This window comes from Oncorhynchus tshawytscha, linkage group LG05 (genome assembly GCF_018296145.1).
Source record: "Oncorhynchus tshawytscha isolate Ot180627B linkage group LG05, Otsh_v2.0, whole genome shotgun sequence".
Classification (NCBI taxonomy): domain Eukaryota; kingdom Metazoa; phylum Chordata; class Actinopteri; order Salmoniformes; family Salmonidae; genus Oncorhynchus; species Oncorhynchus tshawytscha.
The window spans coordinates 787,790-920,289 of NC_056433.1; the positions used below are offsets into that span (position 1 = coordinate 787,790).

The 132,500-nt window shown below is 44.5% G+C and overlaps 3 protein-coding genes across 6 annotated transcripts in view; all 3 read left to right on the forward strand.

Annotated features, from left to right (window-relative positions):
* The window catches only part of LOC112235697 (DNA (cytosine-5)-methyltransferase 3A-like), a 43,419-nt gene extending 10,315 nt beyond the window's left edge, over positions 1–33,104 (forward strand). The window contains exons 2-8 of the mRNA XM_042321297.1: positions 7–152; positions 1,381–1,471; positions 1,547–1,695; positions 4,069–4,154; positions 4,229–4,298; positions 14,210–14,328; positions 32,138–33,104. Coding sequence (XP_042177231.1) covers positions 7–152; positions 1,381–1,471; positions 1,547–1,695; positions 4,069–4,154; positions 4,229–4,298; positions 14,210–14,328; positions 32,138–32,279 — 803 coding nt within the window. The 3' untranslated portion in view covers positions 32,280–33,104. The remainder of the gene's footprint in view (positions 1–6; positions 153–1,380; positions 1,472–1,546; positions 1,696–4,068; positions 4,155–4,228; positions 4,299–14,209; positions 14,329–32,137) is intronic.
* An 11,306-nt stretch (positions 33,105–44,410) lies between these two features.
* On the forward strand, positions 44,411–98,408 carry LOC112235691 (microtubule-associated protein RP/EB family member 3). 3 transcript variants are annotated; one of them, XM_042321307.1, is made up of 8 exons: positions 44,413–44,600; positions 61,273–61,397; positions 61,476–61,621; positions 73,521–73,677; positions 88,433–88,566; positions 91,226–91,378; positions 96,096–96,148; positions 96,260–98,408. In XM_042321307.1, exons 2-7 carry the CDS (start codon positions 61,277–61,279, stop codon positions 96,144–96,146), a joined length of 762 nt encoding a protein of 253 aa, XP_042177241.1. In that variant the 5' UTR covers positions 44,413–44,600; positions 61,273–61,276; the 3' UTR covers positions 96,147–96,148; positions 96,260–98,408. The 3 variants fall into 3 exon arrangements, with proteins under 3 accessions (XP_024259939.2, XP_042177241.1, XP_042177239.1); XM_042321305.1 differs by lacking the exons at positions 44,413–44,600; positions 96,096–96,148 and adding exons at positions 58,303–58,906; positions 59,055–59,361; XM_024404171.2 differs by lacking the exon at positions 96,096–96,148 and having other exon boundaries at positions 44,411–44,600.
* A 25,023-nt stretch (positions 98,409–123,431) lies between these two features.
* selenoi (selenoprotein I) overlaps positions 123,432–132,500 on the forward strand; it is a 45,632-nt gene continuing 36,563 nt past the window's right edge. Inside the window, exons 1-2 of one of the 2 annotated variants that reach the window (XM_042321309.1) lie at positions 123,432–123,673; positions 130,781–130,849. In XM_042321309.1, coding sequence (XP_042177243.1) covers positions 123,617–123,673; positions 130,781–130,849 — 126 coding nt within the window. In that variant the 5' untranslated portion in view covers positions 123,432–123,616. The remainder of the gene's footprint in view (positions 123,674–130,780; positions 130,850–132,500) is intronic. The other variant, XM_042321308.1, reaches the window with a different exon arrangement.

Consider the following 132,500-nt stretch of genomic DNA (forward strand, 5'->3'; position numbering starts at 1 on the left):
GTGTAGGTCTGTTGGTGCTCAGGGACCTAGGTATTCAGGTGGACAGGTACGTGGCTTCAGAGGTGTGTGAGGATTCTATCACCGTGGGGATTGTACGTCACCATGGTTCCATCATGTATGTTGGAGACGTACGCAATGTCACGCGCAAACACGTGAGTCTTCTCTCTTCTCTCCTCTTCTGCTCTCCTCCTTTCCTTCCCTCCTCCTCTTCTCCTCTCCTCCGCCACTTCTCTCCTCTTCTTCCAACCTCCTCTTTCCTCCTCTTTTCCTCTCCTCCCCTCCTCCTCCTCTTCCCTCCTCTTTCCTCCTCTGCTTCATCTGACCACTTTTTTATTGACAGAGTAACTGGTGCTTCCTGCTTTAATTTTTGCTTGTAAGCAGGAATCAGGAGGATATAATTATGGACAGATTTTCCAAATGGAGGGTGAGAGAGCTTTGTATGCGTCTCTGTGTGTGGAGTAAAGGTTGTCTAGAGTTTTTTTCCCCCTCTGGTTGCACATTTAACATGCTGGTAGAAATCAGGTAAAACGGATTTAATATTCCCTGTATTAAAGACCCCGGCCACTAGGAGTGCCGCCTCTGGATGAGCGTTTTCCTCTTTGCTTATGGCAGAATACAGCTAATTTGGTGCGGTTTTAGTGCCAGCCTTTGACTGAGGTGGTATGTGAACAGCTGCGAAAAATACAGATGAAAACTCTCTAGGTAAATAGTGTGGTCTACAGCTTATCATGAGATACTCTACCTCAGGTGAGCAAAACCTTGAGACGTCCTTAGATATCGTGCACCAGCTGTTGTTTACAAATATACATAGACCGTCACCCCTTGTCTTACCAGAGGCTGCTGTTCTATCCTGCCGATACAGTGTAAAACCCGCCAGCTGTATGTTATTCTTGTCCTCTCATTAAAGAGAAATTCTTCTTTTAGTCCAAGGTGAGTAATCGCTGTTCTGATTTCCAGAAACTCTTTTTGGTCATAAGAGATGGTAGCAGCAACATTATGTACAAAATAAATTACAAATAATGCGAAAAAACAAACAAAAGAGCACGGTTGGTTAAGAGTCAATAAAATGGCAGCCATCCCCTCTGGCGCCATCTTTACATTCTCACTATGGAAACAGGAGGTAGACTAGTGTCCTGTCCAGGGGGTGTCCTGTACATCAAGCTGTCTCACTATGGAAACAGGAGGTAGACTAGTGTCCTGTCCAGGGGGTGTCCTGTACATCAAGCTGTCTCACTATGGAAACAGGAGGTAGACTAGTGTCCTGTCCAGGGGGTGTCCTGTACATCAAGCTGTCTCACTACAGAAACAGGACACAGACTAGTGTCCTGTGGTCTGGTTCAGACTAAGCTACTGACTTAACACCATACTTTCTGTCTGTAGATCCAGGACTGGGGTCCGTTTGACCTGGTGATTGGAGGAAGTCCCTGTAATGATCTGTCCATCGTCAACCCCGCCAGGAAGGGACTCTTTGGTGGGTGTGTCTCACATTTCATCAGTATCTTCCTGTGAAATGTTCCTCATAATAAAGTCTGTGTCCACCCCACAGAGGGTACTGGGCGGCTGTTCTTTGAGTTTTACCGGCTGCTCCACGAGGCCCGTCCCAAACCAGACGACCACCGACCATTCTTCTGGCTCTTTGAGAATGTCGTTGCCATGGGGATCAGCGACAAGAGAGACATCTCACGATTCCTCGAGGTACACACACATGCACGCACACACATTAATGTTGATTGGGCATTTGATCTAGAGCAGGGATGGGCAACTGGTGATATGGTGATATACGGCCTTCAGATCAATCCCCCCTCCCACCAAAAAATAACTCAGTCGGGGTCTGAACTTACTGTTGCATCAATCAATAGAATAAATGTGGTTGTGCATTAGCAGTTTTTCTCTTTTTATGTCAGTCACTGATAGTCACTCAATTAGCAAATCAATTAACAGAAGATGAATGCGCAAGTAGAGATACCTGGGTGCAAAGGAGCAAAATAAATAAATAAATAAATACAGTATGGGAAGAGGTAGTTGGATGGGTTATTTACAGATGGGCTATGCACAGGTGCAAAGATCTGTGAGCTGCTCGGACAGCTGGTGCTTGAAGCTAGTGAGGGAAATATGAGTCTCCAGCTTCAGTGATTTTTGCAGTTCGTTCCAGTCATTGGCAGCAGAGAACTGGAAGAAAAGGAGGAATTGGCTTTGGGGGTGACCAGAGAGATATACCTGCTGGAGCGCGCGGGTGCTGCTATGGTGACCAGTGAACTGATATAAGGCGGGGCTTTACCTAGCAAAGACTTGTAGATGACCTGGAGCCAGTGGGTTTGGCGACGAGTATGAAGTAAGGGCCAGCCAACGAGAGTGTACAGGTCGCAGTGGTGGGTAGTATATGGGGCTTTGGTGACAAAACGGATGGCACTGTGATAGACTTTCATCCAATTTGTTGAGTAGAGTGTTGGAGGCTATTTTGTAAATGACATCGCCGAAGTCAAGGATCGGTAGGATGGTCAGTTTTACGAGGGTATGTTTGGCAGTATGAGTGAAGGATTCTTTGTTGCAAAATAGGAAGCGGATTCTAGATTTAATTTTGGATTGGAGATGTAGTAGTGACTCTAGTGACTCCCCATCCCGCATGCAGGAGCGTAATCATCGCCTGGCACTAATTTAGTATAACGCAACGGACATAAATATCCCTAGAAAATATTCCTATTCATGAAAATCACAAATGAAATATATTGAGACACAGCTTAGCCTTTTGTTAATCACCCTGTCATCTCAGATTTTCAAAATATGCTTTACAGCCAAGCTAGACAAGCATTTGTGTAAGTTTATCGATAGCCTAGCATAGCATTTTGTCCAGCTAGCAGCAGGTAACTTGGTCACAGAAATCAGAAAAGCAATCAAATTAAATAGTTTACCTTTGATGAGCTTTGGATGTTTTCACTCACGAGACTCCCAGTTAGATAGCAAATGTTCCTTTTTTCCAGGCGAATTAGCTCCGTTTGTTCTTCATGTTTGGATGAGAAATCGCCCGGAAATTGCAGTCACGAAAACGGCGAAAAATATTCCAAATTATCTACATAATATCGACAGAAACATGGCAAACATTGTTTATAATCAATCCTCAAGGTGTTTTTCAAATATCTATTCGATAATATATCCATCGGGACAATTAGTTTTTCAATAGGACCGATTGGAGTAATGGCTACCTCTGTATTTTACGCGAGAATCTCTCTGGCAGCATCAGGTGACCACTTGCGCAATGTAGCCGCTTAAGGGTATTCTTCAACATAAATGCGTAAAACTACATCACAATGCTGTAGACACCTTTGGAAATACAGAGAAAGAGTAATCTGGTTGATAGCCCATTCACTGCTCAATAGGGACGCATTGGAATGCAGCGCTTTCAAAACATGGGGCACTTCCGGATTGGATTTTTCTCAAGCATTCGCCTGCAACATCAGTTCTGTTATACTCACAGACAATATTTGTACAGTTTTGGAAACGTTAGAGTGTTTTCTATCCTAAGCTGTCAATTGTATGCATATTCTAGCATTTTGTCCTGACAAAATATCCCGTTTACTACGGGAACGTTTTTTTTCCCAAAAATGAAAATACTGCCCCCTAGTCACAACAGGTTTTAATGTGAGTCTGGAAGGAGAGTTTACAGTCTAACCAGACACCTAGGTATTTGTAGTTGTCCACATGTTCTAAGTCAGAACCGTCCAGAGTAGTGATGCTGGACGGGCGGGCAGGTGCAGGCAGCCATCGGTTGAAGAGCATGCATTTAGTTTTACTTGCATTTAAGAGCAGTTGGAGGCCACGGGAGTAGAGTTGTTTGGCATTGAAGCACATCTGGAGGTTAGTTAACAAGGTGTCCAAAGAAGGGCCAGAAGTATACAGAATGGTGTCGTCTACGTAGAGGTGGATCTGAGAATCACCAGCAACAAGAGCGACATCATTGACGTCTGTGGGGCGTTGCTGCCCCCATTTGGCCATGAGAGGTACATAATATATTCATTGTTGTCTGTGGAGTGTTCCTGAGGACATTACTGTCTAACTGTGTGTGTTTTCCAGTGTAACCCAGTGATGATCGATGCCAAAGAAGTGTCTGCTGCTCACCGCGCCAGATACTTTTGGGGAAACCTGCCGGGCATGGGGCGGTAAGACACACTGAATCAGAATAACCAGAATAATGATGAAACAGCAGTGTAACAGTAATCATGTCTATGTCCAGTCCTCTCACAGCCATGGTGAATGATAGATTGGAACTACAAGACTGTCTGGAGCACGGACGCACAGCCAAGGTAACACGTCTGTGTGTATGAACAGAAATAGGACTCCAGTAAATAATCTTGTATTGCTGCACAAACTTTTCCGGTATGAGCCCTTCTTTAGCATGCAAGGCAATTGCAATCAACGTCACAACAACTATACTACACAGGTGGCATGATTCTAAATTCCCTGTAAGTATTGGCCCATCAAGAGATCCCAACAGAGAGAGCTGTGGAGGTGACAGTCTAATACAGACACACAATTGCATTACATTATGATGTAATTACCTAAATGTTTGGCCTATTTAGAACCTACTACAAAAAACCTATGGTCCTATTTCAAGGTCGATCATACACTACATGACCAAAAGTATGTGTTCACTTGCTCGTCGAACATCTCATTCTCAAAACAAAGTCATTAATATGGAGTTAATATGGAGTTGGTCCCCCCTTTGCCTCTATAACAGCATCCACTCTTCTGGGAAGGCTTTCCACTAGATGTTGGGACATTGCTGCGGGGACTTGCTTCCATTCAGCCACAAGGCCTGGCTCACAGTCGGCGTTCCAATTCATCCCAAAGGTGTTCAATAGGGTTGAGGTCAGGTCAGGTCTCTGTTCAGGCCAGTCAAGTTCTTCCACACCAATCACACCAATCTCAACAAATAGTTTCTGTATGGACCTCGCTTTGTGCACGGGGGCATTATCATGCTGAAACAGGATAGGATGTTCCCCAAACTGTTGCCACAAAGTTGGAAGCACAGAAATGTCTAGAATGCCGTAGTTAGCATTAAGATTTCCCCTCACTGGAACTAAGGGGCCAAGCCCAAACCATGAAAAACAGCCCCAGACCATTATTACTCCACCACCAAACCTTACAGTTGGCACTCTGCAGGTAGCATTATACTGGCATCCGGCAAACCCAGATTTGTCTGTTGGACTGCCAGATGGTATATCACAATGTCTATCATTCCTGATGGTATTCCCTTGTCACAACTGTGTCCACTGTTGCACCATGATCAGAGGGAATTGTTATCCATCCTCATTACGGTGAGAGGATAGAGGTTAGAATAACATGTAACATGTTGTATATCTCCTGTAGTGTTCCTGTCACGAGATTCTTCTGTTGAAGGAGAGGCGGACCAAAACGCAGCGTGGTTATTGTGATACATCTTTAATGAAGATGATAAATGAACAATATACAAAACAAGAAATGTGAAAAACCGAAAACAGCCCTATCTGGTGTAACAAACACAAAGACAGGAACAATCACCCACAAAACCCAACACCAAACAGGCTACCTAAATATAGCTCCCAATCAGAGACAATGACTAACACCTGCCTCTGATTGAGAACCATATCAGGCCAAACATAGAAATAGACAAACTATTGTCCCCCCAAGGTGCGGACTCCGGCCGCAAAACCTGAACCTATTGGGGAGGGTCTGAGTGGGCATCTGTCCCCGGTGGCGGCTCTGGTGCTGGACGTGGTCCCCACTTCACCATAGTCTTAGTCCGCCACATTGTCCGCTTCCTTGGCCTCCTAACCACGGCGACCCTTCTAAATGACCCCACTGGACTGAGCGGCAGCTCGGGACAGAGGGGCAGCTCGGGACAGAAGGGCAGCTCGGGACAGAGGGGCAGCTCGGGACAGAGGGGCAGCTCCGTACTGGCTGACGACTCTGGCAGATCCTGGCAGACTGGCAGCTCTGGCAGAACCTGGCTGACTGGCTGCTCTGGCAGATCCTGGCTGAATGGCGGCTCTGGCTGCTCCATGCTGACTGGCAGCTCTGGCTGCTCCATGCTGACTGGCAGCTCTGGCTGCTCCATGCAGACTGGCGGCTCTGGCTGCTCCATGCTGACTGTCGGCTCTGGCTGCTCCATGCAGACTGGTGGCTCTGGCTGCTCCATACAGACTGGCGGCTCTGGCTGCTCCATGCAGACTGGCAGCTCTGGCTGCTCCATGCAGACTGGCAGCTCTGGCTGCTCCATGCAGACTGGCATTTCTGGCTGCTCCATGCAGACTGGCAGCTCTGGCTGCTCCATGCAGACTGGCTTCTCTGGCAGCTCCTTTTAGACTGGCAGCTCTGGCAGCTCCTTGCAGACTGGCAGCTCCTTGCAGGCTGGCAGCTCCTTGCAGACTGGCAGCTCCTTGCAGACTGGCAGCGCTTGACAGGCGGGAGACTCCGGCAGCGTTGAACAGGCGGGAGACTCCGGCAGCGCTGAACACGCTGAATACGCCCCCGCCCGTCTTCTTACCAGAAAGATGTTTGTTTCTGTCGGCGCGATGCGTGGAGAAACCCGCTGGCTGCACCGCTTCGGATTGCGTCTCTCCAGTTAGCCATGTTTCCGTGAAGCAGAGAACGTTACAGTCTCTGATGTCCCTCTGGAATGCTACCCTTGCTCGGATTTCATCAACCTTGTTGTCAAGAGACTGGACATTGGCAAGAAGAATGCTAGGGAGTGGTGCACGATGTGCCCGTCTCCGGAGTCTGACCAGAAGACCGCTTCGTTTCCCTCTTTTTCTGAGTCGTTTTTTTTTTTTTGGTCGCTGCATGTGATCCACTCGGTTACACTGGTTGTAAGGCAGAACACAGGATCCGCATCGCGAAAAACATATTCTTGGTCGTACTGATGGTGAGTTGACGCTGATCTTATATTCAGTAGTTCTTCTCGGCTGTATGTAATGAAACCTAAGATGACCTGGGGTACTAGTGTAAGAAATAACACGTAAAAAAACAAAAAACTGCATAGTTTCCTAGGAACGCGAAGCGAGGCGTATGCCTTATGGCCAACGTGACATGGTGTGATGAAAGAAACATACAGGAACTCAAATCCTTCTGTTCACCTGATTTAGAATTCCTCACAATCAAATGTAGACCGCATTATCTACCAAGAGAATTCTCTTCGATTATAATCACAGCCGTATATATCCCCCCCCAAGCAGACACATCGATGGCTCTGAACGAACTTTATTTAACTCTCTGCAAACTGGAAACGATTTATCCGGAGGCTGCATTCATTGTAGCTGGGGATTTTAACAAGGCTAATCTGAAAACAAGACTCCCTAAATTTTATCAGCATATCGATTGCGCAACCAGGGGTGGAAAGACCCTGGATCATTGTTACTCTAACTTCCGCGACGCATATAAGGCCCTGCCCCGCCCCCTTTCGGAAAAGCTGACCACGACTCCATTTTGTTGATCCCTGCCTACAGACAGAAACTAAAACAAGAAGCTCCCACGCTGAGGTCTGTCCAACGCTGGTCCGACCAAGCTGACTCCACACTCCAAGACTGCTTCCATCACGTGGACTGGGAGATGTTTCGTATTGCGTCAGACAACAACATTGACGAATACGCTGATACAGTGTGCGAGTTCATTAGAACGTGCGTTGAAGATGTCGTTCCCATAGCAACGATTAAAACATTCCCTAACCAGAAACCGTGGATTGATGGCAGAATTCGTGTGAAACTGAAGGCACGAACCACTGCTTTTAATCAGGGCAAGGTGTCTGGTAACATGACTGAATACAAACAGTGCAGCTATTCCCTCCGCAAGGCTATCAAACAAGCTAAGCGCCAGTACAGAGACAAAGTAGAATCTCAATTCAACGGCTCAGACACAAGAGGCATGTGGCAGGGTCTACAGTCAATCACGGACTACAGGAAGAAACCCAGCCCAGTCACGGACCAGGATGTCTTGCTCCCAGGCAGACTAAATAACTTTTTGCCCGCTTTGAGGACAATACAGTGCCACTGACACGGCCTGCAACGGAAACATGCGGTCTCTCCTTCACTGCAGCCGAAGTGAGTAAGACATTTAAACGTGTTAACCCTCGCAAGGCTGCAGGCCCAGACGGCATCCCCAGCCGCGCCCTCAGAGCATGCGCAGACCAGCTGGCCGGTGTGTTTACGGACATATTCAATCAATCCCTATACCAGTCTGCTGTTCCCACAGGCTTCAAGAGGGCCACCATTGTTCCTGTTCCCAAGAAAGCTAAGGTAACTGAGCTAAACGACTACCGCCCCGTAGCACTTACATCCGTCATCATGAAGTGCTTTGAGAGACTAGTCAAGGACCATATCACCTCCACCCTACCTGACACCCTTGACCCACTCCAATTTGCTTACCGCCCAAATAGGTCCACAGACGATGCAATCTCAACCACACTGCACACTGCCCTAACCCATCTGGACAAGAGGAATACCTATGTGAGAATGCTGTTCATCGACTACAGCTCGGCATTCAACACCATAGTACCCTCCAAGCTCGTCATCAAGCTCGAGGGGTCCCAACCCTGGGTCTCGACCCCGCCCTGTGCAACTGGGTACTGGACTTCCTGACGGGCCGCCCCCAGATGGTGAGGGTAGGCAACAACATCTCCTCCCCGCTGATCCTCAACACTGGGGCCCCCACAAGGGTGCGTTCTGAGCCCTCTCCTGTACTCCCTGTTCACCCACGACTGCGTGGCCATGCACGCCTCCAACTCAATCATCAAGTTTGCGGACGACACAACAGTGGTAGGCTTGATTACCAACAACGACGAGACGGCCTACAGGGAGGAGGTGAGGGCCCTCGGAGTGTGGTGTCAGGAAAATAACCTCACACTCAACGTCAACAAAACTAAGGAGATGATTGTGGACTTCAGGAAACAGCAGAGGGAACACCCCCATCCACATCGATGGAACAGTAGTGGAGAGGGTAGCAAGTTTTAAGTTCCTCGGCATACACATCACAGACAAACTGAATTGGTCCACTCACACAGACAGCATCGTGAGGAAGGCGCAGCAGCGCCTCTTCAACCTCAGGAGGCTGAAGAAATTCGGCTTGTCACCAAAAGCACTCACAAACTTCTACAGATGCACAATCGAGAGCATCCTGGCGGGCTGTATCACCGCCTGGTATGGCAACTGCACCGCCCTCAACCGTAAGGCTCTCCAGAGGGTAGTGAGGTCTGCACAACGCATCACCGGGGGCAAACTACCTGCCCTCCAGGACACCTACACCACCCGATGCTACAGGAAGGCCATAAAGATCATCAAGGACATCAACCACCCGAGCCACTGCCTGTTCACCCCGCTGTCATCCAGAAGGCGAGGTCAGTACAGGTGCATCAAAGCTGGGACCGAGAGACTGAAAAACAGCTTCTATCTCAAGGCCATCAGACTGTTAAACAGCCACCACTAACATTGAGTGGCTACTGCCAACACACTGTCAATGACACTGACTACTCCAGCCACTTTAATCATGGGAATTGATGGGAAATGATGTAAATATATCACTAGCCACTTTAAACAATGCTACCTTATATAATGTTACTTACCCTACATTGTTCATCTCATATGCATACGTTGATACTGTACTCTATATCATCGACTGCATCCTTATGTAATACATGTATCACTAGCCACTTTAACTATGCCACTTGGTTTACATACTTATCTCATATGTATATACTGTACTCGATATCATCTACTGTATCTTGCCTATGCTGCTCTGTACCATCACTCATTCATATATCCTTATGTACATATTCTTTATCCCCTTACACTGTGTATAAGACAGTAGTTTTTTTGGAATTGTTAGTTAGATTACTTGCTCGTTATTACTGCATTGTCGGAACTAGAAGCACAAGCATTTCGCTACACTCGCATTAACATCTGCTAACCATGTATATGTGACAAATAACATTTGATTTGATTTGATTTGATTTGATTTGATTTAGACTCCGGCAGCGCTGTAGAGGAGGAAGGCTCCGGCAGCGCTGGAGAGGAGGAAGGCCCTGGCCGCGCTGGAGAGGCGAAGCGCACTGTAGGCCTGGTGCGTGGTGCTGGCACTGGTGGCACTGGGCCGAGGACACGCACAGGAAGCCTGGTGCGGGGAGCTGCCACCGGAGGGCTGGTGCGTGGAGGTGGTACTGGATAGACCGGACCGTGCAGGCGCACTGGAGCTCTTGAGCACCGAGCCTGCCCAACCTTACCTGGTTGAATGCTCCCGGTTGCCCTGCCAGTGCGGCGAGGTGGAATAGCCCGCACTGGGCTATGCAGGCGAACCGGGGACACCGTGCGCAAGGCTGGTGCCATGTAAGCCGGCCCAAGGAGTCGCACTGGAGACCAGATGCGTAGAGCCGGCTTCATGACACTTGGCTCGATGCCCACTCTAGGCCGGCCGATACGCGGAGCTGGTATGTACCGCACCGGGCTATGCACCCGCAAAGGGGACACCGTGCGCTCCACAGAATAACACGGTGCCTGCCCGGTCTCTCTCCCCCTCCAGTAAGCACAGGAAGTTGGCGCAGTTCTCCTACCTGGCTTCGCCATACTTCCTGTGTGCCCCCCCCAATACATTTTTGGGGCTGCCTCTCGGCTTCCTTGCCAGCCGTGTTCCCTTATATCGCCGGCTCCTCTCTCCGGCTGCCTCTCCTAGCAGCCTCCACCTGTTCCCATGGAAGGCGATCCTTTCCCGCCAGGATCTCCTCCCATGTGTAGCAACCCTTGCCGTCCAATACATCATCCCATGTCATTCCCCCTGTATATAGCCTCCACATTGACTCTGTACTGGTACCCCCTGTATATAGCCTCCACATTGACTCTGTATCGTAACACCCTGTATATAGGCTCCACATTGACTCTGTACCGGTACCCCCTGATTATAACCTCCACATTGACTCTGTACCGGTACCCCCTGTATATAGCCTCCACATTGACTCTGTACCGGTACCTCCTGTATATAGCCTCCACATTGACTCTGTACTGGTACCCCCTGTATATGGCCTCCACATCGACTCTGTACCGTAACACCCTGTATATAGCCTCCACATTGACTCTGTCCCAGTACCCCCTGATTATATCCTCCACATTGACTCTGTACCGGTACCCCCTGAATATAGCCTCCACATTGACTCTGTACCGGTACCCCCTGTATATAGCCTCCACATTGACTCTGTACCAGTACCCCCTGTATATAACCTCCACATTGACTCTGTACCGTAACACCCTGTATATAGTCTCCACATTGACTCTGTACCGGTACCCCCTGTATATAGCCTACACATTGACTCTGTACGGGTACCCCCTGTATATATCCTCCACATTGACTCTGTACTGGGACCCCTGTATATAGCCTCCACATTGACTCTGTACCGGTACCCCCTGTATATAGCCTCCACATTGACTCTGTACCGGTACCCCTGTATATAGCCTCCACATTGACTCTGTACTGTAATTCCCTGTATATAGCCTCCACATTGACTCTGTACCGTAACACCCTGTATATATCCTCCACATTGACTCTGTACCGGTACCCCCTGTATATAGCCTCCACATTGACTCTGTACCAGTACCCTCTGTATATAGTCTCCACATTGACTCTGTACCCTGTATATTGACTCTGTACCAGTACCCCCTGTATATAGCCTCCACATTGACTCTGTACCGTAACACCCTGTATATAGTCTCCACATTGACTATGTACAGTTACCCCCTGTATATATATCCTCCACATTGACTCTGTACCGGTACCCCCTTTATATAGTCTCCACATTGACTATATACAGGTACCCCCTGTATATAGTCTCCACATTGACTCTGTACCGGTACCCCCTGTATATAGCCTCCACATTGACTCTGTACCAGCACCCCCTGTATATAGCCTCCACATTGACTCTGTACCGGTACCCCCTGTATATAGCCTCCACATTGACTCTGTACCAGTACCCTCTGTATATAGTCTCCACATTGACTCTGTACCCTGTATATTGACTATGTATCGGTACCCCCTGTATATAGCCTCCACATTGACTCTGTACCAGTACCCTCTGTATATAGTCTCCACATTGACTCTGTACCCTGTATATTGACTCTGTACCAGTACCCCCTGTATATAGCCTCCACATCGACTCTGTACTGGTACCCCCTGTATATGGCCTCCACATCGACTCTGTACCGGTACCCCCTGTATATAGCCTCCACATGGACTCTGTACCGTAACACCCTGTATATAGCCTCCACATTGACTCTGTACCAGTACCCCCTGTATATAGCCTCCACATTGACTCTTTACCGTAATACCCTGTATATAGTCCCCACATCGACTCTGTACCGTAATACCCTGTATATAGCCTCCACATTGACTCTGTACCGTAATACCCTGTGTGTAGCCTCCACATTGACTCTGTACCAGTACCCCCTGTATATAGCCTCCACATTGACTCTTTACCGTAATACCCTGTATATAGTCCCCACATTGACTCTGTACCGTAATACCCTGTATATAGTCCCCACATTGACTCTGTACCGTAATACCCTGTATATAGCCTCCACATTGACTCTGTACCGTAATACCCTGTGTGTAGCCTCCACATTGACTCTGTACCAGTACCCCCTGTATTTTGCCCCATTATTGTTATTTACTACTGGTCTTTAATTATTTGTTATTCTTATCTCTTACTTTTTTTTGGTTGTATTTTCAACCAACCTCACATAGCGGAGGAGACAGGGATAAATGACTTCACATATGGGAGGAGACAGGGATAAATGACCTCACATAGGGGAGGATACAGGGATAAATGACCTCACATTGGGGAGGATACAGGGATAAATGAGCTCACATAGGGGAGGGGACAGGGATAAATGACCTCACATAGGGGAGTAGACAGGGATAAATGACCTCACATATGGGGAGGAGACAGGGATAAATGACCTCACATAGGGGAGGAGACAGGGATAAATGACCTCACACAGGGGAGGAGACAGGGATAAATTACCTCACATAGCGGAGGAGACAGGGATAAATGACCTCACATAGGGGAGGAGACAGGGATAAATGACCTCACATAGGGGAGGAGACAGGGATGAATGACCTTACATAGGGGAGGAGACAGGGATAAATGAGAGACAGAGTGAATAGCTTGGTCTCCTTTGCCCCAGCAGGCCTTAATAAGGAATGGTATTTTTCTAGTTTTTGTTCTGTTTACATCCCTGTTAGTGAGCATTTCTCCTTTACCAAAATAATCCATCCACTTGACAGGTGTGGCATATTCAGAAGCTGATTGAACAGCATGATCATTACACAGGTGCACCTTGTGCTGGGGACAATAAAAGGCCACTCTAAAATGTATAGTTTTGTCACACAACACAATGCCACAGATGTCTCAAGTTTTGAGGGAAGGTGCAACTGGCATGCTGACTGCAGGAATGTCCACCGCAGCGGTTGCCAGATAATTTAATGTTCATTTCTCTACCATAAGCCGCCTCCAACATCGTTTGAGAGAATTTGGTAGTACGTCCAACCAGCCTCACAACCGCAGAACATGTGTTTTGCGTTGTGTGGGCGAGCGGTTTGCTGATTGATGTCAACGTTGTGAACAGGGTGCCCTATGGTGGCGGTGGTGTTATGGCATGAACAGTCATGGACGGACAACGAACACAATTGCATTTTATCGATGGCAATTGAATGCACAGAAATACAGTGACGAGATCCTGAGACCCATTATGAGGCCCATTTAGTTTTTAAATGTATGTGACCAACAGATGCATATCTGTATTCCCAGGCATGTGAAATCCATAGATTAGGGCCTAATGATTTTATTTCAATTGACTGATTTCCTCATATCAACTGTAATTCAGAAAAATCATTGACATGTTGTGTTAATATTTTTGTTCAGTAGATCTTTATTTGATTGCCATGTTTCCCCCACAGCTCTCTCTGCTGGGATCCCATGATTGGGCCAGTACTGACTGGGAATGTTTCATGATGCCCACCTGTGAGGTCTGGTGGTTGTGACAATGATAGCCATTGAAGAAGGGCTCATACCCCAAACGTTCATGAGGCAATACATTTATTCACTGTAGTGCTGTCCTATTTCTGTTCTTTGGGTTATATTTGGGACAGGTAAAATTGAGTCTGGGTCCCCTCCTGAACAGAACCCTATATTTATCTGTTGTAGTTTGGGAAGGTGCGTACAATAACAACGCGTTCGAACTCAGTGAAGCAGGGGAAGGATCAACACTTCCCTGTTTACATGGACAACAAGGAGGACATACTCTGGTGTACTGAGATGGAGAGGTAACCCCTGACCCCTGACCTAACTATATTGAGATGGAAAGGTAACCCCTGACCCCTAACCAAACTATACTGAGATAGAGAGGTAACCCCTGACCCTTGACCTAACTATGTTGAGATGGAAAGGTAACCCCGGACCCCTAACCAAACTCTACTGAGATGGAGAGGTAACCCTTGACCCCTAATCTAACAAAATACTGAGATGGAGAGGTAACCCCTGACCCCTGACCTAACTATATTGAGATGGAGAGGTAACCCCTGACCCCTGACCTAACTATATTGAGATGGAAAGGTAACCCCTGACCCCTAACCAAACTATACTGAGATAGAGAGGTAACCCCTGACCCTTGACCTAACTATGTTGAGATGGAAAGGTAACCCCGGACCCCTAACCAAACTCTACTGAGATGGAGAGGTAACCCTTGACCCCTAATCTAACAAAATACTGAGATGGAAAAGTAACCCCTGACCAAACTATACTGAGATGGAGAGGTAACTCCTGACCTAACTATACTGAGATGGAGAGGTAACCTCTGACCCCTGACCTAACTATACTGAGAAGGAAAGGTAACCCCTGACCAAACTATACTGAGAGGGAGAGGAAACTCCTGACCTAACTATACTGAGATAGAAAGGTAACCCTTGACCCCTGATCTAACTATACTGAGATGAAGAGCTAACCCCTGACCCCTAACCTAACTTAACCTAACTATACTGAGATGAAGAGGTAACCCTTGACCCCTAATCTAACAAAATACTGAGATGGGGAGGTAACCCCTGACCCCTAACCTAGCTCTACTGCGATGGAAAGGTAACCCTTGATCCCTAATCTAACAAAATACTGAGATGGAGAGGTAACCCCTGACCTAATTATACTGAGATTGAAAGGTAACCCCTGACCCCTAACCAAACTATCCTGAGATGGAAAGGTATATCCTCACCCCTGACCTAACTATACTGAGATTGAAAGGTAACCCCTGTACCCTAACCAAACTATCCTGAGATGGAAAGGTAACTCCTGACCCCTAACCTAACTATACTGAGATGGAGAGGTAACCCCTGACCCCTGACCTAACTATACTGAGATGGAGAGGTAACCCCTGACCTAACTATACCTAGATGGAGAGGTAACCTCTGACCCCTGACCTAACTATACTGAGAAGGAAAGGTAACCCCTGACCAAACTAAACTGAGATGGAGAGGTAACTCCTGACCTAACTATACTGAGATGGAGAGGTAACCCCTGACCCCTGACCTAACTATACTGAGATTGAAAGGTAACCCCTGACCCCTAACCTAACTATCCTGAGATGGAAAGGTAACCCTTGACCCCTGATCTAACTAAACTGAGATGGAGAGGTAACTCCTGACCTAACTATACTGAGATGGAGAGGTAACCCCTGACCCCGAACCAAACTATACTGAGATGGAAAGGTAACCCTTGACCCCTGATCTAACTAAACTGAGATGAAAAGCTAACCCCTGACCCCTAACCTAACTTAACCTAACTATACTGAGATGGAGAGGTAACCCTTGACCCTAATCTAACAAAATACTGAGATGGAGAGGTAACCCCTGACCTAATTATATTGAGATTGAAAGGTAACTGCTGACCCCAAACCAAACTATCCTGAGATGGAAAGGTATCTCCTGACCCCTGACCTAACTATACTGAAATTGAAAGGTAACCCCTGACCCCTGACCTAACTATACTGAGATGGAGAGGTAACCCCTGACCTAACTATACTGAGATGGAGAGGTAACTCCTGACCCCTAACCTAACTATCCTGAGATGGAAAGGTATCTCCTGACCCCTGACCTAACTATACTGAGCTGAGATGGAGAGGTATCTCCTGACCCCTGACCTAACTATACTGAGATGGAGAGGTAACTCCTGACCCCTAACCTAACTATACTGAGATGGAGAGGTAACCCCTGACCTACCTATACTGAGATGGAGAGGTAACCCTTGACCCCTAATCTTCCTATGCTGAGATGGAGAGGCAACCCTTGACCCCTAATCTAACTATACTGAGATGGAGAGGTAACCTCTGACCCCGAACCTAACGATACTGAGATGGAGAGGTAACCCCTGACCTAACTATACTGAGATTGGGAGGTAACCCCTGACCTAACTATACTCAGATGGAGATGTAACCCCTGACCCCTAACCTAACTATGCTGAGATGGAGAGGTAACTCCTGACCTAACTATACTGAGATGGAGAGGTAACCCCTGAACCCGAACCAAACTAGACTGAGATGGAAAGGTAACCCTTGACCCCTGATCTAACTAAACTGAGATGAAAAGCTAACCCCTGACCCCTAACCTAACTTAACCTAACTATACTAACCCTTGACCCTAATCTAACAAAATACTGAGTTGGAGAGGTAACCCCTGACCCCTAACCTAGCTCTACTGAAATGGAAAGGTAACCCTTGACCCCTAATCTAACTATACTGAGATGGAGAGGTAACCCCTGACCCCTAACCTAACTATACGGAGATGGAGAGGTAACCCCTGACCTAACGATACTGAGATGGAGAGGTAACCCCTGACCCCTGACCTAAGTATACTGAGATGGAGTGGTAACTCCTGAACCCTGACCTAACTATACTGAGATGGTGAGGTAACCTGTGACCCCTAACCTAACTATACTGAGATGGAAAGGTAACCCTTGACCTCTAATCTAACAAAATACTGAGATGGAGAGGTAACCCTTGACCCCTAACCTAACTATACTGAGATGGAGAGGTAACCCCTGACCTAACTATACTGAGATGGAGAGGTAACCCCTGACCTAACCTTACTGAGATGGAGTTGTATCTCCTGACCCCTGACCTATCTATACTGAGATGGAGCGGTAACCCCTGACCTCTGACCTAACTATACTGAGATGGAGAGGAAACTCTTGAACCCTAATCTAACTATACTGAGATGGAAAGGTAACCCCTGACCCCTAACCTAACTATACTGAGATGGAGAGGTAACCCCTGATGTAACTATACCGAGATGGAGAGGTAACCCTTGAACCCTAACCTAACTGTACTGAGATGGAAAGGTAACCCTTGACCCTAATCTAACAAAATACTGAGATGGAGAGGTAACCCTGACCTAATTATCCTGAGATTGATAGGTAACCCCTGACCCCTAACCAAACTATCCTGAGATGGAAAGGTATCTCCTGAACCCTGACCTAACTATACTGAGATTGAAAGGTAACCCCTGACCCCTAACCAAACTATCCTGAGATGGAAAGGTATCTCCTGACCCCTGACCTAACTTTACTGAGATGGAGAGGTAACCCCTGACCCCTGACCTAACTATACTGAGATGGAGAGGTAACCCCTGACCCCTGACCTAACTATACTGAGATGGAGAGGTAACCCCTGACCTAACTATACTGAGATGGAGAGGTAACCCCTGACCTAACTTTACCTAGATGGAGAGGTAACCTCTGACCCCTGACCTAACTATACTGAGAAGGAAAGGTAACCCCTGACCAAACTATACTGAGATGGAGAGGTAACCCCTGACCCCTGACCTAACTATACTGAGATGGAGAGGTAACCCCTGACCCCTAACCTAACTATACTGAGATGGAGAGGTAACCACTGACCCCTGACCTAACTATACTGAGATGGAGAGGTAACCCCTGACCTAACTATACCTAGATGGAGAGGTAACCCATGACCCCTGACCAAACTATACTGAGATGGAAAGGTAACCCTTGACCCCTGATCTAACTATACTGAGATGGAGAGGTAACCCCTGACCTAACTATACCTAGATGGAGAGGTAACCCCTGCCCCCTAACCTAACTATACTGAGATGGAGAGGTAACCCCTGACCCCTGACCTAACTATACTGAGATGGAGAGGTAACCCCTGACCCCTAACCAAACTATACTGAGATGGAGAGGTAACCCCTGACCCCTGACCTAACTATACTTAGATGGAGAGGTAACCCCTGACCTAACTATACTGAGATGGAGAGGTTAACCTCTGACCCCTTACCTAACTATACTGAGATGGAGAGGTAACCCCTGACCTAACTATACTGAGATGGAGAGGTAACCCCTGACCTAACAATACTGAGATGGAGAGGTATCTCCTGACCCCTGACCTAACTATACTGAGATGGAGCGGTAACCCCTGACCTCTGACCTAACTATACTGAGATGGAGAGGTAACTCCTGACCCCTAACCTAACTATACTGAGATGGAGAGGTAACCCCTGACCCCTGACCTAACTAAACTGAGATGTAGAGATATCCCTTGACTCCTGGCCTAACTACACTGAGATGGAGAGGTAACCCCTAAATAACACCTGACCTACCTATACTGAGATGGAGAGGTAACCCCTGACCTACCTATACTGAGATGGAGAGGTAACCCTTGACCCCTAATCTTCCTATGCTGAGATGGAGAGGCAACCCTTGACCCTAATCTAAATATACTGAGATGGAGAGGTAACCCCTGACCCCTAACCTAACGATACTGAGATGGAGAGGTAACCCCTGACCTAACTATACTGAGATTGGGAGGTAACCCCTGACCTAACTATACTCAGATGGAGATGTAACCCCTGACCCCTGACCTAACTATACTGAGATGGAGAGTTAACCCCTGACCTAACTATACTGAGTTTGGGAGGTAACCCCTGACCTAACTATACTGAGATTGAGAGGTAACCCTTGACCCCTAATCTAACTATACTGAGATGGAGAGGTAACCCCTGACCCCTAACCTAACGATACTGAGATGGAGAGGTAACCCCTGACCTAACTATACTGAGATTGGGAGGTAACCCCTGACCTAACTATAATGAGATGGAGAGGTAACCCCTGACCTAACTATACTGAGTTTGGGAGGTAACCCCTGACCTAACTATACTGAGATTGAGAGGTAACCCTTGACCCCTAATCTACCTATACTGTGATGGAGAGGTAACCCTTGACCCCTAATCTAACTATACTGAGATGGAGAGGTAACCCCTGACCCCTAACCTAAGTATACTGAGATGGAGAGGTAACCCCTGACCTAACTATACTGAGATTGGAGGTAACCCTGACCCCTGACCTAACTATAATGAGATGGAGCGGTAACCCCTGACCTCTAACCTAACTATACTGAGATGGAGAGGTAACCCCTGACCTAACGATACTGAGATGGAGAGGTAACCCCTGACCTAACTATACTGAGAAGGAAAGGTAACCCCTGACCAAACTATACTGAGATGGAGAGGTAACCCCTGACCCCTGACCTAACTATACTGAGATGGAGAGGTAACCCCTGACCCCTAACCTAACTATACTGAGATGGAGAGGTAACCACTGACCCCTGACCTAACTATACTGAGATGGAGAGGTAACCCCTGACCTAACTATACCTAGATGGAGAGGTAACCCCTGCCCCTAACCTAACTATACTGAGATGGAGAGGTAACCCCTGACCCCTGACCTAACTATACTGAGATGGAGAGGTAACCCCTGACCCCTAACCAAACTATACTGAGATGGAGAGGTAACCCCTGACCCCTGACCAAACTATACTGAGATGGAGAGGTAACCTCTGACCCCTGACCTAACTATACTGAGATGGAGAGGTAACCCTGACCCCTGACCTAACTATACTTAGATGGAGAGGTAACCCTGACCTAACTATACTGAGATGGAGAGGTTAACCTCTGACCCCTTACCTAACTATACTGAGATGGAGAGGTAACCCCTGACCTAACTATACTGAGATGGAGAGGTAACCCTGACCTAACAATACTGAGATGGAGAGGTATCTCCTGACCCCTGACCTAACTATACTGAGATGGAGCGGTAACCCCTGACCTCTGACCTAACTATACTGAGATGGAGAGGTAACTCCTGACCCCTAACCTAACTATACTGAGATGGAGAGGTAACCCCTGACCCCTGACCTAACTAAACTGAGATGTAGAGATATCCCTTGACTCCTGGCCTAACTACACTGAGATGGAGAGGTAACCCCTAACACCTGACCTACCTATACTGAGATGGAGAGGTAACCCTGACCTACCTATACTGAGATGGAGAGGTAACCCTTGACCCCTAATCTTCCTATGCTGAGATGGAGAGGCAACCCTTGACCCCTAATCTAAATATACTGAGATGGAGAGGTAACCCTGACCCCTAACCTAACGATACTGAGATGGAGAGGTAACCCCTGACCTAACTATACTGAGATTGGGAGGTAACCCCTGACCTAACTATACTCAGATGGAGATGTAACCCCTGACCCCTAACCTAAGTATACTGAGATGGAGAGGTAACCCCTGACCTAACTATACTGAGATTGGAGGTAACCCTGACCCCTGACCTAACTATAATGAGATGGAGCGGTAACCCCTGACCTCTAACCTAACTATACTGAGATGGAGAGGTAACCCCTGACCTAACGATACTGAGATGGAGAGGTAACCCCTGCCCCTAACCTAACTATACTGAGATGGAGAGGTAACCCCTGACCTAACTATACCTAGATGGAGAGGTAACCTCTGACCCCTGACCTAACTATACTGAGAAGGAAAGGTAACCCCTGACCAAACTATACCTAGATGGAGAGGTAACCCTGACCCCTGACCTAACTATACTGAGATGGAGAGGTAACCCCTGACCCCTGAACTACCTATACTGAGATGGAGAGGTAACCCCTGACCCCTAACCTAACTATACTGAGATGGAGAGGTAACCCTGACCCCTGACCTAACTATACTGAGATGGAGAGGTAACCCCTGACCTAACTATACCTAGATGGAGAGGTAACCCCTGACCCCTGACCTAACTATACTGAGATGGCGAGGTAACGCCTGACCCCTGACCTACCTATACTGAGATGGAGAGGTAACCCCTGACCCCTAACCTAACTATACTGAGATGGAGAGGTAACCCCTGACCCCTAACCTAACTATACTGAGATGGAGAGGTAACCCTGACCCCTGACCAAACTATACTGAGATGGAAAGGTAACCCTTGACCCCTGATCTAACTATACTGAGATGAAGAGCTAACCCCTGACCCCTAACCTAACTTAACCTAACTATACTGAGATGAAGAGGTAAACCTTGACCCCTAATCTAACAAAATACTGAGATGGAGAGGTAACCCTGACCTAATTATACTGAGATTGAAAGGTAACCCCTGACCCCTAACCAAACTATCCTGAGATGGAAAGTTATATCCTGACCCCTGACCTAACTATACTGAGATTGAAAGGTAACCCCTGACCCCTAACCAAACTATCCTGAGATTGAAAGCTAACTCCTGACCCCCTAACCTAACTATACTGAGATGGAGAGGTAACCCCTGACCCCTGACCTAACTATACTGAGATGGAAAGGTAACCCCTGACCCCTGACCTACCTATACTGAGATGGAGAGGTAACCCTTGACCCCTAATCTAACTATACTGAGATGGAGAGGTAACCCTGACCCCTAACCAAACTATACTGAGATGGAGAGGTAACCACTGACCTAACTATACTGAGATGGAGAGGTAACCCCTGACCTACCTATACTGAGATGGAGACGTAACCCTTGACCCCTAATCTTCCTATGCTTAGATGGAGAGGCAACCCTTGACCCCTAATCTAACTATACTGAGATGGAGAGGTAAACCCTGACCTAACTATACTGAGATTGGGAGGTAACCCCTAACCTAACTATACTGAGATGGAGAGGTAACCCCTGACCCCTAACCTAACTACACTGAGATGGAGAGTTAACCCCTGACCTAACTATACTGAGATGGAGAGGTAACCCCTGACCCCTGACCTAAGTATATTGAGATGGAGTGGTAACTCCTGATCTACCTATACTGAGATGGAGAGGTGACCTCTGACCCCTGACCTACCTATACTGAGATGGAGAGGTAACCCCTGACCTACCTATACTGAGATGGAGAGGTAACCCTTGACCCCTAATCTTCCTATGCTGAGATGGAGAGGCAACCCCTGACCCCTAACCTAACGATACTGAGATGGAGAGGTAACCCCTGACCTAACTATACTGAGATTGGGAGGTAACCCTGACCTAACTATACTCAGATGGAGATGTAACCCCTGACCCCTGACCTAACTATACTGAGATGGAGAGTTAACCCTGACCTAACTATACTGAGATGGAGAGGTAACCCCTGACCTAACTATACTGAGTTTGGGAGGTAACCCTGACCTAACTATACTGAGATTGAGAGGTAACCCTTGACCCCTAATCTAACTATACTGAGATGGAGAGGTAACCCCTGACCCCTAACCTAACGATACTGAGATGGAGAGGTAACCCCTGACCTAACTATACTGAGATTGGGAGGTAACCCCTGACCTAACTATAATGAGATGGAGAGGTAACCCCTGACCTAACTATACTGAGTTTGGGAGGTAACCCCTGACCTAACTATACTGAGTTTGGGAGGTAACCCCTGACCTAACTATACTGAGATTGAGAGGTAACCCTTGACCCCTAATCTACCTATACTGTGATGGAGAGGTAACCCTTGACCCCTAATCTAACTATACTGAGATGGAGAGGTAACCCCTGACCCCTAACCTAAGTATACTGAGATGGAGAGGTAACCCCTGACCTAACTATACTGAGATTGGGAGGTAACCCCTGACCTAACTATAATGAGATGGAGCGGTAACCCCTGACCTCTAACCTAACTATACTGAGATGGAGAGGTAACCCCTGACCTAACGATACTGAGATGGAGACGTAACCCCTGCCCCCTAACCTAACTATACTGAGATGGAGAGGTAACCCTTGACCTAACTATACCTAGATGGAGAGGTAACCTCTGACCCCTGACCTAACTATACTGAGAAGGAAAAGTAACCCCTGACCAAACTATACCTAGATGGAGAGGTAACCCCTGACCCCTGACCTAACTATACTGAGATGGAGAGGTAACCCCTGACCCCTGAACTACCTATACTGAGATGGAGAGGTAACCCCTGACCCCTAACCGAACTATACTGAGATGGAGAGGTAACCCCTGACCCCTGACCTAACTATACTGAGATGGAGAGGTAACCCCTGACCTAACTATACCTAGATGGAGAGGTAACCCTGACCCCTGACCTAACTATACTGAGATGGCGAGGTAACCCCTGACCCCTGACCTACCTATACTGAGATGGAGAGGTAACCCCTGACCCCTAACCTAACTATACTGAGATGGAGAGGTAACCCCTGACCCCTAACCTAACTATACTGAGATGGAGAGGTAACCCCTGACCCCTGACCAAACTATACTGAGATGGAAAGGTAACCCTTGACCCCTGATCTAACTATACTGAGATGAAGAGCTAACCCCTGACCCCTAACCTAACTTAACCTAACTATACTGAGATGAAGAGGTAAACCTTGACCCCTAATCTAACAAAATACTGAGATGGAGAGGTAACCCCTGACCTAATTATACTGAGATTGAAAGGTAACCCCTGACCCCTAACCAAACTATCCTGAGATGGAAAGTTATATCCTGACCCCTGACCTAACTATACTGAGATTGAAAGGTAACCCCTGACCCCTAACCAAACTATCCTGAGATTGAAAGCTAACTCCTGACCCCCTAACCTAACTATACTGAGATGGAGAGGTAACCCCTGACCCCTGACCTAACTATACTGAGATGGAAAGGTAACCCCTGACCCCTGACCTACCTATACTGAGATGGAGAGGTAACCCTTGACCCCTAATCTAACTATACTGAGATGGAGAGGTAACCCCTGACCCCTAACCAAACTATACTGAGATGGAGAGGTAACCACTGACCTAACTATACTGAGATGGAGAGGTAACCCCTGACCTACCTATACTGAGATGGAGACGTAACCCTTGACCCCTAGTCTTCCTATACTTAGATGGAGAGGCAACCCTTGACCCCTAATCTAACTATACTGAGATGGAGAGGTAAACCCTGACCTAACTATACTGAGATTGGGAGGTAACCCCTGACCTACCTATACTGAGATGGAGAGGTAACCCTTGACCCCTAATCTAACTATACTGAGATGGAGAGGTAACCCCTGACCCCTAACCTAACTATACTGAGATGGAGAGGTAACCCCTGACCTAACTATACTGAGATTGGGAGGTAACCCTGACCTAACTATACTCAGATGGAGACGTAACCCCTGACCCCTAACCTAACTATACTGAGATGGAGAGGTAACCCCTGACCCCTAACCTAACTATACTGAGATGGAGAGTTAACCCCTGACCTAACTATACTGAGATGGAGAAGTAACCCCTGACCTAAGTATACTGAGATGGAGTGGTAACTCCTGATCTAACTATACTGAGATGGAGAGGTAACCCCTGACCCCTAACCTAACTATACTGAGATGGAGAGTTAACCTCTGACCTAACTATACTGAGATGGAGAGGTGACCTCTGACCCCTGACCTAACTATACTGAGATGGAGAAGTAACCACTGTCCCCGAACCAAACTATACTGAGATGGAGAGGTAACTTCTGACCCCTGACCTAACTATACTGAGATGGAGAGGTAACCCCTGACCTAACTATACTGAGATGGAGAGGTAACCCCTGACCCCTAACCTAACTATACTGAGATGGAGAGGTAACCCCTGACTTAACTATACTGAGATGGAGAGATAACCCCTGACCTAACTATACTGAGATGGAGAGGTAACCCTTGACCCCTAATCTAACTATACTGAGATGGAGAGGTAACCCCTGACCCCTAACCAAACTATACTGAGATGGAGAGGTAACCCCTGACCCCTGACCTAACTATACTGAGATGGAGAGGTAACCCCTGACCTACCTATACTGAGATGGAGAGGTAACCCTTGACCCCTAATCTAACTATACTGAGATGGAGAGGTAACCCCTGACCTAACTATACTGAGATTGGGAGGTAACCCCTGACCTACCTATACTGAGATGGAGAGGTAACCCTTGACCCCTAATCTAACTATACTGAGATGGAGAGGTAACCCCTGACCCCTAACCTAACTATACTGAGATGGAGAGGTAACCCTGACCTAACTATACTGAGATTGGGAGGTAACCCCTGACCTAACTATACTGAGATGGAGAGGTAACCCTGACCCCTGACCTAAGTATACTGAGATGGAGTGGTAACTCCTGATCTAACTATACTGAGATGGTGAGTTAACCCCTGACCCCTGACCTAACTATACTGAGATGGAGAGGTGACCTCTGACCCCTGACCTAACTATACTGAAATGGAGAAGTAACCACTGTCCCCGAACCAAACTATACTGAGATGGAGAGGTAACTTCTGACCCCTGACCTAACTATACTGAGATGGAGAGGTAACTCCTGACCTAACTATACTGAGATGGAGAGGTAACCCCTGACCCCTAACCTAACTATACTGAGATGGAGAGGTAACCCCTGACCTAACTATACTGAGTTGGAGAGATAACTCCTGACCTAACTATACTGAGATCTAGAGGTAACTTCTGACCCCTGACCTAACTATACTGAGATGGAGAGGTAACCCCTGACCTAACTATACTGAGATGGAGAGGTAACCCCTGACCCCTAACCTAATTATACTGAGATGGTGAGGTAACCCCTGACCCCTAACCTAACTAAACTGAGATTGTGAGGTAACCCCTGATGCCTGACCTAACTAAACTGCGATGGTGAGGTAACCCCTGACCCCTATCCTACATTTTGTTACATTACAGCCTTATTCTAAAATGTATTAAATTGTTTTTTCCCCTCATCAATCTACAAACAATACCCTATATCACATTTACATAAGTATTCAGACCCTTTACTCAGTACTTTGTTGAAACACCTTTTGCAGCGTTTACAGCCTCCAGTCTTCTTGGGTATGATGCTACAAGCTTGGAGTCTTCTTGGGTATGACGCTACAAGCTTGGCACACATGTATTTGGGGAGTTTCTCCCATTCTTCTCTGCAGATCCTCTCAAGATCTGTCAGGTTGGATGGGAAGAATCGCTGCACAGTCTCGCTGGTTTTCATCAAGGATATCTCTGTACTTTGCTCTGTTCATCTTTCCCTCAATCTTGACTAGTCTCCCAGTTGCTGATGCTGAAAAACATCCCCACCACCATGCTTCACCGTAGGAATTTTGCCAGGTTTCCTCCAGGCGTGACGCTTGTCATTCAGGCCAAAGAGTTCACTCTTGGTTTCATCAGACCAGAGAATCTTGTTTCTCATGGTCTGAGAATCCTTTAGGTTCGTTTTGGCAAATTCCAAGCTGGCTGTCATGTGCCTTTTACTGAGGAGTGGCTTCCGTCTGGTCACTCTAAAATAAAGAAGAAGTTACAGGTCTGTGAGAACCGGAAATCTTGCTTGTTTGTAGGTGACCAAATACTTATTTTCCACCATAATTTGCAAATAAATTCATTAAAAATCCTACAATGTGATTTTCTGGAAAAAAAATAATCATTTTGTCTGTCATAGTTGAAGTGTACCTATGATGAAAATTACAGGCCTCTCTCATCTTTTTAAGTGGGAGAACTTGCACAATTGGTGGCTGACTAAATACTTTTTTGCCCCACTGTAGATATTCCATAAAAATCTGCCGTTTCCAGCTACAATAGTCATTTACAACATTAACAATGTCGTATTTCTGATCAATTTTATGTTATTTTAATGGACAATAAATGTGGAGATTTCTAAGTGACCCCAAACCTTTGAACGGTAGTATATAAACTCAGCAAAAAAAGAAACGTCCCTTTTTCAGGACCCTGTCTTTCAAAGATAATTAGTTAAAATCCAAATAACTTCAAAGATCTTCATTGTAAAGGGTTTAAACACTGTTTCCCATGCTTGTTCAATGAACCATAAACAATTAATGAACATGCACCTGTGGAACGGTCATTAAGACACCAACAGCCTACAGACGGAAGGCAATTAAGGTCACAATTATGAAAACTTAGCACACTAAAGAGGCCTTTCTACTGACTCTGAAAAACACCAAAAGAATGATGCCCAGGGTTACACCGAGGCCTGTATTCTGGAGCGGGATCGATTTGGAGATGGAGGGTCCGTCATGGTCTGGGGCGGTGTGTCACAGCATAATCGGACTGTGCTTGTTGTCATTGCAGGCAATCTCAATGCTGTGCGTTACAGGGAAGACATCCTCCTCCTTCATGTGGTACCCTTCTTGCAGGCTCATCCTGACATGACCCTCCAGCATGACATTGCCACTAGCCATACTGCTCGTTCTGTGCGTGATGTTCTGCAAGACAGGAATGTCAGTGTTCTGCCATGGCCAGTGAAGAGCCCGGATCTCAATCCCATTGAGCACATCTGGGACCTGTTGGATTGGAGGGTGAGGGCTAGGGCCAGTCAATAATCCACCCAGTTTCCCTCCATCAAAATGCATAGAAAATGAATCCCAAACGTTACTAATAACTTTTCCAAACAAGTCAAACAACATTTATAATCAAAACTTAGGTACCCTAATACATTATAAACAATCAAATTTAAGACGGAGAATCATTATTGTCTTTACCGGAGAAAAATTCAAAAGGAAGGCGCTCTTCCACGCGCTTGGAAACACTACAGCCAAAATGGGAGCCACCTAGAAAAACTACAATTTCTAGCCCATTTTTCCAAAAACCATTGACTGTTTACATCTAGTGGAAGCCCTAGGAACTACAATCTGGGAGGATTTCACCTTATAATAAAAGTGACAGCCATTGAAAACAGTGGTAGGCTGAATTCTTTTGGGGGGGATGGTTTGTCCTCTGGGTTTTTCCTGCCATATCAGTTATGTTATACTCAGAGACATAATTTTAACAGAAACTAGAGTGTTTTCTATCCAAATCTACCAATTATATGCATATCCTAGCTTCTGGGCCTGAGTAGCAGGCAGTTTACTTTGGGCACACTTTTCATCCGGATGTGAAAAAATACTGCTCCCTACCCAAGAGAGGTTAAATACTTGCTTTGTATACCCATTCTTGCCTAAATTAGCATTTTAACGTCTTTCCTACCCTACCGGCTACCGATGTTATTCTTCTGTGAGCTGCTCCATGCCAAAAATGCACACTGACGCCTGCTAAAACAAGGCTATGTGTGCGGTGCGCATGTGAATATAAACTCAGCAAAAAAAAAGAAACATTTTCAGGACCCTGTTTCTCAAAGATAATTAGTAAAGATCCAAATAACTTCACAGATCTTCATTGTGAAGGGTTTAAACACTGTTTCCCATGCTTGTTCTATTAACCATAAACAATCATTAAACAGTTAATGAACATGCACCTGTGGAACGGTCGTTAAGACACTAACAGCTTACAGACGTTAGGCAATTAAGGTAACAGTTATGAAAGACAATAAAGAGGTCTTTCTACTGACTCTGAAAACACCAAAAGAATGATGCCCAGGGTCCCTGCTCATCTGCGTGAACGTGCCTTAGGCATACTGCAAGGAGGCATGAGGACTGCAGATGTGGCCAGAGCAATAAATTGCAATGTCCGTACTGTGAGACGCCTAAGGCAGCGCTACAGGGAAACAGGATGGACAACTGATTGTTCTCGTAGTGGCAGACCACGTGTAACAACACCTGCACAGGATTGATACATCTGAACATGAGACCTGCGGGACAGGTACAAAATGGCAACAACCACTGCCCGAGTTACACCAGGAACGCACAATCCCTCCATCAGTGCTCAGACTGTCCGCAATAGGCTGAGAGAGGCTGGACTGAGGACTTGTGGGCCTGTTGTATGGCAGGTCCTCACCAGACATCACCGGCAACAATGTTGCCTATGGGCACAAACCCACCGTCGCTGGACCAGACAGGACTTGCAAAAAGTTTGCAGGTGCCTTGGTGGAAGAGTGGGGTAACATCTCACAGCAAGAACTGGCCAATCTGGTGCAGTCCATGAGGAGGAGATGCACTGCAGTGCTTAATGCAGCTGGTGGCCACACCAGATACTGACTGTTACTTTTGATTTTGACCCCCCCCCTTTGTTCAGGGACACATGATTCAATTTCTGTTAGTCACATGTCTGTGGAACTTGTTCAGTTTATGTCTCAGTTGTTGAATCTTGTTATGTTTACACAAATATTTACACATGGTAAGTTTGCTGAAAATAAAAGCAGTTGACAGTGAGAGGACGTTTCTTTTTTGGCTGAGTTTATATATATATATACACTCAAGTTTGTGAACTGTTACAAATGAGCGGATTCAGCTTTTTTTATATAGACTCGTTGCACACGTATATAGAATTGAGCACACAGCCTTGCAATCTCCATAGACAAGCATTGTCAGTAGAATGGCCTTACTAAAGAGCTCAGTGACTTTCAACATGGTCCCAACATGGGATGCCATCTTTCCAACAAGCCAGTTCATCACATTTCTGCCCTGCTAGAGCTGTCCTGGTCAACTGTTAGTGCTGTTATTTTTTATGTGGAAATGTGTAAGAGCAACAACAGCTCAGCCGCAAAGTGGTAGGCCACACAAGCTCACAGAACGAGACCTTCGAGTGCTGAAATGCACAGCGCGTAAAAATTGTCTGTCCTTGGTTGCAACAATCACTTTCTAGTTCCAAACTGTCTCTGGAAGCAATGCCAACACAAGAACTGTTCGTTGGGAGCTTCATGAAATGGGTTTCCATGGCCGAGCAGCCCCACACAAGCCTAAGATCACCATGCGCATAGCTAAGGTCTACTGTCTCTACTCTAGTTATATTATCTCTACTCTAGTTATAATGTCTCTACTCTAGTTCTACTTCTCTACTCTAGTTCTATTATCTGTACTCTACTTCTGCTGACTCTTCTGTAGACCTACTGTTTCTACTCTAGTTTTTCTGTCTCTAATCTAGTTCTATTATCGTTACTCGAGTTCTATTCTCTCTTTAGTTCTACTGTCTCTACTCTACTTATACTATCTCTTCTCGTTCTTTTATCTCTACTCTAGCTCTACTGTATCTACTTTAGTTCAACTGCCTCTACTCTAGGTCTACTGTCTCTACTTTAGTTCTACTGTCTCTACTTTAGTTCAACTGTCTCTACTTTAGTTCTACTGTCTCTACTCTAGGTCTACTATATCTACTGTAGTTCTGTTGTCTAGTTCTGCTGTCTACTCTAGATCTAATATCTCTAGTTGTCTCTACTCTAGTTCTACTGTCTCTGTTCTAGTTCTACTGTATCTATTCTAGATCTCCTGTCTCTACTCTAGTTATACCGTCTCTACTCTAGTCATCCTATCTTTATTTCTACTGTCTTTTGTTTTTCTACTTTAGTTATATTATATCTAGCTCTACTATCTCTACGGTAGCTCTACTATGGTTCTACTGTCTCTATTATACTAGCTGTTTTTCAGTTCTACTATCTCTAATACAGTTATACTGTCTCTACTGTAGTTCTACTATCTCTACTTTAGTTCTACTATCTCTACTGTAGTTCTACTATCTCTACTTTAGTTCTACTGTCTCTACTGTAGTTCTACTATCTCTACTTTAGTTCTACTATCTCTACTGTAGTTATACTGTCTCTACTGTAGTTCTACTATCTCTACTTTAGTTCTACTATCTCTACTGTAGTTATACTGTCTCTACTGTAGTTCTACTATAGTTCTACTATCTCTACTTTAGTTATACTGTCTCTACTGTAGTTCTACTATCTCTACTTTAGTTCTACTATCTCTACTGTAGTTATACTGTCTCTACTGTAGTTCTACTATCTCTACTTTAGTTCTACTATCTCTACTGTAGTTATACTGTCTCTACTGTAGTTCCACTATCTCTACTTTAGTTCTACTATCTCTAATACAGTTATACTGTCTCTACTGTAGTTCCACTATCTCTACTGTAGTTCTACTATCTCTAATACAGTTATACTGTCTCTATTGTAGTTCTATAATCTCTACTGTAGTTCTACTATCTCTACTTTAGTTCTACTATCTCTAATACAGTTATACTGTAGTTCTACTATCTCTACTTTAGTTCTACGATCTCTACTTTAGTTATACTATCTCTAATACAGTTATACTGTCTCTACTGTAGTTCTACTATCTCTAATACAGTTATACTGTCTCTATTGTAGTTATACTATGTCTACTTTAGTTATACTATCTCTAATACAGTTATACTGTCTCTACTGTAGTTCCACTATCTCTACTTTAGTTCTACTATCTCTAATACAGTTATACTGTAGTTCTACTATCTCTACTTTAGTTCTACGATCTCTACTTTAGTTATACTATCTCTAATACAGTTATACTGTCTCTACTGTAGTTCTACTATCTCTAATACAGTTATACTGTCTCTATTGTAGTTATACTATGTCTACTTTAGTTATACTATCTCTAATACAGTTATACTGTCTCTACTGTAGTTCCACTATCTCTACTGTAGTTCTACTATCTCTAATACAGTTATACTGTCTCTATTGTAGTTATACTATGTCTACTTTAGTTCTACTATCACTACTGTAGTTCTACTATCTCTACTTTAGTTCTACTATCTCTAATACAGTTATACTGTCTCTACTGTAGTTCTACTATCTCTATTGTAGTTATACTATCTCTACTGTAGTTTTACTATCTCTACTTTAGTTCTACTATCTCTAATACAGTTATACTGTCTCTACTGTAGTTCTACTATCTCTACTTTAGTTATACTATCTCTAATACAGTTATACTGTCTACTGTAGTTCTACTATCTCTATTGTAGTTATACTATCTCTACTGTAGTTTTACTATCTCTACTTTAGTTCTACTATCTCCAATACAGTTATACTATTTCAATTAATTTTATATTTTGTCTTTTGTAACCTCTGACCTCTTACCTCTGCAGGGTTTTTGGGTTCCCGGTCCACTACACAGATGTGTCCAACATGAGTCGTCTCTCCAGACAGCGTCTGTTGGGGCGGTCCTGGAGCGTTCCAGTCATACGACACCTCTTCGCCCCACTCAAAGAGTACTTCGCCTGCAACTAATACACACACACACACACACACACACACACACACACACACACACACACACACACACACACACACACACACACACACACACACACACACACACACACACACACACACACATACACAAACACACACATACACACACACACCTTAACTGAAAGAGTTCTCAGCCTGGAGCCCCGCCCATGACCCACAGGCCAATGCCCAACCAGAAAGGTTCCAGCCCCGCCCGGTGTTAACCAATCACAAGCCAGGATATGCCCCAACCCTGGTGCTAACCAATCACAAACTATACCTGTTATCCAGCCACAAAACAATACTCCGATAACATGGACTGTCTATCTTCCAGTCTCTCTGTCACTCACACCTCAGATTCCATGGTGCTAGTTGACAAAGGTGCTTCAACACTCAGTGGTGCTTAATCTCCTCTACATCTCCCTCCTGTTAATCAAATCTATGGTGCTACACACACACACACACACACACACACACACACACACACACATGTCACTACCAGGTCTTTGTTCAGTAGTTTCATTAGTTTGCAGTGTTTCTTTCTCTTCAGGTAGCAGCTTGTTTTCTACTGTCTCTAAGTGCAGCGTAGAAGAGGGGTTAGAGGTCAGGGGTTAGAGGTCAGTGTTCTACAGTTAAGCGTTGTGGAGGTAGTTCAGCATGACGAGTAACTTGCCTGAGACCTGAGGACTCAGGTTAGCGCCCAGAGAGAGCCTAGTCTTTATTTCAGTGGGCTAACATGGTCTCGTGGCGCACAGACAATCCAGGTTTACACAGCAGTCAGTCACACTAGTGGGTTACACAGTTTGCTGCACACACATACACACACACAGTTGTGATGAGCTGTTTCCAACCCTGTGCTCCGTCATGCGCAAACACAGCTGTCTCCCATGGTGCAGTGGGGCGTTATGTCATAAGGTGCTCGCTTACGGTAACATGGTTACTATGGGTTACCATCAATTACTATCTGTCAGTATAGTGAGTGGTCTGTTGTACTGTAGGGGGAGGGGCTTGGGGGCAGGGGTGGGATGTTTATTTGTTGTTTGATGTGATTTACTGGTGGTCATTTGATTGACAGGTGATAAGTCAACGAGGGTATCACCCATTGAGAGTTTTAACAGGGTGGAGTCCGAGCAGGCTGTCACATACAGACATGCACGCTCCTCTCACGGGTGTAATGAAATGTGTTTTGAAGAGGAAGGACCGGTGATGTTTCAAAAGGTGCTAAAATTTAAAAAAATAGAATATATGAGATCTATAGTTAGAATAAGGTTGTCTTTCCAATGGCTGTATTTAGTTGTGGTAGAGAGTCAAAGGCAATATTATGTACTCTTGTATCTTGTATGCAGAATAACTAAAGCAGAATAACTAAAGGCATTTTAACTTTGTACTTGAACCTGTAATGAATAAAGGATTCATGTTTTAGCCTAGAGATAATGTCTGGCACACTGATCGTGTATTATGGTACATATACCTTCCTCCTCCCCAGCAAACCGGGAACATTCCCAGAACGTTAGCTCAGATTCCCATTAAGTTCTAGTTAGGATTTTATGTAACATTAGGATGATATCATATATGTATTTATCAAATGTGTTTTAAGAAAACATTCCAAGGATATTTCATGTAACATTTAACAACCACAATAGAACATTCCCCAAAAGTTTGTATGTTTGTATAAAACATTTGCATGATGTTGCTAGAACGTTCCTATAAACATATGTAATGTGTTCTTTAAAAGGTTCCCAGAATGTTTCATTAGGTTGTGGGAACAGTCTGGTGGGAACATCACAATATATATGTTCCAAAACTGTCCCGTTGTGTTGCTGATTCTACAACTTTTCTTTTACAGTGCCAAAAACATTCACCTGGTGTTACAAGAACGTTCCCAGAACACATTTAGTCTGTTCTTTAATGGTTCCCAGAATGTTTCATTGGGTTGTGGGAACAGTCTGGTGGGAACATTGTAATAATCAGCTTGGATTGTAAACTATGCTACCATATAAAATAAATACTGTTTTCCTATGAGAATCACTGAAGCAATACAGACAAAATTAATAAAGTGAGAAAAATAATCATATATTATATTAAAAGTGTATAAATTCACAAAACCAATTAAATATGCCCCAAATAAATGTCAGAATGTCCTAGTCCCAAAACCAACAGAAATGGTCCCAAAGCAGCCTAGTGGTTAGAGCGTTGGACTAGTAACTGAAAGTCTGCAAGATCGAGTCCCTGAGCTGACAAGATAAACATCTGTCGTTCTGCCGCTGAACACGGCAGTTAACCCACTGTTCCAAGGCCGTCATTGAAAATAATCATTTGTTCTTAACTGACTTGTCGAGTTAAATGAAGGTAAAGTAATAATTACTTCTTAACTGACTTGTCTAGTTAAATTAAGGTATAAAAATGCTAAAATATGCGACCCACCACCTGGATGAAGTATGAAGCAAAATAAAATATATATTTTTTTTACATTGAATAAAAGTAGAGACTCAGAGCTACAAAATTGTATATCATACTATATAGTTGAGGAACAATTGAAATGTAATTCTGCTTTGAAAGTTGTTCCTTAAATAAGAATTTGTTCTTAACTGAATTGCCTAGTTAATTAAAGGTCAAATTAAAATAAATATTCCCCTGCAAAAATGTCACTCGAACAGAAGGGGGAACTAACAACCAAAACAAAACAGGCAATGTTTTAGGAGGGATTCTGAAAGATGCTCAGACGCTCCACTGAAAGTTGACTAGCAACAACAACTGGAACCTAAAAGACTCCCGCCATTTCCTCCCGAGAAGAGATGTACGCTATCCTGCTTCTCATCAACCTGTGAAAGGTTAAACCAATTGTGTGAGCGGTAGGCATGGTCAGATTTCTCCATTCACTTCTCCGGGCGTTGTATTGGGCAGTTCAACAGTGAGAAATGTCTCAGTCCCTCGAGCACAAACATTGTGCCATCCAGGAGCACAAGTACAAGACATCAATAAGCTGTTCCCAGACATTTTAAACCTGCATCAGGAAATTGAGTCTATCATAGTTAATGTGGGGTTCAATGACATGAAGGGCAGCTCAGAACAGCTGAAGATGGATTTTAAAGAACTGATTGGGTCTCTGCTTTACACCAACAAACGCCCCATAATATCTGTCCCTCTGCCCTCTCTAAATCGTGGCATTGAACAGTTCAACAGACTTTTATCCCTCCATAACTGGCTACCAGACTATTACAGCTCTGTGGGTGAAACATTAACTGACAATGTTGATACCTTCTGGAAACAAAGCTTGTTTTATAAGGAGTAAGTGATCAACTCAAATGATTTGGGTTCCTGGATCCTTTCACAGCATTAAAATGCTACGTTGAGACAGTGATTTATCAATGACCTAAGCCCAGCTCAGTTAATCCCTACCATTGTGTTGCTGAGTTGTCATAATGCTTCCTTCAGTAAATGTACATTATACCAGGGGTGTTGGAAGACACAATGTAAGTAACCTAATTGATGTCCCTCTAACTACCCTGAATGACTCAGCTGATCCTACAGCTATTGAATGCAGTAATCATGTGTCTATGAACCAGAGTTATACTGTTAGAACTGAGCCGGTGTGCCCTAAATCAAATGTATTGGTCACATACACATGGTTAGCAGGTGCCCTATCCCATCTGGACAAGAGGCATACCTATGTAAGAATGCTGTTCATTGACTACAGCTCAGCATTCAACACCATAGTACCCTCCAAACTCATCATCAAGCTCGAGGCCCTGGGTCTGAACCCCGCCCTGTACAACTGGGTCCTGGACTTCCTGGCGGACCGCCCCCAGGTGGTGAAGGTAGAAAACAACACCTCTTCGCTGATCCTCAACACAGCACCCCACAAGAGTGTGTTCCCTGCCCTCTCCTGTACTCCCTGTTCACCCACGACTGCGTGGCCATGCACGCCTCCAACTCAATCATCAAGTCTGCAGACAACACAACCATAGTAGGCCTGATTACCAACAACGATGAGACATCCTACAGGGAGGAGGTGAGGGACCTGGGAGAGTGGTGCCACGAAAATAACCTCAGGAAACAGCAGAGGGAGCACCCTCCCTATCCACATCGATGGGACCGAAGTGGAGAAGGTGGAAAGCTTCCTCGGCGTGCACATCACTGACAAACTGAATTTTAATTTTCATCATAAGTACACTTCAACTATGACAGACAAAATAAGAGAAAAAAATCCAGAAAATCACATTGTAGGATTTTTTATGAATTTATTTGCAAATTATGGTGGAAAATAAGTATTTGGTCACCTACAAACAAGCAAGATTTCTGGCTCTCACAGACCTGTAACTTCTTATTTAAGCGGCTCCTCTGTCCTCCACTCGTTACCTGTATTAATGTCTGAACTTGTTATCAGTATAAAAGACACCTTTCCACAACCTCAAACAGTCACACTCCAAACTCCACTATGGCCAAGACCAAAGAGCTGACCAAAGAGGACACCAGAAACAGGTAAGCAGCTTGGTTTGAAGAAATCAAGCATTTCGCTACACCCGCAATAACATCTGCTAAACAAGTGTATGTGACCAATACATTAGATTTGATTTATTGTGAGTGTAGCGAAAGGCTTATGCTTCTAGTTCTGACAGTGCAGTAACAAGTAGGAAGTCCACTGTGTGCTGCTCACCCTGCACGAACATAATTCAAAACAAATTTTTATATAGCCCTTCTTACATCAGCTGATATATCAAAGTGCTGTACAGAAACTTGGCCTAAAACCCCAAACAGCAAGCAATGCAGGTGTAGACGCACTGTGGCTAGGAAAAACTCCTTAGAAAGGCCAAAACCTAGGAAGTAACCTAGAGAGGAACCAGGCTATGATGGGTGGCCAGTCCTCTTCTGGCTGTGCCGGGTGGAGATTATAACGGAACATGGCCAAGATGTTCAAATGTTCATCAATGACCAGCATGGTCAAATAATAATAATCACAGTAGTTGTCGAGGGTGCAGCAAGTCAGCACCTTGGGAGTAAATGTCAGTTGGCTTTTCATAGCCGATCATTAAGAGTATCTCTACCACTCCTGCTGTCTCTAGAGAGTTGAAAACAGCAGGTCTGGGACAGGTAGCATGTCCGGTGAACAGGTCAGGGTCGAGAGAGAGAAATAGGTCGAGAGAAAGAAAGAGAGAGAGAATTAGAGAGAGCATACTTAAATTCACACAGGATAAATACCATGAGCATGTCTTCTTCTGCTAAGCTTCCCAGTAAAGCAATGAAAACCATCAAGCATCCCAGAAAAGTCCTAAAAAAATCAAAAATAGCCCACGTTAACATATGTAACATAAAAAACAAGGTTCAGGAAGTCAATAATTTGCTAGTAACAGATGACATTCCTATTCTGACTATCTCTGAAACTCACTTAGATAAAACATTTGATGATACAATGGTAGCAATACAAGGTTATAACATTTACAGAAAAGATAGAAATGCCAATGTTGGAGGTCTTGCTGTTTATATTCAGAACCACATTCCTGTAGAGCTTAGAGAGGATCTCATGTTAAATAGTGTTGAAGTAATATGGCTACAGGTTCACCTGCCTCACCTAAAGCCATTTCTGGTAGGAAGCTGCTATAGACCACCAAGTGCTAACAGTCAGTATCTGGATAAAGTGGAAAATGCTTGATAATGTATGTGATGTCAACAGAGAGGTATATTTTCTGTGTGATTTAAATATTGACTGGCTTTCATCAAGCTGCCCACTCAAGAAAAAGCTTCAAACTGTAACCAGTGTCTGCAACCAACCTAGCTACAAACAGCACAGGAATGAAATCATCTACATGTATTTATCACAGCTTTACTAACAAAATTAGCTTGAAAGCAGTATCCAGATCCATAGGATTTAGTGATCACAATATAGTAGCCATATCTAGGAAAACCACAGTTCCAAAGACTGGGCCTAATATAGTATATAAGAGGTCATACAAGAAGTTTTGTAGTGATTCATATGTTGATGATGTAAAGAATATCTGTTGGTCCGTGGTGTGTCGTAAGGAGCAAACAGAAACTGATCTTGACACGTTTATGAAAATGCTTATTCCAGTTACTAATCAGCACCCAATAAGCACCCAAAATGACTGTAAAAACTGTTAAATCCCTGTGGGTTGATGAGGAATTGAAAGATTGTATGGTTGATGGGGATGAGTCAAAAGGAGTGACAAATAAGTCTGGCTGCACAACTGATTGGCAAAACATACTGCAAATTGAGAAGTCATGTGGCTAAACTGAATAAAAAGGAGAAGAAACTACTCTATGAATCAAAGATAAATTACATAAAGGATAGTAAAAAGCTTTGGAGCACCTTACAATTTTTTAAAAAATTGGCAAACTCAGCTCCATCTTTCTTTGAATCAGATAGCTCATTCATCACAAAAACCAACTGATATTGCCAACATCTCAGACTGGCCAATTAAAGAACACAGACACTGGACAGAGGAACTCTGCCTAGAAGGCTAGCATCCCGGAGTCACCTCTTCACTGTTGACGTTGAGACTGGTGTTTTGTGGGTACTATTTAATGAAGCTGCCAGTTGAGGACTTGTGAGATGTCTGTTTCTCAAACTAGACACTCTAATGTACTTGTCCTCTTGCTCAGTTGTGCATCAGGGCCTCCCACTCCTCTTTCTATTCTGGTTAGGTCCAGTTTGCTCTGTTCTGTGAAGGGAGTAGTACGAGATCTTCAGTTTCTTGGCAATTTCTCTATCTCAGAACACGAATTGACTGGTCTTTGAAAGTTCTTTGTTTCTGGCCATTTTGAGCCTGCAATCGAACCCACAAATGCCGATGCTCCAGATACTCAACTAGTCTAAAGGCCAGTTTTATTGCTTCTTTAATCCGAACAACAGTTTTCAGCTGTGCTAACATAATTACAAAATGTTTTTCTAATGATCAATTAGCCTTTTAAAAGAATAAACTTGGATTAGCTAACACAACGTGACATTGAAACACATTAGTGATGTCACAAGGATGACGCTGGAGAAGCGAAGCAGATACGGGGAGTCAAACATTTAATATGGAACGGGCATGGAACGAGACAGGAACAGCGTCAGCACACGGGTAACACAGACATCAGTGGGGAACAGAACAGAGCAGGGGAACGGACAAATATAGGGGAGGTAATAAACAGTTGATGAGTGAGTCCAATATCGCTGATGTGCGTGACGGGTGACAGGTGTGCGTAATAGATGATGACAGGTGTGCGTAATAGATGATGACAGGTGTGCGTAATAGATGATGGCAGGTGTGCGTAATAGATGATGACAGGTGTGCGTAATAGATGATGACAGGTGTGCGTAATAGATGATGACAGGTGTGCGTAATAGATGATGACAGGTGTGCGTAATAGATAAATCAAATCAAATCAAATCAAATTTTATTTGTCACATACACATGGTTAGCAGATGTTAATGCGAGTGTAGCGAAATGCTTGTGCTTCTAGTTCCGACAATGCAGTAATAACGAGCAAGTAATCTAACTAACAATTCCAAAAAAAACTACTGTCATACACAGTGTAAGGGGATAAAGAATATGTACATAAGGATATATGAATGAGTGATGGTACAGAGCAGCATAGGCAAGATACAGTAGATGATATCGAGTACAGTATATACATATGAGATAAGTATGTAAACCAAGTGGCATAGTTAAAGTGGCTAGTGATACATGTATTACATAAGGATGCAGTCGATGATATAGAGTACAGTATCAACGTATGCATATGAGATGAACAATGTAGGGTAAGTAACATTATATAAGGTAGCATTGTTTAAAGTGGCTAGTGATATATTTACATCATTTCCCATCAATTCCCATGATTAAAGTGGCTGGAGTAGAGTCAGTGTCATTGACAGTGTGTTGGCAGTAGCCACTCAATGTTAGTGGTGGCTGTTTAACAGTCTGATGGCCTTGAGATAGAAGCTGTTTTTCAGTCTCTCGGTCCCAGCTTTGATGCACCTGTACTGACCTCGCCTTCTGGATGGCAGCGGGGTGAACAGGCAGTGGCTCGGGTGGTTGATGTCCTTGATGATCTTTATGGCCTTCCTGTAGCATCGGGTGGTGTAGGTGTCCTGGAGGGCAGGTAGTTTGCCCCCGGTGATGCGTTGTGCAGACCTCACTACCCTCTGGAGAGCCTTACGGTTGAGGGCGGTGCAGTTGCCATACCAGGCGGTGATACAGCCCGCCAGGATGTTCTCGATTGTGCATCTGTAGAAGTTTGTGAGTGCTTTTGGTGACAAGCCGAATTTCTTCAGCCTCCTGAGGTTGAAGAGGCGCTGCTGCGCCTTCCTCACGATGCTGTCTGTGTGAGTGGACCAATTCAGTTTGTCTGTGATGTGTATGCCGAGGAACTTAAAACTTGCTACCCTCTCCACTACTGTTCCATCGATGTGGATGGGGGGGTGTTCCCTCTGCTGTTTCCTGAAGTCCACAATCATCTCCTTAGTTTTGTTGACGTTGAGTGTGAGGTTATTTTAGATGATGACAGGTGTGCGTAATAGATGATGACAGGTGTGCGTAATAGATGATGACAGGTGTGCGTAATAGATGATGACAGGTGTGCGTAATAGATGATGACAGGTGTGCGTAATAGATGATGACAGGTGTGCGTAATAGATGATGACAGGTGTGCGTAATAGATGATGACAGGTGTGCGTAATAGATGATGACAGGTGTGCGTAATAGATGATGACAGGTGTGCGTAATAGATGATGGCAGGTGTGCGTAATAGATGATGACAGGTGTGCGTAATAGATGATGGCAGGTGTGCGTAATGGATGATGGCTGGTGTGTGTGATGCAGGGCAGCCTGGTGTCCTCGAGCTCCAGGGGGAAAGAGCGGGATCAGGTGTGACACTACCCCCCACTCTTATTTTCCACCATAATTTGCAAATAAATTCATCAAAAATCCTACAATGTGATTTTCTGGATTTTTTTCTTCTCATTTGTCTGTCATAGTTGAAGTGTACCTATGATGGAAAATTACAGGCCTCTCTCATCTTTTTAAGTGGGAGAACTTACACAATTGGTGGCTGACTAAATACTTTTTGCCCCACTGTATATACGGAACAACAACAGAAATGCAACATGCAACAATTTCAACGATTTTATTGAGTTACAGTTCATATTAGGAAATCAGTCAATTTAAATCAATTCATTTGACCCTAATCTGTCGAATTTCACGTGACTGAGAATAAAGATATGCATCTGTTGGTCACAGATACCTTTTAAAAAAGTAGGGATCAGAAAACCATATCTGTATCTGTTGTAATCACCATTTGCCAAATGCAGCACAACACATCTCCTTTGATTAGAGTTGATAAGGCTGTTGATTGTGGCCTGTGGAATGTTGTCCCACTCCTCCTCTCAAAAACAATTACTAGAAGTCACCAATGGTAGACAGCTCCCCTCAATAAAAAACTCTGGAACTCATAAATGGAAGCCAGCTTCTCTCAAAAACAATTATTGGAAGTCTCCAATGGTAGCCAGATCCTCTCAAAAACAATTACTGGAAGTCTCTATTTTTAGCCAGCTCCTCTCAAAAACAATGACTGGAAGTCTCCAATAGTAGCCATCTCCTCTCAAAAACAATTTCTTGAACTCAACAATGGTAGCCACCTCCTCTCAAAAACAACTACTGGAAGTCTCTATTTTTAGCCAGCTCCTCTCAAAAACAATGACCGGAAGTCTCCAATTGTAGTCAGCTCCTCTCAAAAACTATTACTGGAAGTCTCCAATGGTAGCCAGCTAATCTCAATAACAATTGCTGGAAGTTTCCAATGGTAGCCAGCTGCTCTCAAAAACACTTACTGGAAGTCTCCAATGGTAGCCAGCTCCTCTCAAAAACACATAATAAAATTATCCAAGGGTACACAGCTCCTCTCAAAATCAAATACTGGAAGTCTCCAATAGTAGCCATCTCCTCTCAAAAACAATTACTTGAACTCGACAAATGGTAGCCAGCTCCTCTCAAAAACAACTACTGGAAGTCTCTAATTTTAGAAATCTCCTCTCAAACAATTGCTGGATGTTTCAAGGGTAGTCAAACGTCTCAATAACAATTACTGGAAGTCTCCAATGGTAGCCAGCTGCTCTCAAAAACAATTACGTGAACTCGACAATGGTAGCCAGCTAATCTCAAAAACAATTACTGGAAGTCTCCAATGGTAGCCAGCTAATCTCAATAACAATTACTGGAAGTCTCAATGGTAGACAGCTGCTCTCAAAAGCAATTACTGGAAGTCTCTATTTTTAGCCATCTCCTCTCAAAAACAATTGCTGGATGTTTCCAAGAGTAGTCAAACATCTCAATAACAATTACTGGAAGTCTCCAATGGTAGACAGCTGCTCTCAAAAGCAATTACTGGAAGACTCCAATGGCAGCCAGCTCCTCTCAAAAACAATTACTGAATGTCTCCAATAGTAGCCATCTCCTCTCAATAACAATTATTGGAAGTCTCCAATAGTAGCCATCTCCTCTCAAAAAACAATTATTGGAAGTCTCCAATGGTAGCCAGATCCTCTCAAAAACAATTACTGGAAGTCTCCAATAGTAGCCATCTCCTCTCAAAAACAATTACTTGAGCTCGACAATGGTAGCCAGCTAATCTCAAAAACAATTGCTGGAAGTTTCCAACGGTAGCCAGCTCCTCTCAAAAACAATTATAGGAAGTCTCCAATAGTAGCCATCTCCTCTCAAAAACAATTACTTGAACTCGACAATGGTTGCCAGCTCCTCTCAAAAACATCTACTGGAAGTCTCTATTTTTAGCCATCTCCTCTCAAAAACAATTGCTGGATGTTTCCAAGGGTAGTCAAACGTCTCAATAACAATTACTGGAAATCTCCAATGGTAGACAGCTGCTCTCAAAAACAATTACTGGAAGCCTCCAATGGTAGCAAGCTCTTATCAAAAACAATTACTGGAAGTCTCCAATAGTAGCCATCTCCTCTCAAAAACAATTACTTGAACTCGACAATGGTAGCCATCCCAACTCAAAAATAATTACTGTGGGTAACCAATGGTAGCCAGCTCCTCAAAAACAAATCTGGAACTCAAAAATGGAAGCCAGCTTCTCTCAAAAATAATTACTTTCACTCTACAATGGTAGCCAGTTTCTATTAAAAACAATTACCGGAAGTCTCCAATGGTTGCCAGCTTCCTCTCAACAAATAATATTGGAAGTCTCCAATGTTAGCCAGCTCCCGTCAAAAACAATTACTGTACGTTTCTAATGGTAGTCAGCTCCTCTCAAAAACAACTACTTGAGGTCTCCAATGTTAGCCAGCTCCTCTCAAACAAAATTACTGGAAGTCTCCAATAGTAGCCACCTCTCTAAAACAATTATTGGAAGTCTCCAATGGTAGCCATCTCCTCTCAAAAACAATTACTGGAAGTCTCCAATGGTAGCCAGATTCTCTCAAAAACAATTACTGGAAGTCTACAATAGTAGCCACCTCCTCTCAAAAACAATTATTGGAAGTCTCCAATGGTAGCCAGCTCCTCTCAAAAACAATTACTGGAAGTCTCCAATGGTAGCCACCTCTTCTCAAAAACAATTATTGGATTACTGTCCAGTTTGAGGTTTTTTTGCAACTCGTTCCAGTGGATAGCTGCAGCTAACTGAAAATTACCCCTTGTTTATAGCCTCATTATTATGTAATTTTGTGCTACTTTTTTATTTTTACTTTAGTTTATTTAGTAAATATGTTCTTTAACTCTATTTCTTGAACTGCATTGTTGGTTAAGGGCGTGTAAGTAAGCATTTCACGGTAAGATCTACACCTGTTGTATTCAGCGCATGTGACAAATGCAATTTGATTTGATTTGAAGTTTGCCAATGTTGTGACGCAGTAGGGTGGTAAAGCGGAAATCGGAACCATCACTTCCGTTGTTTGGCTGTACCCATAGCAACGTTCGAAAATGAGGTGGCTAGGTAGGAATAAAGTTACTAAGAAACAGTATATATAATAAACAGTAACATTTCGAACTGTCCCAAAGTCCCTCGTTTCGTTCCGTTTTGCCTTCGTTTAAGAAACGTTTTGCAACAGATTAGGCTGAATGAATAAAACCCCAAGTGATATAGATCCACCATGGCACCCGGGGATACGAGGTGATGCAGTTTCGCTGTGACGCAGGTCAAACCTTGCCACTGGGACCGTATGGGTGCCGCGCAGGCGCACTTGGGCAGACAGCAGAGCTGGTCGACAGGTATCTGAGTGGACCGACTGTAGCAACGCAACTAGCACAGACCGGACAGGCTCGGAACACCGCATCAAATAGAGGCTCTTCACACGAGACAGTCAGTAAATGTCACTAACTATTATCACTACGATCTAAACCATTTAGAAGCGGACTTTGTTGGCAACTAGTTTTGTTTTAATAGTTAGTTAGCTAACTAGGTAGATGCTCCTCGAGTCCCACCGCAGTCAACGTGTTAGCGGCGCAGTGAGTGAGTGAGTGGGTATGTGTGTGATTATAACGGAGGCCCCCAGAGGGGTTGGCTGAAAACTATAGTTTTCAGAATGACAGCATCATATAAATAACAGTACAGTTCAATGCTGCTGGACCGGCTGGCCGGACCGGTTGGCCAGACCGACCGTTATGTTTAGTTAACAGCTACATCCCTCGACTGATAAGTACGTAGGCTAGCAGCTTTAGCTAACCCCGTTAGCTAGCCTGTCGCACTAACTCTGTTGTTAAGCTAGCCACTGACGAAGTCACGTTATTATGGTTATCTAGCTAGATAGTATTTGACTGTTGTCCTAGTATGAATAATTCCTTTATCTATATAGATAACGTTACGATGTTATTATTTACCTAGTAGTTAGTTAACTGATATAAAACAACTTTTTCCCCGTCAACAAGCTGACAGTAGCATAGAAGTAGTTATGAGTGGAACGGGCTTGGAAGCTGTAACCCTGGTAATGGATTTATCAACTCATGGGTGGAGTCGGTTTCACGTAGTAATAAGGATTTCCCCTGGACCAAGCTCACGGCTTGGGGAACATTCCTTCACATTCACCCCCGTTGCTACCCAGACCCCTCTTTTACCCTGCTGCTGCTACTCTCTGTTTATTATCTATGCAATAGTCACTTTAACTCTACCTACATGTACATATTACCTCCATTACCTCGACTAACGGTGCCCCCGCACATTGACTCTGTATGGTACCTGTATATAGCCTTGATTGTTATTTTACTGCTGCTGTTTAATTATTTGTTCCTTTTATTTTCTATTGTCTACTTATCTATTTTTTACTTAACACTTATTTAAAAAAAAATCTTAACTTATTTTAAAGCATTGTTGGTTAAGGGCTTGTAAGTAAGCATTTCACTGTAAGATCTGCACCTGTTGTTTTCAGTGCGTGTGTAAAATACAATTTAATTTGATGGGGCACCCGAGTGGTGCAGTGGTCTAAGGCACTGCATCTCAGTGCTAGAGGCATCACTACAGACTCTGGTTCGATTCCAGGCTGTATCACAACTGGCCGTGATTCAGAGTCCCATGGAGCGGCGCAAAATTGGCCCAGCGTCGTCCAGGTTAGGGCTTGTCCAGGTTAGGGACGTCATGGTAAATGAGAATATGTTCTTAACTGACTTGCCTAGTTGTTGTTATAATAATAATAATCATATAAAAGAAATACAAAACATGCCCCTTACCCTGTCCCCCCACCCTGTCCCTGCCCCATGTCCCTGTCCCCCCACCATGTCCCCTTACCCTGTCCCCTTACCCTGTCCCCCTTACCCTGTCCTCCCACCCTGTCCCCGTTACTGTCCCCTGTCCCCCCACCCTGTCCCTTTCCCTAGTTTTAATCTGTGAGAGAAGTGCCATACCTGGTGGAGAGAGGCTGTACAGCACATGTGTGGCATAGTGCGTGTCATACGTTACATCGTGATACGTCACAATGATACGTACAGCGTCAGAGGGGTCTGTTTTTTTTTCAACTTTACTCCGATACTATCTGTCCCTGCCCCCCACCCTGTCCCTGTCCCCCAACCCTGTCCCCTGTCCACCCACCCTGTCCCCCACCCTGTCCCCTTATCCTGTCCCCCCCCACCCTGTCCCCTGTCCCCCACCCTGTCCCCCACCCTGTCCCCCCACCCCTGTCCCTGTCTCACCCACCCAGTTTTTTTCAACTTTACTCCGATACTATCTCACTATTACCATGTCAATCAACGCTTGAATAGAAACGTAGTTCACACCCCTGATTTTGATGTCAACACAGTTGCTACAGTCCCATTAGGGCTCCGAGTGGTGCAGCGGTCTAAGGCACTGCATCTCAGTGCTAGAGGCTTCGCTACAGACACCCTGTTCGAACCCAGGCTGTATCACAACCGGCCGTGATTGGGCAGTGTATAATTTTCCCAGCGTCCGGGTTTGGCCGGTGTAGGCCTTCATTGTAAATAAGAATATGTTCTTAACTGACTAGCCTAGTTAAGTAAAAAAAAAAAAAAAAGTAAAAGTTTTCATTGCAGCCTCGTTTGAATGCCGCAGTTGCACAAATTTGTACAGAATAGGGTTAGTCCCCATTTACATGTAACCAGTTCAAAAAACCTGGCCGACGGATCACAATGCTCCCACATAGGGAAATAGAGCCCTGGTGGCTTTAAAAAACCTGACCGACGGATCACAATGCTCCCACATAGGGAAATAGAGCCCTGGTGTCTTTAAAAAACCTGACCGACGGATCACAATGCTCCCACATAGGGAAATAGAGCCCTGGTGTCTTTAAAAAACCCGACCGACGGATCACAATGCTTCCACATAGGGAAATAGAGCCCTGGTGTCTTTAAAAAACCTGACCGACGGATCACAATGCTCCCACATAGGGAAATAGAGCCCCGGTGTCTTTAAAAAACCTGACCGACGGATCACAATGCTCCCACATAGGGAAATAGAGCCCCGGTGTCTTTAAAAACCCGACCGACGGATCACAATGCTCCCACATAGGGAAATAGAGCCCTGGTGTCTTTAAAAAACCTGACCGACGGATCACAATGCTCCCACATAGGGAAATAGAGCCCTGGTGGCTTTAAAAAACCTGACCGACGGATCACAATGCTCCCACATAGGGAAATAGAGCCCTTGTGTCTTTAAAAAACCTGACTGACGGATCACAATGCTCCCACATAGGGAAATAGAGCCCTGGTGTCTTTAAAAAACCTGACCCACATAGGGAAGTAAGAGCCCTGGTGTCTTTAAAAAAAACGACCAACAGATCACAATGCTCCCACATAGGGAAATAGAGCCCTGGTGGCTTTAAAAAACCTGACCGACGGATCACAATGCTCCCACATAGGGAAATAGAGCCCTTGTGTCTTTAAAAAACCTGACTGACGGATAACAATGCTCCCACATAGGGAAATAGAGCCCTGGTGGCTTTAAAAAACCTGACCGACGGATCACAATGCTCCCACATAGGGAAATGGAGCCCTGGTGTCTTTAAAAAACCTGACCGACAGATCACAATGCTCCCACATAGGGAAGTAAGAGCCCTGGTGTCTTTAAAAAAAACGACCAACGGATCACAATGCTCCCACATAGGGAAATAGAGCCCTGGTGGCTTTAAAAAACCTGACCGACGGATCACAATGCTCCCACATAGGGAAATAGAGCCCTGGTGTCTTTAAAAAACCTGACCGACGGATCACAATGCTCCCACATAGGGAAATAGAGCCCTGGTGGCTTTAAAAAACCTGACCGACGGATCACAATGCTCCCACATAGGGAAATAGAGCCCTGGTGTCTTTAAAAAACCTGACTGACGGATCACAATGCTCCCACATAGGGAAATAGAGCCCTGGTGTCTTTAAAAAACCTGACCGACGGATCACAATGCTCCCACATAGGGAAATAGAGCCCCGGTGTCTTTAAAAAACCTGGCCGACGGATCACAATGCTCCCACATAGGGAAATAGAGCCCTGGTGTCTTTAAAAAACCTGACCGACGGATCACAATGCTCCCACATAGGGAAATAGAGCCCTGGTGGCTTTAAAAACCTGACCGACGGATCACAATGCTCCCACATAGGGAAATAGAGCCCTGGTGTCTTTAAAAACCTGACCGACGGATCACAATGCTCCCACATAGGGAAATAGAGCCCTGGTGGCTTTAAAAAACCTGACCGACGGATCACAATGCTCCCACATAGGGAAATAGAGCCCTGGTGTCTTTAAAAAACCTGACCAACGGATCACAATGCTCCCACATAGGGAAATAGAGCCCTGGTGGCTTTAAAAACCTGACCGACGGATCACAATGCTCCCACATAGGGAAATAGAGCCCTTGTGTCTTTAAAAAACCTGACTGACGGATCACAATGCTCCCACATAGGGAAATAGAGCCCTGGTGGCTTTAAAAAACCTGACCGACGGATCACAATGCTCCCACATAGGGAAGTAAGAGCCCTGGTGTCTTTAAAAACCTGACCGACGGATCACAATGCTCCCACATAGGGAAGTAAGAGCCCTGGTGTCTTTAAAAAAAACGACCAACGGATCACAATGCTCCCACATAGGGAAATAGAGCCCTGGTGGCTTCAGGATATTGTTAGCTGTGGGAAATGTGGGGACCCGGTGTCTATGGGTGCATTTGTAAATTCACTATGCCACAGAGCGCTCCGTGTACTCTGGGCGTTCGTAAATTCACTATGCCACAGAGTGCTCAGTGTACTCTGGGCGTTCGTAAATTCACTATGCCACAGAGTGCTCAGTGTACTCTGGGCGTTTGTAAATTCACTATGCCACAGAGTGCTCAGTGTACTCTGGGCGTTTGTAAATTCACTATGCCACAGAGCGCTCTGAGTGTACTCTGGGCGTTTGTAAATTCACTATGCCACAGAGTGCTCAGTGTACTCTGGGCGTTCGTAAATTCACTATGCTACAGACGCTCATAGTGTACTCTGGGCGTTCGTAAATTCACTATGCCACAGAGCGCTCAGTGTACTCTGGGCGTTTGTAAATTCACTATGCCACAGAGCGCTCAGAGTACTCTGGGCGTTCGTAAATTCACTATGCCACAGAGCGCTCAGAGTGTACTCTGGGCGTTTGTAAATTCAAAGCGTTGTCAGTTTGTAAATTTAGAGCGTTTTGCTCTCTGAGCATTCAGAGCGCACACTGACGCTCTGGCCGAGGAGCAGGGTTGATCCGAGCGTTCTGACCTCACAACAGCAGTCAAGCACCCAATCTAACTGGCTAAATTTAACTCTCTTACTAGCTACTACCAGACATAAATGAGAGAACTGCTCACTGACCATTTTACTCACCCTAGCAGAGCTGGTTAGGCTGTTTTCATGTTATCCAGGGCGTTTGTGAATGTAACTGTGATCCCGGCAACAATTTAATAACGCTTTTATGCCGACGTTTACTGACAACGGCCATATTCAACAAATGTTGAGCGTTCGTAAATTAATCCGTTATTTTGCGCTCTGGCACACTCAGACTAGACTGCTGTGAAATCTGAGAAAATAGCCCAAGTGAATTTACGAACGCACCCCAAGTAGGCTAGGCTCCACGTTTCTTTGTGTGTGGAAAACATTTCATCACAGCTAAGACATTTACCTTGTTTAGTAGAGGCCATTTGTAACTCCACTCACCACTTGTAGCTGTTATCATCTATCTGTTTGTAATGTTGGTCTAAAACAAGCAGACAACAAGACAATTGCATTTGAAAGGGTAATGTTTTTTGCTGTGAACCGATTGGATAACCTAGGTTGTTTTCCCACAGGTAGTGGTGGGGAGTCGACTCCAAAAAAATTGATTCCCGTCGACTCCCATTTCTGGATGTCAAGCTTCATTTCCGCTATGAATCAACTCCTAAGATTAAGTATTTTTGCAACGGAGGAAACTATTTGCCTTAGGGTGGGTTGCACCAACATGGATGAACTCTTAAACCTTGATTTAACCCATTTTATCTATTAATCTTGTTGCACCAAATTGTAAATTTAGTTTTAAATTAATCCTAGTTAAATTAAATCCATTCTCTAATCTAAGTTTAGTTTTCCCTTTTAAACCTAGATTCATTTTAAGTCTGTTGCTCAATGAATAAAAAATACATTTCGATTGGAGATTAATTCTAAACTGCCACTTGAGGTGGTTTAATTGATCAAATGGCAGCATATCTACTGCGGAGAAACCAAAACGACAGAGTTCGTCAGAACAATTAGAGACAGGTTGAACCCCGTTGAGTTTTATGATAATGTGAATTTTCAAGGAGATACTGCTTTTCCAAGGACTCTGTAATGCAACTGGAAAGAAAGGTTGGACCAACCATGAAGTTTGGGAGGGATAAGATCGCAGCTGTACCCCCACTACGTCAGCTCCTGGTGGCCCTACAGTTCTATGTAACTGGATGGGGACCTTTCTGGACTCCACAAGTCAACCGTCTACAGAATTGTAGTCAGTGTCCAGTGCTATTTCCGATCTGAAGAATCAGTACATCAGGTTCAGTCCTACAGAGGAAACAACAGCTGGATTTTACAGGAGAGCTAGATTCCCAGGTGTACTAGGGGCAATAGACTGTTCACACATTCACAACAGGCATATCTTATGAACCCCCAGACACCTGAAGAGAGAGAATACAACACCTCTCATATCCTGGCAGGAGGTCTCATAGAGAGTTTTTGGAGTGTGTAAAAAAAGATTCCCGTGCCTAAAGGAGGGGTTCTGCACGAAGATGGACACTACCCTGACAGTCATTATTGCAGTGGCAGTTCTGTATAACTTTGGCAAGAGACAAGGAGACGATCAACCTGAGGAGGCTGAGGAGGACCTACCTGAGGAGGACCTACCTGAGGAGGCTGAGGAGGACCTACCTGAGGAGGCTGAGGAGGACCTACCTGAGGAGGCTAAGGAGGACCTACCTGAGGAGGCTAAGGAGGACCTACCTGAGGAGGACCTACCTGAGGAGGCTGAGGAGGACCTACCTGAGGAGGCTGAGGAGGACCTACCTGAGGAGGCTAAGGAGGACCTACCTGAGGAGGCTGAGGAGGACCTACCTGAGGAGGCTGAGGAGGACCTACCTGAGGAGGCTGAGGAGGACCTACCTGAGGAGGACCTACCTGAGGAGGCTGAGGAGGACCTACCTGAGAAGGCTGAGGAGGACCTACCTGAGGAGACCGTGGAGGACCTACCTGAGGAGACCGTGGAGGACCATGCTGCCGATGCCATTGGGAATGCTGTTAGGGGAACCTTGATTGAGAACCATTTTGCAGCCTAAGGTGTGTATAATGTAACATTGGTAACATGTAAAAAGCAATATTAGATTTTGATCGACACATACAATTCCTAATTAGGCTATCTGTATAGGTATTATTAAGACTTTGTTATTCTCAATACCATACAGGGTGGCACTGGAAGCACCAGAACACAAGTGTGGGGACAAGACTGGAGGACACTGCTTGGGAAAGCAAGCATTGTTGTTACTGTCATTTAATTATGCCAATGTGCTTTCATTAATTGAAAACCCTTAATCTATTTTATGAGAATTTGTAAGATTCTTGTTTGCATAAAATAGACGCAGACCAGTCTTTCATTAATAGGTAACAGAATTTATTCTTGGAGCGCGCTGCCACTTAACCACGAACAACAGTTTATATACAGATCATGACGTAATTTCATTGCTTTAACAGAATCCCCTCCTCTCGACCGGGACAAAGTGAGGTGAAAATTTCATTCTAACTTACTAACACACTCCCAAGTAACTTTTGAGCCCTCAACATTATCGATCACCACTGAGCTGACGGTTTTAATTAACAGAACCTAGGAATGCACTCACTGCCTTATCTAAAAACCCCAGAGCTAAGTTTCTGTAGGTTCAACCATAGGGTAACGACCTTATGTGTTTACACAGTCCCCAACCCATTCGTTTCTTCCTAGTTGAAATGGTGTTCATTAACTTTAATTACTCCTTGTCCGTGTCACACAATCCCTTCTTATGAACTCATATTGTTAATCAGATATAATAAAACAGAGTATAAGTTTTACTTAGTTACAGTTCCATTTAAAATGATTTGTTCAGTCATTTAATCAAAATTTTACCAACAATTGTTTTAATTAATAATTGCTTGAAATACATAAAAAGATCAGCATTCATTACACAGTGGGCATTTGTTTCCCTGACGGAGTTTCTGTTTGTGAATTCACAGTAGCTCTTTTTGTAAATTCAGGACCTCAATCTGCAGTAGATTTTTCTCTCGACCCAGCTCCAAAACATCAATAAGAGCTTGGTTCATGTCAGTTCTGGGGCGTTTGCTTGGCCTGTCTGGTGTTTTTGTTGCTGGTGCAAGATCCAGGCACTGCTACTTCTCCACAGCACAGGGTGTCCGTTCAACTCAAGGAAAGAAAATAAATGAAAGAAAATGAACTATTTTTATTTGGCTATTTACGTGCCCATTTTGTACAACAATTGAATTGGGGCTTATGATATGAGCAGCCTTGGTATTAATGATGATGTTATGTAACACACTGTAATGGGCCTGATAACGGTAACACGCTGTAACGGGCCCGATAACGGTAACGCGTCGTGGCGGGCCCGATAACGGTAACGCGCCGTGGCGGGCCTGATAACGGTAACATGCTGTGACGGGCCTGATAACGGTAACATGCTGTGACGGGCCTGATAACGGTAACGCACCGTGTCGGGCCTGATAACGGTAACGCGCCGTGTCGGGCCTGATAACGGTAACGCGCCGTGTCGGGCCTGATAACGGTAACACGCTGTGACGGACCTGATAACGGTAACACGCTGTGACGGCCTGATAACGGTAACACGCTGTAACGGGCCTGATAACGGTAACGGGCCTGATAACTGTAACGTGCCGTGGCGGGCCTGATAACGGTAACATGCTGTAACGGGCCTGATAACGGTAACATGCTGTGACGGGCCTGATAACGGGAACATGCTGTGACGGGCCTGATAACGGTAACATGCTGTAACGGGCCTGATAACGGTAACGTGCCTTGGCGGGCCTGATAACGGTAACATGCCGTGTATAGTTAAAGTGACTATGCATATATGATAAACAGAGAGTAGCAGCAGTGTAAAAGAGGGGTTGGGGGGGGACACAATGCAAATAGTCCGGGTAGCCATTTGATTACCTGTTCAGGAGTCTTATGGCTTGGGGGTAAAAACTGTTGAGAAGCCTTTTTGTCCTAGACTTGGCACTCCGGTACCGCTTGCCATGCAGTATTAGAGAGAACAGTCTATCACTGGCGTGGCTGGGTTCTTAGACAATTTTTAGGGCCTTCCTCTGACACCGCCTGGTGTAGAGGTCCTGGATGGCAGGCAGCTTAGCCCCAGTGATGTACTGGGCCGTACGCACTACCCTCTGTAGTGTCTTGCGGTCGGAGGCCGAGCAGTTGCCGTACCAGGCAGTGATGCAACCAGGATGCTCTCGATTTTGCAGCTGTAGAACCTTTTGAGGATCTGAGGACCCATGCCAAATCTTTTTAGTTTCCTGGGGGGGGGGATAGGCTTTGTCGTGCCCTCTTCACGACTGTTTTGGTGTGTTTGGACCATTCTAGTTTGTTGGTGATGTTTACACCAAGGAACTTGAAGCTCTCAACCTGCTCCACTACAGCCCCGTCGATGAGAATGGGGGCGTGCTCGGTGCTCCTTTTCCTGTAGTCCATAATCATCTCCTTAGTCTTGGTTACGTTGAGGAATAGGTTGTTATTCTGGCACCACCCGGCCAGGTCTCTGACCTCCTCCCTATAGGCTGGCTCGTTGTTGGTGATCAAACCACTGTTGTGTCGTCTGCAAACTTAATGATGGTGTCGTGCCTGGCCATGCAGTCGTGGGTGAACAGGGAGTACAGGAGGGGACTGAGCATGCACCCCTGAGGGGCTCCAGTGTTGAGGATCAGTGTGGCAGATGTGTTGCTACCTACCCTCACCACCTGGGGGCGGCAGGAAGTCCAGGATCCAGTTGCAGAGGGGAGGTGTTCAGTCCCAGGATCCTTTGCTTAGTGATGACCTTTGAGGGTATTATGGTGTTGAACGCTGAGCTGTAGCCAATGAATAGCATTCTCACGTGGGAAATGGCAGTGTGGAGTGGATTAGAGATTTGATCATCTGAGGATCTGTTTGGGTGGTATTCAAATTGGAGTTGGTCTAGGGTTTCTGGGAAAATGGTGTTGATGTGAGCCATTACCAGCCTTTCAAAGCACTTCATGGCTACGGATGTGAGTGCTACAGGTCTGTAGTCATTTAGGCAGGTTGCCTTTGTGTTCTTTGGCACAGGGACTATGGTGGTCTGCTTGAAACATGTTGGTATTACAGACTCAATCAGGGACATGTTGAAAATGTCAGTGAAGACAGCTGGTCAGCACATGCCCGGAGCACACGTCCTGGTAATCCATCTGGCCCCACAGCCTTGTGAATGTTGACCTGTTTAAAGATCTTACTTACGTCGGCACGGAGAGTGTGATCACACAGTGGTACGGAACAGCTGATGCTCTCATGCATGCCTCAGTGTTGCTTGCCTTGAAGCGAGCATAGAAGTGATTTAGACAGATACATGGTCTCCACATACTGAAACAGAGAGGTGCTGTCCAGACAGCATCAGATACATGGTCTACACATACTGAGACAGAGCGGTGCTGTTTCACTGTCCAGACAGCATCAAATACATGGTCTACACATACTGAGATAGAGAGGTGCTGTTTCACTGTCCAGACAGCATCAGATACATGGTCTACACATACTGAGACAGAGAGGTGCTGTTTTGCTCGCTTGTATGCTTTAACTGAGACTAATGCGTCATTCAGTTGGTGCGCGTCTCTGTCAAATAAATGATCAATATTTCTATATTTTATTTGGACGGGCAAGGAGGTACGGTAGGGCGTGCCAGGCCATAACGCCGGCCCACCAGTGAATTGACGTTGAACATCGCCAATTGTATCAGTTCAATTTGGCCTAAATGGTCAATGAAAAGCATTGCCTATAGGTGGAATCCAATCAAGTTGTAGAAACATCTCAAGGATGATCAATGGAAACATGATGCAACTGAGCTCAATTTCGAGTCTCATAACAAAGGGTCTGAATACTTACAGTGCCTTGCGAAAGTATTCGGCCCCCTTGAACTTTGCGACCTTTTGCCACATTTCAGGCTTCAAACATAAAGATATAAAACTGTATTTTTTTGTGAAGAATCAACAAGAAGTGGGACACAGTCATGAAGTGGAACGACATTTATTGGATATTTCAAACTTTTTTAACAAATCAAAAACTGCAAAATTATTCAGCCCCCTTAAGTTAATACTTTGTAGCGCCACCTTTTGCTGCTATTACAGCTGTAAGTCGCTTGGGGTATGTCTCTATTAGTTTTGCACATCGAGAGACTGAAATATTTTCCCATTCCTCCTTGCAAAACAGCTCGAGCTCAGTGAGGTTGGATGGAGAGCATTTGTGAACAGCAGTTTTCAGTTCTTTCCACAGATTCTCGATTGGATTCAGGTCTGGACTTTGACTTGGCCATTCTAACACCTGGATATGTTTATTTTTGAACCATTCCATTGTAGATTTTGCTTCATGTTTTGGATCATTGTCTTGTTGGAAGACAAATCTCCGTCCCAGTCTCAGGTCTTTTGCAGATTTTCTTCCAGAATGGTCCTGTATTTGGCTCCATCCATCTTCCCATCAATTTTAACCATCTTCCCTGTCCCTGCTGAAGAAAAGCAGGCCCAAACCATGATGCTGCCATCACCATGTTTGACAGTGGGGATGGTGTGTTCAGGGTGATGAGCTGTGTTGCTTTTACGCCAAACATAATGTTTTGCATTGTTGCCGAAAAGTTCAATTTTGGTTTCATCTGACCAGAGCACCTTCTTCCACTTGTTTGGTGTGTCTCCCAGGTGGCTTGTGGCAAACTTTAAACAACACTTTTTATGGATATCTTTAAGAAAGGGCTTTCTTTTTGCCACTCTTCCATAAAGGCCAGATTTGTGCAATATACGACTGATTGTTGTCCTATGGACAGAGTCTCCCACCTCAGTGATCATGGGCCTCTTGGCTGCATCTCTGATCAGTCTTCTCCTTGTATGAGCTGAAAGTTTAGAGGGACGGCCAGGTCTTGGTAGATTTGCAGTGGTCTGATACTCCTTCCATTTCAATATTATCGCTTGCACAGTGCTCCTTGGGATGTTTAAAGCTTGGGAAATCTTTTTGTATCCAAATCTGGCTTTAAACTTCTTCACAACAGTATCTCGGACCTGCCTGGTGTGTTCCTTGTTCTTCATGATGCTCTCTGCGCTTTTAACGGACCTCTGAGACTATCACAGTGCAGGTGCATTTATACGGAGACTTGATTACACACAGGTGGATTTTTTTATCATTATTAGTCATTTAGGTCAACATTGGATCATTCAGAGATCCTCACTGAACTTCTGGAGAGAGTTTGCTGCACTGAAAGTGGGGCTGAATAATTTTGCACGCCCAATTTTTCAGTTTTTGATTTGTTAAAAAAGTTTGAAATATCCAATAAATGTCGTTCCACTTCATGATTGTGTCCCACTTGTTGTTAATTCTTCACAAAAAAAATACAGTTTTAGATCTTTATGTTTGAAGCCTGAAATGTGGCAAAAGGTCGCAAAGTTCAAGGGGGCCGAATACTTTCGCAAGGTACTGTATGTAAGTTATTTCTGTTAAAATAAAACATTTTTTATAAATGTGCAAACATTTCTAAAAAACAGTTTTTTTTTCTTCAAATAAGGCTGTAACGTAGCAAAATGTGGAAAAAGTCACGGGGTCTAAATACTTTCCGAATGCTCTGTATACTCAGAAGTGGTAGATGGGATGCATGCCTCCTGAGTCTGACTAAGGCCCCACTTCATATCTTCTCCGGCATTGGTGTTTTGGTGTAGACCCCGGGATGATTAGAGCTGCTTTGGGAAGTTCAAACAATGGATCCAGGTCAGGGAAGATTCATTTCTGGTGAGTGACCGCAGATCTAATATTTCGGCTGTAGGTAATAATACAAGAAATGCTATCTGCAAATAATGTAAAAAATAAAACAATATAAAAAAAGTTGTCTAGGAGATAGAAACAGGGTGACCATGTATGTCAGTGCCATCTTAACTCTTGATTCTAGCCATCCCGGATCCGGGATCGTGAATACAGCCTCAAGCTCATTACCATAACGCAACGTTAACTATTCATGAAAATCGCAAATGAAATGAAATAAATATATTAGCTCTCAAGCTTAGCCTTTTGTTAACAACACTGTCATCTCAGATTTTCAAAATATGCTTTTCAACCATAGCAAAACAAGCATTTGTGTAACAGTATTGATAGCTAGCGTAGCATTTAGCGTTAGCATTCAGCGGGCAACATTTTCACAAAAACAAGAAAAGCATTCAAATAAAATAATTTACCTTTGAAGAACTTCGGATGTTTTCAATGAGGAGACTCTCAGTTAGATAGCAAATGTTCAGTTTTTCCTGAAAGATTCTTTGTTTAGGAGAAATCGCTCCGTTTGGTTCGTCACGTTTGGCTACCAAAAAAAAAACGAAAATTCAGTCATCAAAACCCCGAACTTTTTTCCAAATTAACTCCATAATATCGACTGAAACATGGTAAACGTTGTTTAGAATCAATCCTCAAGGTGTTTTTTCACATCTCTTCGATGATATATCGTTCGTGGAAGTCTCCTCTCTCCTCTGAATCACATGGCTGAAAGCGTGCAGCTGAAGATTACGCACCAATTTCGACAAAGGACACCGGGCGGACACCTGGTAAATGTAGTCTCTTATGGCCAATCTTCCAATGATATGCCTACAAACACGTCACAATGCTGCAGACACCTTGGGGAAACGGCAGAACGTGTAGGCTCGTTCAGGGCGCATTCACAGCCATATAAGGAGACAATGGAAAACATTTTATCTTGGTTTCGCCTGTAGCATCAGTTCTGTGGCACTCACAGATAATATCTTTGCAGTTTTGGAAACGTCAGAGTGTTTTCTTTCCAAAGCTGTCAATTATATGCATAGTCGAGCATCTTTTCGTGACAAAATATCTTGTTCAAAATGGGAACGTTTTTTTATCCATAAATTAAAAGAGCGCCCCCTATATCCAAGAAGTTAAGTCAGTGTGGATAGTCTGTGGGAGTGGGAGATCAGTACTTGTTAGCCATTTATCAAACCTGCATATACCACACAACCTTGTCAGTAATAAGAATTGGGAAACTTGTTTAGTGCAATGATGTATTGATAGGAAGTATCATATGGGGTTTAGCATAAACAACAAAATAATATTTCAATAAATCAACAACAAATGAATAGTCCTGTCAGAGTTAGCATCTCAATTAGGAAACCGTAGTCCTATTAGAACCTGTTGTTGAGCCTTTAAGTCCTTGAATGGATGTCCAAGTCCAAAGAAATAGTTGTTACTCCCCCAAGTGAAGAGGATGGCTCTCAACTATTCCACTATTTTACCACCACAACATTGGTTTGGGCAACGAAAGAGGCCTAAAATCTCTTAGCCCACAACAAAAACATGCTAGCCTTCCCCCACCATGGACTTGCAGTTGATTCAAGATGGCCCCTGTGGCTTGGACACACCCCACACCGCCCCCATACCTGCAACCTTAAAGACTTACTTCATAATGGGTAACTATCTTCACAAACAGTGTGTTAGTGTAGTCTTGGCCCAGTATATACCAACACATTCTTTTCATATATTCATTATTTCATTTCTTTTAGGGGCAACGTTTCATTTCATTTTCACGTTATGCTTTTTTGGTAACTCATGTTACAGTATTATGGCCAGGGGATAGAAGCTGTTTTGGAGCCTGTTGATCTGAACCTTGATGCACCGGTACCGCCTGCCAGACGGAAGCATGGAGAACAGTCCATGTCTCGGGTAGCTGGAGTCTTTGGCAATTCTTCGGGCCTTTCTCAGACACCTGGCATGTACGTCCTGGATAGCTGGAAGCTCACCCCCAGTGATGCTCTGGGCCGTCCGCACCACCCTCTGTAGGGCTTTCCGGTCGAGGGCAGTACAGTTGCCATACCAGACGGTAATACAGCAAGTCAGGATGCTCTCGCTGGTGCAGCTGTAAAAGGTTAGAGTCTATGGATTCTTCAATTACATTGAGCTGATTTCTGACGTGCTGTTCCTTCTTTTTCCGTAGTGTATTTCTGTATTGTTTTAGTGATTCACCATTCCTTGTACCTAGCATCGAGCATGGTGGCGACACAGTAAAGAGAGAATGCCTGTTAAAGAAGTAGCGGTCCTTGTACCTAGCATCGAGCAGGGTGGCGAAACAGTAAAGAGGCTCGGAGAGAATGCCGATTATAGAAGTAGCGGTCCTTGTACCTAGCATCGAACATGGTGGCGACACAGTAAAGAGAGAATGCCTGTTAAAGAAGTAGTGGTCCTTGTACCTAACATCGAGCACGGTGACGACACAGTCAAGAGGCTCAGAGAGAATGCCATCGAATCACTTGTTCACAGCCTCTTGTAGAGTACTTTTCCAAATTAACCCCACAGTCTGTGTGGGCAGTTTAGTTGAGCAGGCGTTTCAATGCCATGACAGAGGGCATCACGTCTGCTGCAGATGCAGTTGATGAGCTTATTTCTACAGTCAGTTGTTAGACTGGACCTAGGAGTGTGTTCATGTTTCAAACATGTTCTCAAATGCCATTGAAATGGCAGCAGCGGTATGAGAACCAGCACATTCTTGAGCAATACGGCTTTCCTCAGTACGAAATCCTTGTTGACCCACTGTGCTGTCAAACTTAGCATACTCATGGGGCTGACATCGCTAGTCCAAATGTCAGTCGTGACAGCTAATGGCATTGAAGCCCATAGCAAGTAGCTCATGTGTGAACACTACTGTGTAACTCCGGTAGGGCAACACCGGAAGAATAGCGCCTACTTGGTAGTGTGTACCGGACCCCGAGGTGTTCGACCAGTCGGCGAAAGCCAACATCATCCGCGACAGAGGACAGTTGATTTGTCAAGGGCAATGAATTCCATTATCATGTCGTTAATGGATTTCACCATTGAGTTGTCTTGCTGAAATGTTCTTACTCTTTCAAATGACTGATGGACTTGTTGACTCCTCGATCCACACAGCAGACGTTGTGGGTTAGGAATGCTGTGTTGCATGTTTAGCGCTATATTTTTTTGTGGCTTCATTACGCCATCTACCTACGTTTATATAGGTATGCATGTCAGCTTTGACATCGATTTTGCACATTGGCGTTTATTAACCAAGACATCGTGCCAATGCCGATGCTGGCATTTTCGCTAATATCGGACGATTCTGATATGCTTACCGATATATATCGATATAGCATCCCTAGCTTTGATGCCTCATGATTGAGTATTGCTCTGTTCAAGTAGACTGTGATTTTGCTGTGGTCTGATAGGGGTGTCAGTGAACGCTCTAAGAGACTCTCGGTTGAGGTCAGTGATAAAGTAGTCTACAGTACTACTGCCAAGAGATGAGCTATAGCTGTACCTACTAGAGGTCGACCGATTATGATTTTTCAACGCCGATACCGATTTATTGGAGGACCAAAAAAGCCGATACCGATTAATCAGCCGACTCTCCACCTCTGTCTCTCTCCCCCTCCCTCTCTCCCGTCTCTCTCTCTCTCCCATCTCTCTCTCTCTCCCTCTCTTCTCTCCCTCTCTCTTTCTGTCCCCCTCTCTGTCTCTCTACCTCTCTCTTTCTCCCCCCTCTCTCTCTCTCTCTCTCCACCCCTCTCTCTGTCTCGCTCTCTCGTGTCTCTAAGAGCCTTTGTGTGTGTGTGTGTGTGTGTGTGCGCGCCCTTAGGTGTTTAATTCGATTATGTTTAACCTTGTTTTCAAACATTAACACTGTTTTTGTAAACATGAGATTTAACGTAAAAGGATTGTGTTTTTACCATTCATGACTAATAATGTAATATAATCTTAAACTCTGTTTGTGCCTGCCTGCGTGCGTGCCTGCCTGCCTGCCTGCGTGCCTGCCTGTGTGTTGCAGGTTGATGGCGGTGAATGTATTCTCCATCTCTTCGGCTCTGGAGAACCTGAGTCGTCATGAGATGCTGTCCTGGGTCAACGACTCTCTACGGCTCACCTACACCAAGATAGAACAACTGTGTTCAGGTAACATGCACACATTTCAATCATTTAGATTAATGTCATAATGAATGATATTCTAACTTGTAAATGTTGTGTGTGTAGGTGCAGTGTATTGTCAGTTCATGGACATGTTGTTCCCTGGCTGTGTCCTGCTGAAGAAGGTGAAGTTCGCAGCCCGGCTGGAACATGAGTTCATCAACAACTTCAAGGTCCTACAGGCCTCCTTCAAGAGAATGGGCGTAGACAAGGTACACACACACACACCCTTACCTACAAGCCCTCCTTCAAGAGAACGAGCGTAGACAAGGTATCATCATCATCAATGAAAGGCCCAGTGGAGTTTTTCTTTGTCTTTTTTTGTCACATCTTGTACATCAGCTGTTGAAACTAACACTGTAAAAGTTTGAAACAAATAAATGTGATCAGTGTTATTTCCTGATAGTTTTTGGATGAAAATACCATCTACACAGGACCTTCTGATCAGCAGGTTTTACATGGGTGGAGTTTTGGCTCGCCTGGTGACATCATCAGGCGGTATAAGTTAGGTCAATAACAAATAATTCCACACCTCTCTGGGCGAGTTCATTTCGCAGTCTGCACATTTTAGACCATTCCATTGATACTGAAGTGAAACCCACCTGGTACACCGGGCCATGCAAATGGACCAATAACAGCTCGTTTTCAGGTTACATATGCCTCCAATTACACCTCTCACTCAGACCACTCCCACACAGTCCTCGCTAAATTCATGACTCAAATTCTCAATTTTTTGTAGCTTTTTGACAATATTAATGGAAAACTATTAATCCTACTGTTAACACTGTACTCACTCAGTCTAGAGGTTCTAGGCTTTTCTAAGTGTTCTGTAACCGGACTCCATGTGTGTAGACGGGAGAAGCAAGCCTATATGTCCAGGTGTTGACTGCATGTACCCAGGAGACACCTTACCTTGGTCCAGGGCCAGCTCTGTCTCTCTTGACCTCTTGGTCGGCCAGTCCAAGCGGATTATGGATTGTTCAAAATGGTGACCAACATAAATATATAGAAAAGGGAACTACAGTTGTGGCCAAAAGTTTTGAGAATGACACAAATATTTATTTCCACAAAGTTTGCTGCTTCAGGGTCTTTAGATATTTTTGTCAGATGTTACTATGGAATACTGATGTATAATTACAAGCAATTCATAAGTGTCAAAGGCTTTTATTGACAATTACATGAAGTTGATGCAAAGAGGTACTTCCGGCGCCGACAGAGATGGCCGCCTCGCTTCGCGTTCCTAGGAAACTATGCAGTGTTTTGTTTTTTTACGTGTTATTTCTTACATTAGTACCCCAGGTCATCTTAGGTTTCATTACATACAGTCGAGAAGAACTACTGAATATAAGATCAGCGTCAACTCACCATCAGTACGACCAAGAATATGTTTTTCGCGACGCGGATCCTGTGTTCTGCCTTTCAAACAGGACAACGGAATGGTTCCCATGCAGCGACCCAAAAAACGACTCAGAAAAAGAGGGAAACGAGGCGGTCTTCTGGTCAGACTCCGGAGACGGGCACATCGTGCACCACTCCCTAGCATTCTTCTCGCCAATGTCCAGTCTCTTGACAACAAGGTTGATGAAATCCGAGCAAGGGTAGCATTCCAGAGGGACATCAGAGACTGTAACGTTCTTTGCTTCACGGAAACATGGCTCACTGGAGAGACGCTATCGGAGGCGGTGCAGCCAGCGGGTTTCTCCACGCATCGCGCCGGCAGAAACGAACATCTTTCTGGTAAGAAGAGGGGCGGGGGCGTATGCCTTATGGCTAACGAGACATGGTGTGATGAAAGAAACATACAGGAACTCAAATCCTTCTGTTCACCTGATTTAGAACTCCTCACAATCAAATGTAGACCGCATTATCTACCAAGAGAATTCTCTTCGATTATAATCACAGCCGTATATATCCCCCCCAAGCAGACACATCGATGGCTCTGAACGAACTTTATTTGACCCTGGGTCTCGACCCCGCCCTGTGCAACTGGGTACTGGACTTCCTGACGGGCCGCCCCCAGGTGGTGAGGGTAGGCAACAACATCTCCACCCCGCTGATCCTCAACACTGGGGCCCCACAAGGGTGCGTTCTGAGCCCTCTCCTGTACTCCCTGTTCACCCACGACTGCGTGGCCACGCATGCCTCCAACTCAATCATCAAGTTTGCGGACGACACAACAGTGGTAGGCTTGATTACCAACAACGACGAGACGGCCTACAGGGAGGAGGTGAGGGCCCTCGGAGTGTGGTGTCAGGAAAATAACCTCACACTCAACGTCAACAAAACTAAGGAGATGATTGTGGACTTCAGGAAACAGCAGAGGGAACACCCCCTATCCACATCGATGGAACAGTAGTGGAGAGGGTAGCAAGTTTTAAGTTCCTCGGCATACACATCACAGACAAACTGAATTGGTCCGCTCACACAGACAGCATCGTGAAGAAGGCGCAGCAGCGCCTCTTCAACCTCAGGAGGCTGAAGAAATTCGGCTTGTCACCAAAAGCACTCACCAACTTCTACAGATGCACAATAGAGAGCATCCTGGCGGGCTGTATCACCGCCTGGTACGGCAACTGCTCCGCCCACAACCGGAAGGCTCTCCAGAGGGTAGTGAGGTTTGCACAACGCATCACCGGGGGCAAACTACCTGCCCTCCAGGACACCTACACCACCCGATGTTACAGGAAGGCCATAAAGATCATCAAGGACATCAACCACCCGAGCCACTGCCTGTTCACCCCACTATCATCCAGAAGGCGAGGTCAGTACAGGTGCATCAAAGCTGGGACCGAGAGACTGAAAAACAGCTTCTATCTCAAGGCCATCAGACTGTTAAACAGCCACCACTAACATTGAGTGGCTGCTGCCAACACACTGACACTGACTCAACTCCAGCCACTTTAATAATGGGAATTGATGGGAAATGATGTAAATATATCACTAGCCACTTTAAACAATGCTACCTTATATAATGTTACTTACCCTACATTATTCATCTCATATGCATACGTATATACTGTACTCTATATCATCGACTGCATCCTTATGTAATACATGTATCACTAGCCACTAACTATGCCACTTTGTTTACATACTCATCTCATATGTATATACTGTACTTGATACCATCTACTGTATCTTGCCTATGCTGCTCTGTACCGTCACTCATTCATATATCCTTATGTACATATTCTTTATCCCCTTACACTGTGTATAAGACAGTCGTTTTGGAATTGTTAGTTAGATTACTTGTTGGTTGTTTCTGTATTGTCGGAACTAGAAGCATAAGCATTTCGCTACACTCGCATTAACATCTGTTAACCATGTGTATGTGACAAATAAAATTTGATTTGATTTGAGTCAATATTTGCAGTGTTGACCCATCTTTTTCAAGACCTCTGCAATCCACCCTGGCATGCTGTCAATCAACTTCTGGGCCACATCCTGACTGATGGCAGCCCATTCTTGCACAATCAATGCTTGGAGTTTGTCAGAATTTGTGGGTTTTTGTTTGTCCATCCACCTCTTGAGGATTGACCACAAGTTCTTAATGGGATTAAGGTCTGGGGAGTTTCCTGGCTATGGACCCAAAATATCAATGTTTTGTTCCCTGAGCCACTTAGTTATCACTTTTGCCTTATGGCAAGGTTCTCCATCATGTTGGAAAAGACATTGTTCATTACCAAACTGTTCCTGGATGGTTGGGAGAAGTTACTCTCGGAGGATGTGTTGGTACCATTCTTTATTCATGGTTGTGTTCTTAGGCAACATTGTGAGTGAGCCCACTCCCTTGGTTGAGAAGCAACCCCACACATGAATGGTCTCAGGATGATTTACTGTTGGCTTGACATAGGACTGATGGTAGCGCTCACCTTGTTTTCTCTGGACAAGCTTTTTCCGAATGCCCCAAACAATCGGAAAGGGATTCATCAGAGACAATGACTTTACCCCAGTCCTCAGCAGTCCAATCCCTGTACCTTCTGCTGAATATCAGTCTGTCCCTGATGTGTTTCCTGGAGAGAAGTGGCTACTTTGCTGCCCTTCTTGACACCACGCCATCCTCCAAAAGTCTTTGCCTCATTGTGCGTGCAGATGCACTCACACCTGCCTGCTGCCATTTGAGCAAGCTCTGTACTGGTGGTGCCCCGATCCCGCAGCTGAATCAACTTTAGGAGATGGTCCTGGCGCTTGCTGGACTTTCTTGGGCGTCCTGAAGCCTTCTTCTCAACAATTGAACAGCTCTCCTTGAAGTTCTTGATGATCCGATAAATGGTTGATTGAGGTGCAATCTTACTGGCAGCAATATCCTTGCCTGTGAAGCCCTTTTTGTGCAAAGCAATGATGACCGCACGTGTTTCCTTGCAGGTAACCATGGTTGACAGGGGAAGAACAATGATTCCAAGCACCACCCTCCTTTTGAAGCTTCCAGTCTGTTATTCGAACTCAATCAGCATGACAGAGTGGTCTCCAGCCTTGTCCTCGTCACCACTCACACCACCTGGGCGGCAGGGTAGCCTACTGGTTAGAGCGTTGGACTAGTAACCGAAAGGTTGTAAGGTCGAATCCCCGAGCTGACAAGGTAAAAATCTGTCGTTCTGGCCCTGAACAGGCAGTTAACCCACTGTTCCTAGGCCGCCATTGAAAATAAGAATTTGTTCTTAACTGACTTGCCTAGTAAAATAAAGGTAAAATTTAAAAAAAAATAAAAAAAATAATGAGAGAATCACTGACATTATGTCAGCTGGTCCTTTTGTGGCAGGGCTGAAATGCAGTGGGAATGTTTTTTGGGGATTCAGTTCTTTGCATGGCAAAGAGGGACTTTGCAGTTAATTGCAATTCATCTGATCACTCTTCATAACATTCTGGAGTATATGCAAATTGCCATCATAAAAACTGAGGCAGCAGACTTTGGGAAAATGAATATTTGTGTCATTCTCAAAACTTTTGGCCACGACTGTACAAACTAGAGGTCGGCCGGTTATGATTTTTCAATGCCGATAGCGATTATTGGAGGACCAAAACAAAACCGATACCAATTAAACGTCCAATTTTTTTATTTATTTTATTTATTTGTAATAATGACAATTACAACAATACTAAATTAACACTTATTTGAACTTAATATAATACATCAATAAAATCAATTTAGCCTCAAATAAATAATGAAACATGTTCAATTTCGTTTAAATAATGCAAAAACAAAGTGTTGGAGAAGAAAGTAAAAGTGCAATATGTGCCATGTAAAAAAAGCTAACATTTGAGTTCCTTGCTCAGAACATGAGAACATATGAAAGTTGGTGGTTCCTTTTAACATGAGTCTTCAATATTCCCAGGTAACAAGTTTTAGGTTGTAGTTATTATAGGACTATTTCTCTCCACACCATTTGTATTTCATATTCCTTTGACTATTGGATGTTCTTATAGGCACATTAGTATTGCCAGTGTAACAGTATAGCTTCCGTCCCTCTCCTCGCCCCTACATTGGGCTCGAACCAGGAACACATCGACAACAGCCACCCTTGACGCATCGTTGCCCATCGCTCCACAAAAGCCGCGGCCCTTGCAGGGCAAGAGGAAGAACTACTCACGTCTCAGAGCGAGGGACGTCACCGATTGAAACGCTATTAGCGTGCACCCCGCTAACTAGCTAGCCATTTCACATCGGTTACACCAGCCTCATCTCGGGAGTTGATCGGCTTGAAGTCATAAACAGCGCAATGCTTGAAGCATTGCGAAGAGCTGCTGGCAAAACGCACAAAGTGCTGTTTGAATGAATGTGTACGAGCCTGCTGGTGCCTACCATCGCTCAGTCAGACTGCTCTATCAAATCATAGACTTAATTATAACATAACACACAGAAATACGAGCCTTTGGTCATTAATATGGTCCAATCCGGAAACTATCTTTTCGAAAACAAATGGTTTATTCTTTCAGTGAAATACGGAACTGTTCCGTATTTTATCTAACGGGTGGCATCCCTAAGTCTAAATATTGCTGTTACATTGTACAACCTTCAATGTTATGACATAATTACGTACAAATCTGGAAAATTAGTTTGCAACGAGCCAGGCGGCCCAAACTGTTGCATATACCCTGACTGTGTGCAATGAACGCAAGAGAAATGACACAATTTCACCTGGTTAATATTGCCTGCTAACCTGGATTTCTTTTAGCTAAATATGCAGGTTTAAAAATATATACTTCTGTGTATTGATTTTAAGAAAGGCATTGATGTTTATGGTTCGGTACAGTCGTCCAACGATTGTTAAATCATCCCCCGTTTGGCGAAGTTGGCTGTCTTTGTTAGGAAGAAATAGTCTACACACAGTTCGCAACGAGCCAGGCGGCCCAAACTGCTGCATATACCCTGACTCTGTTGCAAGAGAAGTGACACAATTTTACCTAGTTAAAAGAAATTAATGTGAAATAAATAATACAAATGAACAGCAAACATTCCAAAAGAATAAAGACATTTTAAAGTACAAAAGGGAAAATAAATTAACATAAATATAGGTTGTATTTACAATGGTGTTTGTTCTTCACTGGTTGCCCTTTTCTTATGGCAACAGGTCACACATCTTGCTGCTGTGATGGCACACTGTGGGATTTCACCCAGTAGATATGGGACTTTAGGCTACTCCAAGGTGGCATAGCAGTTCAGACGTCTTTTGTCCTCGTCTTGTCGTGTCCTGTATATATTTATATATTTACCATTTTTTTCACGTACATTTTATTTTTATTTTCCATCAACTCATCTTCAAAACACTCTCCTGCAACCCGCCTCACCAATTTATATTTATAAAAAAGTATTATTTACCTCAAATCTGTAATCCTCCAAGAAGCTAGCCAGAAACTCCAAGAAGCTAATCCAGAAGCTAATCCAGAAGCTAATCAGAAGCTAGTTAGCTTCTTTACTGGCAAATCGTTAGTATTCAGCTAACCACGGTTTGTGGTCATCAGCTATCCTTTAGCTCGAAAATCTATCGCCAGTTCTGTACGGCGCTGCGCGGCTCGGAACGGAACATACCGGACCAATTTTTCTCTCCATGTCCCTGGATTTCGACTGCTCTCTGGACATTCATAGCCGGATCTCACAGCTAGCTAGCTGCTATCCGTGTGACTATCGGCCTTCGTCGATTCCGGAGCAAACATCAATTATTCCGGAGCTAGCCAGCTCCGTCAATCACTCCTGAGTTCCATCAATCACTCCTGGGCTGCAGTCACCTATCCGGACCCGTTTTACTGCCTACGCGGAGCCCCACCGGGCCTTCACAACTGGACTGCCGAAGTTATCTACCCGAAGGAGATCCGGCTGGCTCCTCCGTCGCGACGTTACCTGAACGCCCATCTGCGGCCTGCTAACCGTTAGCTGTCTTACCGGCTGCTATCTGAATAGACAATCGGACAATTTATTTATTTTTATTATTATTATGTTTTCTTCTTGGGCCTCTATAACTATATCTATTGTTTTTATTTTTGTTGTTGTTGTGTGATTTGGATTAATCCCCTCTACCACACGGAACCCCACTAATCTACTGACGGAACGCAAGAGGTGGCTAACAACAGACCTCCATCCTATGCTAGCCTGCTACCGATGGCCTGGCTAGCTGTCTAAATCGCCGTGACCCCCAACCAACCTCTCCACTCACTGGACCCTTTTGATCACTCGACTAAGAATGCCTCTCCTTAATGTCAATATGTCTTGTCCATTGCTGTTCTGGTTAGTGTTTATTGGCTTTTTTCACTGTAGAGCCTCTAGTCCTGCTCACTATACCTTATCCAACCTATTAGTTCCACCACCCACACATGCAATGACATCTCCTGGTTTCAATGATGTTTCTAGAGACAATATCTCTCTCTTCATCACTCAATACCTAGGTTTACCTCCACTGTATTCACATACTACCATACCTTTGTCTGTACATTATACCTTGATGCTATTTTACCGCCCCCAGAAACCTCTTTTTACTCTATGTTCCAGACGTTCTAGACGACCAATACTCATAGCTTTTAGCCGTACCCTTATTCTACTCCTCCTATGTTCCTCTGGCGATGTAGAGGTGAATCCAGGCCCTGCAGTGCCTACACTCCTATTCCCCAGGCGCTCTCTTTTGACGACTTCTGTAACCGTAATAGCCTTGGTTTCATGCATGTTAACATTAGAAGCCTCCTCCCTAAGTTTGTTCTATTCACTGCTTTAGCACACTCTGCCAACCCGGATGTTCTAGCTGTGTCTGAATCCTGGCTTAGGAAGACCACCAAAAATTCAGAAATTTTAATTCCAAACTACAACATTTTCAGACAAGATAGAACTGCAAAAGGGGCGGTGTTGCAATCTACTGCAAAGATAGCCTGCAGAGTTCTGTCCTACTATCCAGGTCTGTACCCAAACAATTTGAACTTCTACTTTTAAAAATCCACCTCTCTAAAAACAAGTCTCTCACCGTTGCCGCCTGCTATAGACCACCCTCTGCCCCCAGCTGTGCTCTGGACACCATATGTGAACTGATTGCCCCCCATCTATCTTCAGAGTTCGTGCTGCTAGGCGACCTAAACTGGAACATGCTTAACACCCCAGCCATCCTACAATCTAAACTTGATGCCCTCAATCTCACACAAATTATCAATGAACCTACCAGGTTCCTTCCCAAAGCCTTAAACACAGGCACCCTCATAGATATCATCCTAACCAACTTCCCCTCTAAATACACCTCTGCTGTCTTCAACCAAGATCTCAGCGATCACTGCCTCATTGCCTGCATCTGTAATGGGTCAGCGGTCAAACGACCTCCACTCATCACTGTAAAACGCTCCCTGAAACACTTCTGCGAGCAGGCCTTTCTAATCGACCTGGCCGGGGTATCCTGGAAGGATATTGATCTCATCCCGTCAGTAGAGGATGCCTGGATATTTTTTTAAATGCCTTCCTAACCATCTTAAATAAACATGCCCCATTCAAGAAATTTTGAACCAGGAACAGATATAGCCCTTGGTTCTCCCCAGACCTGACTGCCCTTAACCAACACAAAAACATCCTATGGCGTTCTGCATTAGCATCGAACAGCCCCGTGATATGCAGCTGTTCAGGGAAGCTAGAAACCATTATACACAGGCAGTTAGAAAAGCCAAGGCTAGCTTTTTCAAGCAGAAATTTGCTTCCTGCAACACTAACTCAAAAAGTTCTGGGACACTGTAAAGTCCATGGAGAATAAGAACACCTCCTCCCAGCTGCCCACTGCACTGAAGATAGGAAACACTGTCACCACTGATAATTCCACCATAATTGAGAATTTCAATAAGCATTTTTCTACGGCTGGCCATGCTTTCCACCTGGCTACTCCTACCCCGGTCAACAGCACTGCACCCCCAACAGCAACTCGCCCAAGCCTTCCCCATTTCTCCTTCTCCCAAATCCATTCAGCTGATGTTCTGAAAGAGCTGCAAAATCTGGACCCCTACAAATCAGCCGGGCTAGACAATCTGGACCCTTTCTTTCTAAAATTATCTGCCGAAATTGTTGCCACCCCTATTACTAGCCTGTTCAACCTCTCTTTCGTGTCGTCTGAGATTCCCAAAGATTGGAAAGCAGCTGCGGTCATCCCCCTCTTCAAAGGGGGACACTCTTGACCCAAACTGCTACAGACCTATACCTATCCTACCGTGCCTTTCTAAGGTTTTCGAAAGCCAAGTCAACAAACAGATTACCGACCATTTCGAATCTCACCATACCTTCTTTGCTATGCAATCTGGTTTCAGAGCTGGTCATGGGTGCACCTCAGCCACGCTCAAGGTCCTAAACGATATCTTAACCGCCATCGATAAGAAACATTACTGTGCAGCCGTATTCATTGATCTGGCCAAGGCTTTCAACTCTGTCAATCACCACATCCTCATCGGCAGACTCGACAGCCTTGGTTTCTCAAATGATTGCCTCGCCTGGTTCACCAACTACTTCTCTGATAGAGTTCAGTGTGTCAAATCGGAGGGTCTGCTGTCCGGACCTCTGGCAGTCTCTATGGGGGTGCCACAGGGTTCAATTCTTGGACCGACTCTCTTCTCTGTATACATCAATGAGGTCGCTCTTGCTGCTGGTGAGTCTCTGATCCACCTCTACGCAGACGACACCATTCTGTATACTTCCGGCCCTTCTTTGGACACTGTGTTAACAACCCTCCAGGCAAGCTTCAATGCCATACAACTCTCCTTCCGTGGCCTCCAATTGCTCTTAAATACAAGTAAAACTAAATGCATGCTCTTCAACCGATCGCTACCTGCACCTACCCGCCTGTCCAACATCACTACTCTGGACGGCTCTGACTTAGAATACGTGGACAACTACAAATACTTAGGTGTCTGGTTAGACTGTAAACTCTCCTTCCAGACCCATATCAAACATCTCCAATCCAAAGTTAAATCTAGAATTGGCTTCCTATTTCGCAACAAAGCATCCTTCACTTATGCTGCCAAACATACCCTTGTAAAATTGACCATCCTACCAATCCTCGACTTTGGCGATGTCATTTACAAAATAGCCTCCAATACCCTACTCAACAAATTGGATGCAGTCTATCACAGTGCAATCCGTTTTGTCACCAAAGCCCCATATACTACCCACCATTGCGACCTGTACGCTCTCGTTGGCTGGCCCTCGCTTCATACTCGTCGCCAAACCCACTGGCTCCATGTCATCTACAAGACCCTGCTAGGTAAAGTCCCCCTTATCTCAGCTCGCTGGTCACCATAGCATCTCCCACCTGTAGCACACGCTCCAGCAGGTATATCTCTAGTCACCCCCAAAACCAATTCTTTCTTTGGCCGCCTCTCCTTCCAGTTCTCTGCTGCCAATGACTGGAACGAACTACAAAAATCTCTGAAACTGGAAACACTTATCTCCCTCACTAGCTTTAACCACCAACTGTCAGAGCAGCTCACAGATTACTGCACCTGTACATAGCCCACCTATAATTTAGCCCAAACAACTACCTCTTTCCCAACTGTATTTAATTTTAATTTATTTATTTATTTTGCTCCTTTGCACCCCATTATTTTTATTTCTACTTTGAACATTCTTCCATTGCAAAACTACCATTCCAGTGTTTTACTTGCTATATTGTATTTACTTTGCTACCATGGCCTTTTTTGCCTTTACCTCCCTTCTCACCTCATTTGCTCACATTGTATATAGACTTGTTTATACTGTATTATTGACTGTATGTTTGTTTTACTCCATGTGTAACTCTGTGTCGTTGTATCTGTCGAACTGCTTTGCTTTATCTTGGCCAGGTCGCAATTGTAAATGAGAACTTGTTCTCAACTTGCCTACCTGGTTAAATAAAGGTAAAATAAATAAATAAAAATCAAAATTGGGTTTGTTTTCTAATTCTTTGTGGATCTGTGTAATCTGAGGGAAATATGTGTCTCTAATATGGTCATACATTTGGCAGGATGTTAGGAGGTGCAGCTCAGTTTCCATCTCATTTTGTGGGTAGTGTGTCTCTGTGTGTCCCCCTCTGTCTCTGTGTCGTCCCCCACTGTCTCTCTGTGTGTGTCCCCCCCTATGGCTCTCTCTGTCCCCCCCTCTGTTTCTCTCTCGCTCTCTCGCTCTCTCACTCTTTCTCAGCCATCCCAGTAGGGAGGCTGGTGAAGGGTGAATAAAGTATCTCTCTGTCTCAGACCATCCCAGTAGAGGCTGAAGGGTGAATAAAGTATCTCTCTGTCTCAGATCATCCCAGTAGAGGCTGGTGAAAGGTTAATAGAAGTATCTCTCTGTCTCTCTGTCTCAGATCATCCCAGTAGCGGCTGGTGAAGGGTGAATAAAGTATCTCTCTGTCTCAGATCATCCCAGTAGAGGCTGGTGAAGGGTTAATAAAGTATCTCTCTGTCTCAGATCATCCCAGTAGAGGCTGGTGAAGGGTTAATAAAGTATCTCTCTGTCTCAGACCATCCCAGTAGAGGCTGGTGAAGGGTGAATAAAGTATCTCTCTGTCTCAGACCATCCCAGTAGAGGCTGGTGAAGGGTGAATAAAGTATCTCTCTGTCTCTCTGTCTCAGATCATCCCAGTAGAGGCTGGTGAAGGGTGAATAAAGTATCTCTCTGTCTCTCTGTCTCAGATCATCCCAGTAGAGAGGCTGGTGAAGGGGAGGTTTCAGGATAACTTTGAGTTCATCCAATGGTTTAAGAAGTTTTTTGATGCCAACTACGACGGGAAGGAGTATGACCCTGTGGCTACACGCCAGGGGCAGGAGGGCGCCCCCTCACCCAACCCAGGTACAAACACACCCTCTTATCATATCACCTCCTCCAACACCTCTGACCAGGTCAACTCATTATCCACAAACCCAAACGACTCTCCTCTTCCTCCATTCTGTGTGTGTGGGCCAGTTTCTCAAAATGTGCATGTCTCAGACCATCACAGTAGAGGCTGGTGAATAAAGTATCTCTCAACCCATCCCAAACTTGCACGTCATAGAATACTATATTGTAGCTGGTCCCATCAGATAACCTGGCATACGTTAGCCCGAGAGGAGGCATCTGAGGGGAGGATGGCTCATAATAATGTCTGGAATGGAGTCAATGGAATAGAAACCACGTGCTTGATGTGTTTGATACCATCCGTTTGTTTGCGTTGGCTGCGTCTCAATCCAACATTAGAGATATCTGTTTGTTTGCGTTGGCTGCGTCTCAATCCAACATTAGTGATATCTGTTTGTTTGCGTTGGCTGCGTCTCAATCCAACATTAGTGATATCTGTTTGTTTGCGTTGGCTGCGTCTCAATCCAACACATCCGCCTATGTCACACTTCCCCATCTGCGGTGAATGGTAACAAGGCTAGAGCACTGTTTGTCTGGCCATGAGACATCCCAAAAATAAGTCTTCTCACAAAATCTTCTGTAGCGTCCAAACAGTTTGGCATACAAACTATAATGAAAGTCACACGATGGTTTTCTTAATTTTGCTCTACGACCTTCTTAGACTCGTCTGAAGTCGGTACAGCCGATCTGATCTTCGGTCTGTAGCACCCGAACCATTTGGGCTACACACTAACATGACGCCTCTGTGGAAAGGTGCGACTCACGAACACATACACTACCGTTCAAAAGTTTGGGGTCACTTAGAAATGTCCTTGTTTTTTATAGAAAAGCACTTTTTTTGTCCATTAAAATAACATCAAATTGATCAGAAATACAGTGTAGACATGGTTAATGTTGTAAATGACTATTGTAGCTGGAAACAGCAGATTTTTTATGGAATATCTACATAGGAGTACAGAGGCCCATTATCAGCAACCCTCACTCCTGTGTTCCAATGGCAAGTTGTGTTAGCTAATCCAAGTTTATAATTTTAAAAGGATAATTGTTCATTAGAAAACCCTTTTACAATTATGTTATCACAGCTGAAAAATGTTGTCCTGATTAAAGAAGCAATAAAACTGGCCTTCTTTCGACTAGTTGAGTATCTGGAGCATCAGCATTTGTGGGTTCGATTACAGGCTCAAAATGGCCAGAAACAAAGAACTTTCTTCTGAAACTCGTCAGTCTATTCTTGTACTGAGAAAGGCTATTCCATGTGAGAAATTACCAAGAAACTGAAGATCTGATACAACGCGGTGTACTACTCCCTTCACAGAACAGCGCAAACTGGCCCTAACCAGAATTGAAAGAAGTGGGAGGCCCCGGTGCACATCTGAGAAAGAGGACAAGTACATTAGTGTCTAGTTTGAGAAACAGACGCCTCACAAGTCCTCAACTGGCTGGCAGCTTCATTAAATAGTCCCTGCAAAACACCAGTCTCAACGTCAACAGTGAAGAGGCGACTCCGGGATGCTGGCCTTCTAGGCAAAGTTGCAAAGAAAAAGCCATATCTCAGACTGGCCAATAAAAAGAAAAGATTAAGATGGGCAAAAGAACACAGACACTGGATAGAGGAACTCTGAATTGAGTTAAACTACCACCAAGCTATTGCGAAATGTAATTAAATAAATATAGCTACAAGCAGCAATGCCGGGGTTCAAGCTGTCGGGCCACTTTGCCATCATCAGGACAAATTGGACACATCGCCCTAGAATGAGCTACTTATGTACCCCTTACCACGCTTGCCAAATATCAGAACTCAAAATTAAACAGATCATGCAATATGCATATTGTGAACTATTTTTAACGATGTTGACTACTTTAAACCACTTCTTCTCCAGAACCGCTAGACCGACCGGCACCAAATTTCGTATATAGCATCTATGGATGTATATTTTCGAAGAATTTTGCTCAAACAACATGGCCGTAATAAGCGGCATGAATTATTTTTCCTTTCCAACAGCACCACCCTGCGGTCAAATGGAACCATACTTTACAGATTAGCCAGACTCATATCCCTGAGCATATGTGCTAAATCGCATCACTGAGTCAAACAGAACAAGAGATGTAAACATGTGCCCGTTATAGTGCCACCGTGTGGTCGATCTGAATGTGCAGATGTTGACTTTTGACAGTGTTTGGAACCAAGTTTTGTTAACAATACAAATATCCATGACTGATTTATATGCATTTACTGTATATGCCAGACCACGCCCAGGTGAATCCTTATTGGTGAATATGTTGTTTTAGATTCTGAAAAATATTGCATTGGGAAAACTTTGTCCATCAAATCAAATGTTTAGTCACATGCACCGAATACAGTGAAATGTTATTTACAAGCGCTGAACCAAAAATACCCCCAAATAATAAGAATAATAAATAAAAGTAACAAATAATTAAAGAGCAGCAGTAAAATTACAATAGCGAGGCTATATACAGGCAGTACCGGTACAGTCAATGTGTCGAGGCACCGGTTAGTTGAGGTAATATGTACAAGTAGGTAGAGTTATTAAAGTGACTATGCATAGATAATAAACAGAGAGTAGCAGCAGTGTAAAAGAGGGGGGTGGGGCAATGCAAATAGTCTGGGTGGCCATTTGATTAGTTGTTCAGGAGTCTTATGGCTTGGGGGTAAAAGCTATTTAGAAGCCTCTTAGACCTAGACTTGGCTCTCCAGTACCGCTTGTCGTTGGGTAGCAGAGAGAACAGTCTATGACTAGGGTGGCTGGAGTCCATGACAATTTTTAGGGCCTTCCACTGACACCGCCTGGTATTGAGGTCCTGGTTGGCAGGAAGCTTGGCACCTGTAATGTACCTTGTAATACCTTGTGGTCGGAGGCCAAGCAGTTGCCATACCAGGCGGTGATGCTACCAGTCAGGATGCTCTCGATGGTGCAGCTGTATAACCTTTTGAGGATCTGAGGACCCATGCCAAATCTTGTCAGTCTCTTGAGGGGGAATAGGTTTTGTCGTGCCCTTTTCACAACTGTCTTGGTGTGCTTCGACCATTGTTAGTTTTCTGGTGATGTGGACGCCAAAGAACTTGAAGCTCTTAACCTGCTCTACTACAGCCCCGTCAATGAGAATGGGGGCGTGCTCAGTCCTCCTTTTCCTGTAGTCCACAATCATCTCCTTTGTCTTGATCAGGTTGAGGGAGAGGTTGTTGTCCTTGCACCACACAGTCAGGTCTCTGACCTCCTCCCTCTAGGCATTGTTGTCGGTGATCAGGCCTCCCACTATTGTGGCATCAGCAAACGTAATGATGGTGTTGGAGTAGTGCCTGGCCGTGTAGTCATGAGTGAACAGGGAGTACAGGAGGGGACTGAGCACGCACCCCTGAGGGGCCCCTGTGTTGAGGATCAGTGTGGCGGATGTGTTGTTACCTACCCTTACCACCTGGGGGCGGCCCATCAGGAAGTCCAGGATCCAGTTGCAGAGGGAGGTGTTTAGTCCCAGGGTCCTTAGCTTAGTGATGAGCTCTGAGTGCACTATGGTGTTGAACACTGAGCTATAGTCAATGAATAGAGATTGCATCATCTGTGGATCTGTTGGTGCGTTATGCAAATTGGAGTGGGTCTAGGGTTTCTGGGATAAATGGTGTGATTTGAGCCATGACCAGCCTTTCAAAGCATTTCATGTCTACAGACGTGAGTGCTACGTGTCGGTAGTCATTTAGGCAGGTTACCTTAGTGTTCTTGGGCACAGGGACTATGGTGGTCTGCTTGAAACATGTTGGTATTACACACTCGGACAGGGAGAAGTTGAAAATGTCAGTGAAGACACTTGCCAGTTAGTCAGCGCATGCTCGGAATACACGTCCTGGTAATCAGTCTGGCCCTGCGGCCTTGTGAATGTTGACCTGTTGAAAGGTCTTACTCACATCGGCTCCGGTTAGCATGATCACACAGTCGTCCGGAACATCTGATGCATGTTTCAGTGTTACTTGCCTTGAGAGAGCCAGTGTAGTATGATTCAATCTTAGCCCTGTATTGACGTTTTGCCTGTTTGATGGTTCATCGGAGGGCATAGCGCGATTTCTTATAAGCTTCCGGGTTATAGTCCCACTCCTTTAAAGCGGCAGCTCTACCCTTTAGCTCAGTGCGAATGTTGCCTGTAATCCATGGCTTCTGGTTGGGGTATGTACGTACAGTCATACCCTAGCCATGTGAGAGGCGCAGACTAGGTCTTGACTTTTAAGTCTTTATTGAAGACTCATCTCTTCAATAGGTCTTATGATTGACTGTGGTCTGATCCAGGGGTGTGAAGGTGAATGGAAAGGCGCTTCGCTGCTTGAACCCCTAACCAGTTGAACTCCTCAACACTGAAAGGAATTCACAAACATTCAAAAAATAAAAATCTCTTGATCAGCGAGGAAGTTTTTTAATTAGTTTTCATTAATTCATTACAATGAAGTAGTATTTGCAGTTGTCACTATGACAACACCCTGAAAACCCTGAATGGTCTGTGTTACCACCTTATTAACAGGTCTACAGTGCAGTAGGATGTGTTGATTGACAGGTGTTACTGCACTGCTTTCCATCTACACTCTATTACCGACAGTATGTGGACACCTGCTGGTCCAACAGCTCATTCAAAAATCATAGGCAAAAAATATGAGGTTAATATGGAGTTGATCCCCCCCTTTGCTGCTATAACAGCCTCCACTCTTCTGGGAAGGCTTTCCACTAGAAGTTGGAACATTGCTGCTATAACAGCCTCCACTCTTCTGGGAAGGCTTTCCACTAGATGTTGGGACGTTGCTGCGGGGACTTGCTTCCATTCAGCCACAAGAGCATTAGTGAGGTCGGGCACTGATGATGCTGGGCGATTAGGCCTGGCTCACAGTCGGCGTTCCAATTCATCCCAACGGTGTTTGATGGGGTTGAGGTCAGGTCTCTGTGCACAGTAGCTTGGTGCTTTCCTGGGTAAGGGGTCAGTAGCTTGGTGCTTTCCTGGGTAAGGGGGCAGTAGCTTGGTGCTTTCCTGGGTAAGGGGGCAGTAGCTCTTCCACACCGATCTCTACAAACCATTTCTGTATGGACCTCGTTTTGTACACGGAGGCATTGTCATGCTTAAACAGGAAAGGGCCTTCCCCAAACTGTTGCTACAATGTTGGAAGCACAGAATCATCTAGAATGTCATTGTATGCTGTAGCGTTAAGATTTTCCTGGAACTAAGAGGCCTAGCACGAACCATGAAAAACTGTCCCAGACCATTATTCCTCCTCCACCAGACTTTACAGTTGCCACTTTACAGTTGGCATGTGGGCAGGTAGCGTTCTCTTGGCATCCGCCAAACTCATATCCTTCCATTGGACTGCCAGATGGTGAAGCGTGATTCATCACTCCAGAGAACACGTTTCCACTGCTCCAGAGTCCAATGACGGTGAGCTTTACACAACTCCAGTCAACGCTTGGCATTGCGCATGGTGCAATGACTGCTCGGCCATGGAAACCCATTTCATGAAGCTCCCGACAGTTCTTGTGCTGATGTTGCTTCCAGAGGCAGTTTAGCACTCGGCTGTCACGTTCTGTGAGCTTGTGTGGCCTACCAATTCGCGGCTGAGCCGTTGTTGCTCCTAGATGTTACCACTTCACAGTAACAATACTTACAGATGACCGGGGCAGCTCTAGCAGGACAGAAATGTGATGAACTGACTTGTTGGCATCCTATGCCGGTGCCACGGAGCTCTTCAGTAAAGCCATTATACTGCCATTGTTTGTCTATGGAGATTGCATGGCGTCTGTGGGCTCGATTTTATACACCTGTCAGCAATGGCTTGGCTGAAATAGCCGAATCCACAAATTTGAAGGGGTGTCTACATCATTTTGTATATATAGTGTATGTCAACATTTGTAATTGGCTGATGCAGAACTTGTTCCAGGAAATAATCACTGTCATCTGTTATGATTAGCATAGGGCTAACATGTGGCTACATTGTAACTGATGGGACCAGTTACAATGTAGCGTTCTATCACGTCCAAGTATAGCAACGATTTTAATTGGCTGATGCGCATTTTGAGACAGAGAAATTGATTACATTTTTCAAAATCTTCTATTGTTCACAAGTATGGCCCCTGTATGTTTCGACTACCCTCCCTCCCTCCCTCCCTCCCTCCCTGTCTCCCTCCCTCCCTGTCTCCCTCCCTCCCTCCCTGTCTCCGATACCATCCCATCCCATCAGTCTGTGGTTCTGTTTTCATTCTGAGTGTTGTAATTATTATTATTATAAATGTTTGTTCTGGAACCTGTTGTTGTTTTTTTGTGTTGGTTCTTCTGCTGTTGCTCTAAGTCAGGTATTCCCAAACACGCAATGCCGTAACATTTTTTTTTTTGAATGTTTCTTCACATTTTCAAACAGTACATTTACATTTTCAGAAAGGGCTATACATTTGGAGGTCTTTTTCTTGCTTGAGTAACCTCGTTTCACTGCTAAAAATAAAATTAAACCATCTAGTGTTCAGCGAAATAACAACACAATGTCAAATACAGGCAGCTGAGTCACATAATTAACATCCAATCACATTAATGGTTACTCTCTCACAGGAATTCCACAAACGGTCCGCATGTAGCCAAACGTAGCTGCTGCTCATTCCGTTTGCTCGAAAATTGATAAATCGTTTAAAAAAAGTAAGGCCATATTGCTAGTACTGCTATTACCAACAGTACTACACCTGCACCTGTCGATGACACCACAAGTTGTTCTGCTTCCACGAGCACATCCAATGCTAGCATCAGTAATTCTACATTTGTTGTTAGCCCAGCTAGCATGGACACTACACTGACAGCTGTGAATCTGATGCAGCCGAAGAGCTACTGCCCCCTTACCCAGGAAAGCACCAAGCTACTGCCCCCTTACCCAGGAAAGCACCAAGCTACTGCCCCCTTACCCAGGAAAGCACCAAGCTACTGACCCCTTACCCAGGAAAGCACCAAGCTAACGCCTCCTTACCCAGGAAAGCACCAAGCTAACGCCTCCTTACCCAGGAAAGCACCAAGCTACTGTCCCCTTACCCAGGAAAGCACCAAGCTACTGCCCCTTACCCAGGAAAGCACCAAGCTACTGCCCCCTTACCCAGGAAAGCACCAAGCTACTGCCCCCTTACCCAGGAAAGCACCAAGCTAGCATTTCGCCCATTTCCAAGCATTTCAAGCACAAGCATTTCGGCATTAACATCTGCTAACCATGTGTATGTGACAAATAAAATTTGATTTGATTTGAGCTACTGCCCCCTTACCCAGGAAAGCACCAAGCTACTGCCCCCTTACCCGGGAAAGCACCTAACAACAGACAGGGACGTTGGACCATCGAAGAGGTGCAAATATGATGAGAACTACATTGATTTGGGGTTCAATTATATTGGGATAATGTGCAAAAGTACTATCTCACAACTTGATGAAACCTTCACTCCCGCGCAGACATTTAGAAACAAAACATGACAATTTGAAAAATAAGCCACTGGAGTTTTTTGAGCTAGAATAAAGAAGACTTTTGAGTAGTAAGACATGTATAAAAGCAACAGATACAGTTAATAAGAAGGGGATAGAAGCATCTTATATGGTGAGCTACCGAGTGGCTAGGACAGGCAAGCCCATACTATTGTGGAGGACTTAATTCTTCCTGCTGCTGCAGAAATGGCTGCTTCGCATACAAGCAGTGAATTCTATGCGTTACAGCTGGATGAGTCAACAGACGTGGCGGGCCTGACACAGCTCCTGGTATCCGTCCGTAACGTTTATGGGGGGATCAATTAAGGAAGACATCCTCTTCTGAAAACCAGGAGAGGATATTTTTAAAGTACTGGACAGCTTTGTGACATCAAATGGACTTTGGTGGTCAAGATGTGTTGGTATCTGTACTGATGGTGCAAAAGCCATGACAGGGAGACATAGCGGAGTGGTAAGGCGCGTGCAAGCAGTTGCTCCCGACACGACTTGGGTACACTGCAGCATCCACCGAGAGGCTCTTGCTGCCAAGGGAATGCCTGACGGCTTGAAAGACGTTCTGGACACCACTGTGAAAATGCTTGACTTTGTTAAAGCAAGGCCCCTGAACTCTTGTGTATTTTCTGCACTATGCAATGATATGAGCAGCGACCATGTAACGCTTTTACAACATACAGGAGTGCGCTGGTTATCTAGGGGCAAAGTATTGACACATTTTTTAAACTTGTGAAAGTTTTCTTTACTGACCATAATTTTCACGTGTCTGACAGCTTGCATGATGACAAGTTTCTCACACGACTGGCCTGGGTGATATTCTTCTCACCTGAATGATCTGAATCTAGAATTACAGGGACTCTCCACAACTATATTCAATGTGCGGGACAAAATTGAGGCTATGATTAAGAAGTTGGAGCTCTTGTCTGCATTAACAAGGACAACACACAGGTCTTTCCACCATTATATATTTTTTTGTGTGCAAATTAACTCAATCTTACGGACAATGTCAAATGTGATATAGCGAAGCACCTGAGTGAGTTGAGTGCGCAATTACGCAGGTACTTTCCTGAAATGGATGACACAGACAATCGGATGACACAAACAACCTGCCTCCAGTCCACTTAACGATATCTGAACAAGAGAGACTCATCGAAGTTGCAACAAGCGGTTCTGTGAAAATTAAATTTAATCAGAAGCCACTGCCTTATTTCTGGATTGGGCTGCGCTCAGAGTATCCTGCCTTGGCAAATCGTGCTGTTAAGACACTGATGCCCTTTGCAACCACGTACCTATGTGAGAGTGGATTCTCGGCCCTCACTAGCATGAAAACTAAATACAGGCACAGATGTGTGTGGAAAATGATTTAAGACTGAGACTCTCTCCAATACAACCCAACATTGCAGAGTTATGTGCATCCTTTCAAGCACAACCTTCTTATTAACCTGTGGTGAGTTATAAACAATTTTCAATGCACAAATAAGGTTTTATATGCAAGATGGTTAAATATTATTATATTATTATTTGTGCCCTGGTCCTATAAGAGATCTTTGTCACTTCCCACGAGCCGGATTGTGACAACTCACACTCGTTCTTATGTTTAATAAATGTATCGTATAGTGTGTGTGTGGCGCTGACCCTGGTGCTAGAGGGGTTACGCAGTTGGAGGTTGAATGTTTTGAAGGGGTATATGACTACAACTTTTGGGAACGACTGCTCTAAGGGATTCTATTTCTGTGTCAGAAACTCACAGAAAGCTCACGTCAAATTCTCCAGCTAATTTTGAACTTTTTCTGTTAAAAAAACAATATCCAATGTATAATATAATTTACACACAATAAAAGGTAAAAACATTGTTTTGAGTAAAATATGATATACAGCCAACAGCAATCAAATTGTGTTCCAACTGCCCCAGAACCAACTCACCTCATGGCCAATAAATACCCGTCTCCTCTAACCTAGTGAGATAAGCGTGACCCCAGTCTACCCTAACCTAATGAGTTAACAGGGTGACCCCAGTCTCCTCTAACCTAATGAGTTAACAGTGTGACCCCAGTCTCCTCTAACCTAATGAGTTAACAGTGTGACCCCAGTCTCCTCTAACCTAATGAGTTAACAGCCCCAGTCTCCTCTAACCTAGTGAGAAAAGTGTGACCCCAGTCTACCCTAACCTAATGAGTTAACAGGGTGACCCCAGTCTCCTCTAACCTAATGAGTTAACAGTGTGACCCCAGTCTCCTCTAACCTAATGAGTTAACAGTGTGACCCCACTCTCCTCTAACCTAATGAGTTAACAGCCCCAGTCTCCTCTAACCTAATGAGTTAACAGCCCCAGTCTCCTCTAACCTAATGAGTTAACAGCCCCAGTCTCCTCTAACCTAATGAGTTAACAGGGTGACCCCAAGTCTCCTCAAACCTAATGAGTTAACAGTGTGACCCCAGTCTCCTCTAACCTAATGAGTTAACAGCCCCAGTCTCCTCTAACCTAATGAGTTAACAGCTCCAGTCTCCTCTAACCTAATGAGTTAACAGCCCCAGTCTCCCTAACCTAATGAGTTAACAGCCCCAGTCTCCCTAACCTAATGAGTTAACAGTCCCCTAATGAGTCTCCCCAGTCTAACCTAATGAGTTAACAGCCCCAGTCTCCCTAACCTAATGAGTTAACAGCCCCAGTCTCCTCTAACCTAATGAGTTAACAGCCCCAGTCTCCTCTAACCTAATGAGTTAACAGCCCCAGTCTCCTCTAACCTAATGAGTTAACAGCCCCAGTCTCCCTAACCTAATGTCTCCCCAGTCTCCTCTAACCTAATGAGTTAACAGCCCCAGTCTCCCTAACCTAATGAGTTAACAGTCCCCCAGTCTCCTCTAACCTAATGAGTTAACAGCCCCAGTCTCCCTAACCTAATGAGTTAACAGGGTGACCCCAGTCTCCTCTAACCTAATGAGTTAACAGCCCCAGTCTCCCTAACCTAATGAGTTAACAGGAGTTACCCCAGTCTCCCTCTAACCTAATGAGTTAACAGCCCCAGTCTCCCTAACCTAATGAGTTAACAGCCCCTAACCAGTCTCCCTAACCTAATGAGTTAACAGCCCCAGTCTCCTCTAACCTATAACCTAATGAGTTAACAGCCCCAGTCTCCTCTAACCTAATGAGTTAACAGCCCCAGTCTCCCTAACTAACCTAATGAGTTAACAGCCCCCAGTCTCCTCTAACCTAATGAGTTAACCCCCAATGAGTTAACAGCCCCAGTCTCCTAACCTAACCCCAGTCTCCTCTAATGAGTTAACAGCCCCAGTCTCCTCTAACCTAATGAGTTAACAGCCCCAGTCTCCTCTAACCTAATGAGTTAACAGCCCCAGTCTCCTCTAACCTAATGAGTTAACAGGGTGACCCCAGTCTCCCTAACCTAATGAGTTAACAGCCCCAAACCTAATGAGTTAACAGCCCCAGTCTCCCTAACCTAATGAGTTAACAGCCCCAGTCTCCTCTAACCTAATGAGTTAACAGTGTGACCCCAGTCTCCTCTAACCTAATGAGTTAACAGGGTGACCCCAGTCTCCCCTAACCTAATGAGTTAACAGCCCCAGTCTCCTCTAACCTAATGAGTTAACAGCCCCAGTCTCCTCTAACTCCTCTAACCTAATGAGTTAACAGTGTGACCCCAGTCTCCTCTAACCTAATGAGTTAACAGCCCCAGTCTCCTCTAACCTAATGAGTTAACAGCCCCAGTCTCCTCTAACCTAATGAGTTAACAGCCCCAGTCTCCTCTAACCCCCAGTCTCCCTAATGAGTTAACAGCCCCAGTCTCCTCTAACCTAATGAGTTAACAGGGTGACCCCAGTCTCCTCTAACCTAATGAGTTAACAGCCCCAGTCTCCCTCTAACCTAATGAGTTAACAGCCCCAGTCTCCCTAACCTAATGAGTTAAGCAGCCCCAGTCTCCTCTAACCTAATGAGTTAACAGCCCCAGTCTCCTCTAACCTAATGAGTTAACAGCCCCAGTCTCCTCTAACCTAATGAGTTAACAGCCCCAGTCTCCTAACCTAATGAGTTAACAGTCCCTGTCTCCTCTAACCTAATGAGTTAACAGCCCCAGTCTCCTCTAACCTAATGAGTTAACAGCAGCCCAGTCTCCTCTAACCTAATGAGTTAACAGCCCCAGTCTCCCTAACCTAATGAGTTAACAGCCCCAGTCTCCCTAACCTAATGAGTTAACAGCCCCAGTCTCCTCTAACCTAATGAGTTAACAGCCCCAGTCTCCTCTAACCTAATGAGTTAACAGCCCCAGTCTCCTAACTAACCTAATGAGTTAACAGCCCCAGTCTCCTCTAACCTAATGAGTTAACAGCCCCAGTCTCCTCTAACCTAATGAGTTAACAGCCCCAGCCTCCTCTAACCTAATGAGTTAACAGCCCCAGTCTCCCCTAACATAATGAGTTCACAGTCCCTGTCTCCTCTAACATAATGAGTTAACAGTCCCTGTCTCCTCTAACATAATGAGTTAACAGCCCCAGTCTCCCCTAACCTAATGAGGTAACAGGGTGACCCCAGTCTCCCTAACCTAATGAGTTAACAGCCCCAGTCTCCCTAACCTAATGAGTTAACAGCCCCAGTCTCCTCTAACCTAATGAGTTAACAGTGTGACCCCAGTCTCCTCTAACCTAATGAGTTAACAGCCCCAGTCTCCTCTAACCTAATGAGTTAACAGCCCCAGTCTCCTCTAACCTAATGAGTTAACAGCCCCAGTCTCCTCTAACCTAATGAGTTAACAGCCCCAGTCTCCTCTAACCTAATGAGTTAACAGCCCCAGTCTCCTCTAACCTAATGAGTTAACAGCCCCAGTCTCCTCTAACCTAATGAGTTAACAGCCCCAGTCTCCTCTAACCTAATGAGTTAACAGGGTGACCCCAGTCTCCTCTAACCTAATGAGTTAACAGCCCCAGTCTCCCTAACCTAATGAGTTAACAGCCCCAGTCTCCTCTAACCTAATGAGTTAACAGCCCCAGTCTCCTCTAACCTAATGAGTTAACAGCCCCAGTCTCCTCTAACCTAATGAGTTAACAGCCCCAGTCTCCTCTAACCTAATGAGTTAACAGCCCCAGTCTCCCCTAACATAATGAGTTAACAGTCCCTGTCTCCTCTAACCTAATGGGTTAACAGCCCCAGTCTCCCCTAACCTAATGAGTTAACAGCCCCAGTCTCCTCTAACCTAATGAGTTAACAGCCCCAGTCTCCCCTAACCTAATGAGTTAACAGGGTGACCCCAGTCTCCCCTAACCTAATGAGTTAACAGCCCCAGTCTCCCCTAACCTAATGAGTTAACAGCTCCAGTCTCCTCTAACCTAATGAGTTAACAGCTCCAGTCTCCTCTAACCTAATGAGTTAACAGCCCCAGTCTCCCCTAACCTAATGAGTTAACAGCCCCAGTCTCCCCTAACCTAATGAGTTAACAGTCCCCCAGTCTCCTCTAACCTAATGAGTTAACAGCCCCAGTCTCCCCTAACCTAATGAGTTAACAGCCCCAGTCTCCTCTAACCTAATGAGTTAACAGCCCCAGTCTCCTCTAACCTAATGAGTTAACAGCCCCAGTCTCCTCTAACCTAATGAGTTAACAGAGGTGACCCCAGTCTCCCTAACCTAATGAGTTAACAGCCCCAGTCTCCCTAACCTAATGAGTTAACAGCCCCAGTCTCCTCTAACCTAATGAGTTAACAGCCCCAGTCTCCTCTAACCTAATGAGTTAACAGGGTGACCCCAGTCTCCCCAGTCTAACCTAATGAGTTAACAGCCCCAGTCTCCCTCTAACCTAATGAGTTAACAGCCCCAGTCTCCTCTAACCTAATGAGTTAACAGCCCCAGTCTCCTCTCCCTAACCTAATGAGTTAACAGCCCCAGTCTCCTCTAACCTAATGAGTTAACAGCCCCAGTCTCCCTAACCTAATGAGTTAACAGCCCCAGTCTCCTCTAACCTAATGAGTTAACAGCCCCAGTCTCCTCTAACCTAATGAGTTAACAGCCCCAGTCTCCTCTAACCTAATGAGTTAACAGCCCCAGTCTCCTCTAACCTAATGAGTTAACAGCCCCAGTCTCCTCTCCTCTAACCTAATGAGTTAACAGCCCCAGTCTCCCTAACCTAATGAGTTAACCCCAGTCTCCTCTAACCTAATGAGTTAACAGAGTTAACAGCCCCAGTCTCCTCTAACCTAATGAGTTAACAGCCCCAGTCTCCTCTAACCTAATGAGTTAACAGCCCCAGTCTCCCCTAACCTAATGAGTTAACAGCCCCAGTCTCCCCTAACCTAATGAGTTAACAGCCCCAGTCTCCTATAACCTAATGAGTTAACAGCCCCAGTCTCCTCTAACCTAATGAGTTAACAGCCCCAGTCTCCTCTAACCTAATGAGTTAACAGCCCCAGTCTCCTCTAACCTAATGAGTTAACAGCCCCAGTCTCCTCTAACCTAATGAGTTAACAGCCCCAGTCTCCTCTAACCTAATGAGTTAACAGCCCCAGTCTCCTCTAACCTAATGAGTTAACAGCCCCTCCTCTAGTCTCCTCTAACCTAATGAGTTAACAGCCCCAGTCTCCTCTAACCTAATGTTAACAGCCCCAGTCTCCCTAACCTAATGAGTTAACAGCCCAGTCTCCTCTAACCTAATGAGTTAACAGCCCCAGTCTCCTCTAACCTAATGAGTTAACAGCCCCAGTCTCCTCTAACCTAATGAGTTAACAGTGTGACCCCAGTCTCCTCTAACCTAATGAGTTAACAGTGTGACCCCAGTCTCCTCTAACCTAATGAGTTAACAGCCCCAGTCTCCTCTAACCTAATGAGTTAACAGCCCCAGTCTCCCCTAACCTAATGAGTTAACAGTGTGACCCCTGTCTCCCCTAACCTAATGAGTTAACAGCCCCAGTCTCCCATAACCTAATGAGTTAACAGCCCCAGTCTCCTCTAACCTAATGAGTTAACAGCCCCAGTCTCCTCTAACCTAATGAGTTAACAGCTCCAGTCTCCTCTAACCTAATGAGTTAACAGCCCCAGTCTCCTCTAACCTAATGAGTTAACAGTCCCCGTCTCCTCTAACCTAATGAGTTAACAGTGTAACAGATGTCCCCCAATTGTAATTAGGGTCAATGAATCTGGTTTCCTGCTCAATGTCCTGGCAGTAATGTTGCTAGCTGTTGATTGGGTGCTGCTGAGAGGCTTGGTTCTGATTGGCTGTTTTTCCAGGCCCCCAGAGGACATCTCCCACAGTGACCAAGACAGCCCCCTCCAGGCAGATAAACTCTGCCTCCATCCGCAGGGCGATGCCCACTAGAGCAACCAGACCATCAGACGCTGAGATCCTAGAACTGAACCAGCAGGTACACACACACACACACACACACACACACACATACTCTCACACATACACACACACACACACACATACTCTCACACATACACACACACACACACACTCTCACACACACACACACACACACACACACTCTCACACACACACACACACACACACACACTCTCACACACACACACTCTCACACACACACACACTCTCACACACACTCACACATACACACACTCTTACACACACTCTCACACATACACACACACTCACTCTCACTCACTCTCACACATACACACACTCACTCTCACTCACTCTCACTCACACACTCACTCACACACACACGCACACACTCTCACTCACTCACACACTCTCACACTCTCACTCACACACTCACACACTCGCACGCACACTCACTCACTCACACACACTCACTCACTCTTACTCATAGACACACACACACTCTCTTACACACACACACTCTCACTCATACACACTCACTCAGCTTCCTCTTTTATTATATATTTATTTTATTTCACCTTTATTTAACCAGGTAGGCCAGTTGAGAACAAGTTATCATTTACAATTGCGACCTGGCCCAGATAAAGCAAAGCAGTGCGACACAAACAACAACACAGAGTTGTTACACATGGAGTAAAACAAACATACAGTCAATAATACAGTATAAACAAGTCTATATACGATGTGAGCAAATGAGGTAAGATAAGGGAGTTAAGGCAATAAATAGGCCATAGTGGCGAAGTAATTACAATTTAGCAATTACACACTGGAATGGTAGATGTGCAGAAGATGATTGTGCAAGTAGAGATACTGGGGTGCAAAGGAGCTAAATAAATACAGTTTGGGGATGAGGTAGGTAGATGGGCTGTTTACAGATGGGCTATGCACAGGAGCAGTGGTCTGTGAGCTGCTCTGACAGCTGGTGCTTAAAGCTAGTGAGGGAGATATGAGTCTCAAGTTTCAGTGATTCTTTTTCAATTTGTTCCAGTCATTGTTGTCAGAGAACTGGAAGGAAAGGCGGCCAAAGGGTGAATTGGCTTTGGGGGTGACCAGTGACATATACCTGCTGGAGCACGTGCTACGAGTGGGTGCTGCTATGGTGACCAGTGAGCTGAGATAAGGCGGGTACTTTACCTAGCAAAGACTTATAGATGACCTGGAGCCAGTGGGTTTGGCGACGAGTATGAAGTAAGGGCCAGCCAACGAGAGCATACAGGTCGTAGTGGTGGGTAGTATATGAGGCTTAGGTGACAAAACGGATGGCACTGTGATAGACCGCATCCAATTTGCTGAGTAGAGTTGGAGACTATTTCATAAATGACATCGCCGAAGTCGAGGATCGGTAGGATGGTCAGTTTTACGAGGGTATGTTTGGAGCATGATGAAGTATGCTTTGTTGTGAAATAGGAAGCCAATTCTCGATTAAATTTTGGATTGGATATGCTTAATGTGAGTCTGGAAGGAGAGTTTACAGTCTAACCAGACACCTAGGTATTTGTAGTTTTCCATATATTCTAAGTCAGAACCGTCCAGAGTAGTGATGCTGGACGGACGGGCAGGTGCAGGCAGCGATCGGTTGAAAAGCATGCATTTAGTTTTACTTGTATTTAAGAGCAGTTGGAGGCCACGGAAGGAGAGTTGTATGGCATTGAAGCTCGTTTGGAGGTTTGTTAACACAGTGCCAAAGAAGGTCCAGAAGTATAAAGAATGGTGTCGTCTGCGTAGAGGTGGATCAGAGACTCACCAGCAGCAAGAGTGACATCATTGATGTATACAGAGAAGAGAGTTGGCCCAAGAATTGAACCCTGTGGCACCCCCATAGAAACTGCCAGAGGCCCGGACAACAGACCCTCCGATTTGACACACTGAACTCTGTCTGAGAGGTAGTTGGTGAACCAGGCGAGGCAATCATTTGAGAAACCAAGGCTGTTGAGTCTGCTGATGAGGATGTGGTGATTGACAGAGTCGAAAGCCTTGGCCAGGTCAATGAAGACTGCTGCACAGTACTGTCTTTTATCGATGGCGGTTATGATATCGTTTAGGACCTTGAGCGTGGCTGAGGTGCACCCATGACCAGCTCTGAAACCAGATTGCATAGCGGAGAATGTTCTCCTGCAGCTTTCCAATTATTTGGGATCTCAGACGATACAAAAGAGAGGTTGAACAGGCTAGAAATAGGGGTTGCAACATTTTCGGGAGATAATTTTAGTTTAATTATAGTTTTAGAAAGAAAGGGTCCAGATTGTCTAGCCTGGCTGATTTGTAGGGGTCCAGATTTTGCAGTTCTTTCAGAACATCAGCTATCTGGATTTGGGTGAAGGAGAAATGGGGAGGCTTGGGGTTGCTGTGGGGGGTGCCGGGCAGTTGTCCGGGGTAGGGGTAGCCAGGTGGAAAGCAAGGCCAGCCGTAGAAAAATCTTGTTGATATTCTCAATTATAGTGGATTTATCGGTGGTGGCAGTGTTTCCTATCCTCAGAGCAGTGGGCAGCTGGGAGGAGGTGCTCTTATTAGGTGCTCTTACCTCTGCCTCCCCTTCTCTCTCTCTACCTCTTTTTGTGTGTGTGTGTGTGTGTGTGTGTGTGTGTGTGTGTGTGTGTGTGTGTGTGTGTGTGTGTGTGTGTGTGTGTGTGTGTGTGTGTGTGTGTGTGTGTGTGTAGATGTTGGATCTGAAGCTGACGGTGGATGGTCTGGAGAAAGAGAGAGATTTCTACTTCAGTAAGCTGAGAGACATCGAGTTGATCTGTCAAGAGAATGAGACCAACTCCAGCCCAACACTCTCCAAGATCATGGATATACTGTACGCTACTGAGGTAGGACACACACTGGATAAAACACACACACACACACACTGGATAAAACACACACACACACACACACACACTGGATAAAACGCACACACACACACACACACACTGGATAAAACGCACACACACACACACACTGAATAAAACACACACACACACACACACTGGATAAAACACACACACACACTGAATAAGACACACACACACGGGATAAAACACACACACACTGGATAAAACACACACACACACACACTGAATAAGACACACACACACACACTGAATAAGACACACTGAATAAGAATAAGACACACACACACTGAATAAGACACACACACACACTGAATAAGACACACACACACTGGATAAAGCACACACACACACACTGGATAAAACACACACACACACTGGATAAAGCACACACACACACACTGGATAAAACACACACACACACACACTGGATAAAACACACACACACACACTGGATAAAACACACACACACACTGGATAAAACACACACACACACTGGATAAAACACACACACACACACACACTGGATAAAGCACACACTCACTGGATAAAACACACACACACACACTGGATGAAACACACACACACACACTGGATGAAACACACACACACACTGGATGAAACACACACACACTGGATGAAACACACACACACACACACACTGGATAAAACAGACACACACACTCACTGGATAAAACAGACACACACACTCACTGGATAAAACACACACACACACACACACTGGATAAAACAGACACACACACTCACTGGATAAAACAGACACACACACACTCACTGGATAAAACACACTGAATAAAACACAGACACACACACACTGGATAAAACACACACACACTGAATAAAACAGACACACACACACTGAATAAATCACACACACACACTGAATAAAACACACACACACACACACACACAAAAAAACTGAATAAAACAGACACACACACTGGATAAAACACACTGAATAAAACACACACACTGGATAAAACACACACACACTGGATAAATCAGACACACACACTGGATAAATCAGACACACACACTGGATAAATCAGACACACACACTGGATAAAAACACTGAATAAAAACACACACACACACACACACACACACACTGGATAAAACACACACACACTGGATAAATCAGACACACACACTGGATAAATCAGACACACACACTGGATAAATCAGACACACACACTGGATAAATCAGACACACACACTGGATAAATCAGACACACACACTGGGTAAATCAGACACACACACTGGATAAATCAGACACACACACACTGGATAAATCAGACACACACACACTGGATAAAACAGACACACACACACTGGATAAACACACTGAATAAAACACACACACACACACTGAATTAAACAGACACACACACACTGAATAAAACAGACACACACACACTGGATAAAACAGACACACAATACACTGGACAAACACACTGAATAAAACACAGACACACACACACTGGATAAAACAGACACACACACTGGATAAAACAGACACACACACACTGAATAAAACAGACACACACACACTGGATAAATCAGACAAAACAGACACACACACTGAAAAAAACACACGCACACACTGAAAAAACACACACACACACACTGAATAAAACACACACACACACACACTGAATAAAACACACACGCACACACTGGAATAAAACACACACACACACACACTGAATAAAACACACACACACACACACTGAATAAAATACAGACACACACACACTGAATAAAACACACACACTGGATAAAACACACACACACACACACTGGATAAAACACACACACACTGAAAAAAGACAGACACACACACACTGGATAAAACAGACACACACACACTCACTGGATAAAACACACACACACACACACACACTGGATAAAACAGGCACACACACACACACACACTGAATAAAGGGTTTTTCTTAATTTTTTACAATTTTTTACATTTATGAAATAACATATGGAATCATGTAGTAACCAAATAAGTGTTAAACAAATCAAAATATATTTAGTAGCCACCCTTTGATTTGATGACAGCTGCGTGACAATTTTGATGTCTTCACTATTATTCAACAATGTAGAAAATAGTAAAAAATAAAGAAAAACCCTGGAATGAGGTCGAACTTTTGACTGGTACTGTACTTGTGTATGTTGAAACATACACTATATACAGCATGGCATTCGGAAAGTATTCAGAAAAAGTACCCCTCGACTTTTTTCAACATTTCGTTACATCACAGCCTTATTCTAAAATGTATAGGATTGTTTTTTCCCCCTCATCGATCTACACACAATACCCATAATGACATCACAATACCCCATAACGACATCACAATACCCCATAATGACAAAGCATAAACAGGTGTTTAGACATTTTGGCAACTTATAAAAAATGTAAAACTGAAATATTACATTTACATTAGTATTCAGACCTTTTACTCAGTACTTTGTTGAAGCACCTTTGGCAGCGATTACAGCCTGGAGTCTTCTTGGGTATGACGCTACAAGCTTGGCACACCTGTATTTGGGGAGTTCCCCCCCATTCTTCTCTGCAGATCCTTTCAAGCTCTGTCAGGTTAGATGAGTATCGCTGCACAGCTACTTTCAGATATCTCTAGAGATGTTAAATCGGGTTCAAGTCCGGGCTCTGGCTTGGTCATTCAAGGACATTCAGAGTCCCGAATCCACTCCTGCGTTGTCTTGGCTGTGTGCTTTGTGTCGTTGTCTTGTTGGAACGTGAACCTTCGCCCCAGTCTGAGGTCCTGAGCACTCTGGAGCAGGTTTTCATCAAGGATCTCTACTTTGCTCCATTCATCTTTCCCTCCATCCTGACTAGTCCCCCAGTCCCTGCCGCTGAAAAACATCCCCACAGCATGATGCTGCCACCACCATGCTTCACCGTAGGGATGGTGCCAGGTTTCCTCCAGATGTGACGCTTGTCATTTAGGCCAAAGAGTTCCATCTTGGTTTCATCATTCCAGATAAACTTGTTTCTCATGGTCTGAGAGTCCTTTAGGTGCCTTTTGGCAAACTGTCATGCGGGCTGTCATGTGCCTTTTACTGAGGAGTGGCTTCTTTTTGGCCACTCTACCATAAAGGCCTGATTGGTGGAGTGCTGCAGAGATGGTTATCCATCTGGAAGGTTCTCCCATCTCCACAGAGGAACTCTGGAGCTCTGTCAGAATGACCATTGGGTTCTTGGCCACCTCCCTGACCAAGGACCTTCTCCCCCAATTGCTCAGTTTGGCCGGGTGGCCAGCTCTAGGAAGAGTCTCTGTGGTTCCAAACTTCTTCTATTTAAGAATTATGGAGGCCACTGTGTTCTTGGGGACCTTCAATGCTGCAGAAATGTTTTGGTACCCTTCCCCAGATCTGGGCCTCGACACAATCCTGTCTCGGAGCTATACGGACAATTCCTTCGACCTCATGGCTTGGTTTTTTTCTCTGACAACTGTTGGACCTTATATAGACAGTTGTGTTCCCTTCCCCAAAAATGTTTTTTTATTTAACCTTAATTTAACTAGGCAAGTCAGTTAAGTACAAATTCTTATTTATAATGACGGCCTAACCTGGCCAAACCCGGACAATGTTGGGCCAATTGTGTTCCGCCCTATGGGACTCCCAATCACGGCTGGTTGTAATACAGCCTGGAATCAAACCAGGGTTTGTAGTGACACCTCTAGCATTGAGATACAGTGCCTTAGACCGCTGCGCCTCTCGGGAGCCCAAAATCATATCCAATCAATTTAATTTATATCAGGTGGACTCCAATCAAGTTGTAGAAACATCTCAAGGGTGATCAACGGAAACAGGATGCACCTGAGCTCAATTTCGAGTTTCATTGCAAAGTGTCTGAATACCTATGTAAATAAGGTATTTAGGTTTCTTATTTTTAATACATTTGCAAAAATGATCATTATGGGGAATTGTGTGTAGATTGATGAGAAAAAAACATGTATTTAATGTATTTTAGAAGAAGACTGTAACGTAACAAAATGTGAAATAAGTGAAGGGGTCTGAATACCTTCTGAATGCGCTGTATATTGCCATCCACAGTAGAGGGCGGTGTCCTGTGATTACGCACAGTCCTACAGGAGGAGCTGCTGCTCCATCAACTAGAAGCTTCTAAAAGTCATGTTCAAAATAGGAGGTAGAATTAATCAAGCTAATAAAATATTAACAAACTGTTTAATAGTCATACTAACCATTGTTTTTTTTAATTGTTTTTTTTATGAGTGTTGTGAAGTTCAGTGTTTTACAACTTGACGTTAGAAGGTTCCTCACCATCAATGTCGTCTAAACGGCTTTCCATGGATTATAACTCGCCCATAGACTCAAGTTATAAAACACTCAAGTTCCCCTATAAGTGTATGAAGCTAGGTTACCAGCTAGGTTACCAGCTAGGTTACCAGCTAGGTTACCAGCTAGGCTACCAGCTAGGCTACCAGCTAGGTTACCAGCTAGGTTACCAGCTAGGTTACCAGCTAGGCTACCAGCTAGGCTACCAGCTAGGTTACCAGCTAGGTTACCAGGTTACCAGCTAGGTTACACCTCTCCCCTGTAACTCTCCCCCCTCCTCTCCTCTCCCCTCCCCTGTAACTCTCCCCCTTTCCTCTCCACCTCTCCCCTGTAAATCTTCCCCAGGGCGAGGTTGAGAAAGAGAATACCTTCTCAGACAACTTACCTGATCACTAGAGGTGAATAAAATTAATAATTACACACACACCATTCACACAACTTTTCACATGCACACACACACTTACACACCCCCAGCCAGCCCCTGACCTCTGTGTGCGTGTGTGTTTTAGGATGGCTTCATGGCGCCAGAGTACGACAAGGTGGAGGAGGCGCCACAGGGAGACCAAGAAGATTACTAAACACGCCTCCTTTCTCTGCACCACTCCATGCCTCCTTTCTGCACCACTCCATACCTCCTTTCTCTGCACCACTCCACGCCTCCTTTCTCTGCACCACTCCACGCCTCCTTTCTCTGCACCACTCCACGCCTCCTTTCTCTGCACCACTCCACGCCTCCTTTCTCTGCACCACTCCACGCCTCCTTTCTCTGCACCACTCCATACCTCCTTTCTCTGCACCACTTCCCTCCGTGGATCACCTCTTCAAGATTCTCATCTCCTTCCCCTTCTCTTCTCCCATCCTCTCCCAACCACCCCCCAAGACATGTCTGCTCCGGACAGTTCATCTGAATGGGCATTGTTAGCAGGATGCTAGGCTAATAGCTAGCTCTGAACAGCTCCTCTGAATGGGCATTGTTAGCAGGATGCTAGGCTAATAGCTAGCTCTGAACAGTTCATCTGAATGGGCATTGTTAACAGGATACTAGGCTAATAGCTAGCTCTGAACAGTTCATCTGTATGGGCGTTGTTAGCAGGATGCTAGGCTAATAGCTAGCTCTGAACAGTTCATCTGTATGGGCGTTGTTAGCAGGATGCTAGGCTAATAGCTAGCTCCACCAAATATGGTGATGAGAGGAAGCACAGTGGCCGGCAGTGGGAGAAGGATTTTGGCCGACATTCTGCAAATTTTCTCATCAATGAAACATTTGACCTCTACGGTTTTTCTGTTTCCCAAACTAGAATCTGTAACAAGCAGAGTGTACTGCGTTTTGTATACTTTATCCTTTACGAAAGTTTCAAAGTATTGTGTTGTTTAGAAAAAGTGTAAGGGTGAATTGAGTTATTGCACACACGCACTTCAGAGTAGGCGTTCCCTAATGGAAATATGCAAATAAATGTTAGAATGTGCCAATAGGATCTCACTAGCTCGTGGTTGGCTCTGCCCACTATGGTTTATTTGCTCCCATTGGAAATGACAGACTCCTGTCTATCTTGGGTTAGTTATAAAAAATCTTTGGTTAATCTGTATGGGAGGTGTTAGCAGGGTGCTAGGCTAATGGCTAGTGTAAAGGAGATGTCAGGTTGTTAGCACAAAGTATGGCTCTATAGAGCCCTCTGCCTATAGATGCAGGTCACACATCAAACTCCATCATCTCTGAACCCAGAACCAAGTCTCGCATGCTTCTCTCATATTGGAAAGAGACTCACTCCACTGACTCACTGGCCCAGTTCAGCATTAGGGCTCGGCCTCTACCTACCATACACATATCAGTCATCAGTCCCTGCATTAATAATATGGGCTCAGCAGCACCACCATGTTGTCAGTTGTCAAGTCACTCTGTCGTCAGGGAAACAGCCTGTTGTAAAGAAGCGATTAACCAGACGGCATGATTTTATTTCTTTAGCGGTTATTTTCCGTTCCTTCCGAACTCTGGATTGGATAAGAGAGGGTCGAGAAGCTTGCACCAATGGAAGCAAAACAAACCAATCAGAATGATCCAGAAACCTACATATAAGGTGATTGGGTGAGGCCAGCAGGAAGCAGGGGTCTCTATTCAGCAGGGAGCAACGTTATATAACATTCAGAACTGGATTACAGTAGAACAGACTCAACTGTATGTCAGAATCATGTCAGCTCTATTTCTTACATTTCTGTCTGCAACAGTCTGCGGGTGTTAACCACTGAATTCACCCTGGGTTAAATTGTTGTATTGTTTTGAATGTGGAGTTAGTTAGCGTAAACATGGAGTGGCTAACAGGTTAACAAGGTGGTTAATGTGAATCTATTTATTACCCAGAGAAGGCTTTTATTATTAAACTATATGAATGAACAAAAACACACTACTATACCATAGATACTAATGGGTGAATGTGGATTATTGTTTTAGCTGCTGTCTTTGATTTGGAGTTTTTTGGGGGGGGTTGTTGACGTGTTGTTGTTGACATGTTGCACTGTGTTAAAAATACCACAGTCTCTGTCATGGTGATGGGGAGCAGGACTTAGTGGTGACTGACAGCTGCCCCTGGTTGTCATGGCAGCCCTGTGATAGATTGTCATTTTATTACGAGGCTGAATAAAGAGATGGGTTCAAAACCAGAAGGAATAGACTGGTCGACTCTTATTGTAGGAGTGGACACACACACAGACAGACACACACCTTACGTCTATGACACACACACAGACAGACACACACCTTACGTCTATGACACACACACAGACAGACACACACCTTACGTCACACACACAGACAGACACACACCTATGACACACACACAGACAGACACACACCTTACGTCTATGACACACACACAGACAGACACACACCTTACGCCTATGACACACACACAGACAGACACACACCTTACGTCTACACCTTACGTCTATGACACACACAGACAGACACACACCTGACACACACACAGACAGACACCTTACGTCTACACACACACAGACAGACACACACAGACAGACACACACACCTTACGACTATGACGACAGACACACACCTCTATGACACACACACAGACAGACACACACCTTACGTCTATGACACACACACAGACACACACACCGTTACGTCTATGACACACACACAGACAGACACACACCTTACGTCTATGACACACACACAGACAGACACACACCTTACGTCTTATGACACACACACAGACAGACACACACCTTACGTCTATGACACACACACAGACAGACACACACCTTACGTCTATGACACACACACAGACAGACACACACCTTACGTCTATGACACACACACAGGCCTAGATTCAGTGCTCGATTCAATCCGTAGTGCTGAATAGCTGCGCTACAGTGCGATAGAAGTTTAAAGGCAATGTTCCTGTGTTAGCAGAGACTGCATTCACAGTATAGCGCTGCATATATCAGCTCATATGTCAGATCTTCCACAACACAGATTGAATCTAGCCCATAGTCTGTGCCCTACCATGGTGTCCTCTCTCTATGTGACCTCTCCACAGTCTACCCTGGCTCCCTGGAACACATCCAGCCCTCACTGGGCACACAGAGAGAAAGGAATAGCGTTGGCAAGAGCAGAGAAAAGGGGCAGAGAAAAAAAATGGAATAGCTACCGATCCCGTAACCAATCGTGCTATTGTGAATGTTTTTCCGCATTATTTGTAACTTATTTTGTACATAATGTTTCTGCCACCGTGTCTTATGACCAGAAAGAGCTTCTAGTTATCAGGACAGCGATTCCTCACCGAGGAATCCTTTTTCTTCCAACGAGTCGGACGCGAAGGATTGACTGCACAGCCAGGCACGACTCCAACCCTATCATTCATTTTGCTGATGACACAACAGTGGTAGGCCTGATCAATGACGAGACAGCCTATAGGGAGGAGATCAGAGACCTGGCCATGTGATGCCAGGACAACAACCTCTCCCTCAACGTGATCAAGACAAAGGAGATGATTGTGGACTCAGGAAAAAGAGGACCGAGAACGCCCCCATTCTCATCGACGGGGCTGCAGTGGAGACATCACCAACAAACTAACATGGTCCAAACACAACAAGACAGTCGTGAAGAGGGTATGACAAAACCTATTCCCCCTCAGGAGACTGAAAAGATTTGGAATGGGTCCTCAGATCCTCAAAAGTTTATACAGCTGCACCATCGAGAGCATCCTGACTGGTTGCATCACTGCCTGGTATGGCGGCAACTGCTCGGCCTCCGACCGAAAGGCACTTTAGAGGGTAGTGCATACGGCCCAGTACATCACTGGGGCCAAGGTTCCTGCCATCCAGGACCTCTATCCCAGGCGGTGTCAGAGGAAGGCCCTAAAAATTGTCAAAAACTCCAGCCACCCTAGTCATAGACTGTTCTCTCTGCTACTGCACGGCAAGCAGTACTGGAGCATCAAGTCTAGGTCCAAGAAGCTTCTAAACAGCGTCTACCCCCAAGCCATAAGGCTCCTGAATATCTAATCAAATGGCTACCCAGACTATTTGCATTGCCCCCCCCCCTCTTTTACATCTCTGCTACTCTCTGTTTATTATCTATGCACAGTCACTTTAATAACTCTACCTACAGGTACATATTACCTCAACTAACCGGTACCCCCTGTATATAGGTAAAATATAGTCTCGCTATTGTTATTTTACTGCTGCTCTTTAATTTACTTGTTACTTTCATTTCTTATTCTTACCTGTATTTTTTTAAACTGCATTGTTGGTTAGGGGCTCATAAGTAATCATATCACTGTGAGGTCAACACCTGTTGTATTCAGCGCTTGTGACTAATGAAATTTGATTTGATCTCAAAGGCCAGTACATCTCTCATTCATGCAGTTCTCTCATTCAGAGGGCAAAGGTGGATTGTAGCCAATTACAAGTGATGTGATTGCCTACATATTAGCTTCCATTCCTTTAATACAGTGACAAGTTCCTTTTAAATGTATTCCATCTGAAGATGCCATCCACAAGTAAAAATGGCCAGGGGGTTGGGGTGCACCCAGGTTAAACACACCAAGTGTCCAGGGAGGTGGGGTGCACCCAGGTTAAACACACCAAGTGTCCAGGGAGGTGGGGTGCACCCAGATTAAACACACCAACATTACTGCTTACTTGCGTGACCTTTTTGGCTGTCAAAAGAAAACGCCATGCTTGCTAACTTGCTAGCTATGTGACTTGTTTTCAACACTGTTTTAGGCTATTTCTTATTTTTTTTACCAAGCAAGATAAATAAATGTGCAATCAGTACTGAGTGAATGAACAACAAAAACATAATGAGATGAAAGATTCCTGTCTTTACCAGACTATTTAAGTAGTGTCATGACAGGGTTTGTACTGGCTACCGTTGGTTTACAGTTTTGACACCCCACTCTTGGCGCACACATGGTGTGTGCTTATTGGAAATGATTAGGCGGCTCTTAAGGCTTTATGGATTGTATAAAGAGGTGATACGTTTTATGGGTGAGAGGGAGTGAAGAGGGGGACAGGGAAGAGTAGAGGGCATTGGCAGAGCACAGTCAGGGAGTAGTGGTCTACATAACTGGACAGAAAACAGCCTGCTAGTTAGACTCCCCAGGATGTGGATACCAGACAGCCATTACCAGTTCCCAAATTAACCCCCACTTCTCTGTGGCCATGTTTTAAATATTAACCCTTAGCCTACAATTCCTGCACCCCTGCGGAAATCTAATTAACATAATAAAATCCCTATCAAAATCCATCTGTTTAAGCTAGAGAGATGTGTGTATATATATATATATATATATATATATATATATATATATATATATATATTGTGTCTCAATCCCCCACATCCGCCAATATTATGACCACCCTGGTTATAACCACACTATTGAAAGACTCTCACGTACACATGTTCTAGGACGCCCACTAGCTTCACACGACTCGTCTGAAGTCTCTTCTGCCAACTTCTATCTGTAGCGTCCAAACAGTTTGGGCTACACTCTAATACTGTATATAGCCAGGGTGGCTACCCCTTCCCCTGCTACCCCGGCAGGGTAGCCTAGTGGTTAGAGCATTGGACTAGTAACCGAAAGGTTGCAAGATTGAATCACCGAGCTGACAAGGTAAAAATCTGTCGTTCTGCCCCTGAACAGGCAGTTAACTGTTCCTAGGCCGCCATTGTAAATAATTATTTGTTCTTAACTGACTTGCCAAGTTAAATAAAGGTTAAATGAAATTAGGCTGTATGTATTTTTTGATCTAGGCCTAGTGTAAATGTGTATCATTGTTGCATCACTATCTTCATTACGAACATGAATAAAAATATAACTTTAAGCTACATAATAATTTGACAGAGGTAATGAACTGTCCATTGATCAGCACAGCAATTGATAAAACAGGACCATGTTTGAAAAACAAGTGGGTCTGAGTTTATGTCAATATTACGAAGGTAAGGTAAAGATATACAGTGCCTTGCGAAAGTATTCGGCCCCCTTGAACTTTGCGACCTTTTGCCACATTTCAGGCTTCAAACATAAAGATATAAAACTGTATTTTTTGTGAAGAATCCACAACAAGTGGGACACAATCATGAAGTGGAACGACATTTATTGGATATTTCAAACTTTTTAACAAATCAAAAACTGAAAAATTGGGCGTGCAAAATTATTCAGCCCCTTTACTTTCAGTGCAGCAAACTCTCTCCAGAAGTTCAGTGAGGATCTCTGAATGATCCAATGTTGACCTAAATGACTAATGATGATAAATACAATCCACCTGTGTGTAATCAAGTCTCCGTATAAATGCACCTGCACTGTGATAGTCTCAGAGGTCCGTTAAAAGCGCAAGGAGCATCATGAAGAACAAGGAACACACCAGGCAGGTCCGAGATACTGTTGTGAAGAAGTTTAAAGCCGGATTTGGATACAAAAAGATTTCCCAAGCTTTAAACATCCCAAGGAGCACTGTGCAAGCGATAATATTGAAATGGAAGGAGTATCAGACCACTGCAAATCTACCAAGACCTGGCCATCCCTCTAAACTTTCAGCTCATACAAGGAGAAGACTGATAAGAGATGCAGCCAAGAGGCCCATGATCACTCTGGATGAACTGCAGAGATCTACAGCTGAGGTGGGAGACTCTGTCCATAGGACAACAATCAGTCGTATATTGCACAAATCTGGCCTTTATGGAAGAGTGGCAAGAAGATAGCCATTTCTTAAAGATATCCATAAAAAGTGTTGTTTAAAGTTTGCCACAAGCCACCTGGGAGACACACCAAACATGTGGAAGAAGGTGCTCTGGTCAGATGAAACCAAAATTGAACTTTTTGGCAACAATGCAAAATGTTATGTTTGGCGTAAAAGCAACACAGCTTATCACCCTGAACACACCATCCCCACTGTCAAACATGGTGGTGGCAGCATCGGGGTTTGGGCCTGCTTTTCTTCAGCAGGGACAGGGAAGATGGTTAAAATTGATGGGAAGATGGATGGAGCCAAATACAGGACCATTCTGGAAGAAAACCTGATGGAGTCTGCAAAAGACCTGAGACTGGGACGGAGATTTGTCTTCCAACAAGACCATGATCCAAAACATAAAGCAAAATCTACAATGGAATGGTTCAAAAATAAACATATCCAGGTGTTAGAATGGCCAAGTCAAAGTCCAGACCTGAATCCAATCGAGAATCTGTGGAAAGAACTGAAAACTGCTGTTCACAAATGCTCTCCATCCAACCTCACTGAGCTCGAGCTGTTTTGCAAGGAGGAATGGGAAAAAATGTCAGTCTCTCGATGTGCAAAACTGATAGAGACATACCCCAAGCGACTTACAGCTGTAATCGCAACAAAAGGTGGCGCTACAAAGTATTAACTTAAGGGGGCTGAATAATTTTGCACGCCCAATTTTTCAGTTTTTGATTTGTTAAAAAAGTTTGAAATATCCAATAAATGTCGTTCCACTTCATGATTGTGTCCCACTTGTTGTTGATTCTTCACAAAAAAATACAGTTTTATATCTTTATGTTTGAAGCCTGAAATGTGGCAAAAGGTCGCAAAGTTCAAGGGGGCCGAATACTTTCGCAAGGCACTGTACATTTACTACGGGGTGGGGGGGCTGGTCCAACTCGAGGTCTCATTAAAAAAAGACACCCCCTCCCCAACATCACAAATATCTGCACAGAACCCTCCCCTTGTACTGTTAACCTTCCCCCCTCATAAAATCTACAAAACTAATGATTAGATGGTAACCTCATTACAACCAGACAGGAAGGCATGACCACTCTGACATGTTACCATGGTAACCCCATTACCACCACACAGGAAGGCATGACCACTCTGACATGTTACCATGGTAACCTCATTACAACCAGACAGGAAGGCATGACCACTCTGACATGTTACCATGGTAACCGCATTTTTACCAGACTAAATGCCGATAGGCACAGTATCTGTATCTGGGAATGACAGTATCTGTGTCAGGGAATTACATTTTCTGTATCTGCTGGGAATGAGAGTGTCTGTATCTGCTGGGAATGACAGTGTCTGTATCTGGGAATGACAGTGTCTGTATCTGGGAATGACAGTATCTGTATCGGCTGGGAATGACAGTATCTGTATCGGCTGGGAATGGCAGGATCTGTATCGGCTGGGAGTGACAGTATCTGTATGGGCTGGGATTGACAGTATCTGTATCTGCTGGGAATGACAGTATCTGTATCGACTGGGAATGACAGTATCTGGGAATGACAGTATATGTATCTGGGAATGACAGTTTCTGTATTGACTGGGAATGACAGTGTCTGTATCTGGGAATGACAGTATCTGTATCAGCTGGGAATGACAGTATCTGTATCAGCTGGGAATGACAGTATCTGTATCTGGGAATGACAGTATCTGTATCGGCTGGGAATGACAGTATCTGTATCGGCTGGGAATGACAGTGTCTGTATCTGGGAATGACAGTATCTGTATCTGGGAATGACAGTGTCTGTATCTGGGAATGACAGTGTCTGTATCTGGGAATGACAGTATCTGTATCGGCTGTGAATGACAGTATCTGTATCGGCTGGGAATGACAGTATCTGTATCGGCTGGGAATGACAGTGTCTGTATCTGGAATGACAGCATCTATATCGGCTGGGAATGACAGTATCTGTATCGGCTGGGAACAACAGTATCTGCATCGGCTGGGAATGACATTATCTGTATCTGCTGGGAATGACAGTGTCTGTATGACAGTATCTGTATCTGCTGGGAATGACAGTATATGAATCAGGGAATGACAGTGTCTGTATCTGGGAATGGCAGTATCTGTATCGGCTGGGAATGACAGTATCTGTATCGGCTGGGAGGGAATGACAGTATCTGTATCTGCTGGGAATGACAGTATCTGTATCGGCTGGGAGGGAATGACAGTATCTGTATCGGCTGGGATTGACAGTATCTGTATCTGCTGGGAATGACAGTGTCTGTATCGGCTGGGAATGACATTATCTGTATCGGCTGGGAATGACAGTATCTGTATCTGGGAATGACAGTATCTGTATCGGCTGGGAATGGCAGTATCTGTATCGGCTGGGAATGGCAGTGTCTATCTGGGAATGACAGTATCTGTATCGGCTGGGAATGACAGTATCTGTAGCTGGGAATGACAGTATCTGTATCGGCTGTGAATGACATTATCTGTAGCTGGGAATGACAGTATCTGTATCGGCTGGGAATGGCAGTATCTGTATCGGCTGGGAATGGCAGTATCTGTATCGGCTGGGAATGACAGTATCTGTATCGGCTGGGAATGACAGTGTCTATCTGGGAATGACAGTATCTGTATCGGCTGGGAATGACAGTATCTGTATCGGCTGTGAATGACATTATCTGTATCGGCTGGGAATGACAGTATCTGTATCTGGGAATGACAGTATCTGTATCGGCTGTGAATGACATTATCTGTATCTGCTGGGAATGACAGTGTCTGTATGACAGTATCTGTATCTGCTGGGAATGACAGTATATGAATCAGGGAATGACAGTGTCTGTATCTGGGAATGACAGTATCTGTATCGGCTGGGAATGGCAGTATCTGTATCGGCTGGAATGGCAGTATCTGTATCGGCTGGAATGGCAGTATCTGTATCGGCTGGGAGTGACAGTATCTGTGTCTGGGAATGACAGTATCTGTGTCTGGGAATGACAGTATCTGTGTCTGGGAATGACAGTATCTGTATCTGGGAATGACAGTATCTGTATCGGCTGGAAATGACAGTATCATTATCTGCTGGGAATGACAGTGTCTGTATCTGGGAATGACAGTATCTGCATCGGCTGGGAATGACAGTATCTGTATCAACTGGGAATGACAGTATCTGTATCAACTGGGAATGACAGTATCTGTGTCTGGGAATGACAGTATCCGTGTCTGGGAATGACAGTATCTGTGTCTGGGAATGACAGTATCTGTATCTGGGAATGACAGTATCTGTATCGGCTGGAAATGACAGTATCATTATCTGCTGGGAATGACAGTGTCTGTATCTGGGAATGACAGTATCTGTATCTGCTGGGAATGACAGTGTCTGTATCGGCTGGGAATGACAGTATATGTATCTGGGAATGACAGTATCTGTATCGACTGGGAATGACAGTGTCTGCATCGGCTGGGAATGACAGTGTCTGCATCGGCTGGGAATGACAGTATCTACATCGGCTGGGAATAACATTATCTGGGAATGACAGTATCTGTATCAACTGGGAATGACAGTGTCTGTGTCTAGGAATGACAGTATCTGTGTCTGGGAATGACAGTATCTGTGTCTGGGACTGACAGTATCTGTATCTGGGAATGACAGTATCTGTATCTGCTGGGAATGACAGTGTATGTATCTGGGAATGACAGTATCTGTATCTGCTGGGAATGACAGTGTCTGTATCTGCTGGGAATGACAGTATATGTACCTGGGAATGACAGTATCTGTATCGGCTGGGAATGACAGTGTCTGTATCGGCTGGGAATGACAGTATATGTATCTGGGAATGACAGTATCTGTATCGACTGGGAATGACAGTGTCTGTATCTGGGAATGACAGTATCTGCATCGGCTGGGAATGACAGTATCTGCATCGGCTGGGAATGACAGTATCTGTATCTGCTATGAATGACAGTATCTGTATCGGCTGGGAATGACAGTATCTGTATCTGCTGGGAATGACAGTATCTGTATTGGCTGGGAATGACAGTATCTGTAGCTGGGAATGACAGTGTCTGTATCTGGGAATGACAGTATCTGTATCGGCTGGGAATGACAGTATCTGTATCGGCTGGGAATGGCAGTATCTGTATCGGCTGGGAGTGACAGTATCTGTATCGGCTGGGATTGACAGTATCTGTATCTGCTGGGAATGAGAGTGTCTGTATGACAGTATCTGTATCTGCTGGGAATGACCGTATATGTATCTGGGAATGACAGTGTCTGTATCTGGGAATGACAGTATCTGTATCGGCTGGGAATGGCATTATCTGTATCGGCTGGGAATGGAAGTATCTGTATCGGCTGGGAGTGACAGTATCTGTATGGGCTGGGATTGACAGTATCTGTATCTGCTGGGAATTACAGTGTCTGTATCGACTGGGAATGACAGTGTCTGTATCGGCTGGGAATGACAGTATCTGGGAATGACAGTATCTGTATCGACTGGGAATGACAGTGTCTGTATCTGGGAATGACAGTATCTGCATCGGCTGGGAATGACAGTATCTGTATCGGCTGGGAATGACAGTATCTGTATCTGCTGGGAATGACAGTATCTGTATTGGCTGGGAATGACAGTATCTGTATCGCTGGGAATGACAGTATCTGTATCTGGGAATGACAGTATCTGTATCGGCTGGGAATGACAGTATCTGTATCGGCTGGGAATGGCAGTATCTGTATCGGCTGGGAGTGACAGTATCTGTATCGGCTGGGATTGACAGTATCTGTATCTGCTGGGAATGAGAGTGTCTGTATGACAGTATCTGTATCTGCTGGGAATGACCGTATATGTATCTGGGAATGACAGTGTCTGTATCTGGGAATGACAGTATCTGTATCGGCTGGGAATGGCATTATCTGTATCGGCTGGGAATGGAAGTATCTGTATCGGCTGGGAGTGACAGTATCTGTATCGGCTGGGATTGACAGTATCTGGGAATGACAGTATCTGTATTGACTGGGAATGACAGTGTCTGTATCTGGGAATGACAGTATCTGTATCTGCTGGGAATGACAGTGTCTTTATCGACTGGGAATGACAGTATCTGTATCTGGGAATGACAGTATATGTATCTGGGAATGACAGTATATGTATCTGGGAATGACAGTATCTGTATCGACTGGGAATGACAGTATCTGTATCTGCTGGGAATGACAGTATCTGTAGCTGGGAATGACAGTATCTGTATCGGCTGTGAATGACATTATCTGTATCGGCTGGGAATGACAGTATCTGTATCGGCTGGGAATGACAGTATATGTATCTGGGAATGACAGTATCTGTATCGACTGGGAATGACAGTGTCTGCATCGGCTGGGAATGACAGTATCTGCATTGGCTGGGAATAACATTATCTGGGAATGACAGTATCTGTATCAACTGGGAATGACAGTGTCTGTGTCTGGGAATGACAGTATCTGTGTCTGGGAAAGACAGTTTCTGTTTCTAGGAATGACAGTATCTGTTTCTAGGAATGACAGTATCTGTGTCTAGGAATGACAGTATCTGTGTCTGGGAATGACAGTATCTGTGTCTGGGACTGACAGTATCTGTATCTGGGAATGACAGTATCTGTATCTGCTGGGAATGACAGTGTATGTATCTGGGAATGACAGTATCTGTATCTGCTGGGAATGACAGTGTCTGTATCGGCTGGGAATGACAGTATATGTATCTGGGAATGACAGTATCTGTATCGACTGGGAATGACAGTGTCTGTATCTGCTGGGAATGACAGTGTCTGTATCGGCTGGGAATGACAGTATATGTATCTGGGAATGACAGTTTCTGTATCGACTGGGAATGACAGTGTCTGCATCGGCTGGGAATGACAGTATCTGTATCTGCTGGGAATGACAGTATATGTATCTGGGAATGACAGTATCTGTATCGACTGGGAATGACAGTGTCTGTATCTGGGAATGACAGTATCTGCATCGGCTGGGAATGACAGTATCTGCATCGGCTGGGAATGACAGTATCTGTATCTGCTAGGAATGACAGTATCTGTATCGGCTGGGAATGACAGTATCTGTATCTGCTGGGAATGACAGTGTCTGTATCGGCTGGGAATGACAGTGTCTGTATCGGCTGGGAATGACAGTATCTGTATCGGCTGGGAATGACATATGTATCGGCTGTGAATAACAGTATCTTGGAATGACAGTGTCTGTATCGGCTGGGAATGACAGTATATGTATCTGGGAATGACAGTATCTGTATCGACTGGGAATGACAGTGTCTGTATCTGGGAATGACAGTATCTGTATCTGCTGGGAATGACAGTGTCTTTATCGACTGGGAATGACAGTATCTGTATCTGGGAATGACAGTATCTGTATCTGGGAATGACAGTATCTGTATCTGGGAATGACAGTATCTGCATCGGCTGGGAATGACAGTATCTGTATCTGCTGGGAATGACAGTATCTGTATCTGCTGGGAATGACAGTATCTGTATCTGCTGGGAATGACAGTGTCTGTATCGTCTGGGAATGACAGTATATGTATCTGGGAATGACAGTATATGTATCTGGGAATGACAGTATCTGTATCGACTGGGAATGACAGTATCTGTATCTGCTGGGAATGACAGTATCTGTATCTGCTGGGAATGACAGTATCTGTATCTGCTGGGAATGACAGTATCTGCATTGGCTGGGAATGACAGTATCTGTATCTGCTGGGAATGACAGTATCTGTATCGGCTGGGAATGACAGCATCTGTATCTGCTGGGAATGACAGTATCTGTTTTGGCTGGGAATGACAGTATATGTATCTGGGAATGACAGTATCTGTATCTGGGAATGACAGTATCTGTATCTGGGAATGACATTATCTGTATCTGGGAATGACATTATCTGTATTTGGGAATGACAGTGTCTGTATCTGGGAATGACAGTGTCTGTATCTGGGAATGACAGTATCTGTGTCGGCTGGGAGTGACCGTATCTGTGTTGGCTGGGAATGACAGTATCTGGGAATGACAGTATCTGGGAATGACAGTATCTGTATCTGGGAATGACAGTGTCTGTATCTGGGAATGACAGTGTCTGTATCTGGGAATGACAGTATCTGTGTCGGCTGGGAGTGACCGTATCTGTGTCGGCTGGGAATGACAGTATCTGGGAATAACAGTATCTGTATCTGGGAATAACAGTATCTGTATCTGGGAATGACAGTATCTGTATCTGGGAATGACAGTATCTGTATCTGGGAATGACAGTGTCTGTATCTGGGAATGACAGTGTCTGTATCTGGGAATGACAGTATCTGTATCTGGGAATGACAGTATCTGTATCTGGGAATGACAGTATCTGTGTCGGCTGGAAATGACAGTGTCTGTATCTGGGAATGACAGTGTCTGTATCTGGGAATGACAGTGTCTGTATCTGGGAATGACAGTGTCTGTATCTGGAAATGACAGTATCTGTATCTTGGAATGACAGTATCTGTGTCGGCATGGATTGACAGTGTCTGTATCTGGGAATGACAGTGTCTGTATCTGGGAATGACAGTGTCTGTATCTGGGAATGACAGTGTCTGTATCTGGGAATGACAGTGTCTGTATCTGGGAATGACAGTGTCTGTATCTGGAAATGACAGTGTCTGTATCTGGAAATGACAGTATCTGTATCTTGGAATGACAGTATCTGTATCTGGGAATGACAGTGTCTGTATCTGGGAATGACAGTATCTGTGTCGGCTGGAAATGACAATGAAAGATGATGGTGAACTTTGTTATATTAGCAGAACACTGATTATATGGTATTATGTAAAGGGTTGTTTATTCTACATGGACTTCTTGCTATTGTTGAAAGATACCATAACACTTTACCTAATATCTACATAAATACAGCAATTGCTGCTTACCAGTGGAGGCTGCTGAGGGGAGGACAGCTCATAATAATGGCTGGAACAGATCAAATGTAATGGAAACCATGTTTGATGTATTTGATGCCATTCCACCCCTTCCACTGCAGCCATTACCATGAGCCTGTTCTCCCCAATTAAGGTGCCTCCAACCTCCTCTGCTCATGTGCTACTGACCTATTCAAAGCTTCCGCCGGCATCTCACCATAACTGTAGTTATTGAACTAAACTTGCAGGAGGTTTGTTGTGATTAAGTGGAAGGGGAACAACTGCCCTTAATTTGAATGGCCTTGCCCGTAATAGGGGGATTGAACATCGTGCATTCGTTGGTAAAGTTATACTGGGTACATCCGCCACATCCTCAGGGAAGTTAGAAACCAATATACACAGGCAGTTAGACAAGCCAAGGCTAGCTTTTTCAAGCAATAATTTGCTTCCTGCAACACAAACACAAACTCAAAAAAGTTCTGGGACACTGTAAAGTCCATGGAGAATAAGAACACCTCCTCCCAGCTGCCAACTGCACTGAGTATAGGAAATAAATCCACTATAATTTCAATAGGCATTTTTCTACGGCTGGTCATGCTTTCCACCTGGCTACCCCGACCCCGGTCAACAGCACTGCACCCCCCACAGCAACTCGCCCAAGCCTTCGCCATTTCTCCTTCTCCCAAATCCAGATAGCTGATGTTCTGAAAGAGCTGCAAAATCTGGACCCCTACAAATCAGCCGGGCTAGACAATCTGGACCCTCTCTTTCTAAATGATCTGCCGAAATTGTTGCAACCCCTATTACTAGCCTGTTAAACCTCTCTTTCGTGTCATCTGAGATTCCCAAAGATTGGAAAGCAGCTGCGGTCACCCCCCTCTTCAAAGGGGGGTACACTCTTGACCCTAACTGCTACAGACCTATATCTATCCTACCCTGCCTTTCTAAGGTCTTCGAAAGCCAAGTCAACAAACAGATTACCGACCATTTCGAATCCCACCGTACCTTCTCCACTATGCAATCTGGTTTCAGAGCTGGTCATGGGTGCACCTCAGCCACGCTCAAGGTCCTAAACGATATCTTAACCGCCACGAATAAGAAACAATACTGTGCTCATTGATCTGGTCAAGGCTTTCGACTCTGTCAATCAGAGTCGATTCTCATCGGCAGACTCGATAGCCTTGGTTTCTCAAATGACTGCCTCGCCTGGTTCACCAACTACTTCTCAGATAAAGTTCAGTGTGTCAAATTGGAGGGCCTGTTGTCCGGGCCTCTGGCAGTCTCTATGGGGGTGCCACAGGGTTCAATTCTTGGGCAAACTCTATTCTCTGTATACATCAATGATGTTGCTCTTGCTGCTGGTGAGTCTCTGATCCACCTCTACGCAGACGACACCATTCTGTATACTTCTGGCCCTTCTTTGGACACTGTGTTAACAAACCTCCAGACGAGCTTCAATGCCATACAACTCTCCTTCCGTGGCCTCCAACTGCTCTTAAATACAAGTAAAACTAAATGCATGCTCTTCAACCGATCACTGCCCGCACCTGCCCGCCCGTCCAACATCACTACTCTGGACGGTTCTGACTTAGAATATATGGACAACTACAAATACCTAGCTGTCTGGTTAGACTGTAAACTCTCCTTCCAGACTCACATCAAACATCTCCAATCCAAAGTTATATCTAGAATTGGCTTCCTATTTCGCAACAAAGCCTCCTTCACTCATGCTGCCAAACATACCCTCGTAAAACTGACCATCCTACCGATCCTCGACTTCGGCGATGTCATTTACAAAATAGCCTCCAATACCCTACTCAATAAATTGGATGCAGTCTATCACAGTCCCATCTGTTTTGTCACCAAAGCCTCATATACTACCCACCACTGCAACCTGTACGCTCTCGTTGGCTGGCCCTCGCTTCATACTCGTCGCCAAACCCACTGGCTCCAGGTCATCTACAAGACCCTGCTAGGTAAAGTCCCCCCTTATCTCAGCTCGCTGGTCACCATAGCAGCACCCGCCTGTAGCACGCGCTCCAGCAGGTACAGTATATCTCCAAAACCAATTCCTCCTTTGGCCGCCTCTCCTTCCAGTTCTCTGCTGCCAACGACTGGAACTAACACAAACATATTTGACACTGGAAACACTTATCTCCCTCACTAGCTTTAAGCACCAGCTGTCAGCAGCTCACAGATTACTACACCTGTACATAGCCCATCTATAATTTAGCCCAAACAACTACCTTTTCCCCTACTGTATATATTTATTTTGCTCCTTTGCACCCCATTATTTATATTTCTACTTTGCACTTTCTTCCATTGCAAATCAACCATTCCAGTGTTTTACTTGCTATATTGTATTTACTTTGCCACCATGACCTTTTTTTGCCTTTACCTCCCTTATCTCACCTCATTTGCTCACATTGTATATAGACTTATTTTTCTATTTTATTATTGACTGTATGTTTGTTTTATTCCATGTGTAACTCTGTGTTGTTTAATGTGTCGAACTGCTTTGCTTTATCTTGGCCAGGTCTCAGTTGTAAATGAGAACTTGTTCTCAACTGGCCTACCTGGTGAAAAAAAATAATCTATAGTTACCGTCCGTCACTTTGTCTAGAAAGGTACTGCGTGTTGGAAGACCAGACCTCACCACCATTTGACTGATGTTGAGGGTGCGTCTGTCTTGGTGGTGGCAAGGACACACCCAAGAAGAAACACCCGCATCAAACCTCAAGTCAACTTATGGCTGCCAGCATTTCTTGAGGAGCAAGCCAAACACTACTCTACCCATGCTCCACATTTTCCAGTACACAGCTTTGACCTACTACAGTAGCTATGCTGGTCTATTGTACTTCAAACTGTGTAAGCAGGTTGCTTAGGATTCAAACCTTCTCAAACAGCCTAATTCATACTATTCAGTGGAATAAGGGACTTTAGTGTCCTGAAAGGAAAATCATGTATACACTGTATATCTAACACATTTACACTAGGCCTATACAGTTGAAGTCAGAAGTTTACATACACTGAGGTTGGAGTCATTAAAACTCGCTTTTCAACCACTCCACAAATTTCTTGTTAACAAACTATAGTTTTGGCAAGTCGGTTAGGACATCTACTTTGTGCCTGACACAAGTCATTTTTACAACACTTGTTTACAGATTATTTCCCTTATAATTCACTGTATCACAATTCCAGTGGGTCTGAAGTTGACTGTGCCTTTAAACAGCTTGGAAAATTCCAGAAAATTATGTCATGGCTTTAGAAGCTTCTGATAGGTTAATTGACATAATTTGAGTCTGTTTGAGGTGTACCTGTGGATGTATTTCAAGGCCTACCTTCAAACTCAGTGCCTCTTTGACATCATGGGAAAATCAAAAGAAATCAGCCAAGACCTCAGAAAAAAAATTGTAGACTTCCACAAGTCTGGTTCATCATTGGGAGCAATTTCTAAACGCCTGAAGGTGCCACGTGCATCTGTACAATAGTATGCAAGTATAAACACCATGGGACCACGCAGCCGCTCAGGAAGGAGACGCGTTCTCTCTTCACATTATTAAAATAAAGTGGTGATCCCAACTGACCTAAGACAGGGAATTTTTACTAGGATTGAATGTCAGGAATTGTGAAAAACTGAGTTTAAAATGTTTTTGGCTAAGGTGTGAACTTCCGACTTCAACTGTATCTGAAAACACATCCTAATGATAGGACAATTATGTATATACTGTATATCTATCATTAGGATGTATTTTTAGATGTAGGCCTAGTGTAAATGTGTTACAGTAACATGTTAGGAAAATAATGTACAGTAGCAAGAAAAAGTATGTGAACTGTTTGGAATGACCTGGATTTCTGCATAAATTGGTCATTTGATCTGATCTTCATCTAAGTCACAACAACAATAGATAAACATAGTTTGCTCAAACTAATAACACACATTTATGTCTATATTGAATACATCATTTAAACATTCATAGTGTAGGTTGGAAAAAGTATGTGAACCCCTAGGCTAATGACTTCTCCATTTAACTAGGCAAGTCAGTTTAAGAACAAATTATTATTTTCAATGATGGCCTAGGAACAGTGGTTTAACTGCCTTGTTCAGGGGCAGAATGACAGATTTTTACCTTGGTGGATTTGATCTTGCAACCTTTCGGGGTTACAAGTCCAACGCTCTAACCACTAGGCTTCCTGCCACCCCAGGAATCAGCTAACCTGAAGTCCAATCAATGAGACGAGATTGGAGATGTTGGTTAGAGCTGCCTAGCCCTATAAAAAACACTCACAAAATGTGAGTTTACTATTCACAAGAAGCATTGCCTGATGTGAGCCATGCCACGAACAAAAGAGATCTCAGAAGATTAAGAATTGTTGACTTGTATAAAGCTGGAAAGGGTTACAAAAGTATCTCTAAAAGCCTTGATGTTCATCAGTCCAAGGTAAGACAAATTGTCTATAAATGGAGAAAGTTCATCAATGTTGCTACTCTCCCTAGGAGTGGTCGTCCTGCAAAGATGACTGCAAGAGCACAGTGCAAAATTATCAATGAGGTTAAGAAGAATCTTATAGTGTCAGCTAAAGACTTACAGAAATCTCTGGAACATGCTAACATCTCCGTTGACAAGTCTACGATATGTCAAACACTAAACAAGATTGGTGTTCACAGGAGGACACCACGGAAGAAGCCACTGCTGTCCAATTATGTTTGCAAAAGTGCACCTGGATGTCCCACAGCACAACTAGGGTAGCCTAATGGTTAGAGCGTTGGACTAGTAACCGGAAGGTTGCAAGTTCAAACCCCCGAGCTGACAAGGTACAAATATGTCGTTCTGCCCCTGAACAGGCAGAACCCACTGTTCCTAGGCCGTCATTGAAAATAAGAATTTGTTCTTAACTGACTTACCTAGTTAAATAAACTAAATTAAAAAATTCTGTGGACAGGTGAAACTACAGTTTAGTTGTTTGGAAGGAACACACACACTAAGTATAGAGAAAAAAAGGCACAGCACAGCACACCAACATCAAAATCCAACTGTAAAGTATGGTGGAGGGAGCATCATGGTTTGGAGTTGCTTTGCTGCCTCAGGGCCTGGACAGCTTGCCATTATCGATGGAAAAATGAACTCCCAAGATTATCAAGACATTTTGCAGGAGAATGTTAGGCTATCTGTCTGCCAATTGAAGCTCAACAGAAGTTGGGTGATGCAACAGTACAACGACCCAAAACACAGAAGAAAACGAACAACCGAAAAGCTTCAACAGAAGAAAATACACCTTCTGGAGTGGCCCAGTCAGAGTCCTGACCTCAACCCGATTGAGATGCTGTGACCTCGAGAACAGTTCACACCAGACATCCCAAGAATATTGCTGAACTGAAACAGTTTTGTAAAGAGGAATGGTCCAACATTTCTCCTGACCGTTGTGCAGGTCTGATCCTCAACTACAGAAAACGTTTGGTTGAGGTTATAGCTGCCAAAGGAGGGTCAGCCAGTGAATGTTTACACGGTGTGTTCCATAAAGACATGAAAACATATAATTATGTGTTATTAGTTTAAGCAGACTGTCTATTATTGAGACCTAGATGAAGTAGAGATCAAATTTCATGAACAATTTATGTAGAAATACATGTATTTTCAATGGGTTCACATTTGTTTTTGCCACTGTATATATGTAGTGTAGATCTATCATTAGGATGTATTTTTAGATATAGGTTTAGTGTGTTGTAGCGTCATCTGTATTGCAAACATGAATAAAAATACAACTTTAAGCTACATAATAATTTGACAGAGGTAATGAACTGTCCATTGATCAGCACAGCAATTGATAAAACAGGACCATGTTTGAAAAACAAGTGTTTCTGAAATGAAGTCCATTTTTACACAGGGTAGCAAACGGTTGCAGAAATCCTGAATGCAGACAGGCTATATAGACCTCTATAACGGTGAGCTTGAAGACAACAGCTCTGAGACATGTTCTGTATAGTTACTAAATACATGTTGGCAGACAGCTCTGAGACATGTTCTATATAGTTACTAAATACATGTTGGCAGACAGCTCTGAGACATGTTCTGTATAGTTACTAAATACATGTTGGCAGACAGCTCTGAGACATGTTCTGTATAGTTACTAAATACATGTTGGCAGACAGCTCTGAGACATGTTCTATATAGTTACTAAATACATGTTGGCAGACAGCTCTGAGACATGTTCTGTATAGTTACTAAATACATGTTGGCAGACAGCTCTGAGACATGTTCTGTATAGTGTACACAGCGGTGGTAATCAAGATACCTGACATTTTTCAGACCAGGCTAGTAAAAAATGTTGGTCTCTTCAAATATCCCATGGCCCAGATTTTGGATGCAGGGCAGTAGGAATTGTTGTACAGAAGTAATTTAAAAAATGAATAAGTTCCATCCCTGAGTGTCCATATTTGTTTGTATGTCATTTTTGTGTCAAAATGAACAATTATTTCTAGTCAATCACCACACAATAAACTGACAGGTGTTTGTAGAGTAATTTTATTAGAAAACACCTGCACTGAATGAGACAACACAAATGCAAGCAGAGGTATGGCATCTGACTGCTACTCTCGATGGTCCTCTTCAGCCACCTGTGAGGAGAGAGAAGTCAAGTCACATCCTAATGGCCAAATGGCACCCCGTTCCCTATATTTGACCCTATGGGCTTTGGTCTACAGTAGTGCACTAAATACTAAATAGGATTCCATTTGGAACGAAAGAACAGACTGACAGGATGGTTAGAAAACTGGTAGGGGTAAACTGATAACAATATCTGTGGGCAGAACCTCCAATGGCTGACTAGCAGAGTTATCATCCCTTTCTTCAGACCCCTTTACCTCATCCTCACTCCCCCCATCACCCCATCATTCCTCTCCCTAACCTCATCCTCACTCCTCTCACTAAACCCATCACTCCTCTCCCTAACCTCATCCTCACTCCCCATCACTCCTCTCCCTAACCTCATCCTCACTCCCCCTCACTCCTCTCCCTAACCCCATCACTCCTCTCCCTAACCCCATCACTCCTCTCCCTAACCTCATCCTCACTCCTCTCCCTAACCCCATCACTCCTCTCCCTAACCTCATCCTCACTCCCCATCACCCCTCTCCCTAACCTCATCCTCACTCCCCATCACTCCTCTCCCTAACCCCAACCTCATCTCCTCTCCCCTCCTAACCCCATCACTCCTCTCCCTAACCTCATCCTCACTCCCTCCTCTCCCTAACCTCATCCTCTCTCCCCATCACTCCTCTCCCTAACCTCATCCTCACTCCCCCTCACTCCTCTCCCTAACCCCATCACTCCTCTCCCTAACCTCATCACTCCTCTCCCTAACCTCATCACTCCTCTCCCTAACCTCATCCTCACTCCCCCTCCCCCCATCCCTCCTCTCCCTAACCTCATCCTCACTCCATCACTCCTCTCCCTAACCTCATCCTCACCACTCCTCTCCCTAACCTCATCCTCACTCTCCATCACTCCTCATCCTCACTCTCCCTCATCCTCACTCCCCATCACTCCTCTCCCCCTAACCTCATCCTCACTCTCCATCACTCCTCTCCCTAACCTCATCCTCACTCTCCCTCATCCTCACTCCCCATCACTCCTCTCCCTAACCTCATCCTCACTCTCCATCACTCCTCTCCCTAACCTCATCCTCACTCTCCCTCATCCTCACTCTCTATCACTCCTCTCCCTAACCTCATCACTCCTCTCCCTAACCTCATCACTCCTCTCCCTAACCCCATCACTCCTCTCCCTAACCCCATCACTCCTCTCCCTAACCCCATCACTCCTCTCCCTAACCCCATCACTCCTCTCCCTAACCCCATCACTCCTCTCCCTAACCCCATCACTCCTCTCCCTAACCTAACCTCATCACTCCTCTCCCTAACCCCATCACTCCTCTCCCTAACCCCATCACCCACTCTCCATCCTCTCCCTAACCCCATCACTCCTCTCCCCCTAACCCCATCACTCCTCTCCCTAACCTCATCCTCACTCCCCCTCACTCCTCTTCCTAACCCCATCACTCCTCTCCCTAACCTCATCCTCACTCCCCCTCCCCTCCTCTCCCCTAACCCCATCACTCCTCTCCCTAACCTCCCCATCCTCCCTCCCCCTCACTCCTCTCCCTAACCCCATCACTCCTCTCCCTAACCCCATCCTCCCTCCCCCCCCATCACTCCTCTCCCTAACCCCATCACTCCTCTCCCTAACCTCATCCTCCCTCCCCCTCCTCACCCCATCCTCTCCCTAACCTCCCCCTCACTCCTCTCCCTAACCCCATCACTCCTCTCCCTAACCTCATCCTCCCTCCCCCCCTCACTCCTCTCCCTAACCTCATCCTCACTCCCCCTCACTCCTCTCCCTAACCCCATCACTCCTCTCCCTAACCTCATCCTCACTCCCCCTCCTCACCTCATCCTCACTCCCCCATCACTCCCCCCCCTACACCTCCTCACCCCCCCCCTCACACCTCATCCTCACACCCATCACACCCCATCACTCCACACCCCATCACTCCTCCCCCTCACCCCCCACACCCCATCACTCCTCCCCCTTTCTCACCCCACCCAATCTCTCCTCCTCTTTCTCACCCCACCCCCTCTCCTCCTCAACCCCCCCCAGCTCTCCTCCTCACCCCACCCCTTCTCCTCCTCACCCCACCCAGTCTCCTCACCTCCATCTCTCCTCCTCTCTGGAAAAAACAGTTCTACTCAGTTTCTTGGGGTTGTTGACAGCTACATAGTGATATAGAACCACCAGCAGGAACAGAGACACACCCAACATGTTGGCAAAGATGGCCAGCTGCACGTCAGTCACCATTCTAGAGGGGGGCAGAAACATACATAGTATCACCATTCTGGAGTGGGGGCAGAAACATACATAACATCACCATTCTGGAAGGGGGCATAAACATACACAATATCACCATTCTGGAGGGGGGCATAAACATACATAATATCACCATTCTGGAGGGGGGCAGAAAAATACATAATATCACCATTCTGGAGGGGGTACCAAAACATACATAATATCACCATTCTGGAGGGGGGCAGAAACATACATAATATCACCATTCTGGAGGGGGGAGAAACACACACTATACCACCATGTTTTAACCAGGTAGGCCAGTTGAGAACAAGCTCTCAATTACAACTACGACCGGGCCAAGATAAAGCAGAGCACTACGACACAGAGTTACACATAAATGTACAGTCAATAACACAATAGATAAATCTATATACAGTGTGTGCAAATGTAGAAGAGTAAGGATGTAAGACAATAAAAAGGCCATAGTGGTGAAAAAATTACAATTTAACATTAACACTGGAGTGATTGATGTGCAGATGAGGTGCAAGTAGAGATACTGGGGTGAAAAAGAGCAAGAGGGTAAGTAATAATATTGGGATGAGGTAGTCTGGTGTGCTATTTACAGATGGGCTATGTACAGGTACAATGATCAGTAAGCTGCTCTGACAGCTGATGCTTAAAGCTAGTGAGGGAGATATGAGTCTCCAGCTTCAGTGATTTTTTGCAATTCGTTCCAGTCATTGGCAGCAGAGAACTGGAAGGAAAGGCAGCCATAGGAAGTGTTGGCTTTGGGGGTGACCAGTAAAATATACCTGCTGGAGCGCATGCTATGGGTGGGTGTTGCTATGGTGACCAGCAAGCTGAGATAAGGCGGGGGCTTTACCTAGCAAAGACTTATAGATGACCTGGAGCCAGTGGGTTTGTTGATGAGTATGAAGCGAGGGCCAGCCAACGAGAGCATACAGGTCGCAGTGGTGGGTAGTATATGGGGCTTTGGTGACAAAACGGATGGCACTGTGATAGACCGCATCCAATTTGCTGAGTAGAGTGTTGGAGGCTATTTTGTAAATGACATCGCCAAAGTCGAGGATCGGTAGGATAATCAGTTTTACGAGGGTATGTTTGGCAGCATGAGTGAAGGAGGCTTTGTTGCGAAATTGGAAGCCGATTCTAGATTTAATTTTGGATTGGAGATGCTTAATGCGAGTCTGGAAGGAGAGTTTACAGTCTAACCAGACAGCTAGGTATTTGTAGTTGTCCACATATTCTAAGTCAGAACCGTCCAGAGTAGTGATACTAGTCGGACAAGAGGGTGCGGGCAGCAATCGGTTGAAGAGCATGCATTTAGTTTTACTAGCATTTAAAAGCAGTTGGAGGCCACGGAAGGAGTGTTGTATGGCGTTGAAGCTAGTTTGGAGGTTTGTGCACAGTGTCCAAAGAAGGGCCAGATGTATACAGAATGGTGTCGTCTGCGTAGAGGTGGATCAGGGAATCACCAGCAGCAAGAGCGACATCATTGATATATACAGAGAAAATAGTCGGCCTGAGAATTGAACCCTGTGGCACCCCCATAGAGACTGCCAGAGGTCCGGACAACAGGCCCTCCGATTTGACACACTGAACTCTATCAGAAAAGTAGTTGGTGAACCAGGCGAGGCAGTCATTTGAGAAGCCAAGGCTATTGAGTCTGTCGATAAGAATGCTGTGATTGACAGAGTTGAAAGCCTTGGCCAGGTCGATGAAGACGGCTGCACAGTACTGTCTTTTATCAATGGCGGTTATTATATTGTTTAGGACCTTGAGCGTGGCTGAGGTGCACCCATGACCAGCTCGGAAACCAGATTGCATAGTGGAGAAGGTAACGTGAGGTTTCAAAATGGTGGGCGATCTGTTTGTTAACTTGCCTTTCGAAGATTTTAGAAAGGCCGGGCAGGATGGATATAGGATGGATTCTGACGGGGATGAGGTCAATATCCTTCCAGGATCGATTAGAAAGGCCTGCTCGCTGAAGTGTTTTAGGGAGCGTTTGACAGTGATGAGGGGTGGTCGTTTTACCGCGGACCCATTACGCATGCAGGCAATGAGGCAGTGATCGCTGAGATCCTGATTGAAGATAGCAGAGGTGTATTTAGAGGGCATGTTGGTCAGGATGATATCTAAGAGGGAACCCATGGTTACAGATTAAGGGTTGTACCTGGTAGGTTCCTTGATCATTTGTGTGAGATTGAGGGCATCTAGCTTAGATTGTAGCATGGCCGGGGTGTTAAGCATGTCCCAGTTTAGGTCACCTAACAGTACGAACTCTGAAGATGGATGAGGTGCGATCAATTCACATATGGTGTCCAGGGCAGAGCTGAGGGCTGAAGGGGGTCTATAACAAGTGGCAACAGTGAGAGACTTGTTTCTGGAAAGGTGGATTTTTAAAAGTAGAAGCTTGAATTGTTTGGGCACAGAGCTGGATAGTGTGAGAATTCCACCCCCTTTGGCAGTTCTAACTTGTCGGAAAATATTATAGTTTGGGATGGAATTTCAGGATTTTTGGTGGCCTTCCTAAACCAGGATTCAGACACGGCTAGGACATCCGGGTTGGCAGTGTGTGCTAAAGCACTGAATAAAACAAAGTTAGGGAGGAGGCTTCTAATGTTAACATGCATGAAACCAAGGCTTTTGAGGTTTCAGAAGTCAACAAATGAGAGCACCTGGGGAATGGGAGTGATACTGGGGGCTGCAGGGCCTGGGTTAACTTCTAACTCACCAGAGGAACATAGGAGGAGTGTGGGGGCAGAAACACACCTAATATCACCATTCCAGAAACTCGTTTGCGTTTTCCGTTTGGGGTAAACCGTTTGTGTTGCTAAACTTTTTACAACAGAATTGGAGTAATGATTACACCCCTGGTCATCCATGACAGGCAAGGAACTGAACACAAGTTAACTAGCTATCTACTTACCTACCCACCATTCATAATTAATTGACATCAGACAACAACTAGCTATCTAGCTAACGTGCTAACGTGAGCTGCACCTGTATGGTTGGCCGCCTGGTCAATGGCACATTATGAATAGTTTAAAAAATAACATGATTATGCCTATTCTAATTTCTAGACACAGGTAGTTCCTTATCTGACGTTGGTGAGCAACTGTGTGAGCTGCATCCTTAGCCAACATCGCAGACATAAAAACTCGATATGAAATCGAATAGGAAGGCATCACCTACTAAGGCAAAATAATACGATGACATTTCAGCAAAAAAAAAAGACATAATTCAAGCCTTACGTTATTCCTTGTTTATGTGTATTTTAGTCGGTTGCAGGTTCAGTTTTGTCTTTCTGATGTGTGATACTATCCTCGGTTTCCGGTCCCGTCGCTTCTGACTAGCGCAGAGCGCCACGTCGACGTAGAGGGGAGGAGCCATGGGAACGGCGTTCATACAGCGGCCCATGACGTCACACGGGATGCGTTCGATCTACTCCGGTTTCAGAGCACTCTATCCGAAATGCGCCAGAAGCGTAGAATAATTGATGAATTTACGAACACACCCCATGATTTCTAACAAAAAAAACTGTGATAGAAGGAGTCGTTCCTTCAAAATCACGTATGAATATTTTAATAGATCATTTTAATCTAGATGTTCATAATTGAACATGAATAAATATTTTAGATTTAATACAGTTGGTCCTCCAAGCCAGAGAGGGCGGTAGTGGTGTCCGGCTGCACGGGACCGGAGGGAGAGGAGTGGCCGAGACGTGGATCTGTCGCCTAGCCGGCGTGAGGAGTAGCTGGTTAGCTAACTAGCTAGATGGTGCTTCGCTTTTGCGGTACGCGGAACAGAGATCGGAGAAGCCAATAGCTAACGTTCAGATAGTTAGTTAGTTAGAGTAGATCCTGTGAGTTGCCAACATGGCGCTGTACGAATATGTCACTCGGGACCAACTGTCGGGCTTCGACAAGTACAAGGTAACGTGAAGAGAAAGACTGCTCCTCTAGCTAGCGCTTAGCATGCTAACCTGGTTAGCTAACGAGTGTTTTTGGCGTTCAGTTACACCACCATCATTATCGGCCGCTGAACATTCTGGGAAATGTCCTTTTAATTTCGCTACGGTCAGCTCATATGGCTGGGGTCATATTGTAACTGGAATAGACTAACCGGTTGTGTATTAATGGGTCTGACCGATAAGCGACCTGTCAACATTGGCTAACGTAACGTTAACTAGTGACATTACGAACTTGAGGAAAATAGGAATGTTTCTCAACTCATACCTGTACCTATGTTTGTTCACTATTAACCAGTTAACCAGCGAACTAACCAGCTAGTTAACCCGCTAACTAGTTACTCTATGTCGTGAATTCGAAAGCACCCGTTAGTGGGCTTGATATGCACAGCGGGTACAGAATATATTCTCCATTCAGGCTGTAAAGACTTCACCTCCTTAATTCTGTTTAGTGGCGGGAAAGAACGGGGGGAAATATACGTCCTTTCTTTATAAAACACAATTTCCCACCAGCATGCTACTTCCTGATTAGCCAAGTAGCTGCAGCCCGATATGACGACCGGAGGATGGGTTATTGGGCAGATTTGTTGCCACTGAAGGACGTTTTGCGTGGCGATATTGATAACTAATATTGATAACCATCCAGATGTCACCTTGATTCATAGCCTTCATATAGTCTACTACCCAATGGGGAGAGCATGAACGGCAACACCGGGACGCAGTGTCCTTCGCTCCTGCTTGAAAAGCACGACTGTCCGGCAACGGCGTGGGAAGTAGCTACCTGATGGTAGTAGCTAATAGTAGGGTGACAGTAAGCACGCATGCAATGTATGAAGCAACAGTACACCCATCATAACTACTTTAAATCAAAAATAAACAATCTTCAATTTTATACCTGAAAATGTCAAATTATTTGCGTAAAACAATCAGTGAAATACTACTGACTCTGGCTTAAAAACATAATTCCAAACTCTCGCAGTACAGCGGTCAAAAAAGGAAGACCCCTGCTCCCCCGGGCCGAACCCTCGGCGCCCCACTGTATGGAAACCACTGGTCTAACCTATGGCAGAGCCCTTTCGACACACCCACTCGCTCATACTCTGGTGGCGAAGGACATCACTGCTCCTTAATGTGTATCCAAATTCAGTTTTGAGATCCACCGGCGTCATTGGTGTAGGGTTACCTGGACATTTCGGGCTGGTCATGGAACTATGAAAATGGGCGTGGTCTCCCCGCTTAGCTTGATGGGATATGTAGTGATTTTGCCAACACAGCCAGAGATATGTATACCGTCTTGTTCCCTTAATCTTCTTTCAACTGACAATCATATTTGTTGATTTAAATCAGAATTTATTAATATAATGAGTAATCCAGGAATGTCACAAGTTATTTGACATGATTAAATGGCAACTCTACAGATTGCAATGACTACAATGAATGGCTATATTACTTCCTGACACTAAGGGTCCCTGGAGTTCCTCCTTCTCACCACTCTATATCGAGGAGGAGTTGTTTTCATAACTGGTCGTGGGATTTGCTAGCAACAACATTTAGTCACCATCAGTCTGAAAACTTGTATTGAGAGCAGCGTGAATATGGATGTGCCAATTAATTCCAGTTTAAGTAGTACGAGCAACACAAGTTAGGACAAAGTTAGTGGTTGTATTCAATAAGATGTATGAATTTCAGCGGCCGCAATTGTACAGAACAAACATAGGTACAGGTTCGAGTTGAGAAACCTTCCTATTTTCCTCAAGTACGTAATGTCACTATTCCAAAGCTATTACAGAGAACAAGTACATTTTTTCACTTCTCAAAATGTTTTTTAAATGTTGTCCTATACTTCTTGTTGACAAAATTCCTGCTAATATTAGGTTTTTGAGCTAGTGCCCAATTGACCCCTTGAAGGAGAGCTCTCTTTTTCCTGATTCTCCCAGAATGCACCGTGCGACCCATTGACGATGCACTTTCACAATGGCCGTAATTACTATTCCAATGAAGTTTCCCATCTCCACAAAAGTACAGTGTCTTCAGAAAGTATTTATACCCCTTGACTTTTTCCACATTTTGTTGTCACTGCCTGAATTCAAAACAGATTAAATAGATCATTTTTTCTCACCCATCTACACACAACACCCTATAATGACAACACCCCATTATTTTTGCAAATGTATTGAAAATGAAGCAGCTGCTACAGCTGTGAGTCTGAGTAAGTATCTAAGAGCTTTGCACACCTATATTGTACAATATTTGCCCATTATTTTCAAAATTCTTCAAACTGTCAAATTGGTTGTTGATCATTGCTAGACAACCTTTTTCAAGTCCTGCTTTAGATTTCAAAGCAGATTTAAGTAAACTGTAATTTGGCCACTCAGGAACATTCACTGTCTAGGTAAGCAACTCCAGTGTAGATTTGGCCTTGTGTTTTAGGTTATTGTCCAGCTGAAAGGTGAATTGATCTCCCAGTGTCTGGTTTAAAGCAGACTGAACCATTTGTTTTTGACTTTGCTTAGCTTCATTTATTTATTTTTAATCCTGAAAAACTCCCCAGTCCTTAACAATTACAAGCATACCCATAACATGATGCAGCCACCACTATGCTTGGAAATATGGAGAGTGGTACTCAGTAATGCATTGGATTTGCCCCAAACATAACACTTTGTATTCAGGACAAAAATTGAATTGCTTTGCCACATATTTTGCAGTATTACTTTAGTTTCTTGTTGCAAACAGGATGCATATTTTTTTTAAACCTATAATGGCTTCCTTCTATTCACACGATCAATTATGTTAGTATTGCTATTCTGTACAGGCTTCTGTCTTTTCACTCTGTCATTTAGGTTAGTATTGTGGAGTAACTACAATGTTGTTGATCCATCCTCAGTTTTCTCTCATCACAGCCATTAAACTCTGTAACTGTTTTAAAGTCACCATTGGCCTTATGGTAAAATCCCTGAGCGTTTTCCTTCCTGTCCAAAGTGTAATTAATAACTTCACCATGCCCAAAGGGATATTCAATGTCTGCTTTAAAAATGTTTACCCATTTACCAATAGGTGCCTTTTGCGAGGCATTGTAAAACCTCCCAGGTCTTTGTGGGTGAATCTGTGTTTGAAATTCACTTCTCGCCTGAGGGACATTACAGATAGTTGTATGTGTTGGTACAGAGATTAGGTAGTTATTCAAAAATCATGTTATTATTATTATTTAGACTTGCCATAACAAAGTGGTTGACTACTTATTAACTCAAGACATTTCAGCTTTTCATTTTTCATGAATTTAACATTTAGAAAAAACATTATTCAACTTTGACATGATGGGGTACTGTGTGTAGGCAAGTTACAAAAAAAATGTCAATTTAATCCATTTCAAATTCAGACTGTAACACAACATAATGTGTTAAGTTCCGGGGTGTGGCTCCTTTCTGAAGGCTCTGTATATCATAACAGCAGCTGCCACTGAGACTTTCTATTGGACAAATTCGGGTATGCCTTTCCCTGTTTCCTTCAGTTTGCCTTCTTATTTAAGATGTTTTTTTAAAACAGAATCTGCGTAAGGAATATACCCCAGAGCTCTCTGAGTTGGGTATGAGGAGGGAGACAACAGTGTAGATGGGGTAAGGAATATGCCCCAGAGCTCTGGGTTGGATATGAGGAGGGAGACAGCAGTGTAGATGGGGTGTAATCATTAGTCCAAACAGGAGTATCTATTAGACAAAATCAGATATGTTCCTCCTCGTTTGGTTCCTGTTGAAAACACCTTGGTGTTGGTGATTGATGTAGCCAACGTTAACTAGCCAGCTAGCTGTCAGTGGCAACGCTGAACATCCAGCTGTCCAAATGAATACTGTTGATCGGTTACTGACAGGTCTGGTTTATGAGGGGAACAACTCTGTAAGATAGTGTTGTCTGGTTTATGAGGGGAACAACTCTGTAAGATAGTGTTGTCTGGTTTATAAGGTCTAGTTTGTGCATGGGGTCCAAAGTCACTCTCTTGTTGTGCCAGGGAGTGACAGGGATTGTGATAGAATGGAGAGAAGAAGCCCGATCTGATCTCCCACTGAGGCTCTCTCACCCCCAATCTGTGTGTGTCTGTATTGTAAATGCACACCTGCCTGTGCATGTACAGTCAAAGTCGGAAGTTTACATACACCTTAGCCAAATACATATAAACTCAGTTTTTCACAATTCCTGACATTTAATCCAAGTAAAAATTCCCTGTCTTAGGTCAGTTAGGATCACCATTTTATTTTAAGAATGTGAATTGTCAAAATAATAGTAGAGAGAATTCTTTATTTCAGCTTTTATTTCTTTCATCACATTCCCAGTGGGTCAGAAGTTGACATACACTTAATTAGTATTTGGTAGCATTGCCTTTAAATTGTTTAACTTGGATCAAACATTTTGGGGAGCCTTCCACAAGCATCCCACAATAAGTTGGGTGAATTTTGGCCCATTCCTCCTGACAGTGCAGGTGTAACTGAGTCAGGTTTGTAGGCCTCCTTCCTTTCACATGCTTTGTGATCCTTAAGCCATCTTGCCACAACTTGGGAAGTATACTTGGGGTTATTGTCCATTTGGAAGACCCATTTGCAACCAAGCTTTAACTTCCTGACTGATGTCTTGAGATGTTGCTTCAATATATCCACATCATTTTCATACCACATGATGCCATCTATTTTGTGAAGTGCACCAGTCCCTCCTGCAGCAAAGCACCCCCACAACGTGATGCTGCCATCCCTGTGCTTCACGGTTGGGATGGTGTTCTTCGGCTTGCAAGCCTCCCCCTTTTTCCTCCAAAAACAACGATGGTCATTATAGCCAAACAGTTCTATTTTTGTTTCATCAGACCAGAGGACGTTTCTTCAAAAAATACGATCTTTGTCCCCATGTGCAGTTGCAAACCGTAGTCTGGCTTTTTTTTATTGCGGTTTTGGAGCAGTGGCTTCTGCCTTGCTGAGCGGCTTTTCAGGTTATGTCAATATAGGAGTCATTTTACTGTGGATATAGATACTTTTGTACCTGTTTCCTTCAGCATCTTCACAAGGTAACCGGAAGGTTGCAAGTTCAAACCCCCGAGCTGACAAGGTACAAATATGTCGTTCTGCCCCTGAACAGGCAGTTAACCCATTGTCCCTAGGCCGTCATTGAAAATAAGAATTTGTTCTTAACTGACTTGCCTAGTTAAATAAAGGTCCTTTGCTGTTATTCTGGGATTGATTTGCACTTTTCGCACTAAAGTGCGTTCATTTCAAGGAGACAGAATGAGCCTCCTTCCTGAGCGGTATGACGGCTGCGTGGTCCCATGGTGTTTATACTTGCCCACTATTGTTTGTACAGATGAACGTGGTACCTTCAGGCGTTTGGAAATGCTCCCAAGGATGAACCAGACTTGTGGAGGTCTACAATTGTTTTTCTGAGGCCTTGGCTGATTTCTTTTGATTTTCAAGTTATGTCAAGCAAAGAGGCACTGAGTTTGAAGGTTGGCCTTGAAATACATCCACAGGTACACATCCAATTGACTCAAGTGATGTCAATTAGCCTATCAGAAGCTTCTAAAGCCATGACACCATTTTCTGCAATTTTACAAGCTGTTTAAAGGCACAGTCAACTTAGTGTATGTAAACTTCTGACTAGAGGTCGACCGATTAATCGGAATGGCCGATTTAATTATGGCCGATTTCAAGTTTTCATAACAATCGGGAATCTGTATTTTTGGACACTGATTTGGCCGATGTTATTTTTTTACACACCTTTATTTAACACGGCAAGTCAGTTAGGAACACATTCTTATTTTCAATGACGGCCTAGGAACAGTGGGTTAACTGCCTGTTCAGGGCAGCAGAACGACATATTTTCACCTTGTCAGCTCGGGGGATCCAATCTTGCAACCTTACAGTTAACTAGTCCAATGCTATAACCACCTGCCTCTCGTTGCACTCCACAAGGAGTCTGCCTGTTACGCGAATGCAGTAAGCCACGGTAAGTTGCTAGCTAGAATTAAACTTACCTTATAAAAAAACAATCAATCAAATATAATCACTAGTTAACTACACATGGTTGATGATATTACTAGTTTATCTAGCGTGTCCTGCGTTGCATATAATCTGACTGAGCATACAAGTATCTAAGTATCTGACTGAGCGATGGTAGGCAGCAGGCTTGTAAGCATTCATTCAAACGGCACTTTCTTGCGTTTTGCCAGCTACTCTTCGTTGTGGGTCAAGCATTGCGCTGTTTATGACTTCAAGCCTATCAACTCCCGAGATGAGGCTGGTGTAACTGATGTGAAATGTCTAGCTAGTTAGCAGGGAGCGCGCTAATAGCGTTTCAAAAGTCACTCGCTCTGAGACTTGGAGTGGTTTTTCCCCTTGCTCTGCATGGGTAACACTGCTTCGAGGGTGGCTGTTGTTGTTGTGTTCCTGGTTCGAGCCCAGGGAAGAGCGAGGTGATGGACGGAAGCTATACTGTTACACTGGCAATACTAAAGTGCCTATAAGAACATCCAAAATTCAAAGGTTAATGAAATACAAATGGTATAGAGGGAAATAGTCCTATAATAACTACAACCTAAAACTTCTTACCTGGGAATATTGAAGACTCATGTTAAAAGGAACCACCAGCTTTCATATGTTCTCATGTTCTGAGCAAGGAACTCAAATGTTAGCTTTCTTACATGGCACGTATTGCACTTTTACTTTCTTCTCCAACACTTTGTTTTTGCATTATTTAAACCAAATTGAACATGTTTCATTATTTATTTGAGGCTAAATTGATTTTATTGATGTATTATATTAAGTTAAAATAAGTGTTCATTCAGTATTGTTGTAATTTTCATTATTATCGGCGTTGAAAAATCGTTATCGGTCGACCTCTACTTCTGACCCACTGGAGTAATCTGTCTGTAAACAAGCGTTGGAAAAATGACTTGTGTCATGCACAAAGTAGATGTCCTAACCAACTTGCCAAAACTATAGTTTGTTAACAACAAATGTGTAGAGTGGTTGAAAAACGAGTTTTAATGACTCCCTTCTCTCCGCTCCTCACTTTCTCTCTTCTTCTCTCCTCTCTTCAGTACAGTGCGGTGGATTCCAACCCCCTGTCAGTCTATGTCATGCACCCCTTCTGGAACTCTGTAGTCAAGGTGAGCACACACCACACACACACCCACACACCACACCCCACACCCACACACCACACACACACACAGGTTATTGTGACTATGACTACAGTGTGTGTATTATGATAATGAGGTCTGTCTGCATCATTAATGAGGTTTGCTGAGATACAATAACCTTGACCCTCTCTCTACCTCTACCCTTCTCTCAATTTAAAGGGCTTTATTGGCATTGGAAACACATGTTTACATCTCCAAAGCAAATGGAATAGACAATAAACTGAAGGGAAATTAACAATGGAAGCATTAGTGAACATTACACTAACAAAAGTTTTCAAAGAATATAGACATTTCAAATGTTATTATTGGCTATTTACACTGTTGTAACAATGTGCAAGTGTTTGTAATATGAAGGGTAAAATTAAATAAACAGATACATTTAGGTTGTATTTACAGTGTTGGTGCTCCACTGGTTACCCTTTTGTCATGGCAACAGGTCACATCTTGCTGCTGTGATGGCAAACTGTGGTATTTCACCCAGTAGATATGGGAGTTTATCAGTGTTTGATTTGTTTTCATATTCTTTGTGGATCTGTGAAATCTGAGGGAAATATGTGTCTCTAATATGGTCATACATTTGGCAGGAGGCTAGGAAGTGCAGCTCAGTTTCTACCTAATTTTGAAGGCAGTGTGTACATGGGCAGACCTGGCTCTCGAGAAGACAGGCTATGGCACTTTTGTTTGTTTGTCCCATTTTGTGAATTTTTGGTTGGTGAGTTGACCCCAGACCTCACAACCATAAAGGACAATGGGTTAGATAACTGATGTATTTTTAGCCAGATCCTCATTTGGATGTTGAGTTTTATGTTCCTTTTGATGGCATAGTAGGCCCTTGCCTTGTCTCAATGTTCACAGCCTTGTGGAAGTTATCTGTGGTGTTGATGTTCAGGCAGAGGTACACTACAGGTCAAAAGTTTTAGAACAAATTCAACTTTATTTGTCACCTGCGCCGAATACAACCAACAGTGCAGTTCAAGAAGAGTGAAGAAAATATTTACCAAATAAACTAAAGTAACACAATAAAATAACAATAATGAGGGGGTACCGGGTCAATGTGGGGGGTACAGGTTAGTAATGAGGCCATAAATACAGGGGTACCAGGTCAATGTGGGGGGTACAGGTTAGTAATGAGGCTATATACAGGGGGTACCGGGTCAATGTGGGGGGGGTACAGGTTAGTAATGAGGCTATATACAGGGGTACCGGTACTGGGTCAATGTGGGGGGTACAGGGTAGTAATGTGGCTATATACAGGGGGTACCGGGTCAATGTGGGGGGGGTTGGGGAGGTACAGGTACAGAATCCGTCTGTCACCTCAAACACTGAAGAATGGCAAGGCATCATTACATCTATGTAAGTAGTATGTTGTTGAAATATGGTGATTCTAGCGGGGGGATATAGGTATTTCTGATTTATCTGGTGATGTTCGGGTTTCTGCTCTTTAGGCAGATGACCTCAGGCCTGGGGTATTCCAAGATTAGATTCTGAAGGCTTTGTGTCTCGCTGGTCTGGGCGTGGTGTTTATTGATCTGTTGCCCCTGTGTGAAGTGTTGGGACTGCGTTTGAGAGCGATATCCTTTAGAGTCCGGGCCAATGTGGGCACTGCTGCCTTGTATAG

Bases quoted from the DNA above. Each gene is read 5' to 3' on its own strand.
- LOC112235691 (XM_024404171.2), top strand. From the start codon at position 61,277: ATGGCGGTGAATGTATTCTCCATCTCTTCGGCTCTGGAGAACCTGAGT. The intron at 88,567-91,225 runs GTACACACACAC...GTGTGTGTGTAG, and splicing joins TCCTAGAACTGAACCAGCAG to ATGTTGGATCTGAAGCTGAC. The intron at 91,379-96,259 runs GTAGGACACACA...TGTGTGTTTTAG, and splicing joins ATATACTGTACGCTACTGAG to GATGGCTTCATGGCGCCAGA.